General features: G+C 38.4%; 3 protein-coding genes across 12 annotated transcripts; 2 read left to right on the top strand and 1 right to left on the bottom strand.

Annotated features, from left to right (window-relative positions):
• The first annotated feature begins 60942 nt into the window (after nt 1–60942).
• Nucleotides 60943–114955, top strand: LOC117565367 (uncharacterized). Of its 2 annotated transcripts, none has more exons than XM_052002054.1 (4): nt 60943–61604; nt 79868–79943; nt 112134–112199; nt 114207–114955. In XM_052002054.1, exons 1-4 carry the CDS (start codon nt 61600–61602, stop codon nt 114279–114281), a joined length of 222 nt encoding a protein of 73 aa, XP_051858014.1. In that variant the 5' UTR covers nt 60943–61599; the 3' UTR covers nt 114282–114955. The 2 variants fall into 2 exon arrangements, with proteins under 2 accessions (XP_051858014.1, XP_051858013.1); XM_052002053.1 differs by lacking the exons at nt 60943–61604; nt 112134–112199; nt 114207–114955 and adding exons at nt 76613–76797; nt 76850–76990; nt 80623–80757.
• Nucleotides 114956–127577: 12622 nt separating this feature from the next.
• On the bottom strand, nt 127578–133355 carry LOC117563847 (protein no-on-transient A-like). 7 transcript variants are annotated; one of them, XM_052002411.1, is made up of 6 exons: nt 133262–133355; nt 133042–133198; nt 132035–132986; nt 131752–131976; nt 131648–131679; nt 127578–127740 (listed from the first exon to the last, which is right to left on the bottom strand). In XM_052002411.1, exons 2-6 carry the CDS (start codon nt 133159–133161, stop codon nt 127633–127635), a joined length of 1437 nt encoding a protein of 478 aa, XP_051858371.1. In that variant the 5' UTR covers nt 133162–133198; nt 133262–133355; the 3' UTR covers nt 127578–127632. The 7 variants fall into 7 exon arrangements, with proteins under 7 accessions (XP_051858371.1, XP_051858373.1, XP_051858375.1 ...); XM_052002413.1 differs by lacking the exons at nt 131648–131679; nt 131752–131976; nt 132035–132986; nt 133042–133198 and adding exons at nt 127798–127829; nt 127902–128120; nt 128179–129130; nt 129186–129342 and having other exon boundaries at nt 127579–127740; nt 133262–133352; XM_052002415.1 differs by lacking the exons at nt 131648–131679; nt 131752–131976; nt 132035–132986; nt 133042–133198 and adding exons at nt 127798–127829; nt 127902–128120; nt 128179–129130; nt 129186–129326 and having other exon boundaries at nt 127579–127740; nt 133262–133283.
• LOC117564161 (S-phase kinase-associated protein 1-like) lies at nt 129725–135204 on the top strand. Of its 3 annotated transcripts, none has more exons than XM_034242828.2 (2): nt 129725–130161; nt 130216–130707. In XM_034242828.2, the coding sequence occupies exons 1-2, from the start codon at nt 130078–130080 to the stop codon at nt 130582–130584; spliced, it is 453 nt and encodes a 150-aa protein (XP_034098719.1). In that variant the 5' UTR covers nt 129725–130077; the 3' UTR covers nt 130585–130707. The 3 variants fall into 3 exon arrangements, with proteins under 3 accessions (XP_034098719.1, XP_051858376.1, XP_034098721.1); XM_052002416.1 differs by lacking the exon at nt 130216–130707 and adding an exon at nt 134691–135204 and having other exon boundaries at nt 129933–130161; XM_034242830.2 differs by lacking the exons at nt 129725–130161; nt 130216–130707 and adding exons at nt 134454–134631; nt 134691–135204.
• Nucleotides 135205–144179: the final 8975 nt, after the last annotated feature.

Below are 144179 nucleotides of genomic sequence, written 5' to 3'. Positions count from 1 at the left end.
TCAAAAATTTTTGTTTCACACTTGAACGAAATACAGGGTATCTCTTAGTCATGCCAACGAGCTATGTATTTTGCTAGTTTGCTTTTTAGGTTTTTCGCTTGTCATCGTTTTGTGTGGCCGTTAACGATGCGGCCTAATTGACAAATCTGCGCGTAACAAGCGAACCCAGACCAAGCAAAATGCAACAGCACTCAGTTGCAACATCAACAGAGTTAGAAACAGAAAGGGAGAGATGGATAGAGAGTGAAAGAGAGCGAGAGACTGCGCCAGACTGTGTGCCATCTAAATTAACACAAGTATTTTACCTATGCCGCACTCACACACACACACACGAAAACGCACACACAACCATCCGAAGCACCTTTGCAAAATGCATGCTAACAACCACTTAACGCACACACACACACACACACATACACACACATGCCACACACACTCTGTCAGACGAATGTTGCCACACACATGCCGCCGCAGCTGGGGCTGCTGCTCTTGATGATGATGAACAACTATTAAAGAAATTACGAGCTGCTGTGTGTCCCAAAAAACGCGGGCCAAATTTTATTTGCAACAATTTGAGGCAAGCTGCAATGTATGCGGGTATGCGCGCCGCACACCAAAGTTGTTGTTGCCCCAAAAATTTCGATTCCCCGACACAAACTTTATCCAACTGGCAACAGCCTGTGTAAATAGTTGAACACCCCAAAGAGCAAAGCTTGAGTCTGAGCTGAGCTCAGTTTTGAGTTGAGTTCAGTTGAAGGTGAATATCGTACGGCAAATAATATGCACCCTCAGGTTGCCAATCAAAGTTTCCTTATAATGATAGTAGACTCCATTCCCCTCTTTATCGTTCTCTGAAGTCTAAAGTATGTTGCTACCTTTTTTCGCAAGTCGTGCAAAAACTCCAAGCACCAAGTCAAAGTCGCAGACTCCATCTCGAAGTCGAACGAAAAGTCTTAACCAGCACTTTTAATTCTCGCGCTCATCTTGAATGAAATTTTAAACAAATAAAGTGGCAAATGTGGCAGGCAACCAAGGGGCGTTGGAGGAAAGGTCGAGCTATCAGTCGGCTGCTTCAACTTAATGATGTGGTCTATTCATGTGCACTCACCTCACCTGGGAGTTGGCCAAATAAAGCGTCTGCCAAAAGCAATAATTAACATTTAAAAACACAACTCGCAAGCTTAATACTCTATTTTGATTGTGGTTTCTTTAAGTCAGTGCAAAAATGAAAATTGCGGCATGAGAAAAGTCTAAATTATTATTAGGCTAAATACACATAAATAGACACATTGTTTTGACTATTCAAACAGCGAAGAAATGGTTTCTTAAATATATTAAGAAAAGATAAACTGAGAAATTAATTATCTTGGAATTTGAAAGTCAAATTTATGTACCTTTTACGTAAAGTTATCTATGAATTGAGTTTGAACTGCCTGTGAGTTACGATGTCTATTAAAAAGGCATATTGAATTAATCGTCAAAGTATTACAAGTGACATTAACACAAATTATTTTTATTGAATTAATTTATTGTCAACAATTTTTACATTCACTTGCGATGTATTTATAACTTCTAAAATTGTGAATTAGAAAACTCATATAAATATAATGATTTGAAGATATATTTAAGATAGTCAGCACCAACAACAAAATTATTGCATATTTTACTTTATTTTCATTTTCTTAGAAATGATTAATTTTATTTAATTAAGAAATACTCTTGTATGTCAATAAACGTCAACTGGAGAAGTCTTAGCTACTTTGGCTAACAATCTGCTATATTTTAAAAGACGAAAATAGCCTTCGGCATATTTTATAGTTTTTTTGCGGTACATTTATTTGGTATACCTCAAGAATAATACTGCAGTGTTTTGCTTTTATTCAAAATGGATAGTAGGTATCTTGCAATTGATCACACTCGACTGTAGTTTTCATACCATATTCATATTTATCACGTCTAATTTCAAAGTGATGCTCACTTTATATACAACTTACAAAGACTATTAATTTAGTATTCGTTTCATTTCCATAAAGATTAAATAGTAATATGTGCTTATTGTTAATAATGATAGTATTGGTACTATTTAAATTTTAAAATAAAATATATACTTGTTTAATATAATAAATAAATAAATACTGTTGATAGTACGGAATGAATAATTAGAGAAATTTTCATAAACACGCCTAGTCCCGTCTGTAAATTCCATATCACTCTTAAAGTTAGGGTATCAGAAGTTGGAGCACAACAACTGAACTGAGTCAGCATTAATGAATGCAGCACCACGAGGTGAGAGGTTCAACTAGCTCTTGGATTGGCTGACTGACTGACTGACTAGCTGGCTGGCTGGCTGGATGGCTGGCTGGATGGCTGGCTGGTTGCAACTTAAATTGCTGCCGCTTCCGGCGGCTTTAAATACCATTTTGTCACGCACACACAATGTTGCCACACACACACACACACATACACAGAGAGGAGCACAGCTATTTTTGCTTTTGGATGGTGTCCTTTAAGAGGGTCGCCTTGCCGGCAAACATTGTCTTAGTAGCATGCCAATTGGATGGAGGGAGGGAGCTAAACTCAATATGTCTGACCAACTGAGTCAGCACTTTGATTGCCTATTGCGTTAAAGCGAGACAGCGAGACAGCGAGAAGTGGAAGCAACTATTCTTCCATTTTTTTTCCCCTTTACCGTTTGCTGTTTGCTTCCGTTTCGCAGTCGCAGTCGCAGGAAGAGTCGAGGGAAAACTTCAACTTTGGCTTAATTTCGCGCACGAAGTGCTGCCAAAAAGCGGGTGGGGAGCTCATCCTTAGCACATTCCAATGACTGAAAACTACACATAATAAAACACTTGCGCGCTAAGGTTAAATTCCTGTCAGGGTGTGGCACACACCCCCTCTTCCCCTCTAACCACCTCTCTCACTAGAAATTAAAACTAAAACGTTGCAACATTTTTCGCGCCATGTTTTCACTTTGTAGCACAGTCTCCACAGGGAAGGCAACGAGACGAAGCAGGCTTGTCAATTATTGAAGAACCAGCTGGCGAACCAACTCCCCTCCCCTCCCCTCCTCTTCCCATCCTTCCCCTCTCCACTCCACGCTTCTTAGCCACAGTTACCGTGTCGTGCCGTCATCGTCGTGGCTGCAAAAAGGTGTGCTTTTAATTGTAGTCCTCGCTCCTCGTCATCATCATCGTCGTCGTCGTCCTCTTTGGCCCTGGCATCGTCTCGATATTTAGCACAAAACGCCTCAGATCCTGTGAGGCGAGGCACAAATAGTTGTTGCCTTGTTGTTCTTGTTGTTGTTGTTATTGCTTCAGCTTGTTTGACTGCTTGTTTTGCAATAATTTAGAAACTTTCGCTGAATGTGTGCTTTTGCTTTTGTGGCGTGCTCAAACTCGAACTCGTCGTGGCCCACGGGGTCAAGGGGGCAACAGCAACAGCAACAGCAGCTGGCAAAAGGATTGCTGCATATCGCGTGTGCAGCCTACAGTTGGCGGCAAAAGTTTATGCTCCACAACATAATAGCCACAATAGCACGGCCGTGCTGCTTCGCTGTTCCAAGTTGCCAAGTTTATGAACTGAATACGCTGCGTATACTTGATTACAATTTGCAGGTTTCTGACTCAGGTATAAATAACACAAAGTGCTACGCTATCTTTGCGTTATTAACTTGAATTTTCACGCACATTTTGGTAACAAATAGTCTTTTGGATACTTAGTTGAGTTTATTATAGAAAACCTTAGTAAACTTGCATGCCCAGATGATAATTATTGCTTTTAAAGCTTTAAACTAAATTTTGCTTACATTAATTGACAAAATGTGTTAGATATTTTGAATTGATCCCTCGAATATATATCTATTCATTTAAATATCTAAAGAAATCTAATTATCTACAGGACTACCTTAAGATGTGCATTACAAAATTCTAGGTAGAACTATATTAATTAATGTATACAAATGTTTTTCAGGATTTCAAAAATTTCTGCATCACTTTTTCTATGAATGTTTTCACTAATGTCTCTTAAAATAGAATGCATATTCTTAAGCAATTATTACTTAATTAATTTTCAAGAATCAGCTTTAACTCGCAATTAAAGTTTCGTTGAATCAAAGCTATCTAAACATAACAAAAATAACCGAAAATATTGCATTAATAAATTCTGAGCAAAAGTAATTATCTAACATATTCTACTCTATTATGTTTCTTTTCTACAAATATTTCAATAAATTATTGCTGTTCACAAGAACCTTTTAAATCATTATATTCAGAAAATTTCCATTATGCATATTTTAAATCAATTAATACCTAATCTTATTTTGAGGAATTATTTCTTACTCAAAATATCAATTTCGTTTACTGAAATTTTTCAATTATTAAAATGATTTTTTACAATCAAGCAACTCATTACATAAATCAATTTGAAGTAAATGCATGTTAGTTATTTCCTAAGAAATTGAGTTCGCCTAAATAAAAAATACATTTTTTTATCAATTTCTATTTGTTATGTGCACTTTTTAAAGAATATTCACATTGCTTTATCACTTATTACATCATTTTAATTTTAAATTCTCAATTATGATTTTCTTGAATTCAACCTTTTCCTCCTTTTTTGAACGTAGTCTGCATATGTTTATTTAAAGCAGCCACTGTGCCTAGCAAATTCCTGCCACTTTCTCATGTCTCCCAACCGTATTTCGTCTAGTATGCTGTGTCTCCCCCCTCACCGTGCAAAACGCCGCCATCAGACTGGTGAGTCCTTTGCCTTTGAGATTTGCGTGTTTCGCTTAATGAAGAAGACAAATAATCGCGCAATTAAAGCCTTTTAGCTTTAAGCGCGAGTAAATAATTGCTGTGAGTGCAAAATGAAACACGCACACCCAGCAAAAGAGAGTGAGTGAGAGAGAGAGAGAGAGAGAGAGGGAGACAGGCGCACACTTCTATAGACACATTCACATTCACTCAACGCGGGCTGCACTAACAAATGGTAAATGTATTCAAACAACAAATCTTAATGGCACGCTAGAATGAATAGTAAACGAGCCCAAGGAGCGTGGCAAGGGGGCAGGATAAGGCGCTAGAAGGGTAAATGCTTGAGGGGTGGCAAAGGGTGGTGGCAGGTGGCCAGGTAGATAGCAAAGCAACGTTGACTGCTGTTATTGTTGCTGTTGTTGTTCTTGGCTGGCTGCCCGCCTAGAAGCGCACTAGTTAAATAGAGGTGTGGGTATCTCCCTCTCATTCTCTCTCTGTCGCTCTCTCTCCAGTTTGCTGTCTCTGTCTGTTGACTTGACTTGGCTTCCGTGCAAAATTCTTAATTGCACCTGTGTACGGCTTTTTCCGCTGACGCTGCCTGGGCTGGAATATCTGGATAGCGAGACTCGGCGCCTCCGCTTGATGGCTTAGATTAACTGCCTGACAAGTAAACCCATCCTCTACACAGACAGAGACACACGCACACACACAGAGGCACACACACTCGTACACTTTGTTGCTGCTTCCGGGCGACTGTCAGTTGAACGTAGCAATCCGCAATCCACAACGTGCAACGTGGTGCGAGAGCAGGCGCAACTTGCCTCGACTTGTAATTTTTTCACGGCTTATCCTCACCTCTCTCAGCCCTCTCCACAACCCTCAATACACCTCTTCTTCTTCTTCTTCTTCCGCCCTCGTCAAGTGCTCTTGACTCACGTGCTCAGCACTCGTAATTATTTTTCTTATTGTTCGAATTAAATGCTCAAGGATTTATGTGATTTTCCTTTGGCGCTGTGCGGCATCGCTAGTTAAGATTTGTGCCAAAAGATTTACTATATACGTATGTATGTATGTGGCCGGAAAACCTTAAGAAAAACTTATTAATTGACGCTATATTCCAAAAAGCTCGCAAGTGCTGCAAAAATAGAAAGAAAAGTGTAAGAAATCCAGCTGCTTCAATTTTAGTTTTGTTGCGGTTTTATTTTCATTCTGCATTCTTTTCCCTCTTGTTGCATGTTGACACTTGGCATAATTATTGCATTCGGAAATTGAATTGCTTAACGGAAATTGATTTTATAACCAAACCAAAGACGAAGCTGTGCTCACAAATCTCGTTCGTTCAACTTATCAACACTTCGAGTGCTTGAAAACGATTTCAACACTATTTCGCCTAAAAGTGTATTGCATAAAATCATCTGGATGATTGGCATAAATAAATAAATCTCAGGAATGGTTTGCATACATACATTTTGATTTCCAATTAAAAAGCTTTGATCAAGTGGAAGAAAACATTTTTCAAACATGCACGAAATTTACGAGTGCGACACTTCCTTAAGCCGTATTTAATAGCCATGATATAGATTTATAGCCTGTGGCACGTTGACATGACTTTTTAAAGCTCTCTATTTACCTAGCGAAATTTAAAACTACTCTGCATGAAGTGCACATAATTCTCTCCCCCCGACTGTCTCTCCCTCCCCATGCTTGGCTCTCTGTGTAAAGTTCGTTGATGGCCTTTTGTGTGCTCCCGTGTTAAATTCAAATTTATTTGTTGCTACTGAAATTGATAACATAACTTTCTTCAGGTTTCCGCATCGTTAGCTCGTTATGCAGCGGAAAGTTTTATATTTCAACGCAAAATTTTACAATTTCTACCCACTTTTCTCCCACCCAGCCGTTGTTCTATGCGAATCGCGGCGAAAATTGTGCCGAAAATTGTCATCTGTAAAGGAGGCTTTCGCCTGGCCACTGAGACTGGAGACTGGAGTCTGCTCGCAGTGCCAAGCCATAAATTACAAAGCGAGTCATTGGAAAAGCAGCCGCCGACGCAGCCACCTTCCCATCTTCCCTTCTCTCCCTCTACATCTTCGAAGTTTTCTAGCTACTTTCGGGCTACTGAAAATTGTTAAATTTATGCATTCATTATTTGATTTGTTAGTTGCTGCAGATGTAATTTATTTGCTTAAGACACGGAACACAATAAAGCTGCGCGTCGATGCGCCTTTAAGTGTTCGCTTCCCTGCTGCTGAAATTGTGTCGAGCACTTTGGCCAAAAAGTCATATAAATGTTTATTAGACTAAACAAATGTGTGTTGTCCCCCAACTGAACAACACACTCACACACTCCATAGTAAGTGTCAGACAGCCACTTGTACAGACAATTTGAAAATATGACAATGTTGTCTCTTTAGATATTCAATGCTTTTAGCTCCCCCAACTGCAAGTCGCCAGCACAAAGGAAATGAATTTAGTTTTGCACAGCTGTTCCACCCACTCCCAATCCCTTCTTCTCCCTTTTCCGCACTCTGAAGGTCCAAAAGGTACAACGCCAGCACTTTTTCTTATCAAGTGGCTGGGGCTTTAGTTACATATATGAATATTTGTATGTGCTGCAAGCGTATAGAACTATCATCCATAACCAAAGGGACAGACGAATGAGGTATGAGTGTGAGTACGGTTATAACATATCCTTGAGGGCAAAAGTCGCTTTCGAGTGCGATACACACAATAAAAATTGCTCATAAGTAGATAAGCAAGCTGTGTTCACTAAGACGACTGATTAGTTACCCTGTAATGAGTGGGAAGTAATTAACTTGAGTTGAACTACACAAATTTTTAAAATAACATGCATTTAATTATAGTTTTAAAATGTGAATTTTCGCAATATTATTACTGTCAATAAATAAAATACTTCTATAGCTATAGCTTTGCAAATCAATTTGTACTTTATTTTAATCTTTAAAATTAGCAAGCTACAGAGAATATTTAATTAAGTATTTAATTATTCATCTTTCTTTATTAATTTATTAAGCAATCTTTAATATTATCCAGCTAATGAGAGCACTTTCGAAAGGATTTCAAATAAAGTGTTTTCTAACTATTTAGTTTATAATTAAACTTTGTAAACGTCTAAAAATCTTACAACTATTCTTGCAAATATTCATGAAAGGAATGAGTAAATACTATTTATAGCCTTAAGTAAGAGTTAATTTTAATTATACCTAACCTTTTTTAAATAAATTTAAGCTACAATCACGAAGTTGAAATATTAGAATACAAATTGATTCTGATAGAATAGAATTACAAATATTCAAAAATAATAATTCAGAAAAGCACTCACAATTCAATATATATGAAAACTAGTGTACTAATTACATGTATTTTCTGTGATACTTGGACAATCTATTTTACAAACTACCCTTTGTCAGAGAACTCTTTACAGGGTATATGATACGCTGCGTTGGCGCTCGCGGTTGTCATCTTGGCTGGTGCTGCCAGCATATGATTCGTATCAACACACACGCACTGAGACTCTTTGCCCTTCCCCCTTCTCGAAATCCCTTTCACACACGCTTTTCTTCTGGGTTTCCCTTACTTGAATTAGCTCATACCTCGTGCTTTCGCTGCTCTTCTGCTAGTTTGACTGCCACAGTAAAATTTCAATTGAACTGAAAAAGGAAAAATGCCAAACAGCAAACGCCAAATGCCAAATGCCGTAGCATTCGCATTCGCATTCGAATTCGCTTTCATTTCATTTCGCTGCCACAACTAATTCGCACACCATAACAACACACAAATGTGGCAGTGTGTGTGTGTGTGTGATGTTTGTTCATAAACATGAAGTAAACAGGATAATAGCAATAAAATATAAGCGCCAGTCGCGCAGGATTCAAAACGAAATGGTTTCAGGGTCGTATTGGGGGTGAGAGAGAGAGAGAGAGAGTTGGGGTTATGCTCAATTGGAAGTGGGCTACGATATTTCAAGGGTTCAAGGGTTCGAGAGAGGGAGAAGGGGTGGTGAAGGGGACGGTGGAGACGTAGCTTTGACTTGCTGCTTGTCACAACATAAGTTTGACTGTTTTGGCCTCGCATTTTTATGGCTCGTTCGCGCGTTTCTGCACAACAATAGCTGTAATATCAGATACAACAACAATCATAACAACAACAACAACTAGAACGAGAAGAACAACAGCTCGCATAACAACAACATTTACTATTACAATCGTTTGCATGCTTTCGAATTGTTGTTGTTGTTGATTTTTGTTTATTTCGTCTGTTTTTTTTTTTTGCTGTTTTGTCGGTTATGTATTTTGCGGGGCTTGTGGTGTTTGTCCTTTGCTATTGCCCCTCTCCCTCTTCCCGTCTCTCTTTCCCATAACTCTTCAACTGTGACGAGGAAAATTGTGGTGAAGTGGGAGGGGAATGGGGGAGGGCTTTTCCGACAGCAACTGTGACGTAATATGCCCAATAAGTATGCTTGACAATTGGTTTGCTTTTCTAGCTCCCTCTTTTTCTTTTTTTGTGGATTTGGGTTATGAAAATTTATTAAAAATCTATGTTTGCCGAAAGTTTTTTCATTGCAGCCTTTTATTTCCTTTTTTTTTGCTGGCTCTTTTATATTTTTTTGTGTGTGTGTGTGGAGATTGATTATGCACAAAACAAATGGACAAAACAAACGAAACTAAAAGTCGTATGAAAAGCGAAAAATCAAATGATGTTGCAGTGAATTGATATAAAATCAATTAAAACTTTAAACTTAATCACAAAACTCTATTGAAACTGAATTATTGTTAATCAAGTGCAGTTTTCGGATGCATTAAACGTATACAGCAATTTTTTTGCCCATTACCCAGATAGAAATTGTTGAAGTTATTTAAAACGAATATTTTTTCGGACTTCGCAGCTTTGTCTGAAAATCAAGTGTGTTTTATACTCTATGGTATAATTTTAATAAAGTAGTAAAATAATAAACCACGCTTTCGGAATATTTTAGTATTTTAGCGCTATATTAATTTGGAATATTTTAGAATATAGTTTTATTGAAAATGGCTAGCGGTTATCTCACAGTCTAGCAAGCTTTTTATATTACTTGTTTAATTAGACACACCATCTTAAATGTTCAACTAAAAAATATTTAAAGGTCATTAAAAACAATTTAAGAAAAATATCAATGAATAACCACTGAATTATTAAATTCGACATCAACTTTAAAAGATTATGGAAATAGGTTTTTAATACAAATTTCAGAAATAATAATCAATTTCTAAATCTCTCGATGACAAATTTGTATTGTCATAACCCAAAATAGAATAAAATCCTACCACAATAATGACAAAAGTTAATAAAACACTTGCGAAAATAAATTTCTATATTTAAGCCTATTATTACAGATTTCCAAGGCCAGCATTAAACTGGTTATGAACTCAAACCAAAAAACACTGACCGTCATGCGGTGGAATAACAACAAAACCGTAACAAATCAGACAATTTAAGCAAACTATTATTAATGGGCAATTAATTTAAGAACCGCCTATTGTTGGTTTTTATTGCCATTTAAGTACAATTATTAATTATGGGCAACCGTTTAATTCGCTCGCCTATAAATAATTAATGCCATTTGAAATAGCACAACCAGCAAAACAAATAGTGACTTTTAAATATTAAAATGTATAATTAATACGAAATATTGAATTTGATTTATATGTAAGTTTTTTGTCAACAAATGTAAATGGAAATTGTGCTGCGATGACTCAATAAGAAATTCACTTTAATCAATTTATGCAGAATGCGATGGAGGCCACAAATGGAACATTGCAACAAAAGCATATGAATTATGCGCCGCAGTCGAAACCATAAAATAATAAAAAACTGAAGAGAAAAAAGAAAGAAAAAAAACGAAACGAGTAATGGAAAAGAGAGTGGAGATCTGTCCATACTTCAGTCTGGCATATATAAAGCGCCAATATTTACTTTGGCTACATTTGCAAATGGAGCATTACGAAAATAAACAAATTTTCATAAATGACAAGTACAAAGGGTGCAGAGCAAAAAGGAGTCACAGATGGAGCAGCAGCAGCAGCAGCCTCCGCACAAAAGGCTGCCCCGTATGTGTGTGTATGTGTGTCATTGTATATGTGTTTGTCTACGAAAAATTTTCAATTTGAACGACGTTTCAGGCAATGGACGAGGCGGGGCTGCAATTGGGGCATGTAAATTGTCGCAGCAGTGGCAGCAGCAGCCAGGATGAGGCAACGAACGACACTGGGAAATCCTTGATAGTCGATATTATTTTTCTTACGGCGCTCCATTTGTTCCTTGGCTGCAATTTGTCAACTTTGCTCGCCGTTTGCCGTTTACCATTGCCTCTCTTTCCTTCTCGCAGTCGAATCGATTTCCATTTTATTGCCAAATAATGCTTTTCTTTTTTTCTTCTTTATTTTACCCATAGATTGCGTCATGTTATTTATAGAGCCAGAGCGCGAAGTGAACCCAAAAGGGGTGTGTGCTTCTACTGTTTTGTCGCATAAGGTATGAATTGCATGTCAAAATGTTTTATTGGCTAACCATTTTTTATGCAATTTGATAATCAGATGCACAATAAATCGACGCCCCAAAGCAAAATGTCTACCTGGCCGTCTTGCCAACTTATCGCCAGTTTCTCCCAAGACTTTGACTAATAGCATCACTGCGAGAAATGCCTTATACGAAGGCGAAAGCGACCCGCAGCCGTTGTGTATGTGTTTGTGTGTTGTGCGCGGCTGAAATCAGCCACCTGGTCAAACTAATTAAGGCCCAAACAATGGGCCTCGAACACATAAATCAATCAAGCACAAAACAACTTGACGAGTTTCATGTCGCAAAGCTTTCTCCTTTCCTCCTCATTGAAGCCCTTTAGGGGGCAACAACAAAGCACCCAACAATGATTAATAGCATTGCACGAATTGCAAATGCGCCTGAATACCCTTTCTATGAGTAATAGCAGCCAACTTGTTTGAAAGGTCAACGATGGAGCAGCTTCAAACATATTCATCAATTGTTTACATTTAATCCCTGGCTTAAAGAGCTTTAAAGCATAACACAATTTAAGATAAATAAATTTATGATTTTCATATATTCGTACAACATATACATTATTACCTTTCCTATACAAGTTTTGAACACACCGATACTGCATTTAATGAAGTAGAAACACAATTCTCTGTCTTGTTTAGTAACCTTTTTCAGTTACTTATGCAAATCTGGAAGATTAATCCACTAATGGATAGCTAAGTCTACAGTTTAACTCCAAGTGGTTTCTCTATAAATAATTCACGCTATAAATATTCGAATCTATACCGCGTTGTATCGTTGTTAGCCCTAATTGGATCTGCAAGGGTAAATAAGCTGCGACGACCCCGTTAACGCTTTTGCTATTCGCATTTCAAATGGCATTTTCTATTTTTCCTATTGGTAGGGCAAAGCAAGAGGTGGCATTGAGGGGCGGGGGCCGCCATTCACGCTAATTAGCCCAGACCCAGATCCAGATCCAAATCCAGATTCAGATTCTGACACAGACGACCGGACGCCGCCGTCACAAGTCTGCTCCGCCTTCAGTCTAGCAGAAGCAGCGCTTTTTAAAAAATAAATTCACGAATTGTAAATAGCTTTTGGTGCGCATTATTTTGTGGATTATGCGCACGCCCTCTCCTCCCTACGTCCGTTACGCCCATCGCTTGTTTACTCTTTGCCATAACAAATGCCACGACATAAATCTCAGACGACGAACCGCAATCCGCTCCTCCTCAATCCGCTGTTGAGTCTCTTTCCTGCTGGTCAGCGAGGCACCAACTCTCGACTCGACTCGACTTGGCTGGCTGGCAAAAGTTAATCAACATTTCATTAATTAATTTCTTTAAAAATGTCCTTCGCTTCGCGCATTGGCAACGCTGGCTAAAGAAAAATGACTCGAGACAGACGACTTGGAGAACGCGACTTTTGGACTACGGATTCAACTCGACGCGACTCGACTGCGATGCGATGCGATGAGTCGACGACTTGGACAACTCGACTCTTTAGCAAATTATGTAAATTGGTTAAAAGCTTTTCCGGTTTTGAATTAGCAGCTTCATCAGCAGCCATTGCAAGATATTATTCTTCTTAACTTGGCAGAAAGTTTTGCTGCTTATTAATAGCTTTTGTGCAGCACCAGGGTTGTAAAGTGCCTCACGTAATGATCACTGTTCGATTAATATTTATTATTGCAGCTAGAAATGTTAGCTAAATTATATGACAAATATTTTGGCAAGTAAAATTTATTATATTTATCTGATTGAATTCAGTTTATATTCTTTTAAATATAACTTTACGAATTACATTTTCTATATTAACTAAAATCTAATTAAATGAATTTATGCACAACTGTGGTTAGCCCTGATGGTTGAGTAGCCCTGGTCCAGGAGATTGTGCGAAATGCAAATGCAAATCGATAAAATCTGAATTTGAGCTGTGTTTTGTGCCAATTAGGAATGCAGCGTGAAAATGCAGTAAAATTTGATTAATGTCGCTCGACAATGAAATTAATTAGAGAAAGAGAATTGTAGAAAGAGAGAAAGAGAGATGGAGATAATGAAAGAGGAAGCAATATAGTGAGGGTCACAAGACAAAGGCCTAGAGGCGATGGCTGTTACTGGACAATGACGCAGCAACTCGACGACACTCAAAGTGCATTTAATTAGGCACATTGTGTGTGAGAGAGAGAGAGAGAGAGAGGGAGTGAGAGAATGATGGCTGCGGGGATGGATGATGGGAGCCAACAAGAAATGAATCAAAACAATTGTAAATACTGAAACACAAAAGCAATTAGTGACACACAAAGCGGAAGTGCAAAAAGTGAAGCTGTTGAAAATAACTCGACAAAACAACAAAAACAAAAACAAAAAAGGAGAAAAAGAAGTGACAATCACTGCAGCACGAAGAGAAGGTGAGGGGAGAGAGGGAGAAGAGCGACTGTTGTTGTTGTTGGCTACGTGCAACAACGGCCATCGTCACATTTGGGGGCAAAGAGTGCACAAGGCGCCAAAATAAACAAAGCGCAGTGTTTGTTAGGCTCTAGACTGATGAGCGACGAGGAGACGGGGAACAGAGAGAGTGTGAAAGGATCAGAGAAGGGGAGGCGAGTTAACGAAGGGCGGCGCTGCTGCTGTGGCATCCGCAACTGAAAAGTGGCCAATGTAAATCTAATTAAAAGCAAAACAAAAGCGACTCTCAACATGCCACTCAAATTATAATGCATATAGAGAATAAAATGAGCAAACGAGGGAGACAAGAGATAAAGGAGAAAAGAGAGAGCAACATGGTGCAGAGAAGGGTATGAGAGCATGGGCTACGCTTCGCAGCTTACAGTGGAAGAACACTTAGTATTTACATTATTCTTCAATATTTAATTCACTATCGTTTCAGCCATGTTCAAAGCTTTTTTTATAAGTTATAATAAAATAATTTATAATTTAACAATCCGCAATTAATGTTAAATAACAGAATTTTTGTAAAAGAAAATTTTAGAAAAAATTGACAACTTATCTGAAAGATTAGATTTTTAAAACTGCATTTGAAACTCTGGAAATGTTTTTAATTTTTTTGTATTACTTTCCTAGAATTAATTAATTAATAATTCAACTTTTTTCAATAATTCAATATTCAAAATCTTATAAAAATATAGGCACACAATTTCTATTTAATACGAAATCATGAACACCTTTTATATTCTACTCTTAATACTTTAGAAATATTTAACTGAAAGTTTTGTCATAATTTTAGTAAATATAAAAATCATTTCTCTTCGTGTCGATTAGTATCTAAATAGATTAAAATTGTATCAAATTTTTTAATAATAATATATGTAAAGAATTGTGGTGTTAGTATTCTTGTTTCGAAATTATATTTTTGTAAAGTTTATGGAAATTTAATAATAATTATTATATATTAAATTCTTTTTATAAATATTACTAACTATATAAATTTGTGAATAGTTTTTGTGTTAATTGAAAAAGTTTCGTTTAGTGAATTGGTTTTTTGCTTCTTTTTAATATTAATTTGAACTTATTTAATATTCCTGACTATAACTATTTTTATATTCAGAACAGAGCCCACTGTGCATTAGTTTCTGCAACCCGTCCTGCAGCTCACAATGAAGCAGCGACAAATGCCAACACGGAAATGCATAGAATTTCATGGAGCGAGCCTAGAGAGATTTTCCATGTCCTCCTTATTCCCAGCCACATCCCACTGCCCACATCCCATTGCCCGCTTCCCATATCCTGCATCCCAGCTTCCCACATCGCATTCGCATTCGCATTTCGTGTGTTCAACTTGAACGACGCGTCGTTGTCCTGTCGCTGTTGCTGTCGCTGTCCTGTCGCTGCTTTAGTCCTTTGTGCTCTGTGCTGCAACTTGGCTGGGCATATTCTTGGAAAAGCGGCGGGGATTTGGGGCGACTTTGGCACGTGAATCGACCGTTGTCGCATCGTTGCCAAAATCCGCATTAAATTTATGCAGTTTTGTTGTACGACAAGACCGTAGCTAAAATGTCACTACGGATACGCTTTTCTTAGCCATTTGCCGATGCCATTGCCAAGCAGTCACTGATGATAGCCTAGCTGTAGAACCTTTCTTTTTTCTTTTCTTTTTATTTTTTTGTCGTATTTTCATTTTTGGCCATTGCCAGTGCTATTGGTGGTTCATCCGACTCAGGTTTCGGGCGCGTTTGCTTGCTTGCCACTTGGCAAATCGCCCCAAATGCCCGGCTCAAGCCAAGAAAAAATCAGGCAGCCAAAGGAAAAACAAACATGCACTCAAACTCGCAACTCGAACTCAAATAAAACGTTTTGCCCATTTTTGGCTGTGATTTTGCAATTAAATAGATTTCACAAACAACACAAAACAAAAAAAAAAAACAATTCGGTTGCATCGTCCCGCCCCCTTTCTCATTGGGTAAGCAGATGAAAGAAAATACGAGACTGGGAAATGAGACAGAGACTGAGATTCGACTGAGTTGAAGCAAAGTTATCGTCTTGGTCTTTTGCGAGGAGAGTTCAATGACAAATTCGTGCAACATCTGCAATGGAAAGGCTGAAGGTTGGCGCATAAGTATATTTTATCGACTATATTTATATGTCGCCTTCAGCATTATTTGCAGTTTATTTTGTCGTTTTTGATTTAAATATTTTTTCTTTTATGTACGTCTAAATTGTTGAGTGCACAATATATTCCTTGATGTTGCAGTAATTTTTTTCTTTTCTAGCCATAATCGCTTGTCCACTTTACATACGAGTAAACACGAAAGCTGTTACTCTCTTAAATATATTGACCATATACAGCTAAATATGGCCAATAAGTCTTGTTCGTTTTGTACTTTATTGTCATTTACGATTCGACTGCGCCTAATGGACTTTGTAATGTTCTTACGACTAGCCATTTCTTATTGATTGCTAATTTCGGGTAATTTATTTAACTATTTATAGCTTAATTGATTTCTTTTCAATTGTAATGGAAATGTTAAATATCAATGTGTAAAAGATTATATTAATTGTGAAGATGTAAATTTATTTATTTGCAATAAAAAGCGAATATCTATTAGTCCTTGAATTTTTCTTTATTTTAATAGAAAAGCTAGAAAATGTTTATACTTTGTTCCTCCATCAATTTTATATTTAAAGATCCCTTTCAGCTTAGGTATATTTGAGTAATATTCGAGCATATTTTAATAATAATGCCGATCTCTTTTTAATAATAATGGGTACGAGGTATCTCACGAATTTGTTTTAAATTTTCCGAATTTAACTTAAAAACTTTTAGATTTTTATAGACAATAAAACTGACAGAATAACAAATTAAATTTTGTTGCTTCATTTCTCATATGCTGAACTTTAAATTATTCTCCAAAGAATAATTGTTTGACAATTTGTTTTATTTAAGTTTTGCTGTGTCTTCTCTCAATCTTTACCACTTCTCATGCATGTAGTTTTCTTTTACTCTTCCACACTTTTCAATTTTTTAATTAACAGTGACTAACTTGGGGCAATACCTGAAATACCTGAGCAATAATGGAAACATTTCATATATATTTTACAAAATGAATTCTATCTTTCCGTTTCCCCTCTGTATTCCCTCTGCAATTAGCCAACAGCAGTGCAACTGTTGCTCTAGAAAGCTGCTTTCAGCGTTAACTTCATTTGGGAGAGCAGAGGCAGAAGCATCAATGCTTATATTATATAATAAACTTTGAATCGAATATGTTGTTGGCAATTCAAGACTCGTATCCTGCAGCGACAGGGATTTCAGCTGACAATCGAGTGCTGCCCGCAGGGCTGAGAAGAGCGGGCAGGTAAGAGGGGGAGGTATTCGCATTTTATTATGCCAGAGGGCAGAGACAGACAGACGAGCACATTGAAACATTTGAGTGAATTTATTAACGCGACACATATATGACATTTGACACATTGTGCAAGTTCCGCTGCGTGCTTAACTGCCTGTGAGTGGGAGTGAATGTGTGTGCGTCAGTGTGTGTGTATGTGTTGGTGTGTGCGTAGGTGTTTGCCAGTCGCATTAGGCGATGCACAGCACGTGTTACGCTCGCTGCTTCGCTTCGCTGTCCCCTTTTCACTTCCCCTCTCTCTCTGCGCTGCCAGCATTTGGCTCATAAATCGCAAATTATACACGCTGCCACGCCTATGCAGCTCGCCTACGCCCACATATGTGCGTTTGCCGAGGCTTGGCTTTTGCCACTGTCTATGTCTATGTATCTGTGTATCTGTGTGTTGAGTCTGTTTGTATTTGTGTGCGGGAGCTTTCTTTGTTCGCCCCAGCAGCAAACGGCGACTCCTCTGTCCCGCCTCTCCCTTCGGCTGCTGCTCTCCCGCTGTTGTTGTGCATCAATGCGCTGCGGAAAATGGAAAATGCACTTGGAAATTCGAACGCTCAACTTCACACATTGTCTGCGTTTTATTGCATTAGTCACTTGCATATGAGTGCGAATGTGTGTGTGTGTGAGAGCTATTGTTGTTGCTGCTATTATTGTTTAGCTTTTGATATGACACTGTGCTGTGCGCTCTGGTCGCGTTTCAACATGTTCGAGTTCAAAACAAACAACAACAAAATTTGCCTGCGACAAACTCAATACAAAAATGTTCCGGAAATTTTTGCCCAAAATTTGTCTGTCATCCGCAGGCGACAACTCATCGCAATTTATTGCACATTAAAGGCAAACATATATAAAATAAAATATACACTAAACAGATTCAGCAAACGGCCTATTAAAATTGTTAGAAAATATATTTCAATTAAAGTGGCAGCAAATTTTTGAATAGACAAATTTATTAAAGCTTTGCTATCAAAACGAAAATTTATTTCCAAATATTAAATAAATACATTCGAATTTGACTTAGTGAAAATTAGAAAACTGTTTTAAACTGTAAAAACCATTTATCTTACTACAAAATAAAAATGTTTTCATTTTATTACGGACTTTAAAGAATTAACATATTAGCAAATAATAATTGTTCATAAAACTAAATGATTATAAAGAAAATAATTAAGTTAAACTGAAGAATGTTTATAAAAATCGTTGATGATTAAATGTTTTGATTACTTTTGCATATATTTGGAGATAAGCTTGGGTAGTTTTAAGTCGGGTATTATTGCAAATTTAGTTCAGTCTTTGAGAATCGAAAGCAATTTAATATTCTTTCTCTCTGAGTATTTTCCTCGACATTTGCCTACCCAATAATGCGCTGCGTTTCCTTTTGTGAAATGTCGCCAGAACTCGCATTTATTTTTTATTTATTTAGTTTTGTTTTGTTTTTTATTTATTAGAAATATGCTCAAACAATGTTGTCGAACGCATAAAGCATGCCATGACAAGCAGCGAGCAGAAAACAACGCGCAATGTGGGATTGGCTTTATTGAAAATCGCATGAAAATCAATTTGCCAAAGCGACAGGACTTTGCAGAGCGTCATAAAAGTCATAGCATCGCTTCCCTCTTTCTTTCCCCCCATTTTGACAACTCTTTGCGCCCCTCTTGACGATGCGTGGCGTTGCGTGCTTGAAACTGAGCGGAGCTTGCATCGACATCAGCATCAGCAGCGATTTGCTATCAATTTTAATATCACATAAAACTAAAGGCAGAGGCAAAGCAGAGCAGAGCAAACGGGCGCGAAAAACAACAGATCCTGAACCTCATAAAAAGAGAGAGTGGGATGAAGCAAAAGGGGTACATATAAAGAGAGATAGAGAGGGTGAAAGAGGAATGAGTTGTAGAGCGCGCAAGCAAAGTGACGGGTTCAACTATTGAAATTTTATCAAGTGCACATAAAACTCAAAAAGCCATGATGATGGTGGGGGCATCAAAAGAGGAGAGAGGGGAGGAAGGAGGAGTGGTATATGGGAGCCTGCAACTATTGTAAAACATTGACAATTTCCGTCACATCTCTGGGGCTAGTGCAAAATGGCAAATCAATAAAAACAAATTGAACTCGAATTCAATAATAAAAAAGAACTACTGTAATGTATAGAAGCAAAGAAGGAGGGTGCAGGGGGCAAGGGGTTGGGGAATTGGGATCAGCAGCAGCAGCAGCACAACTAAAGCAAAAACTTTAACAATGTTTTTAAAAAGATATACTCGCTGCGAATGCTGTACGTGATCCCACGCCGACTTTGCAATGGATTAGGGCAATTGAAGCTGAAGAGGGGGCAAGTCTGGAGCGAAGGGAAGCGGCGGAGGAGGAGGAGGAGGAAGAGTTTGCAACAACGATGAAGTCAAGTCAAGTGCGACTTGCCAACTTCTGTGCTGCGGCTGCTCAAGCTAATAAAAGCCAAAATCAATGCCAATGAGCGACTGTGAGCTAGTGTATCGAAGTTTGTGTGTGTGATTGTGGGTGTGTGTGTGTGTGTGTGTCAAATGCGATAAAATTTGGTCAACATAAGGTTCAAATACTTTTATAAGGTGCTGTTGAAATGTATTTGTTGATTGCTTGGGTTTGGTTTTTATTTGCAGCTCGTTCTCTCTGTGCTTTCTATTTGCTTTTTCCTTTTGGCTTCCTTAGCTGTTGTTTATGTTGTTATTGTTGTTGCTGTTGTTGCTGCTGCCGCTGCTGTTGCCTTTTTTGTGGTCAACTCGTTCGTAGCCAGGAAATTGGCAAACACATGCACGAAACAAGGCAAAAATTGAGCCAACAACAGGGGCAAAAAAAGGTCAAGCTAAGCGAAAGAAATGCGATTCTATACATGCTTTATGCTCCCATACGTTTTATATGGGTTAGTTCTTTTTCCCTCTGTGAGTGTATGTGTGTGAGTGTGTGGTAACAGCTTGGCTCAAACTAAACCGCTACGCACATAAAAACCAACAGAAAAAAGAAAAACATACAAATAACAAATATAAACAACCACATCAATAAAGCAAAAATTTTAATATAAATAACTAAAGTTTAATATTGCGCCCATATAACACACACACAGCGAGTTTTCCATATGAGCATGTTTGCGTGTGTGTCTTTGTGTGTGTGTAAGTGATTGAGTGTGCGTGTGTGCGATGGCATGTCATTGTGCTTTATGCATTTTGTGTGAATTACAGCTAAGCATAATATTTGCATAATTATTTCATTGATTTGTTGCTTGCGAGCTGAAAATCAAAATCCGAAATTTCTGTTGCATACTTCAGGGCTGAAAATCCCAAATTCTGGCCAGAAAGTAACTGAAAGACAAGCAAATTAAACGAATGAATAAATTCCCTAAACCTAAAATTTAAAAGAGAATTAATTAGTTAATTGTTAAAGCACATTGAAAATAATTAAAGATGAGCATTGGGCATTACATTTATTAATCAACTTCAGCTTGACAATTTTACATTTACAGGGTATTATGATGTCAATGCAACTGTAGTTTGTTACAGCATTTAGCATTGAGCAGCAGCTGGCTGTACATTTATGCACAGGATATGCTGGCAATCAGCTCGTTTGGCAACAAGACTTCAATTGCAACTTGTCTGTCACCGACACAAAAACTCTCTTTCGCTTTCACCTACAACTTTCTTCTTCCTCGGCGATAGCCCAAATTCAGCAATGAAATGAAATGAATGGATGCTGCTGCTGCTGTCTTTCAAGTTGCAACTACATACAACAACTTTAGCTTTCTAGATGTTTTTTTCCTTGTGCTTTTCATTTGGTTGCTTTTCAGACACATAAATAAACTTGTCACACGCAGCAGCGGCAGCGACAGATAAAAAGCCAAAAAAAAAAAAGTTGCTTAGCTTAGGAAAGAGATATAGGATATAGTAGTGGCAGCAGCAGCATAACTGTGTCTGCAGTGCGCAGCTTTCCCCGCCTCGAGTCGTGCTCATTAAGTGCAGAAAAACGCCTTTTCACTGTCATTGATGTCATTCACGTGCTGGCAAAAAGCGCCCAGTTGGCTCAGACATGTGCTGCATGTGCAAAAAAGAGACAGTGAGCGGAAGATAGCGAAAGCATGACAGAGAGAGAGATAGAGAGAGTGAAAAAAGTCGAAATGGGGGAGGAGGACAAAATTGTGGTGGAAGTCGCGACAGACATTCGAGTTTCTCGCTCATTAACCGCGCGCGTTGCTGACACGCTTGAGTTATTTTCAATTAAATGTCGATGAAAAACCCAACGCGACTCACACACACACACACCCGCAGATATACACACATATACACTCACACCAACAATCACTCGCATTCGACTTGGCTGTGAGTGTGTGAATGAGCATAAATTAAAACTCGAACATCGTTGTGCCATGGCCTCGATGACGGTACTCATAACACTCACACACACACACACACACACGCTTAAACACTCACACATTCAACCATATTAAGAGCAATTGTCTTGCGGCTGAATTATGAAATGGAACAAATGGAATCTACAATGGCAGCAAACAGCTTTAGCTTCAGCTTCAATATGAGCTTAATCCCGACACAAATAATTCTATGTATAGAACGATAATATCTGTATATCAATCTGACATTAAAAGTACACGCAATTGCAAAACAGATAGAGAGCTCTTTCTCTCCCCATGGCGCCATTAACTTGGCTAATATCCTGCGATTTGATTGATGATTCAAGCGATATTGTTACGCTAAGCTTATCAGCCGCGTTTAATATAATGATTTGCTTAAGTGGAGCATTCGCTAAAAGCGCCCATTAGCTCAGTTTATTATCTCTTAAATGACTGAGTATGCTGCTGGGCATATTTTGTAGCGGAAATTAAAGCTGCATTTGAAAACAGGAAGAGAGTAAGAGTGAGGAAGGTATATATAGAGAGATAAAGAGAGAGAGAGAGAGAGAGAGAAAGAGGCTGAAATATTATGGAGATTTTTTTAGCTAAATTTTCATCTTAATGAAATTATGCTATTATGCTTTCATTATATACAAATTATTTATAAAAAGAAAGACACGTCCAAGAAAAACTTTGGTATATATTGAAATAATTAAAAAACAACATGAGTTGACTTTCATTTGAATGAGGAGATGTATTAATATTAGACAACTAATTAAATAATAATAAATTAAAGTGACTTTAAGCAAAGCAATTCTATTTTATGCACTCGTATCAATTAATCATTTCTATTATAAATCAATATACTACGAGTATTTAATTTTGCATTTTAATTACATTTCCAGCACAAATCAGGTGTCAATTTCTTCTTGCTAATTGCACTTTAAGCTTAAACTTAAAAAATATTTTAATTGGATATTGAGCTCATTTCAAATTGCAATTTGTGATTTAAACATTTAATACGTTTTATTATAGACAAAATTTTACCCCAATGTCGTATGAGTTATATATACAATTATTAAATAATATGGAATTAAATGATGCTCATTCTATTTGAAGCACTCCTGTCAGTCAATTATTTTAATTAAAACTCAGCATATTACATACTTCTGCATTTTAAATATTTCTTTCACACGAATCAGGTGTCAAATTCTTCACACTAATTGCAGTTTTTGAACTCACACTTTAAATACATTTGAATTACAAGCAAGCTTAAATTTAAGGCGCACTATCGATTACTAATTCTGTGTAAAATACGCTTTAAATAACGCAAGTTCCACCTCTACTGAGTGCACTTGTCGTATGCGTAATATTTACAATTGTGTAACCTCTAACTCGACTACAAATTGCTTAGCATACTTTCAGGCGATTTCATTTTTTCCTAAACAGAAAGCAATTACAAAAAAATTAAGTCGTTGCATGTAGTTACAGTGGAAACGCCTTTTGCATGCGCGTAATTTATTTGTAAATTTCATGTAATTTATGCAATGCACACACACACACATACACAAACAGGCACACATAGATATAGATACAGAGCAATGCATAGCCCTAGAGACTGCTGTATGTGAGTGTGTATGAGTGCAAACCAATTAAATGGACGACAACGACGTGTTTTTGTTGTTTGCTTTACAATTTTGTATTTTACTGTTGTTGGTGCGCTGATTTTGTTTGCCACATGCCACATGCCGCATGCCCCTCGACTGTTGGCGATTGCCAGCTTTTGCGCTGTTAAAAGTTCATTTTGTTTGGCATTTTACGTGCGCAAAGTCTTAGATAATTTGTCCAACACACGCACACACAAACACACATACACTAACGCATGCCAATTTAACGCTTGAGTTCGGTTGAAGCGTAGAGAGAAAAAGAAATTTGTTTGTTACGTTGATTTATGCAAAGCTGAGCATAGATAACGCGTTGCGGCTCGCCGCCCAAAAAACCGAAAAGAAAAAGAATGTATATAGCTGTACATATATATAGTAAAATTCTATAGCCTCCACCTGCTGCTGCTCCACCCCTCTCCCTTTCAACTGCCTCATCTCTTTGCTGACCAGGCTCTGATGTGATGTTGCTGTGCTCTCCAGTTTTGTTGGCCGCTTTTGTTTCGCTTTGATTGTTATCACGATGTGTTAACGAGAACTGCGGTTGCTAGTTTCGCGTTTTGTTTGTTTGTCGTCCGTGTATGTGTCTGTGTGTGTATGTGTGAAGTGTGTGCATGCTACTTGTGATGGCCTGTGTTGTTGGCAAACAGCACCCTCATCATCATAATCATTATCATCAACATTGCATTCAGCATGTTGCCACACAGACTTTTGTTTAACATTGCCCAACCGTTAAGTGATCTTTGTCACACACACAAACAATGCGCGCACACACACAAAGAGAGAGAACATACATACACACACACTTGGAACAAGCTGCTTAGCTTTAGAGTGTGTGTATATAGAGTGTGCTTGTGCCTACTCCAAAAGAGAGACGCTGCCAGTTGCAGATAATGCCTCGCGAGATTAAAGATTCCCTGCAATTGCCTCGAAAGCAATTCAAAAAGTTTGCAAGGAATAGCAAAAGTCGCGCATGCTTCACGTGCAGATGTGCTTTGACAGGCTTTGAGATACCCTGTTATAAGATTAAAATATTTTTTTAAAAAAGCAAAAAATGTGACTCGTATTCTGTATGAACTTCCATGATTTCATCGTATTAAATATTTTTGTTGAAAATTTGTTTTGGATTAAAACCTGAAATTTGTCACAATTTAGACAAGAAAATAATACCTTTAGTTGTATTCTATTATTATGAGAGTTAAGAGTTTCATATGACAATAAGCTTTATTTCCTTTCTAATTAATTTTGGTACAATGCAAAAGTCTTCAAGTGTAATAAAATATAATGACTAATTTTCTAAATTCAACAAGCAGCGATTATTTAATATTATACAAAAAAAAGAAAAAAATGTAAATGTAGCTAATCTCACATACTTTAAATATAATATTTCAACATAAATGTAAATTGACTTATTATTCGACTTTGGTATAAACTTTAATGATTTTTCTTATGTTTGTGTTAAATTTTTAAACAAAACGAAAATGTTGTACACTTTTAATATGAGAGTTAGAAGTTTCATATGACAATTAGTTTTATTGTTTTTTAACCAATTAAATATCAAATTTATTTTGTTGCATTTTAAAATTGTTCGAGTGATTTGATATATGAATAATAGCCAGATTAAAAAAACATTTTTTAAAGATGATTAACTATCATTATTTATATTTAGATTCTACATAACTATTCATTTAATAATTATTCAAACCATTTCATTTTATAATTAATTTGCAAAGGAAATGCATGCAAATGGCGTCAATTGTAATGCGTATTTTAATTAGTTGCTTATGAATTTCTAATTAAATTTTGCCAATTATCTATGCAATCAATTTACCCCTTTTTTCTGCCTCAAAGTAAATGAAAATACACCTAATGAAGTGCAATTCCCATCAATCATTGCACTTTAAAGCAGAATCTTTTTATTAAAAGAGCCGTTTTCTTCGTTAAATTAAATAAAAAATGTGTACAAGCTTTTATGTGCCGGGACAAGTAGAAAGTGCGCAGCAAATTGTGGCATGAAGTGCCGTCTGTGGCAAACTGTGAAAAGTGCATTCAAGTGTCATTAAAACCAAAAAGAGGAAAAACTCTGAAAAGCGAAACAATTTATGGATATTAAATCGATGGCGTTGCGTTAATTACGCAATGAATGCAATTAATCAAGCAAAAGTCGCGGCGCATTAAATTATCTCGTCTGTCTGGCTTTAAAGGCCACGCCCACCTAATTAGACAGTGGAAAGGGAGGGCGTAAAGAAATGTGAGTAATATAAAAAGAAAATGCTGAAAAACGAGCTGGCAAATTTTTGAGCAGCCACATTTGGTGCCCAAGCATAAACACACGCATCTAGGCACTAATAGCTACTCACACTCACAAACGCACACACACACATATGCATGGAGCACACACACACACACACACATGGAAAACAGACAATAGACAGCTGAGCAAAGTAGTAAAGGAAGCGCTGCTGGCGCTCGTACACATTCTGTGTAAGTAATTTGCATACCGGATCAATCTTGAAAAATTAATGGCTTCCCAGACAGATAATGGTAGACCACACACACACTCCCACACACACACATACACGCACCGTGCTCTATGCTCTATGCCGAAGGAAGCCGGGGCAACAACGTCGACGATGCCACCAGCAGAGTTTACACAACAGGGAAGGGATGCGGAGGGCGAGAGAGGAGTGTGGTCCGCATCAGCGAAGCGTGTTGCGTTGTTGCCTTGCTTGCAAAATGCTGAAATATTACGTATACGCAGCGTTGCTACGTCTCTCTGCGGTTTTCAGCAATATTACGCAGAGACCACAATGCGTCGCCAGCAACGTCGTCGTCGTCATCGTCGTCGTCATCGTAGTCGTTGGCGTCTGCGACGTTGATGTCGCTATGACAATGTCGAGAGTGCCATGGCAACGTGTGACTTGCACTTGGCTTGCGGTTCCTCATTTTGTGGGCGTCAACGTGTGGCCATGGGAATGGGCCTCAGATTGTCGGAAATGAAGCGCCCATGTGTCAGAGGCGCGCTCAATTCTGTTTCGTACCATGCCGTTCCGTTCCGTTCCATGCTGTTCCCCACACTTCCTTCCTGTCGTAAATCCAAAATTCTCCGCTTAATCTTAAGCCTTTACGCTCGATAATACGCAACCAACTAATATTCAGATTTCAACAGCTTAGCAAATAAGGCTGAAGTTGCATGCTATTAAAACTGTGCAAATGCAATAACATTTTGCAGCTTCTTCAATTGCTGCATTTATAATTTATTTATTAATAAATCGCTGTATTATATAAGTGTGGTATAGTGATGGGAGAATGTAATTTGATCTTAGTTTACTTGACACTTCTGTGTTGAAGTGATGTATAATGTGTTCAATAAAAGAAGTTATCAGCAACAGATTCGATCTTTAAATTAATTATAATATGACTTTTTTGTCATATGTATGACTACCGTAAAACCACTCAAAGTTATTATAGCAATAACCTTTATTGAGTGTGCTTAGATCCAAGTATTAATTTCTACTACTTCTAAAAGCTAAGCCTACGCTTGGACTTGACTTGGACTTGGACATATGTATATCTATAAGCAGCTAAGTGAAGATATATTTACCCATATATGACTATATTTGATCCATATATAATTTAATAAATATTCTCATTTGACTTTATTATGTGTTTATTTGTGTTTATTTGCATTCACTAAATTAAACAGCATTTATTATCTGTTTATTTCTGACCAAAGCAGCTACACCGAAACACTCTTGGTTTCTCTATTATTTTCAACTGCGTATTTGAATTCACATCCATTTGCATCGAAATCCATTTCTAAATTCATCATTTTACATCCTTCTGCATCCGAATTGGCATCCAATTTTCATTTTATAAAACACGAAACTTACTGCTAGATGCTACAATTTACCAATTATCAATCAGCACTTAGAAATTATTTTCTCTTAAAGTACAAAGTTTGATTTAAATGTAATTTAAAAAGTATTCGCAACATCTCAATCTAATTTGAATATATTCATAATTTCGCAATTAGTAACGTGTAACGAAGCTTGTTCGTTTTAGAAGCTGGTGTACTTGTAACGATACGAAAGGTGTACGCGATCGCTACGGCTGTTGTCTGGTCGGCTGGGAGTGGGCTAAAGAGAAAAAATCCTTTCCGCTACGTGCTTCCGTAGATTAATTATACTATTAGAAAATTCGCGTACTTAAGGAAGGGGGAAAATGGGGAAGAGACATACAAGGACAGTAAACAAAAGAGTTGAAAGTAAACTAGAAGAAAGACAAGTTAGGGATCTACCTTCGACTTGGAACACTTCTCCTTTACGGTGCACTCATTGGTGCAGACGCCCACCCTACCATGATCCTGCAAAGCCAATGGAAAAATCAATTTAAATGACAGGATCCCTTAGAGAAGCTCCTCGTTACTCAACCCTCCCCATACAAATGCTGCATGGTTCCAAATTTGCAAACTTACTCGCACATACTAAACATTATAACAAATTTATTTAAATTAAGAAACATAAAGAAAAGGCAAATAAACAAAAGATAACATGGACGGAATATGAAATAAAGACGTTGAAATATTAAAGCTAATTTAAATCTATTTCATAAATACTTAAAAACTAAATAAATAGATAAATAGAAATAAATATGATTAATAGAAATGATTAGCCAATATTTCGTATTGCAATTTTTATATGGATCGCTAATAATAGATAGTTTTTATGCACTATAAAAACTATTTAATTAGTAATCCATATCATTATATGGCAATGGACCATCGGCAAAAGCCCAGCCCTAAGAAACTTAAGGTTTCTCAGGCGCAGCGAAACGAAGCTGCCAGCAAAACAAATGAAAATAAACTTCGTTTGGGCTATAAACTTTGCATTCAACAGATTCAATGCAAAAAGCTCTAATGCGTATATTATTTAAATAAAAAGTTATGCATAAGAAAAGCTCACCTACATCATTCTCCAGCGACGAAAGATCTTTCACAGCCGGTGATATGTGTGTGTGCGTTGTTATTGTTGTTGTTGTTTCAGCTGTGGAGCAAAAGTTTAAAGCCCTGACAAAAGCTTTACGCTAGCATGGTAATCTGAGCTTTTATGCCAGATGTTCCATTGTTTTGGTAAACAAATATGACTTAATTTTTAAAATTGCAAATCTTGACAGAAAACATAAATATTGACGGACAAGTTATATGTAGGACAACTTATTGTAACTCATGAAGTTTATTTAACTTTGATACATAGTATGTTATACCACGTAATCATAAGTAAATTTACAACACAGTTTGTTATTCAACATATATACATGTACGCAACCAATACATTAAATGAACAAAATATAATACAAAAACGCACTAATTAAATGGCAGAAGGCCCAAAAGATATAACGTCGATATACATTAACTAACAAAGCAAAACATCTATAGGCGCGGACATCAGCTGCGCCAACTCTCTCTGGGTTGTGCTACGACACTTTCGCAGGTGGTCGCACGGTCACTAGCACCAATCCAACATCCGTGGTGATGCTGGCGTCCTCCTTGCTAGTCCTCTCAGGGACAAATCTCAACGGAATTTCAGGTGGCGGCTGCGCAGTATCGCTGCAAAACGCTCCTCCTAATTCCTGCCAGACGCAGAGCTTGCCTTTCGCTGGTAGCTATCAGCTGATCCGCTGTAGCTTTCGAAGCGATCGTGCGAAAGCTTTCAAAGCTTTCGCGCAAACTTTTGGCTGCCGGGTGACGATGTGGCGTGGATGTAAATTGTTTGGGTGGCTTAAATTAACGCCTACACCAACAACATCCAAAAGAAAATTTTTACACTGCGTGCCGTCTGATTTTAAGAGAAAAATCAGAGCGTTAATATGATATTTGTAAATGTTACATTTGCCGTCAGTAATATTTACCCTGCCTTATTGGACGGCACCATATAAAACTCCAAAAATTCTATCCGCCTGTCGCCTGTTGGCTGCTGGCCGAAATGGGGGGGGTGATTTCACTCAAATATGTATATATTATGTTTTTTTTGTTTTTTCCTTTTTCCCGCACTGTTCACTATTTATTTATGTATGTCACTTTTGTCTTATTTTTTTGGCGATATATGTATATAATATATTTGTTCTCTAGTTTCTGAGAACTGCCATAAAAAAAATAAACAGGTGACTTGCGAGAGAATGACTAGCACGAATGAATCATCTAAGCCTTGTCAAACGGACATTAAACTTTGATGCATTCTTATGCCATTCGCTGCCTTAAGATGCATCTATCGCGAAAATCTTTTTGCCATGTTGCTAAGCCCCACACACAGAGGGCGCTAATTAATATTTCCTAACAAAATACATATATCCTACAAGTTTATACTAACACTAAACAATTATTATACATCTAACATTTAACTAACAAAAATTGGATTATTAACATATATAAACATAACTTTAATAAATATATTACATTAACTACTATTTTCTACAACTAGTGCCGTGGCGCTGGCATGTTTTTTTCTACTTGGCAAAAAAAAACCTTTGCCTACTTTTAGGCCCAACCAATAAATGTTGGCGGTCCAAGCGACCACTACAATCCCCCCTGCCAAAATCACACTTTGGGGTCATCCCTCCAAAGAGTGATACTCGCTTGGACGAATTTCCTGGCTACCCGATTTATTGTTTTATATCTTTAGCATGATATTTTCCAATGAATCGCCCTTGGGTATCTTCTAACTCGTAATAACTATTGCCAAGCTTACGCTTAATACGAGATTTTACAAAAGTTGGGGCCAGTTTTGCATTAAAGCCTTTTGCAAAATTACTTTGCTGAAAATTACGCCTATAAACTTCTTGCCCAACTCTAAAATCTACTTCGCGACTTCTAAGATTGTACTGCTTTTCGTTTTGTTCGTGCTGCCGTTGTATACTCTGTTGTGCAGTTTTCCTTATTATATCAAAGGAATCTTCTCGATCAAAACTAACTGTACGGTCTTCTAGAAGTTCTAAATTTCGTAGAAGAGGATAGGTATTACCATTAACTATCATGTGTTGTCCAAAAGCAACACGATAGGGACTGTCATTGATTGCTGAATGTCTGCTGGACCGTAATGCGCAACTGATATGGCTAAGTTGCTCATCCCAATTTGTTTGATCGGGTCTAACGTAAGCCTTGATTGCAGCAATTACTGATCGATTTACGCGCTCTGACGCATTAGCTTGCGGAGCGTGTACAGCCGTATAAAAATGTTGCACATTGTATTTGGTGAGCAAAGCCTTGAACTTATGTGACTTAAATTGGACACCGTTATCTGATACAATGGTTTCAGGTACACCAAAACAATGAAATAAATCCTCTTCCATGAAGCGAATAATAGCATCAGTGGTGAATTTTTTTACAGGTTTTAAAAATGGGTATTTGGACAAATGATCTAACACTACGAATATACCAACATTTCCGGACTTACTTCGAGGATAGGGTCCCAAGAAATCAATAAAAATCTTTTGAAATATTCGCTGCGTTTCTTTTACTGGAGCTAATGGTGGGCGTAACGAACGATTGGGATGTTTGGTACATTTGCACACCACACAACCGTTTACAAATGACTTAACATCACACACTAAATTTGGCCAATAATAATATCGCCGAATTTTTTCCAACATTTTATTGATTCCACAATGAGACGCTAAAGGAGGCTCATGACTTTGTTTTAATACCTCTATCACAAGATCTTTTGGAACCCACAACTTCCAGTGCAAATCATCAGCGACTTGATCGCCGGACGCGTGCTCTGCACGACGATAAATATATTTATCGATGACTTTAACGTCAGGTAGCTGAGACGGGTTTGATTTTATTTTGTCCTTAAGCTCTTGGTACTCTTTTGACTCGAACTGCTCAGACTGTAAATCTATCAAGGTATCCACACCTAAGGATGACAAATCTTCAGTGTGCACACGTGATAAGGCGTCGGGAACAATGTTCTGGCTGCCTTTGCGATGAACGATCTTAAAAGCAAAACCTTGCAGCTTGAGTGCCCAGCGAGCCAATCTGGAGCTTAAGTCTGTTTGAGACATGAGCCACTTCAATGAAGCATGATCGGTATGAATGGCAAATTCATGCCCTTCAACATATGCTCGAAATTTTTTTACGCACATGATCGCTGCCAAACACTCCTTCTCAGTGACTGAATAATTTCTCTGACATCGATTCAATTTACGAGACATAAATGCGATTGGAACGTCATTACCATCCTTATCTTTCTGCATCAATACTCCACCAACACCTGAGTGACTGGCATCACAATGTATCTCAAATGGTGTAGCAAAATCAGGACTATGGAGTACAGGGGCCATACAAAGTTGCTCTTTCAAATTCTCAAAAGCCTTTTGCGCTTCGTCGGACCAAGTAAATGATTTTCGCTGCTTAAGGGTATCTGAAATTGGAGCAGCAATTTCTGCATAATTTTTTATGAACTTGTGGTACCACCCAGTGGTTCCTAAAAACCTTCGCACCTGCTTGCACGATCGCGGAACAGGAAACTCACGAATGGCTGCCACTTTATCGGGATCCGTTTGGATTGTACCATGACCAATAACATGTCCTAAATATTTAACCTCTTTCAGACAGAATTTGCTTTTCTCCACATTTATGGTGAGTCCGGCTTGAGTTAACCTATCGGCTAAAGCTCTCAACACTGAGACGTGTTTGTCAAATGACTCCGAAATTACCAGCAAATCGTCTAGATAAATGAATATTTCATTTCTCAGATCTGGTGGAATAACTTTGTCCATCAATTTCGACATCGTCTGTGGAGCATTGGATAGCCCAAACGGCATAACCGTAAAATGATACAGTGGTCTTCCCGGCACTGTAAATGCGGTTTTCTCGCGCGCTCTTGGAGTTAGCGGAATCTGCCAATACGCATCCTTCAAGTCGATACTTGAGATAAATTTCGCCTTTGGCAACCTACTCAAGATGCCGTCAATGAGAGGCATGGGATACGCATTTTTGACTGTTATGTCATTCACCTTGCGACTATCTAAACAAAGGCGAACCTTGCCTGGCTTGCGTACAATAACAACTGGAGAGGACCAAGGACTTTCGGATTCCTCAATCACACCAAGTGCTAACATTCTGTCAAGCTCATCATACATTAGTTTTTCGATGGCCGGTGACACTGCATAATGGCGTTGTTTAATTGGTTTCGACTCGGTCACCTCTATGTCGTGCATAAGCCAGTTCGTCTTGCCTAAACCTTTTTCAGCAAATGACGGAAATACCTTAATAGTGGATACTAATTCCTTTTGCTGCAAATCAGTCAAAGGTATTTGTAATGGGTCATCGAAATTTAACGCTGCTAACCTGTGTGCACTTGCTTTATTCATTAAAAACAATGGCAAGAGATTAAAACTTCGCCAAAAATCGATGCCTAAATATAACTCTTGAGTTAATGACGGTACGATATACACCCATATTCTCTTGGATTCACCACGAAAACAGATAGACGTGTTAATTCGACCTACTATATTTTGGCTTTGGCCATCTGCAGTTCGTACAGCTGCACGTATCGGTTTAAAACCAATGTGCGTTTCTGCCAATTCTTGCGCAAATCTGCCACCAATGCAGCTTATGGAGGCACCAGTGTCCATCAAACCACTCATGGTTCTGTCAAATATGATGACATCAGCATATGGCCGCAAATCCTTACAACTATTTACCACAGATGCCAATAGTGCTCTGCGAGTATCTTTATTTAACTTAATGAAGGTCTTTTTACGTTTTTGGTCGCGTGGCCGTGCTTTTACATGTTCGTGAACTTTCGACAAAGTCTGCTGCTCACGTTTGTGTAAGGGAATCGCTGGGATGTGGAGAAAGTCCGGGATATTTTCAGGAGTCGTTACACGATCAACTACTCCGTATTGGTCGCTTTCGATATTAGTTTGCGTGCACCTGTCAATGGTGCACGAGACCACCCGTTTTTTGACGCAGAACTTATACATTTTCTGCAAGATGGCCTGTACGTATCAGCATCACCACACCCATAGCAAAACACAGTGCGCTCGGCTTTGCAGTCTTGGTAGTGGTGACCTGGCTTTCGACAATTCCAGCAGGATATAATCACCGCCTCAACAGCAAATGATTCATCCTCTTCCCTGTCAGAGCCAGTAGCCAATTCCGCTTGCACTGAGACTTCATTAATCTGCGGGCGTGGACCAAAACGTCGTGTAGCTGGTATTGATCTAGTCGTACTTAGCAAAAATCTCTCTCGCTTCCGTACGAATTGCCGCAATTGCACTACATTATTGATTGGGACATACAATAACTCGTGCTGGACTTCGATTAAAAGATTGGCTCGCAGCACCTCTAACAATGACTGTTCAGACATGGGCTGTTCGAGCCTATCAGCCAGATTAACAATCGCCTCATAAAAATTGTCAAATGTTTCATTCGGCTTTTGTTTGCGATGTGAGATAGCAGTTCTAATTTCCAGGTCCGTTCGTCCGTCTGAAAACTGCGTTCTGAGCGCTATACTCAAATCAATCCACCGCACACGCGTTACACTACGGTGATACCTCCAAAACCACTCGCTTGCACTACCTTCAAAAAGATTGCTTGCATACCGAGCTAGCATTTCAAAATCACCACCTAGTGTCTGATTTGTTAGCGCTTCGACGCGATAAAGAAAATCCTCTACAGTCATGGACGAATGACCAGAAAAGCGTACCTTCCAGTTATAAATGGTCTGACTAATTCTATCAGGCCGTAAGTTGTGCATCTCTCGAAACTCTGCCTGCGGCGCCACCATCTCGGGCACTGGATTTCGTCTATCCACCCCATCTCTGTTAGAGATTCCAAACAGCTGCTCAAATGATTGATGCTGCTGTTGCCTGGCTGGAGACGATTGCCTAGGAGCAGAGTGAACTTGATCATTTCCACCTTGAGCCACTGAATTAAATGACATCCTGTGGAAGCCATCTTCGATCGCTTTCGACAACACATGCGTCTGCTGCGTCAGAGCGGCTGCCACCGCCTCAGCAATACTTTGCTGCAAGCTAAACATTGGTTGCACAACTGGTGCTGGCCCGGCAACCAATGCTGGATTATCATTACAACTCTGCTGTACTGGTTCTGGTATACCTGTCTGTATACTATTGCTAGAACCTGCGACTAACAGATCTTGCGCTACTGTCCTGCTCTTGGACTTTGATCGTGTTTGTATGCCTGAACTCTGAGCTGCACTTAGTTCTTCTGCCAGACTCAAAGTTGATTTGCTTAAAGCAGTCTTACAAATTGGACACACTTTACTATTTCCAGTCGCAGTACTGAAGCACACATGATGGAAATAGTGATTACATCCGGTTGCTAGCAGTTGAGCTGGATACTCTACTTCTTTTGAGCATACACAACAAAAAGTTTCTCCCGCCATTCTTTGATATAGCGGGTTAGACTTTTCACTAACGGGTCTGGCCATCTTGAATATTTATAAATTGCTTACAAAAAAAATAACTTATGAAACACAAAACAATATTAAATAAATAAACAGTACTTGAATTCAAACTCGAACAAAAAATATACCAATATAACATGAATAAATTTGGAACCATGCAACACTTATCGAAGGAAGAGTTGCTAACTAATAGTCGAAAGTAGATACTGAAAACAAAGAAAATAGGGAATCTGAAAAATTGCTCCAGATATAGCGGCAAGTTAAATAGTTCGAAACCACTTACTTGTTCCAAGCGAATATCTAGGAACAATATCCAAATACAGAAAGATTATGTGTTGTGATCAACACAAAATCGAAAAGCGGAAGAACTCCATTGTTTACTTTGCATTGATTGCTATGTTTCTGTCTAGCGGCAAGTTGCAGTTTTATCCGCAAGAAGACTTGGCTCCAGCTAAGACTCCACATAAGCACCAATACACTTTGGTTCGCTGACAATGTTTTCTCTCTTGTTTTCGCCATACAGCTCGTTTGAAGCTAGTATTTCTCTCGAAAGACAAGTTACACTGCAGCTTTCGTCATGAACATTCTGCACACTTTGCCTAATTTGATTGCAACCATCAGGCATTCAAGCTCAAGATATTCACAACAAGGAAAAGGAATAGGAATGAGTGAAAAAGGATAGATGGGAGGGTATTTCAAATATTACTTTTTTTTCGAAGACAGGCTAGCTAACATACAACAGTACAATAAAACAATTACGCTAACCTGGCCTCACGTTTGGGCGCCAAATAATATAATTAAACTGTAACGTGTAACGAAGCTTGTTCGTTTTAGAAGCTGGTGTACTTGTAACGATACGAAAGGTGTACGCGATCGCTACGGCTGTTGTCTGGTCGGATGGGAGTGGGCTAAAGAGAAAAAATCCTTTCCGCTACGTGCTTCCGTAGATTAATTATACTATTAGAAAATTCGCGTACTTAAGGAAGGGGGAAAATGGGGAAGAGACATACAAGGACAGTAAACAAAAGAGTTGAAAGTAAACTAGAAGAAAGACAAGTTAGGGATCTACCTTCGACTTGGAACACTTCTCCTTTGCGGTGCACTCATTGGTGCAGACGCCCACCCTACCATGATCCTGCAAAGCCAATGTAAAAATCAATTTAAATGACAGGATCCCTTGGAGAAGCTCCTCGTTACTCAACCCTCCCCATACAAACGCTGCATGGTTCCAAATTTGCAAACTTACTCGCACATACTAAACATTATAACAAATTTATTTAAATTAAGAAACATAAAGAAAAGGCAAATAAACAAAAGATAACATGGACGGAATATGAAATAAAGACGTTGAAATATTAAAGCTAATTTAAATCTATTTCATAAATACTTAAAAACTAAATAAATACATAAATAGAAATAAATATGATTAATAGAAATGATTAGCCAATATTTCGTATTGCAATTTTTTTATATGGATCGCTAATAATAGATAGTTTTTATGCACTATAAAAACTATTTAATTAGTAATCCATATCATTATATGGCAATGGACCATCGGCAAAAGCCCAGCCCTAAGAAACTTAAGGTTTCTCAGGCGCAGCGAAACGAAGCTGCCAGCAAAACAAAAAAAAATAAACTTCGTTTGGGCTATAAATTCTGCATTCAACAGATGCAATACAAAAAGCTCTAATGCGTACAATATTTCAATAAAAAGTTATGCATAAGAAAAAGCTCACTTACATCATTCTCCAGCGACGAAAGATCTTTCACAGCCGGTGATATGTGTGTGTGTGTTGTTATTGTTGTTGTTGTTTCAGCTGTGGAGCAAAAGTTTAAAGCCCTAACAAAAGCTTTATGCTAGCATGGTGATCTGAGCTTTTATGCCAGATGTTCCATTGTTTTGATAAACAAATATGACTTAATTTTTAAAAATTGCAAATCTTGACAGAGAACATAAATATTGACGGCCAAGATATATGTAGGACAACTTATTGTAACTCATGAAGTTTATTTACCTCTGATACATAGTATGTTATACCACGTAATCATAAGTAAATTTACAACACAGTTTGTTATTCAACATATATACATGTACGCAACCAATACATTAAATGAACAAAATATAATACAAAAAAAAACGCACTAATTAAATGGCAGAAGGCCCAAAAGATATAACGTAGATATATATTAACTAACAAAGCAAAACATCTATAGGCGCGGACATCAGCTGCGCCAACTCTCTCTGGGTTGTGCTACGACACTTTCGCAGGTGGTCGCACGGTCACTAGCACCAATCCAGCATCTGTGGTGATGCTGGCGTCCTCCTTGCTAGTCCTCTCAGGGACAAATCTCAACGGAATTTCAGGTGGCGGCTGCGCAGTATCGCTGCAAAACGCTCCTCCTAATTCCTGCCAGACGCAGAGCTTGCCTTTCGCTGGTAGCTATCAGCTGATCCGCTGTAGCTTTCGAAGCGATCGTGCGAAAGCTTTCAAAGCTTTCGCCCAAACTTTTGGCTGCCGGGTGACGATGTGGCGTGGATGTAAATTGTTTGGGTGGCTTAAATTAACGCCTACACCAACAACATCCAAAAGAAAATTTTTACACTGCGTGCCGTCTGATTTTAAGAGAAAAATCAGAGCGTTAATATGATATTTGTAAATGTTACATTTGCCGTCAGTAATATTTACCCTGCCTTATTGGACGGCACCATATAAAACTCCAAAAATTCTATCCGCCTGTCGCCGGTTGGCTGCTGGCCGAAATGGGGGGGTGATTTCACAAATATGTATATATTATGTTTTTTTTTTTTTACTTTTTCCCGCACTGTTCACTATTTATTTATGTATGTCACTTTTGTCTTATTTTTGGCGATATATGTGTATAATATATTTTTTCTCTAGTTTCTGAGAACTGCCATAAAACAAATAAACAGGTGACTTGCGAGAGAATGACTAGCACGAATGAATCATCTAAGCCTTGTCAAACGGACATTAAACTTTGATGCATTCTTATCTCCCCGTTCTTTGCCATTCGCTGCCTTAAGATGCATCTATCGCGAAAATCTTTCAGCAATGTTGCTAAGCCCCACACACAGAGGGCGCTATTTAATATTTCCTAACAAAATACATATATCCTACAAGTTTATACTAACACTAAACAATTATTATACATCTAACATTTAACTAACAAAAATTGGATTATTAACATATATAAACATAACTTTAATAAATATATTACATTAACTACTATTTTCTACAACTAGTGCCGTGGCGCTGGCATGTTTTTTTTCTACTTGGCAAAAAAAACCTTTGCCTACTTTTAGGCCCAACCAATAAATGTTGGCGGTCCAAGCGACCACTACAATGCTTTGTCATATCTTTGCCTACTAAATTAGAAAGCAAATGAAATTGTGCATCTGCATTGTGTGTGAGTTGTTCTAGAATCGTGGCACTCAATTGCGAGCTCGTATTTCAAATTCAACATAACTCTCTCGCTCTCTATCTCTTTTGCAAATTGTTGAACAAAACAAAAAAAAAAACAGAGAGAAAAACAGAGAAACTTTGATACGTCGTAGTCCAACTTTGGTTTAGTTGCTACTCCGCCTAGCGCTCAATTAACATTTCAGCCATAAATTCAACAATTCCGCCTACCTCTCGAAAAACAAACATGAAGCAGGAGCAGCAGCAGCAGCAGCAGAGATATCTCTGACCCCCGCACCGCTGCTGCATTTGCGCAGATAACTCATCAGACTAAGCCAAACAGATTCATCTAAACTCCGCTAGCCACTTTCATTTCGTGCAACTGGAGCACTGGAAGTTGGATCTGCCGCACACACAAAACTTTCCACATAAATTCTGCGCAATTTATTCATGAAAATAAAAAGAGAGAGCAGAAAGAGAGCGAGAGAAAAGCGTAGCAAAAGGTGCGTCGCTTGGTGACTTGGACTTGCAAACAGTTTCATCCTTCCCCCTCTCCATTCTGCATACAACAACAACAACAACACACACACACAAAACTTTTTCCTCGAGTCGAAACTGACGCTGAAGCTCTGACATTGACAACGACTGCGTTGGGGGAAAGCAACGACAAAAAGGACATCAAGTTGTAGCAAGATTGATATAAGACTTTTATATTCAGGCATTTGGTGAGCTTTATACCTGCAGATAAACAACTATACAGCGCAGCGCATCAAAGTTAAATATGCTAATGTGTCTCGAGCTGAGCGACCCGAGATAAGGCACTGAAAACACTCCAAGCACTGGACACTGGATACTCTTAGGCTCTAAACACTCTCGAGGTGGCAAAACAAACATTGCGCTAGCCTTGGCAATTAGCTGCGAGGCAAAGTCGTAAATTCAACCGAAAGTTTTCAATTTGCCACTGGCTGCAAAAAAAAAAAGGAAAAGATGTGGAGACTTTACCTACTTCACGCTTGTTGGATTTCATTTTATTGTGACATAACATTGCGAGTTAAGCTCTCAACTGTTGCTTCTCAGCGCAGCTCAACTCGTCGTCTGTTGCTGCAGTAAAACTTCTTTTATGGCGCGCTTATCATTAATTTTATGTGAACGCGGCAACTGTGCAACATTAGCGGTAATTGGTAACAGCGTTACGGGACACACAGCCAGACACAAACAGAAAAGCAGACAAACAAAAACGACAGACAAAAGTCAATTTGTCACTTTTGCTGATTGCGCATTTGACACGTTGACTTGAAGCTTACTTCTTTTTGATATTCGTTGCAGCGTGTGGCAACACTTTAATCGAACTGCACACAAATTGGCCATGCAAATTGCAATTGCAACATCGCAGCTGCCTCGAGGCGGAAATTGCATTGCACTTGACACGGCTGCTGCTGCTGCTGTTGCTGTTGCTGCTGCTGTGACTCGCTGCTCGCTGCTCATTAAGGAATTTCAATAATCGAGGAACGTTGGCATAGATCAAACGTCCCTCGACTGTTGCACGGTTGCAGCGTTGACAATGATTGGCGTGTGTGCGTGACGCACGTTGTGGTTTCTGCTGCCGCTGACTTCCATTTCCATTTTGCTGCCTCTCCTCTTCACCATGCCACGTCACACACATTTTTGGGGGACAGCACTTTGTTGTTGTTATTGTTGTTGGTAGCTGCTGCTGCTTTATGACAAATGCGTTTTGTCTGCCGCTGCTAATGACATCACGTGCTGCCAAGTGACGCCGTGACCTCTCCCACTGCCCATGCTCCATGCTTCGCGATAGATTTCGACTGTCATCAATGTGCGCAGCATGGCCCATAAACAAAATACATCAAGCATTCGTCTGTCCATTGTCCCGCTGTGTGCCATGTCCTGCGGCTTGTGTTTTGTGTCCTCCTTGCCACTTCTCATCCGTGTGTCTGTCTGTCTGGCATGTTGTTGACAGCGCTGCTCAAATGTTTGTGTAGACCTCATCACAAAACCAGCGCCCACCAATCGAAGGCATCCCTCGGGATTTTTCATTAGTTCCTGGTCACTTTTCCACCTCCTCTCTCGCTCTCTCTCTCTCTCCCACTCTATGTGGCTCTTTAGCTGTAACAACCTGCAAGTCTTTTGTGGGTGGGGCGTTTGTGCCAATATAAACAACGCTGTTGTCAGCGAACATGTTCATAAACCAAGCAAAACTGCTTTCTTGACATTGACGAGAGCTCTTCGCTTGCCGATTTGTATCTCTCTCTGTCTCTGTTTCCCTCTCTCTCTCTCTTTCTCTGTCTCTCTTTTTTCCAATGTATGCTTAACTCACTTCCCTTCGTCTCTGTTTGTGTTTGCGTTCTGTGTTTGCTCTCCAGCTTGTCAACATATTTTTTTCTCCTCCTCGCGTCTCTTTTTTTAATGTTTAACTAAAAAGTTACACTCAATCGAAGTGCGTGTCCTACAATGAAATATGTTGTCATTTATTATAAATTGTTCGATGCTTTAAACTAAAAGCAGTTGCAAGAAATTTTTGAAGTCTTTTAAAATTAATTTCGTACCCCAAAAGAAACAACAAATTCATAAAATTATTTGAAAGAATGGCTGCGGTTTAATGCTACATAATTAAAAAATGGATTTAAATAGTAGTGTTTTTAATAAGTCTTTTTATTAAAACAGATAGTTATAATAAATTTAAGTTTCAAGATAATTAAATAATTTAACACGTTTGCTTATAATAATTAGCACATTTAGTTTTATACATTTTTGTACTTAATGTATACTGATATTTCCTATATGTTTCCTTTGCTCTTAGCAACAGCTGTAACACATAATTCTATTTAATATTTGTGCTTTCCATTGCGTAATTTTGTGCCTTGCAATTTATGGTATGAATCTATCTATCTATATCTTATAGAAAGAAATATACTACTATTATTTTCACCTACCTCAATAACTAAACAATTAATAGCTTTTATATATAGTCGTCATATTTCAAATACAGTTTAAATTGCCATAATTGTAAATAACGAATTTCACTATGAAAATGTATAAACATAAATTGTTAATATAACCATCTATTACTTTAATGCTTAACAAACTGCTGCATCTGTTCTTAATGCGTTTTTATTATTTCTTTAATAGTTAGGTAACACATAAACCATCTGTCAAAGTTGGCAATCCATTCTTTATACAAATAAAAATCAAATTTATGATAAGCTTAAAAAGTTGAATGGCAACTTGGCTTTAGAGTTCAAGTGCTTCTTTTTACTGCATTTCATTTCTTAACAGCTTTAATCCTTCATCGTCTTTCTAGGGTAAAAAAAACATCCATAATCCGCAGACTAAAATCACGGACAGAAGCGACAACCTTTTGCAATCTATCAACGCTCAATAACTCAATTTTCTATTAAAAGCCAGGCACAAATCTCGAGTATTCAGCATTTTTGGACACTTGAGTTGTCGATGCTGTTGAAAGGCAGAAATCAATTTCTTTATCGGCCTTTACTAATATGTCAAATGTATAATTCGTGTTGGGTTGGGGCTTTGGTGTTCAGAAGGGCGAGGCCGAGGGGGAGGCGGGAGGGTTTTGCGGCTCTTGAAAATGTCCTTCGCACAAAGGGAAAAGGCAAACAAACAAACAAACAAACAGATGAACGGCAGCAGACTGCCGATGACTCTTTGGTCACTGGACAAAGTGAGGCAGAAATTGGGCAACTGATTGATTGCAAAGGATCCAACACACACACATATACGCACACGCTTATAGAGGCAGACGCAAACAAACACGCATTCACACACACACATACTAAGGCAAACACCCATACATTGAATAGAGCTGAAATTTCTTTATTCATTAGCTGCGCTTTGGCACAAATTCATTTTTAATGACTGCCTACCGATGCTGCCCGCCCCCCTTGGGGCCAGTGCGAAGGGCGTGGCAGTGGATGGGAGCAAGGCGTTCCGCCACATTTTTCGTTTCACTTTAATCTATTTTTCATGAGTTTGTAAAGTGAAAAACTTTGCTATGCGTGCAAATAACTCATATTCATTGATATTCCTTTTGCCGCCTTGGCCAATTCCTCCTCTGGTTACGTCTCTCTGCTTTTTTTGCTTCGTCTCTCACTCTGCTTTTTGTATAATTCATAAATTCCTTGGCCAGTCAATGACTTTGGCAATATGTATTATCGTTTCTTTTTTGTGCTTTTGGGCTCGCGTAATTGCCACGTCTGCACTAAATTCCTGTCTTGTCCCTAAAAATTGGCCGCCAGCAACGGTCGCGTGCACAACTCATAAATATTTATAGGCTTTGCCAATAAAAAGCTGCTGAAAATCTTGCACTTCAAAAAGCGCGACCATCAGATATCCTTTAGTTAAAACTAGAACTTCATAGATCTAAAAAAAATAATGATTCCATACTCTTATAATAAAAGCTTTTATTCCTTATCACTAACTAAATATATTACAAAATTATTCAAAATTCATAAATTTGTAGTAATCTTTCATTTCCACTGGGTCAAAAAGAATGTCAATTGAAAAAATTAACATATTTATAATGAATATGTTAATTCTTCCATTGCAATTATTATTATGTATAATTTTCAAGCAAGAATTGACATTCTTATTTTAAATTGTTATTGAATTGAATTATTTATTTATTTTATATATTTAACGTTCTTAGTTTCTTAGATAGATTACTTAACAATAAATTGTTTCATTACATACCCGCTCTTTTTGGTAATCTACAGCGAATGCAACAAAATTTCTTTCATATTTATACAACGCTTCTACTCTGCAAAGAAAAACCGCCTTTATAAGAGGCGTTGCTCAGTTTGTGCACATTCACCGCTCGGAGTTGAGTTATTTATGTCTGCCTCACTTACTGGAATCAAGGCCTCAACCTCTGCTCATTTTGGCAGCCTCGCACACTGTAACGTGCAACGAGAAGAAGCACAAGGCGACAGGGCTATCGGTATCTGCGGGGCACGCTTTAGAGTCCGGCTCTACAATTTCTTATTTAATTTCAACTATTTCATTTATATTTGTACATTTGTTTTGTTTAATTCTTGTAGCGCTTCAACTTTTTTTTTAATTTGTTGTTTTACAATATTTTAGCGCTTTTATTTTTAATTGAATGTGGCACAATACATGTTCTAATTTTTAACTTTTTATTTTTATTTTTTTTATCAACAAAACAGCTGCGCTAATTCCTTTTGATTTTAAATCATTTTATCTTTTAACTTTTGAACTTAACTTTTAACTTTTATTTTCTTTTTTGTGCAATTTTTAAATTCTGCAATTGCAGTAGCGCTTTTAAAATTAATGTGAATTTTAACTATTTTGTGAACAAATGAACTTTCAATTTTTTTAATAATTTTTCAGCTTTTAACTTTTTAGCGTATTCATTTCTTTAAACAATTTTAACTAAATTAAATTAAATTTAATTATTTTAATTTTTTAATATTTCTGTGCATTTTTTTTTTTTTTTTCGATTTGGCAATATTAAATTTCTTAACTTGTTTTATTTTAGCTCGTACTGAGCGGCGCTACACTGTTGAGCTTTTAATCTATCGTATTGTTTCACTATTTTTTTGTTTTATACAATGTAGCGCTTCATTTTAAACTTTTCAGATTTGGTTTTAAATTCTCATAAATTCACTTTAACACACACACTCTATATTTGTACAAGCGATCTGGTCGCTGATAATCAGGAGTAACGATGAGATGAGATGATAAAGATGAGATGAGATGATAAAAGATGAGATGAGATGATGAAAAAGATGCTGGTGATGATTAAAGTTGAGGTCGACGACGCAGATGCTGGCCAAGAAGTCGCAGGGGTGCTGCGCTGGCGGCTCGAGCAGAGATGCGCTCGCTGGTGCTTTGCTGGCCGCTAGTGCGGCAGCCAAGATGGCGCTCAGTGGCGCTCCGCTGGCCGCTGACGCGGTAGCCAAGAAGACGCGCACTGGCGCTCCGCTGGCCGCTATGCGGCGGCAAAGGTGGCGCTAAGGGCGCTCCGCTGGCCGCTATGCACGCAACGGCGGCGCTAAGGGTGCTCCGCTGGCCACTATGCGCGCAAAGGTGGCGCTAAGGACGCTTAGCTAGCTGCTATGTGCCGCAATGAGAGCACTTTGGCGCGCTTTACTGGCCGCTAGGGCGGCGACAAAGATGGCGCTTAGTAGCGCTCCGCCGGCCGCTAGCTTAGGCACTGTCACGCTCAAAAAGAGCCAAACCAAAAGCAGAAAATTTCGAAAACGACCTGTGTAAACGACAACAATAAGTAAAGAACACCTACCAGAATCTATTACTATTTATTCTTACCAAGTATCAAATGCACTAAGAGAATTCTAACCTCTAGTGTGTTGTGGTATAAATTTTTACACCAACCAATATGCGTCTATGCACGCTGCCGGTCACCAGAAAAGTGCTTTGACCGGAACCAGCCTAGCTTAAGCTAGCTGCGCATGCGCGTGGTGACACAAACGCCAAAGCTGAGCTTTCCAGTGCAACTCGCTAAACGTCAAATGAGCTTTTCAGCGCAGCTGATGCACTACTTAAAGCTCGGCTTTACAGCGCTGCTGATGCACTTAAAGCTGCGCCCTTGGTTGAAATTTTAACTTGCATACTTTTAGGAGCTACTTGCAGCAACATCAACCTTGACTTAAACTTAGTAAACTTTTAGGCCGAATTCAATACACGTTGCTGTAGGCGCCGTTACAAAACCCCCCGCTACAATCAGACTAGGGTATTTCCTTTCAATAGATACCCTAGACTGATACCGCCGGAAGCAACATCATTGTCGAATGTCCTTGACATGATAATTGCCTAGCAAATGGCCTTGTAAATCTTCGAGCTCATAATTCGAATTGCCGAGTTTTCTACGAACTCGCGCCTTTAGAAATGCGGGACCAAACTTTGCATTATAACCAGTCTGGAAGCAACTTTGCTTGAAATTTCGACGGAACACTTCTTGTCCTGGCGCGAAAGTTATTATTCTTGACCGCAAATTGTAACGTTTCTCGTTCACATCATGCTTAAGTTGCATCAGCTTACATGCATTCTTACGGATCAAATCAAAAGAGTCCTGTCGATTAAATACTAATGATCGATCATCCAGCATGTTTAGCTTTCTAAGCAATGCATATGTTGACCCCGACGTAATCATGTGCTGGCCGAAAGCCATGTAATATGGAGAAGTACCGATGCTCGAATGCACGGACGATCTCAAAGCACAGCATATTTTGCTTAAGCTTTCGTCCCAATCCTTCTGATCTGGACGCAAGTAAGCTCTTATTCCCGAAATTACCGAGCGATTAACTCGTTCGGATGCATTCGCTTGAGGGGAATGAACAGCGGTGAACATTTGTTTTACTCCATACTGTTTCAAGAGCTTTTCAAACGCCTCAGAGCGAAACTGCGATCCATTGTCAGAGACAATAGTTTCTGGAACGCCGAAAGTCATGAATAGTTCTCCTTCCAGATATTTAATTACGAGAGCCGCGTTTATTTTTTTTACTGGCTTGAGGAAAACATATTTTGAGAAATGGTCGAGTACTATAAATATTCCAATATTTCCACTCCTTGATCGGGGATACGGTCCAAGAAAGTCAATGAAAAGGCGTTGGAAAAACCGCTGACTTTCAGGAGCTTTACCCAAAGGAGGTCTCAGAGCATGATTTGGTGCTTTCGTAGTTTTACAAACTTCACAAGCGTTGATGTAAGCTTTAACGTCAGAAACGAGACCAGGCCAGAAATAATATCTCCTCACTCTTTCGATGGTTTTTGTGGATACCACCATGTGAGCACAAAGGACTGTCATGCGACTGGAAAAGAATTTCAGGGACCAATTCTTTTGGTATCCAGAGTTTCCAGGCATACTCGTCGTGTATCTGCTCTCCTGTCAAATGCTCAGCCTTACGATACACGTAGCCACTATCAACTTTTAAATCCGGAAAATTTGTACTATTAGCTTTTACGCTATCGAGCAACTCCAAGTACTCTTGAGACTTGAAATGTGGCGAGTCTAAATCCACAATTAAACCCTGTCGTAAGTCTATGGCAGCCACGCCATCTTCATTCACTCTCGACAGAGAATCTGGTACCACATTCATCGAGCCTTTCCGATGTTCTATTTTAAAACGATACCTTTGTAACGATAATGCCCAACGAGCTAGACGTGAATTTAAATCATGGTTGGACATCAGCCATTTTAATGAAGCATGATCAGTCACAATGGTGAACTCGTGTCCTTCCACGTAAGCACGAAAATTCTTCAGTGCTACAATCGCTGCTAAACACTCTTGCTCGGTGACAGTGTAATTGCGTTGAGCTTTGTTGAGTTTTTCCGAAATGAAAGCCACTGGACGTTCATCTCCGTTCTCATTCAATTGAACTAACACTGCCCCAACGCCAGATTTACTAGCATCGCAATGTATTGCGAATGGCTTAGTAAAATCAGGGCTGCATAACACGGGAGCTTCACTAAGGCGTGATTTCAGCACGTCGGATGCTGTGCATGCTTCCGGTGTCATACTAAATCTTCGTTTAGTGGTCATTAAATCAGTTAAAGGTGAAGCTAACGAGGCAAAATTCGGAACGAACTTGCGATACCAACCGCACAAACCCATGAAACTTCGCAAACCTCGCAATGTTTTCGGAAGTGGAAAATCTTTTATCGCTCTGACTTTCTCTGGGTCAGTCTTAATTCCACCGTCTCCGATTATGTGGCCCAAATAGCGCACACGGCGCATGCAGAAATGACTTTTGCCAATGTTGATTGTCAGACCTGCACGCTCAATGTGGAGAGCTATCTCTCTCAACACCTCTAAATGGCCATTGAAGCTAGATGAGACTATAAGCAAATCGTCTAAATATACAAATACTTCATTTCTAAGATGGGCCGGTACTACCTTGTCCATCAATCGCGACATAGTGCTAGTCGCGTTACACAATCCAAAAGGCATAACCTTAAATTGATATAACGGCCTACCAGGGACAGTGAAAGCCGTTTTATCTCGGGCTTGAACCTCGAGAGGCACTTGCCAATACGCATCCTTTAAATCTAAGCTGGTGATGAACTCAGCTTTAGGTAGTCTACTCAAAATGCCGTTAATTTGAGGAAGTGGATACGCATCTTTCTCCGTGAAGCTGTTTACTTTACGGCAGTCTAAACAGATTCGCACTTTGCCTGGTTTTGTTACCATAACGATTGGGGAAGACCAGGCGCTTTCTGACTCTTCTATCACTCCCAGTTCCAGCATCCTGTCTATTTCAGCATACATCGCCTTTTCTACAGCAGGCGAGACTGGGAAATGTCGCTGCTTAATAGGCTTAGCGCCGCCCACATCTATAGAATGCGAAATTAAATTCGTCTTCCCTAATCCCTTTCGAGCAAATGAAGGAAAAAACTCTATCACAAGAGCTAGCTTGGCCCTGTCACTGCTCGATAATTCATGTTGGTCCTCATCTTCAACTTTGGTGTTAAAATCTTCGACACTGGCTACTTCTAGATTTTTCGGAAGAAGATCGTAAAGCTTCCAGAAATCAATACCCAAATACAGGTCTTGTTTCAGGGATGGAACAATATAAACTTCTAAGAGTTTTTCAAGATTAGCGTACTCTACCTTAACTTTCATCCGCCCTACAACTTGCTGAAGTCTTCCATCGGCAGTGGTTGCGCTTTTCTTAATTTCTTTAAATGCGATTTTATTCTCAATAATTTCTTTTGCTAGCGCTCCTCCGCAACAACTTATTGAAGCCCCTGAATCCAGCAGACCGTACACAGTGCGATTGAGAATTCGAACGGACAAAAATGGTCGAGGATCACTAGATCCAGGTGAGAGTGTGCCTATGTGTTCTAACCCTAGCACACACTTTTTGACCTGCTGCCAAAACGATTTAATGCGCTTTGTGCTTCGAGTTTTGGATTTCGTAAAATCTGGTGAAAAATCATTTGTAAGAACGGTTTTCTCTTTCAATATTGGTATTTTTTGATGTAGCAATAAGCTGCCATCGCTTTGTAAGTCCGGTAAAATTTTCACATTTGGTAAAGTATATGGTGGAAGTTGTGAGACTTCCGTCACTCGTCTGTCATTGTCGCTTGGCTTCTTGAGGCACTCGAAGTCTTCGGTTTGTACGCTGACTTCGATGTGCCGGGCTTGGAGTTTTTTGAGCACTTGCCACAACTCGGCTTGTACGTGTTAGCTGCTCCACAGCCATAACAAAAGACTCTTCGGTCTGATACGCAATCCTGGTATCGGTGTCCTTCCTTACGGCAATTCCAACATACCAAGGATAGAGCTTCTATGGCTAACTCGCTTTCGCATTCTGACTCAATACTCTGAGTTTGACAATCTACAACCTCTGCGACTTCACGTCTAAATGGTGTACTTTTTACGTAGCCGTGAGACTTTTGGACATCGTCCAAAAAGGTTTCGCGTCGACGGCATATCTCCCTCAAATCTGACACAGTTTTTACGTCTACATTTAACAGCTCATGCCGTATTTCAGGCCTTAAATTGTTTTTAAGGACGCGAACGACCTTCAGAGTAGACCACGGCACTTCTAACTGATCTATTAACACAGATAAGCCTTCGTAAAAACTGTCAAACGACTCATTCGGTTTCTGTTTTCTGTTCCTAATAAGCTCCTCTATGTCACAATCGTCTCGTGCGATTTTGAACTGTGATCGCAAGGCTGCGCACAATTCTTCCCATTTCACATCATAGACGCTTTTGTGGTAACGCCAATAGAATTCGAGGGCCTTGCCTTCGAAAAGTACGCTAGCATGCTTACATAGAACAACAAAATTCCCGCCTAAGGTCTGATGTGTGAGTGCCTCTGCTCTATATATAAAATTGTCAACGGATACTCCTGTTCCAGAGAATTTCATTTTCCAACCATTTAATACTTGCACTACCTTGTCTGGCCTATTTAATAGGTCGGATACATGCGACATTGGAGTGCCAGAATTGATCCTTGCAGAGTCAGCATTGAAGTTTTGCTCTCTGACATACTCAGGCCTACTTTCCATTCTCTGCCCTGTTGGAGGTGTGCTGGTTCTAGCATCGCTATTTGCTGGAGTCGCGATCAACCTTTGCACACTATCTACGACCGAACTCTGAATTAGTTCGGCCATCCTCTCGGAGAGAGTAGTGAGCAATCTTCTCTCCATAGCGAGCAAGGAAAGAGCATTCACGGATTCAGGATCCTCTGAATCACTTACGCGTATGTTCGATCTCATTTGCGATGTGCTAGCAACGTCATCCGTCACTGAATCGCTATTCCGCTCTTCTGCCTGACGGCTTTTAGACTGTGAGCGAGTTTGCAACCCTTGAGTATTCGATGGCTCAACTGGCCTGGATTGCACTTGACAAACTGGGCATTTGTCCTTCGTTTTAAAATGCAATTCTATGCACTTTTTGTGAAACTCGTGGTTGCATGCGGTTCTATACGCCTCTGCAACGGACTTAATTTCCTTTTTGCATAAAGGACATGAAGCGATAGGCAAGCCCATTGCTCCCTTGTTCGGCGATCGAGCAACACTCATTTTTCAAAGGGAACGAAACAAACTATAGAGCTAATAAATGTTTCCAGAGTCGATCTTAATCGAAAATTATCAACAGAAGAAAAAACCAAAAATTTACTAACCAACGAACAATGTATATAAACAAAAAAAAAAAAATAAATAAATAAATAATAAAAATTAAAAAAAAAATACAAAAATGGTACTATTCAAAGGAACCAAAAATAACGTAGAGATATAAAGAAATAATTCATAAATATTTTTAGCCGATAACAAAGCCTGACAACCACATATCGTAGGGTAATTTCATTCACTACCAAAATTCCCAAAAAAAAAGAAAGAAATAGAAATAGTGAAAAAAATGAATTTTCCATCAAAATTAGGCCTGATTTACGGACAACAAAGCAGTTTACAATACTTTTGTTGTATTCCAGCAAATCAGAGGAGCCTAATTCCTAAGAAGAAGAATTTCAAATTTAGGTATTCCTCAGTCATTCGTGGTTGTAGCATTTTCCAATTAAAATGTCTACATATTCCAAGCCGTCTGACATAAAGAACATCAAAATTTGAACCGTTTCACCAATAATGAGGAATAAATTAAACGGGCCAAATAACCAACCGTAGTTGAATTTATTTGTATTTCCTCATACAAATAAATTCCGCATTATTGGCAAATTCAATAATTAGAAACGAAAATTCGAAAGAAGAAGAATTCAATTTTGGATATTCTTCAGTCATTCGAGGTTGCAAAATTTTCTAAACAAAATATTTACACATTCCATTCGACTGACATGAAGAACATCAAAATTTGTGCTGTTTCACCAATACTGAAAATTAATTTAAATGGGCCAAAATAATCTACCGTAGTTGAATTATTTTGTATTTCCTCATAAAAATAAATACTCCATTATTGGCAAGTACAAGAATTACAAGGGAAAATTCCTACACAACTTTTCCTTTTCGGCCTGCTTCACCAATGATGAAAACCAATTTAAATGGGCCAAATAACCAACCGTGGTTGAATTTATTTGTATTCCTCATAAAAATATATACTTCATCATTGGCAAATACAAAAAATTGAAAGGGGAAAATTCCAATCCAACTTTTTCTTTTTGGCCAAAAAGGAACTGATTGTGTATTCCTTCTTGTAATCCATAACAAATTTGAGATAAAGTCGAATTTTTGAAAAGAAATGAATGAAAAAGAAAATGAATGAAAAGAAGATAAAAAGATTTTAGAGTACGATATTTGAATTTAACCGAGAGTCTTAATGAGTATTTACTGTACTCACTAAGGCCCTACACGTTGGGCGCCACTTTTCTTAATTAATAATAATTAATTATAACTGTAACGTGCAACGAGAAGAAGCACAAGGCGACAGGGCTATCGGTATCTGCGGGGCACGCTTTAGAGTCCGGCTCTACAATTTCTTATTTAATTTCAACTATTTCATTTATATTTGTACATTTGTTTTGTTTAATTCTTGTAGCGCTTCAACTTTTTTTTTAATTTGTTGTTTTACAATATTTTAGCGCTTTTATTTTTAATTGAATGTGGCACAATACATGTTCTAATTTTTAACTTTTTATTTTTATTTTTTTTATCAACAAAACAGCTGCGCTAATTCCTTTTGATTTTAAATCATTTTATCTTTTAACTTTTGAACTTAACTTTTAACTTTTATTTTCTTTTTTGTGCAATTTTTAAATTCTGCAATTGCAGTAGCGCTTTTAAAATTAATGTGAATTTTAACTATTTTGTGAACAAATGAACTTTCAATTTTTTTAATAATTTTCAGCTTTTAACTTTTTAGCGTATTCATTTCTTTAAACAATTTTAACTAAATTAAATTAAATTTAATTATTTTAATTTTTTAATATTTCTGTGCATTTTTTTTTTTTTTTCGATTTGGCAATATTAAATTTCTTAACTTGTTTTATTTTAGCTCGTACTGAGCGGCGCTACACTGTTGAGCTTTTAATCTATCGTATTGTTTCACTATTTTTTTGTTTTATACAATGTAGCGCTTCATTTTAAACTTTTCAGATTTGGTTTTAAATTCTCATAAATTCACTTTAACACACACACTCTATATTTGTACAAGCGATCTGGTCGCTGATAATCAGGAGTAACGATGAGATGAGATGATAAAGATGAGATGAGATGATAAAAGATGAGATGAGATGATGAAAAAGATGCTGGTGATGATTAAAGTTGAGGTCGACGACGCAGATGCTGGCCAAGAAGTCGCAGGGGTGCTGCGCTGGCGGCTCGAGCAGAGATGCGCTCGCTGGTGCTTTGCTGGCCGCTAGTGCGGCAGCCAAGATGGCGCTCAGTGGCGCTCCGCTGGCCGCTGACGCGGTAGCCAAGAAGACGCGCACTGGCGCTCCGCTGGCCGCTATGCGGCGGCAAAGGTGGCGCTAAGGGCGCTCCGCTGGCCGCTATGCACGCAACGGCGGCGCTAAGGGTGCTCCGCTGGCCACTATGCGCGCAAAGGTGGCGCTAAGGACGCTTAGCTAGCTGCTATGTGCCGCAATGAGAGCACTTTGGCGCGCTTTACTGGCCGCTAGGGCGGCGACAAAGATGGCGCTTAGTAGCGCTCCGCCGGCCGCTAGCTTAGGCACTGTCACGCTCAAAAAGAGCCAAACCAAAAGCAGAAAATTTCGAAAACGACCTGTGTAAACGACAACAATAAGTAAAGAACACCTACCAGAATCTATTACTATTTATTCTTACCAAGTATCAAATGCACTAAGAGAATTCTAACCTCTAGTGTGTTGTGGTATAAATTTTTACACCAACCAATATGCGTCTATGCACGCTGCCGGTCACCAGAAAAGTGCTTTGACCGGAACCAGCCTAGCTTAAGCTAGCTGCGCATGCGCGTGGTGACACAAACGCCAAAGCTGAGCTTTCCAGTGCAACTCGCTAAACGTCAAATGAGCTTTTCAGCGCAGCTGATGCACTACTTAAAGCTCGGCTTTACAGCGCTGCTGATGCACTTAAAGCTGCGCCCTTGGTTGAAATTTTAACTTGCATACTTTTAGGAGCTACTTGCAGCAACATCAACCTTGACTTAAACTTAGTAAACTTTTAGGCCGAATTCAATACACGTTGCTGTAGGCGCCGTTACAACACACATTTTTGCACATTGAGTACGCCCGAATTGGCGACAATGATCGTTAATCATAATCGACGCATAATATTTTGCAGCATTCGACGGCATTCGGAACTAATTTATGTGGAAATGAGTTAATTTCCTTGAATTGTGATTTTCTGCTGATTTCATGGAGCGGAGTTCCAAAAACTAATTACAACTCACTTCAATCGTTACAGAGATTAGGCTGTTGCTGTTGTGCACTTTTCAAGCTTAATTAATTATGGTTCTTGTGTGCAGCTAAGTAATTGCCCAATGGGGAGGCTCTGTTGTCAAGGTTCAACAAAGATTACAATAAGTGTACGTGAAATTGAGAAGTCATTCAGCTCTCACGGGAATATGAACAGACGGTGAAAATCTCATGGTCAACATAAACGTGAAACTTACATGGAAATCAATATTTCATTCCCAATTGAGTCATTTTCCGAAAAGGTAAAACCCATGAGATTGATTTAAAATTTTTTAAAATTTAAAATTTAAAAAAGATAGTAAACTTTTACAGACATATTATAAAAAAGTAATTTAGTGACATAATTATTACTTAAATACACCCCAAGTTGTGGTATTATTTGCAGCGAAAATAAATACCCTGCAGTTCTGAGCGCTAGTTCGTTGCTGGTGAAATAAGCGCTTACCAGGAGCCAGTCACTACTTACAAAGTGGCGTCTAGCCATGCATTTCTTAATTTCCGTTTTTGTATGAAATGTCCGCAAATAGGGTCAATCGCCACCGCCTCGATTACCACGAACTAGTGAAATAGTGCAACATATTAGGGTCAGTAAAATAAGTGCTTACATTAGACCCCATGGAACGGCCGGTAAAATAAGTGCTTACATGGGACCCCATTGAAGGGTCAGTAAAATAAGTGCTTACATCGGACCCCATAGAGGGGTCGGCCATTATAAATTAAAAAAAAAATTTACAATTACAATTACAGTTTTTGTTTAATTTTATTTTTTCTTTATTTTAATAATAATACTTTTATTACGTTTTAAAATATCGTTTTTTTTTTTTTGAGCTGCAAGGCCTTTCTCAACTGGTCCTCAGTTATTGAATCTGGAAATAAAAAGGATTCAAAAAGTTTTAATAGATTGAAGTGGATAATTATCTTTTAAAATACTCACCGATCATAACACCAAAGAAATTGTCTTCTTTTTTTGGGCCGCATTCCCCTGTCATTATTTCCATAACGTAGATTTTCTGTCATAATTTCCACTTCCTCTTCTTTAGGCACATTGTCGCTTTCCACTGTAGAACTAGGCATTATACTAACTGCTTGCTATTCTTTTATTATCTGTTTATTTAATATTTTACACATTAAACATATAATGCATACATAAATTATTTTTTAAGTAACTCACCTAATAATTGATCGCGGATCCGCTTTGCACTTCTCAACTCAAATGCTTGCAATAATTTCATCATCTAGGAAACTCAGCTGCGTTTGAGTAAAAGAGCAGCACAAAATAAAACAAAGACGCGTAAACAAACAGCGATGTGAAGCGTAATCGAAGTTTTGTCTTCATTCTTTCCACAAAATAACAAAAACAAAAGCGATGCTTGCCGTTATTTTGTACTTATTCTTTAATGCCCATATATTTATTAACTACGTGGTTCGACGTTCGATTACTATAGGGATAATCTAGTAAGTACCCATGTAGTGATCGACGAGGTAAGCACTTATCCAGGGCCAATCGCAAACTCGAGTCGACTCGGTGGTTCGACGTTCGATTACTATAGGGTCACTTTAGTAAGTACCCATGTAATGATCGGCGAGGTAAGCACTTACCCAGGGCAATCGACACCTCCAGTTCTGCAGGGTATAATTATAAATATTTACTGAACTACTTTGGTAATTATTGAAAAAAACATATACAAGAGAAATTTTTATAAATCAATTAATGTCAATATTCTCTTCACAAGAAAGTTTCCTTTAATAGAATAACTCACATTCCTATTTATATTCCCAAAAGAGACAACCTCATTAAGTATATTTTTAGCATGTGTTAAAACATTTACCAAAAAATAAATCAAAATCAGGCTTTAACAAAACATTAAATGTGCTAAAAATATCTCTTTCTTGAGCGTATTATAATCCAAGTTGTCAGTTTTATTTTTAGCTGCTGTCAACGGTCAGTAAGCAAATAAACAGCGCAACAAATAAAAAAGTTATAACAAAAATGTAATCATAATTTTTTTTTAAAGCGCATTAAAGGGAATTAAGTGAAAGTTCTTCATTGTTGTTGTTGTTATTGTTGGCCAGACAGAGGCCTCAAAGCAGTGGCACTTGTTGGTGCTCGTGTCAGGCATAAGGTGTCCGAGACCAAAAGCTGTCAAAATAAAGTTTCACAAGTTTCATGCGCTTGAACGCGGCTTTCCTCATCCTCATTCTCCTCCTTCTCCTGTCTCTTCACTCTATGACCTTAAATAAAAGAAAACGTTTGGCTAATTTGCGCTGTTTGCTTGACATTTTACGTAGAATGACAGCAACAACAACGACGGCGACAGCGACATGGCCGCAACATGAGATTGTTCCCTTCCCCGTTCTCTGTCATCCCCTCTTCATGGTGTCGCGTCTCGTCTCGTCTCGTCTCGTTGCCGCCCTTTGATTGGCACAACATTCGTCAGAGTCTTGTTCTGGTCAGCAGCTGTCAGTCAGTCACGCGCCCCGAAAGGTAGGCAACATATTTTTTCACATTATTTTATTTCACAGCCAAGGCAAAAGGAAACAATATAAAAAATAAATTTATAAAAATGATGAAACATGAAATATGCATTTCGTGTGGAGCATCATACAAATAAAATATAGGGCGTGACAGCCACATCATCTAATGGCAATGTAATTGCCAATTGTGAATGGAACAAAGCAAAACAACGCAGGGAATGGAAAGTTGCTGAATGTTGCTAATAAAATACCCTATGATAGAACGTTTTGTTCAGAACAAAGTACTTCTACTACAAATAAAAATGTAGATACAAATATTATTTTAAACCTCTAATACCCAAGAGTATTCTAGATATAAATCTTAATCTATCTTAAAATTGATTGGCTTTTAGGCCATTTGAATTATAGTTGTGAGTTGGTAATAATCAAATATTAAATATCATATGCCTATTGCCATCTGACAAAAATAATCCAATTGGCTTATAAGTCTCTCGTTTTTTACCTAATACAAATTATAAAAGGACCAAAGGACTACCAAAATGAAAAATAAAAATAAATACTCAACAAAATTGATTATTATTACTATTATCTAATTGACTCAAAGATAAGCAGCTAACAAATAAACATTTAATTAAAAATAAACATTTAATCAAATAATACAAATTTTATAATAAGATGGTCCAACATTTTTATAAATAAAACACTTTCAATAAATAATTGTCTTAATTCTATATTTTACGATATTTTTAGATGTCATAAAAGAGCAACGAGAAGATATCCAAAAATATGTGCTTCTCTTTAAGATTGTATTTTTCTAACAGCTTTGCACGCCCTTCTCAACTGCTTTGCGAGGGTATTTAAAACGAGAAAACTTCATTTTGTGGGCATTACTTTGTCGGAGCTTACGATTGACATTTGCTGCATTGGCGTTATTTCGCTGTGAATTGTAATAAAAAAGAAAGTTTTGTTTTCCCCCCGCTCTGCACACCGATTTTCGAGGCACAAAACACCTGAGAGAGTTTTGGCCAATTTTCAATTGATTTTCGTCTAGCAGCTGCGTCCTTCAATTTTGGGTAGCTGTAGCTGTAGCTGTGTGAATGCCACTTGGTAAGCAACATTTTGCTGACAGATTGTATGCCATTTTTTACGAAATACTTGCAACAATATCGGAAAACTTTGAAATGCGAACCGAAAAGCAGCTGAAACAAGCAGCTGAAAAGCTGAGAGAAAATAACAAAAATAAACAACAACAAAAAAAAAAATCAACGCACACAAAAAAAAAGGAGAAACAAGAAGTAAACTCAAAAACTTTGCACAACTTGCTAAACTTTTGCTGCCGTGTGACATTATAGCAGGGGCCCAGAGTTAATGCCCACAAAAGTCCTGGGGACAGTCGCAGTTGGAGCCGCACTTCAAAGCAGCTGAATCCTTTTTCAGTATTTTGTTTTTGGCCTTTAACGTGCATATATATAAATCACAACGCGGAATGCCAAAAGTAATCATAAAACGCTGCTTTCCACATAAATTACAATAAATGTTCGCACAACAAATTGATGCGGGACAGATTCTTGTTATGGTTTTTTCTCTCAGTTTGGTTTTGGTTTTTGGTTTTCTGTCTTTTTTTTTCGGTTTCGGTTTTGTTTTTGTTTTTGCTTTTGTGACTAATGCGCCTCAAAATAATGATGCCTGCAGGGACTGCGGCTGGACGATCTCTTTCCTCTCTCATTGTGTCGCCATGGGGCGCAGTGCCACATTCAGCATTCTGCCCCCTGCGTGTCCTGTGTGTCCTGCGGCGCGATTTGTCCTGCATATTAAGTTCACTGCGGGAAAGGACAGGGGACATGGAACAGCGACAGGCGACAGCAGTCGGACTGTCCTTATGTGGTTTTTGTCATTTAAATGACCACGAAACACACACACGAGGTCTGGTAAGCTGACTTTAATGGATTACCTCAAGTAACTGGAATCATAAACAAAACTTGTCATTGCCAAAACGATGCCAGACTGAATGTCAAGCAGAAAAAAATATATTGGAGAAACAGACGATGGGAGAGCGCGTGTCTCTGTGGGAAATGTAAAAGCATAAAAATAAGACCATCATAAAATCGAAATATAAAAATAATATAGTTGCTAAAATAGACATAAATGTAAATAATAATAACATTTTAGAAATTCAAGAAATGCAATGCTTAATTCTTAACTCTTCAAATGTAATCGCAGTTATTAGAAACTTATTGTGATGTAAAATGGAAACTGAGTGCGCAAGCTCAAAAATTAGTAAATAATGCAAGCAAAATACATGTCAAATATAGTTGTTTGAAAACTTAAAGCCTATTGTGAATATTATTCTATCAATTTGTACAATATTGTAAAAATAATACTAGACTGAATAAAGAAAAACAAGACAGAAAGCTACAATCGAGTGTGCGGTATTATTCTTAAAATATTCCAAATTAATATGCCGAAAAAATACTAAAATATAGTATGGTGTTATATATAAATATATTATTACATTTCAAATATACCATAGGAATATACTACTACATTCAAAATATACAATAGAACACTAAATATACCAGATTGTCAGCCAAAGCAACTAAGACCGACGATATTTAATTATTTTATTTTTTCAAACGCTATCGAAAAATTATAGCTCTATATCGCATAGTCTCTGTGACTAGGCAAAAAAAATAATAATGTAAAAGCACTTAAGGCAGTACAAAATGAAAGTAAATTACAAATACATCTTAATTTCCAATGGATTTTCTGGTATGGCAGTAAGTTACATTTTTAAATAAAATCCAACAATTTAATAATAGTAGTTACAGACAGTTACAGGCTGTCAAAAACTGTAAATTTATTAACCAATACATGATCTTTAAACCGATATATATATTTTACCTATAATTGAAACATTCCAAACTTTACACTTGAATGTAATTGGCTTTGCCAATTGTCTGGCATTTACTTAGGGAAATTTAAAGAAAACACGAAACTAAGACTATGCGAAACACTTATTTGATTTTACATAAACTGCAAAGCTGCCCGCCCTTATAATTTAGTTGCCCCCAGGGCGTGGCTTACCGCCGTTTCTCTGCTTCCCCAACTCTCTCCCCACTGGTAAGTGCCACTTTGCTTTGTAATTTATGCAGTTGAATGAAAAGCGTTTCTAACAACATTTAATTAAGTTGAGAGGCGGAGAGAAGGAGGCACATTGGAGGCGTCACAGACAAAATTCAAAGTTAAACTTACGAATTAAAAAAGGAAAAAGCAAAAAAAAAAATCGTTGGAGCCCAAGAGGTATTTTTTGGCTCTTCATTTAAATGGCCAAGTCATTTAAAGGCGTTGCTTGCTCCACCAAAGTGGAGGCACCTCAGTGTAAGCACTTCAAATACCTGACCTCCCACTGCCTTCCTTGGTGGAAGGAGGAGGGAGAAAAGTGCGTGAGCCAGCAGCAGGCATACAACAAAAAATTGGGTCGTCTTCTCTCGTTTGCTTTTAATGTGCTTTGCCTGCCATTTTTTTTTGTTGGTTTTGTTGTTGTTGCCTGTTATCAGTAGCCAGAATTTCGAAATCTGCACGACGGCCAAAAAGTTCCACTGATAACACAGCGCAGCAAGCAAAAAAAAAAGAAGAAAAAGCCTAGCCAAGAGGCAGCGACGTCAACGGCGGCAGCGGCAGCGGCAGCGCAGCAACTAATGGCAAACGCATTGGCTCAGCCTCTCTGTAATCTCTGTCAGCAGTTTGTAAGTATGAGTGCGTCTCTGTGTGAGTGTGCGAGTACGTGTGTATGTTTGTGTGTGTGGGAGTATGTCGCTGTGTAAGTAGGGCTAGAATATGTGGAGCAAGTTGCGCTTTGTGTCCATTCGGAAATTCTCTGCGGCTGTCGCTGCTGCTGCTGCTGTTGCTGCCGATGCCGATGCCGACGTCGGCAGCAACAACGACGACCATGACGACGACGTCGCTGTGACGATGACTGTGTCGGAATTTGGCGTCCTCTGTTTCAGTTCGTTTCGTAGTTGTTGTTGCTAAAACGCATGCGCTTAGCTGGTCAGAGAGAATGTACCCTTTCAGCTAATGTTGAGAGTAATGTTATTTCAATTCCATAATATTCCCTTTAGACATGTTATGTTAAGACACTGTTAAGTCTGCAGCTTGCAATCGGAATTAAAAAATAAAACATTATTTACTACGAAGAACTTAAAAAAATATTTTCGATTATGGTAACAGTCTTTGCTATACTTATTGAATATTTTACAAATTTTCTACAAAACTAAAAATGTTAATTTCAAAAGAAATTATTGACAGCAACCTAACACATTAGTAGAAAAAATTAAAAGATAAATGAAATATTGACGTATTTATTTAATTATAATGCGACTAAATAAGAAAGCGACTTTATACAAAAAAGGATTTATATTTATTACTTTTTGAAATTATTTATATCAAATAAAAATAAGCTTAAAATCAAAAATTTATAAATTGAATACAAAATAAATTAATTAAAAAAACAACTATTTTTATTTCATGCTTACGTATTGAGCTGCTGAATGTTCTATTCATATTTAAATAAAATAATAGTAAGGTTTAAAATATGAAAACGAAATAAATAAAATAAAAATATTCAAAATCTAATATACCAAATAAAATTATATTCTTATTTTAAAACCGTTGGTTTCATTAAGAAAATTAAGAAAGCCTAACAATCTTTAAACTACATTTAATTATACTTATCATGTCTTAAAAAATTAAATATTTGTTTTAAAATACATTAATACCAAATGAAATCAATATACTTATTAAATTTTTCTAACTTATATGTATTATAGATTGTTATGTCATTCACTATCGATATTCAAAATGTATCTAAATATTATTAATATCAGAAAGACACAAAAAGATCCCACACTCCTGAAAAGATTTTGAATTATAAATGAATTTCCCTTCAGATATTAACCCACATATTGGCGAGCGAACCACATTCCAATACAGTTCGCAAAAGAATAGAGCGCCAAGACAAGTGTTCCAATTCCACACGTTGCACGCAATTACCTCGGAGATGTATCGGGCATGGGTTGATTTTCCTTCAGCTTCAGGTTCAGCTTCAACTGCTGCTGCTTCAACTGCTGCTATTGCTCTGCATTGAGGCAACAATTTTACACCCATGCAACACGACAACAACAAACAGAACTTCGGCAGGAAAATGCCGATGCGCTACGCAAATTGCAAGCTTCACCAAAAATAGTTCGTGGCCCGATTGCCACACCACCGCACATCGTACATCGCACATCAGCGTCAGAGTCAGAGACAGTCAGTTAGGCTTGCCTCCATCGTCCTTTTGTCCTTCGGCTCTCACCCACTTGCCGCTCTCGTTGCCGAGATTTTACTCATCGTGTCGCCAATTTGGCTCGTATTTTTTGCTGCTGCCGCTTTTGCTGTCGCTGCTGCTGCTGCTGCGACGACAGCGTCGACTGCGACTCGTGTCGACTTAGTGCCTGGTGCCTGATGTTTTTGGTCCTTTCGCAATAGCTCGTTCAGTCGTCGTTGCGTGTTGTAGGTGGTCTGATCTACTCTGCGCTCTGCTTGCTCAGTTTTTTTCTGCTGCTGCTGCTGTTGTGATGCCACCGTTTGTTTGCTGTTGTTGCTATTGCTGTTGCTGCTGCTTCCACATCTGACGACGACGACGACGACGACTCCCCCAAACTTCAGTTTCAATTGCCGTACGCGACGCGACGCATTCAGTCTTCGTTTTAGTGCGTTACGTAGTGCAACAAAGTGACGCGTCCAATTTACACAATTCTCAGACTTAAAGCTAAAGTTTTGTTGACTTGAAGATGCAGCTCAAGATGAAGAAGAAGCTGAGGCTTGGAGAGGACAAAACTGTGGCAAATTGGCCTCGTTAAGCAAAGACTTGTCTAGTTGCTGTCGTGGCTGCTGCTGCTCATCAACATAGTCATCGTAATCATCAACAACATCAACTGCCGTCAGGTGTCAAGTGCTGAGCATGTGTGTCAATTAAAATGTCTCAGCTCAGTGAGTTGCGTGCGTGACTGTGTTTAATTTTCACACACAGACAACATGGCGTATGTGCAACGTGCTCAACAACACAGACAAAAACCAAAAACCAAAAACAAAAAAATCCAAAAATAGAAAACGAAAACGTTAAAAAAGCAAACAACTTAAATCAACAACAAAATGCACACAATGAAAACCAAATAATGCGGTAAGTTCCGGCAAATTTCACAAATAGTATTGAAATGTTGCTTATTAGCTGACAGCACGACACACAAATTTTGAACATCTGCGGTTTTGCCCCATCCTCATCGTCATTGACAAATCCTATTCTAAACCAAAAATGCAAATTGCATTTTAATTAATTACGTTTGCACTTTGGCTTCACACATTTTCATTTTCACATTTTCGCGATTTTCATCCGATTATTGAATTTATTTTGCAGGTTTTTTTTACTTTCGTGGTTGTTTTTCTTTATGACAGAGTATTGTTTAATGATTTGCAAATTTGATTGCGTTATTATTTGGGGTAAACCCTCAAATATCTGCTGCGTGTTTTTGCAGTTGAGTGTGTTGATAATAATTATACATGGATTAGGCTCTTGGCTTTGCAGCACTAATCGAATAATTGCTGAGTTAATTGAATTTAATCTAGTGTTGATTTTGGGCATTTATTAAACCTGACAGTTGGCGATATTATATTAACACAATTGTATTGACGCTCAGCATTATAACAAATAAATAAATAATGTGACTTAAGACTAATTTTATAAATATAAATATAAATTACAAATTCTTAAAGTGTAGATGTTATTTATTTGAAATTGTTGTACTAGTTCCCTAATAAATCTATTTTATAAAAGTAGAGATTTCTTGTCAATCTTAATTAAATTAAAGGTACTTTTTATAAATTTATTTATACCAAACTTTAAAATCACTTTGAAAGATATGTGAACAACCATATTTATACAATTTTTTAGTTCTTTTGAGTTGAATTTAACTTTAATATTCACAACTGTATAAAATTATTTAATGCTTTCTCTGGATACTTTCAACTTAAATATTTCTAATAAATATTTATCATTTTCCTACTCTACTGTACATATTCCATATTTACTCTTTTGAAAAAAGAAGATATAATATTAACAATTCTTAATTTTGTAGAAATCTTTTATATATTCCCATAAAATTCTTTTCTAAGAAACCTATTTCATAAGTCTTATCTTCTTCTTAAACGTTTATTATTTTTTGTATGTACATATATATAAGAGTTTCATAGCCAACATTTGCCGTAATTTTAATTTTCCTTTTATATCCACAACGTTTTACTCAAATCATATAACTTATTGCTATTATCTGTAGAGGCCAAATAATTGCCTGCAAGTCTCTCAGATTATTTGCTTTTGAGTATTAGCTACTTTTGATAAAAGTCTCGCATAATTCCCGTCGATAAAAATGCTCTCAAAGCACTCGAAGTTTGATGGAAAAGAGGGATGCGAGGAGTGTTCTTAGGACAAGACTCAGGCAATCAATTTGGAATGCATTTGAATTGAGTTGGAGGTTTTTTTTGGCAGCAGGCAGGCAGCAGCTTTTCGCTTGGCTGCACACAAAACAAATTTCATTAGGCTGCAAATAAATCAGCTTTAGAGGTAGGTAATAAAAATGAGCACACACTCACACACACAGAGAGTGAGCCATGTGTATGTGTAGAACAATACATTAAGTATACGCCAGGTGTGACAAATGTGCAAAAGTGCTGAAAGCACAGGAATATGTGAATGTGTATGGAAGAGCGTTGTTTATGCATATAAATTGTCTAGTCTCATGTTCACTTTGCTATTTTACTTTCTACTCTTCTTCCATTTAATTCCATTCCTTTTGCTCTTTCGTTTTGAATGTGGAGCAGCAGCAGCTGCTGCTGACTTCGCTTCTGCTTCAATTTAATTATAAAAATCAACGCCATTAAATATTAGCGCAAAGTAGCAGCAGCGGCAGCGGCTGCAGCAGTTGTGAATGCGAGTGTAACACATTCCTTTAGCTGCTTCTTACCTCCATCCCTTGCCTCAGTGTCTGTCTCTGTGATTGTCAGTCTTGTTGTCATTACATAGAAAATTAGATGGCAGTGAGGCTTGGCAAGAGCGTGTGTTGAAATGTAAATAAAACAAAAGCCGAGATACGTTTGAAAAAGCGAAAGCAGGCACACAAGCACAGAGACAGAGCTCCCACACACTCAGAGTGACAGAGAGAAAGAGAGAGAGTGAGAGACAGAGAGCGACATAAGCATGTATGTAAAATAATAAAAAGCGACATTTACGACATAACATAGCAGCATATTACAGTCGTCAGCAAGACTCGTCCTCGACAGACGAGCTAAAGTTGAGCTGCCTCAAATGCGAAAGCGAATGTGGCACACGCTGCGTATACGCATTACAATGTTTTTCACTGATTCCTGTCGCTGTCGCTGTGTATCTGTGTATTGTGTGTTGCCATGCAAATGTACACAAAGTAATTATATGCACATGTGTATGTGTGTATGTGCGAGTATCTGTGTCTGCCTTTTGTTGTACTACAACTCAAATAATTGCCAGGCAACTCCCAACTCTCCCAGCTCTGACTTTTTTGTATTTTTAAAACAAACAACAACAACAACATTGTATCTTATTAACAAAACAACTTTGTATGTTACTCACACACATTGTTACGCTGGAATTTCTGTGCCGAGATATTTTGCAGCAGACAACAACAAGGAGCACAGACATTAAATGGCCGAAAAAGTTTCCTCTTCTTTTTTTTACGTTACTTTTTTGGGGTATACGCAATGAATTTTCATTTAATTAGCCAGCGCCTCATCAGCTGCACCCTTAACTTCCGTCCTGCCTTTCTTACAACCGCACAAAACCAACTCTCATCCCTTTGATGGTTACGCAAAATTTCTGAAACGTCTCGCAACAAAACTGAGGAATAAAATTATCAACACACAGAACGCTACAAAAAAATAACAGAATGAAGAGTAAAACGTACCAAAAAAAAAAAGGAAACCATTTTGCTTTATTGTTTGCTCTGTGATGATGCGTCCTTTATAGCCAAAAGCAGGAGTTGGGGGAGTTTGGGAGGGGAGGCAAACACTTTCAAATGATTTCATTTTGCGTGAAAAACCGCACACAGGATATGCAGACGAAGAAGAAGTTGGCCGAGCTAGCCAAAAGCTGACCAATTTGTAGCCCCTTTTGCTCCTTCTAAGCAGCAGCCACAGCAGCAGTTGAAAAACAGACCGAGATCCTGCACATCCTGCCCGACTTGGACATGGAAACCAATTAATTTTAAATTGTCTGAGAGTTGAGCAAACCCAAAAAACCAAGAAAACAACAAAAAAAAGTCTTTGTTGCAATGGCTTCCTCGTCCTGCGTTCTTCATTTCTCTTGTTGCCTTTTTCCTTTTCAAATAAGTATATTTAGCCAGGCTCTGTTTGTTAGCCCCGTTTCATGGCCCAAGCAAGTCCAATTTGCTTAGAGTATGCCGTAGACAAGGTGTTGATAACGAAAGGGTTTTTTGCCATCTATTTTCGGGCCTAATTGAAGCAAGTTGCCACCACCATCATCACCACAATTCTCCCTTTGCCACCCTTGAGGGCAAAAACCACACACACACACACACTCACATAAAAGGTCACCAAAAGTCCAAAAATGCTGAAGAAATTGCCATTGAGAGTGAGGTATTGAGAGAGACCAGAGTCCACCTTCTTTGATAGCAAATTTTCACACATGATTTTTTTATAGGCCAATTTGCACACATTATAAGTTTTCGACCAGTTTTTGTTGTTATTGTTTGAAAAGTGGCCTGCCCCAAAGGTAAACTGTGGCCAAAGTTAGCTTGCCTCAATTTTCCTCTTTGTTTAGAGCCAACTTTTCTTTCGAATTACTTTTCAACACTGCAAGAAAAAAAACGAAATGAAAAGCAAAGAAAAGAAAATATATTCTTAATGTGTGTCGTCTCTTGTCTGCTAAACAAGCTTTTTATAATGATGCCTAATTATAAGCACAGCTTATGCTCGTTTCAATTAGTTTTAAAAGTTTTTAAATTCATTTTCTTCTTGAGCTAATTTTAGCTGGTTGTTTTTATAGAATGTTCTTGAATAATGAGAAGTGAAAGCACTTGATGAAATTTAATGCGAGTTAAAAACGTTGCGAACGTGTTTTGATAAACAATTTCATCATGGAAATTTTTGGCAATTGCACTTCAGAAAGGACAGAAAGAAAAGTTTACTAAAAGCTTTATACAACAATTTAAAATTATAAATAGACATGATTTGCGAAATTTCACATAATATTAGAAACTTGATTAAGAATAAAGCAAAAAATTAATTTTAAAGAGAAGGTAGGAAAAAATACTGCTAAAATACCAAATTAAATTAAGTAAGCTGAACAATTAATTTGATTTCATAAAATATATAGATTAAAATTTATATTCATTTAAAATTGTACTAGTTAGAGACGGAACTAATACTGAAAATATACCAAATTTAAATAAATAAGTTAACATGAATGATCTCTCTACTTTATTGCAATTCTCAGAGCTGTGTAATTAAGATAAAAGTAAATTAAGAAGATTTTATAGGCAGTTCTATACAACACAAGTATTTCGTAGATGTGCCTACTAATTTTCTCTGTTTGAAATACATTTTCTATTATGCCCACAAAAAACAATTTAGAAAAACAATCTCTTTAGTGAGCGAGTGTGTGCTGAAGTGAAGTGCTTAGCAAAAAAGCCGCCCATCAACTAACATATCCAACTAACTGGTTACGAGAGTAAAGTGTGTGGATGGATGGTGAGAAGGGAGAGGGAAGTTAAGCAGGAAATAGCAACTGAAACAGTGGTCGTAAATGACGCCTTATGTGTTTGTGCTTTGGCTGGAAATCCTTTTATGTTATCAACGCTTACGTAGCCCGTAATTATTTGCTACTTTTGGTTGCCTTTTGCTTGCGTAAATTAAAGCTGGCTAAAGTCTAGAGCGGGAGCAGAGCACAGCATGGGATCAGAGAAAAACACAGACAGACAAACCACCCGCTCAACCCAACCACCCCCTCAGTTGCAGCTCGTAACGTATGTTAATACAAACGTTTTGCGTATTCCCACGTTCCCAGTGTGCGAGAGTATGTGTGTGTGAGCGTTCTGGGAGCTGCCAAAGCTGGCCAAAAGCATCCACTTCCTGTTTGTCTAATGTCTTTATATGTGGCTGCCATATATTTCCAGAGTGTATGTGTGTGTGTGTGTGTGTGCGGCAGCCAAAGCCAAAAAGGACTCGTGTCGTGTTCCTTCGCTCGCTCCCCTCATTCACTTTGCTCCGCTTAACCGCAAGACCATAAAATTAAACTAGTGCATAATTAAACACTCGCAATTAGGCGTAATTTACTTTGTCTCAGTGTGCGTTCCCTCCCCTCCCCTCCCCTATCCAACCAACCCTCCACTCTCTTCACGCCTTGATGCCTTGTCTCATATTTTCGCAACATTAGTTTTTAATTAAAAATTTTCATCACATGCACAAGTCAGTCAGTAAGCTGCCTGCCACTTGCCACTTGCTAGTTGCCACACAAACACACACACACACACACACACATACACAGCTGCAAGTCTTTTAATTGTTTTTTGTGTGCGTTCAATTTGGTTGCCAATGAGGCAGCTTCTCGTTGTGGCTCGATTGCAATCTTGAGCAAGAAACTTGAGAAAACTTGCCGGCAAGACAATAGAGAGAAAGAAGCTTAGAAAAACTCTGACTGCGGCAAGTTAAGTTACTTAAGCCTGGCCAAGAAAATAAGCTCTGAAAATTCATTGTAAACATTGCCAAGTTGTAATAATTAATCCGTTAGATTTACAAACACACAACTTCCGCATAAATTTGAAGCAGCCAGCAACGATGCTGGTTTCATTACTCAAAACAAGATAAATGGGGATAGAGATAGAGAGAGGGAGATAGAGGAAGCGCAGTCGAAGTTTGCTTTGGCTACCCCAAAAAAGCTGCATTGTTGTTACAGGCTTTCGCTTGGTAATTTTTTATGCAGCTGCCAAGTTGCATGCCACAAGAGCAAACAACACAGACAGACAGAAAGACTGAAAGACAGACAGACAGCGCGATAAGACGATGGCAACAACAGCATCCTGCTTGCAACATCTAATTGTACTTAGCATGCGGCAAGCAGAGAAAAGCAAGGAAGCAAAACCAACTGACTGACTGACTGACTGACTGACTGACTGACTGACTGACACTCATTCCATTAACATTTTGCAGTGACTGCAAATTGAAAGAGTTTCGCTTCCTGCTTCCTCTCACTGTCTTCTTGTCGTTGTTGTTCAGCATTCAGTCAAGTCAAATATTTATGTGGCTAGTCAGGATTGCGGATTGTTGGCTACGCTTGAGGATTCGCCATCTCAGCAGCAATTGCAAGTAAATTAATTAATGAAAATAGTTGGCATAAAAGTAAATCCCTGCAGGGAAGCAGACAGCAATAACGAAACATCTTCAGGTGGGCTAAGACGTATTTAAGCCGCTTTTACTGAGGATTTCACAGCTGCCAAATTGAAACTATGCAAATGCTGTGCTGACTGCTGTCATAATACATAACAAATTGTGCGACTATTTGTTCAAATTTAATTCCTAATTGAGAGCTGACAAGTTGATTATGCGCCTAATTGCCAAGAGGTGGCTAATTGAAATTAATGAGTCAACTATTTCACTTTTCATTGCCTCCCCCCAATTAAAGTGTGTGGCAGATGATTTAAGCTGCGGCTCATATCAAATCAAATTTAATAAAAAATCAATATTTCAAGCAACGAAACCTCATCAATATAATAGACTTGAAGCAGGCTGTTCTCAAGGGTTTGCTGTGCTATTTTTGTCTATACACTTTTCTTTACACACGCACGCACACAATTTTCAATTAAAATGGCAACACAACTACAACAATAAATTCACTATGTGGGTGTGAGTGTGTATGGGTATGTGTGTTTGGAGTAGCCATTACTTGTAGCACCATCGATCAAAGAGTGCTGGCGCTTATCAGGATTGCCACGCCCCACACTCGACTGCCGCAATTTCACATATATTTTCGTGTTAAAATCAAATGTGTGTATATACCTACTACAATATACAATATACAATATACAGATATTTTTGTGGCTCGCAGCCAAACCTAAGCAATGTAAATATTGGCATAAACATTTAAAAGGCAACCAGACTCAGGCTAGCCAGACACGAACAGGATTTGTTGGCTGCCCGTGTCGAGCATATTGAACACACCCCAAACACAAAAAAAAGAAAAAGAACGAGAAAATAATATAAAACTGAGCAGAGAGCAAAACAAAACTGAAACGAATTTATAAGCATCAGCGAGTCCGTCGCTAATAATCAAGGCAGTCCAGTCCAGTTGAGTTCTGGCCAGGTCGGGGGCTCTGTTGACCTGGCCCAGAATCAGGAATCAACGAGCAACGAGCGGAAGCGAAGGGGCAGGAGTGGAAAGAGGAGAAGAGGAAGGCAACCTAATTTTTCTTATTTTCGCTTTACTTTGTTTTGATTTTAACCTTTGGAAAATGTCGTTCAGGCTGTCGCTCTAGGCCAACAACTCGTAACGGGACAAGCTTAGGGGTCACTTGGGGTTGGCCACCTGGCCAGCCCCTGAAGAGGGGGAAGTTGGGGGAAGTGCCAGCATTTTCCCCATAATAAATCACATAAATATGCAACGCGAGCGCTGTAGGTAAAATGGAAAAATATTTGGCTAAGCAGCGAGTGACGTGGATTTGTGCCATGGATTTCACGTTGATGCCACAGGCGGTGGCACAACCCCAACCTGAACCCCAACCCCAATCCCTATCGCAATCCCAACACCAGTCGCAACCTAAATTCAACTCCAACCCAAATCGCCTGGAATGAAACGTGTTCAGCTGCCGGCTGCTGGCTCAAAACGGGATTAGCTTTTAATGCTTTTCGGTTATGTTATTTACAAATGGCTTTTCAAATGATTGCCATATCTCTCGCTCTCCATCTCTGACGTTGTTTTTCTCGGCCAGGTAGCAACAATTTAATCTTTTTGTAAAATAGTTGCCATTAATCAAATCTTGTTTAGTTAGTTTGTCAGTTTGTTTGCACTTGCGTTTCATTTGATTTCTTAATTTGCGCAAATATTTTATTCGTAAAATCATTTTTAGATCTCATCAGGTTTGAGTTGGGTTTGACAGTTATGTTTATATTTGGCACGTAATCTAAACAGCTTTACGCTCTTAATTCGCTAAGTTTACCGAGCCAATTAGGCAGGCACTTTCTTGACAGTTTGCTATAGTTGGGATTATAAATAAGTTGATCTATTGACAAACGAATTTGTCTTCTTATCTGTCGAATTATAATTATTCAACTGACATTTCATTCAGCTCTTTTGTACTATTTTTAACAAAAATTTGCTTAATGTATTTAACAAGGTACGAACATATATGTGATATGCATCAATTATTTCCAAAAATATCTTCTGGTGTTAATATTATTAATTTAATTTGCGTCTCTTTTGTTAGTTAAATTATACAAATACTTTTTTTAACCTTTGCTTCATTTGCTTTTTCCTTACGGACTTAAAATTATAAATATTGAAAAATCTTTAATTTATATTTATATTTATTAACAAGCCATTTGATTCTTCCCCATCTTCTATTATTTTATTTCATTTGTGTTCTCCATTTTTCTGACTATATTATAACAAAGTTTCCTTTAATTTTCTCTCCATTTATTTTTTTCTATGTAAAATTTTAAATTCTTTACCTAAAATTCTTCTTAACTTTTTCTAGTTCTCTATAGTTGTTGCCTGAATCTTTAGCGTATAATTGCGCCGCAATTGCTCGTTGCATTGTCTATATATACTCGTAACTATGACGAGCTGAGATATTTGAAACGTGCTTGCAACACGTTCTGCTGACATTTTTCCACTCTCTTTCTCCTCTTCTCCTTCCCACTCTCTTACATACAGAGAATTGCAATGATATTTATGTAAAATGCCAACGGGCTGTGCACTGTTGCTCTGTTGGCATTGCCATTCCGTTGATGTCTTCATTTCTGACTGAGTGACTGACTGACGGACTGTCTTTCTGTATGTCCGTCCGTTGGTCTGGCCTGTACCTCGCTCTGGCAACGCTTCAGCTGTCAGTCAAGCGCTGAACGCGACACAGCGCAAGATTCATAATTGTCGCACACAAAAATGCATTGCAGTTTGCTTTCACTTCACTTCAGTTGCTGTTGCTGTTGTTGTTTGCATACACATTTGCTTTGCTTTCCATGCCATTCCATTTCATTTCCATTCCCTGGTGTGGGTGTTTGTGTGTGTGCAAAAGCCATTCGCCATAACTTTAATACATTGTAATTATGTCAACTCGTCGTCGACGACGTCGTCAACGTGCCTGGTTTTATGTGAACTGATGTGTTTACCGTTGCTGTTGCCATTTCTGTGTTTGCTTCATCAGCAGCTTGCAACGTTACGTATACGCAATTTATACATTGCACAATCTGTGCTTCAGCAGTACACTGCAGTGGAGCAGCATCGCCTCACTTAACGGCTTAATATATTGTTACGGCAGCTGACATTGCATAATACGTACCACACTCGTTCCCTCCAGATTAAAACACACATATAGAGAAATGACAACAAAGCCAAAGACAAAAGCAGCAATTTAATGCTGCATACTTTCCAGCGCTTGCATACATGGCCCTATTAAAGTTATCAGTCGCCACAGTTAGAGAAGCCTGTAATTTAATTATAAACTTTACACCATTAATTTTAAAACTTTAGCCAAACTGTGCACAGCTGCCACAAGGCTCGAGGCCACTTTCGGGCTCCACATTTCAGCCAGACTCTTTGGGTTTTAGGTAGCGACGACAACGACCACAAAACGGGCCCAAACTGTCAGTTGCGAGTGCACAAAAGTGATAGAGGCGTGGCCACTTCCCCCTTTTTTTGTGTGTGCTGTCTAGTTTATGCAACATGCGTGCAACATATTGAAAAAGGCAACGCGTCGAGTTTTTAGCCATTTATCAAGCAGCTGCAACCAACTGCAGTTGCAACTTTTGTAATTAGATGAAGTGGACACAAGTTACGAGCGTGCTTGTGTGTGTGTGTGAGTGAGACAGCTGTGGCATGTTATTTTGCACGCTTCAAAAGGCTAGCTAATAAATCGCTGTGCAAATAATTAAAAATGTATATCAAGTTGGCCAACACTTTGCATAATGAATGTGTCAGTTATGTATGTGGAGTGTGCTTTAGTTTTATATTTGCATAATGAGAGCAAAAATGTAGTTTTACTTAAACTGAATTTTAGTGAATTACAGAAAAGTTTCTACTAACATCATTTCTTGTTTAAAATTGTTATATTTTATGAAGAATTTTTTACATAATTTGATTTCTGAAATGTAAATAAATCAAATTAAAGTAAACAATTACTATTTACAATTTTTCGTAAATGCAAATCATGAATCATTTGATTTTATTAACGCTGCTCTTGTCAAGATATTTAAGTGTTATTTGATTTAAATATATACTATACACCATATAAATACATTTAATGGTCTTAACTATTTGATAGTCATGCATAAGAAATTCAAAAATATGGGTTTGAGCAAGATCATAGAATTTCAGCTGAGACTGTCTGACAATTTTTCATGAGGCAGCAACAGCAGAAGCAGCGGCAACATTTAGGAACATTTTTCATAATTCATGACAACCCAAAACGAATGTCAGCTTAACAAAAATAGAAAAGCCAACGAAATGCTGTAAAATATGCAATGTCAACAGGCAACAAGAACAACAACATCAACAACTAAAACTAGATGAATACGAGTTGGGGGAAATGTGTAAGAAAAAGCAAAAGACAGCTCAAGCCAAATGACAAGCAGCCACTGGGAGTGCATTTTCTTCTTATCAAGCGAGGCAAAGTGCAACACCAGCACCAGCAGCAGCTGCAGGTAGATGTGGCAAGAGCATCCATCAGGAGGCAAGCATAGTTGCAACAGCATCAGCATTTCACCTGAGCGCACAATATTAATGGAGTCACTCGACTCAGTCCATTCCATTTTCTCAACTATAATCCATTTTTTCTCCTTTCTGCTGCTAACATTTTCCATTTTTTTCATATTTCTTCTGCGTTTTTTTTTGTTTGCTTGGAATATGTAAATGTGCAAAAATATATTAAAGCTTGAGTCGAGTGTCTTTCGGACAAAATTTCATTAGAAGTTTTCAGTCAAGCCACTCAGCTTGATGAAGTTGGCAGTGAACTCTCTGAGATCTCATCGTCTATCGTCTTCTGCTACCATAATTCCTGCCAATTGCATTTGGCTTGGCGGAGAGCTTATCCGCTTTCCTTCTTGCCGCCGCCGCCGCCGCCGTCGAAACTCATCGCTTTTTGCTTATCAACGGCATCGACATCGCCGACATCCACATCCACATCGACATCGACATTGGGCGTTTGTAATAAATCAGCTCGTCGCTTCATTCGCTTCCTGTCGTTTCAGTTCACTTTATTTTCATTTTTTGCTACTCTTTCTGCTGTCTGTTGCAAGTTAACCTTTCACACACACATACAGTTTCATATCGCAAGGGCATCATCTTGTCAATGCCTCAGTCTGGGCTGTGGGCTTAGTCTCCTGTGCTACATTTTCGACACATCATTTTCTATGTTAAGGTGACGAGGGGAAGACGACAACAAGAATTTCCATTATTTTTCCACCATCATTGATAGAGAGCGAGAGCTGCTCCTTTCCAGCCAGCCTCTTCTCTCATTTGACGTGTAAAATATATCATCAAGTTAAGTAGATAGCATAGTGTATATAAGGAGGCTGAGTCAAGAGTTAGCCCGAAACGTTTTGATAATGTGTCAAGTTTGCTTGTAGACTGAGAGTCGACTCTTGACTCAGGCTTTGACAACTTGAACAACTGATTAGCCTTGCAAAACTTTGCTTGTTGCCAGGCATCAACTTGCAACAGACAATTATAAAGGAAACTCCGCCTGCCTGCCTAGAGAGACAGAGAGATAAAGTTAACTTTAGCTTTGAGTTATAGTTCAAGCAGACGCTTAATAGTTAAGCCATAGTTTTTACATCCTGTGCTAAGAGTTTTAATACCTCCAACTCTTATAAAAAGTTTGGTATCTATTGAAGTATTAATAATGATATATACATAAAGATCTTGATAATGTAAATAGTTATGGATTTTTCGACATTTAATATTAATTTGGCATTTACCTTAACTTGTATATTTTACTTTAATAACTATTATTCTTAAACTTTGCAAATAAGAATATACGACTTTCCTTAAGCTTAAGCATTAAGTACATTTCGCATACGACGCGTATGCCTAACTTTTACTGCAATAATTTTTAATTGACAATATTGTAAAATTAGAATTACTTAGAAAATATCAATTTATTTAAAGCTTCAGCTTTAATTTTTAGTAGAGTGGAAGCTTTAAATACATTGCGCATTCGACGCATTGGCTTTGCACTTTGGTTTCGATAGAGTTTAAACTGCACTTGATACATCTCCTAATGGACACATTTTGTTGGATTTTGCCTAGAGGCGATGGTATCAAGAGAGTGATTTGCACAAAGCTCAGAAGCACACAAATAGCTGCATACATAACGTATACTGCATATATGTATATTTTGTCAGATGAAACTAAAGTAGATTTGGTTTGGCCAAAAGCGCTTAAACATAACATTTTCGATATCTGAAGCTGAAGCTGGTGACACTCGAGTGTGTTTATGTGTGGGGCATTGATTACACTTGCTGTCGAGTGGCAGTTCAGAGTTCAGAGAGTTTACTTAGCAACCAACCTCAGGCACACAAATAGACGATAGAGAGAGAGAGGGACTCTTTTGAAGCAGTGGGTAGAAAATGTAGCTGTAAGTTGAAACGATTGAAACTCATCGTTGCCAAATCTCTGTGTGCATTGGCAATCAGTGTTAAATAAACGGCTAGACACAGACACAGACTCAGAGACCAAGTCACCAAGTCTAGTAGTCGCATGAAGAGTAAAAAAGCTGACAGGCATGCAAAATGCAACATGAGTTTGAGCCATTCCGATCAGCATTTATAAAACTTGCAACAGTTTTTCGGAGCACACTCAAAGAGAGCACTGCTTGATTGATTTTCAAGTGGAAATCGAAAACCCAGCAAACAAAATCCGACTGCCAGTCACATAGAGTATGTCTGTGTGTGTTTTTGGCCTGCGGCCAAATTTGGCCACAGCTTTTCGGCCAGATTTGTGCCAAACTTATTATGAGCCGAGGAGATTACCTATTGTCTCTGGCCAGGCAGGCAAGAAGACACTTTAATTAGATTTTGCTGCTGTTCTTAATTAGTTTGCATTCAGTCTGAGAGATAAAACGCACACCCACATGACCGGATTTTAATAAACAGTGCATTTCCATTAATTCCATTAATTGATTTGCATTCTGATATTGCAGATTTCAGCAGCATAATTGAGCTGAGAGCGTTTCATTACTTCTGATGTTGTCTCATGCATTATGCGATTATGTTAATTCACAAATACAAACGCACGCACATATGTACATGAATATACTCTTAGTTTGCCTGCAAGCATTTGTGTTTATCTAAAATTAAATTTATGTACTAGCCACAAAATTAAATTGCTTCAATGAGCCACAACTCCTGCACATAAATCTCAGTCTCAATGTTGTTGTTAACTGCTGTTATGGCTCTTGTTATTGTTATTACAACCGGGCAGATTTAATATGCATTATGCAAATTGTTAATGCCAACTGAGCACCATAAATACTCGTTTTACAGATTTAAAATATGAACAACTGATTGAAAAATTTACATAAAATTCTTAAATTCAATATGTAATTATTAAGAAAGCTAGAGAAAAAGTATACCGTAGAGTTCAAAATATACCAGATTGACAGACAAAGCAGCTAAGACTCAATTGCAGTATGCATTTTTTGGCATACAAAATTATTTCTTAAATACCTTTTATCAAACTTTCAGGAATCGTAAATACTGTAGTTAATTTTGTATGTTTCAAAAATCGTTCTGCTGTTCCTGTTACACAAAGTTATAATACCCAAGTCCATATATTCTATCCAAAGTTTTGCGGTCTAAGATAAATAAATTTCGAATATTTTGATAGATAATCTATTGGCTAAATATTTTATTGTGTTTAATCTAGAGCATTGCGCAATTTAAAAGATACAACATTTATTGAATTGATTTTAAATTAACGCAATATAAACAATGTCGCCACGCAAATACCAATTAAAATGATTAACAATAATAATGCAGACATAAAAACACGCCACCAATGGAATGCAACATTTTTTGGCAAATTAATTACGGTAATTTATTGCCCAGGTGGAAGTAATTGCAAAGTATTCGAGAGAGCGAACAGAAAAAATGTGTGTGGAAAATAAATATAAACATGTTTAAATGCTTATAAAGAGTTATAAATTACAGCTGATTTCATTTGCCATTAGGCAGCGTGTTTGACGGTGGAGGGTATGAGGGGAAAATGGGCAATAATGCCAGTGTAGAATGCAGTAAAGTGTGCTATAATTTATGGCGTTCAACCGACAATTTCCTGTTGTCAACACACACATGGGAAAGAGGCATGGAGAACTGCACGGGAAAAGAAGATTGAGAGGTGTGGCCAATAACTTGGCCATAAGAGTAACATAAAAGATATTCCAGGTATAGACCTATCAAGGATTGTGATAATCAATAATATAAGGAAAAGTACTAAAAATAAATTGAAATAATAAATATTATAAATAAATATTATACCACTAATATACCAAAGACTATTTTTGGTTTATCAACTAAATTCAAAATATACTTGATTATTGATAAATAAGCATTTGTTGTAATATTCTTTAATTTTTAATTATTTTTGCATTTAAAATTGAAATATATATTTATTAAAAATTAAATTTGAGAGTTTTGACATTTTCTATATTTTACTTTTTCATTTCACATTTCGCGACATTTTCTTTTATATTTTTAATTTTAAAAATTTGATACAACTGAAAACTCATTTACAAGGAAAAATATTGTCAAGATGTCCTCTATAAATCATTGAAAGCTGATTTAGCTCAAAAAAAACTTCGCGACAAATGCCTTTAAAAAGGTATAGAAATACTTTTGGCAACTCGAGAGAGACAGAGAGAGAGTTGTGAACTCAGCTGCTGGCTGTTGACGGTGCTTGTTATTAAATTGAAACCCTTGATAAAATGCAAAAGGCAACGGGCGAAAGGTAAAAAGTAACTTTTCGATCAAGTTGAGCAGGGTTCTCTCTTGGTCTCTGGCAGCTGTGTGCCAAGGATTCAAATTGCAGGCGGAGGGACAGACAGGGATAAGAGGGATTCTGGGTAAATACATCATTTTGCCAAAGAGTGCCAATTTAATTCTTTCACTTATAAGGGTTGCTCTACACGTGAAGGGTCTGGCAAAAGGGTGAAGGAGAATGAAGAAAGTAACGGGTTGTTATGTCAATAGCGTTAATTTCAAGCTTCAGCGAATTTGTCGTCTTGTAATCAACACAATATTATTAATAACCAGAAGGTATGCTGGATGGAAAATCTTAAACTGTAAAAAGTGCTGAAACAGCAGAGCAATGCAAGAGTTCTCAGCTCTGAGCACTTCACACAAGAGTGGGGAATCATCATCGGATGAGATGCCTCTTATGATGATGCTCCATTTCCATCAATAGCAAATTGTTTGCCCTTTTTGCTCTTTCGCCACAAGCACCACAAACCTACATTTTTCCCCCGCTGCAACCACATTCATTTTTCATTCCCTTTTTGCTCTGACTCTTGGAGTGCAGCTCACATTCGTGAGGCCAATTATTATGCAAATGGCAAATGGCAACGACTTAGACTTCGACTCTTCATGCTTCTAGTTCAATCCTAAAATGCAGACATAGAAGCAAAACTTAAAATAGAAAAACAACTGCAAACGAGAGTCCTGCCACATCCTGCAGTAATCACACCCCTTTGGGCAACTACGTAGCATAAAGCAGGTAAAGCTCATGGCAATGTGCTTCTTAGTCTGTGGCAGAAAAACCGCACTAAATCAATATATGTATGTATGTATACTAGAGAGTCCGGCTGCTGCGCGCTGCAGCTGGCCACAAATCAACATTTGACTTTTGCATAAATTGCAAAGCAGCAACAAAATTGCAGAAAACTCATTTTCTCGCTTTCCCAGCTTTGCAGGTGCAACACGGGTGTGCCACGCCCACTGTTGATGCGTCTGCGTTCCCTTTGCTGATTGTTGTTGTTCTTGTTGTTATTGCTCTTCCCTCATTTGCTTGACAAGACTCGGGACTCTCATTCCCCATTGGCATTGAGAATTCTTCATTACGTTGCGAATTGCATTTGCCAGCTTCGATTTGCATTTCATTTGCCGAGTTGTCAATAACACAAAAATAAAAAGAGCAAAAGAAAAACTACAAGTGGGAAACACTTTTTACATCAGGTGATCCTTAAAGATGCCAGCTTTGAGATTCACAGCGCCAGATTGGCCTAAGCCGCTTGTTGGGCAAGCAATTTTTTTCTCCCACAGTTTGTTGTTGTTGGTTGCTGGTCGGAAACACCTGAAACCAGTTGGCAATCTGTGGCACAAAAAGCCGTTGCAAATCGAGCTCAATCGAATGGTGCAACAAACAAAAACAAGGAAATGGACGTTGTGTGCTCAACTTTGTTTCCGCTGCGACTGAAACTCGACTCGACTCGACTCGATGCGTTTGCCTCCGCCTCTGTATTTTGCCTCTTTACCTTATCTGCCTCGTTTTTTTGCCTGCAACAATGTGCATGCAAGTGTGTGTGCGAGTGTGTTGCAAATGCAAATTTGTTCAAAGTTTATTGAGTGCACGTGACGGCAAACAAAAGTGCAAAGTTCCCTTTGTCCTTGGGGACAAAGATTTTCTTGTTTTTCACTTTTATTTCTTCCCCTTCCTTTTTTTATACTATTTTTTCCTGCTGCCAGCCCATAATTCTCATTGCCGCGTTGGCTCTTTTTATACCCGCTACCCATAGGGTAGAAGGGTATTATAACTTTGTGCCGGCAGGAAATGTATGTAACAGGTAGAAGGAGGCATCTCCGACCCTATAAAGTATATATATTCTTGATCAGCGTCAACAGCCGAGACGATCTAGCCATGTCCGTCTGTCTGTCTGTCCGTCTGTGTGTCTGTCCGACCGTCCGTATGAACACCTAGATCTCAGAGACTATAAGAGATAGAGTTGCAAATTTTGGTATATACAATAATTATTATAGAATTTATGATTCCTGAAAATTTGGTTGCGATCAGATAAAAATTGTCGAAGTTATTAAAGAAATACTTTTGTATGGGCAAAAACGCCTACTTACTAGGGGTCTTATTTGCCTTGGCTGACAATCTGGTATATTGTGCCGTCTATTGTATATTTTGAATGCGGTACTATATCGATATACCAAACATATCATTTGGTATATTTTTAGTATTTTTTTCAGTATATTCAGTATATTTTGAGAAAAATATATTTCTTTTATTCAAAATGGGTAGCGGGTATCTCACAATCGAGTATACTCGACTGTAGATTTCTTACTTGTTTATGCCACCTTTTTGTTTACTTTAAAGCACCATTTTTGACTTGCAAATTTTTTGCCATTTGCATGCTCACAATACTTTAAATAAAACTAAACAACAAGAGTTCAAGTGCCACTTGCACATGAAAAGAGCAAGAAGCTATGAAACAAAAAACAACACAAGCAAAACCCTTTTGAAATATTTATGATATGCATTAATTGCTGAGTGGCTAGTGTTGTAACGTTGAATGGCTCTAATATATTATATATAGAACTTATTTAAACCTGTAAAAAATAGTTTTGAAAGCAATAAAAGGTTAAACTAATAGGCGGAAATGTAATTTTTAAGTGAAATATATGAAAGAGCTATTAAAGAAGTTGAATTTATATATTGAATGCAATATATAGATTATAACTTTGTGACTGCAGGAAAAGTATGTAGCAGACCCAATATATTTTTGATCAGCCTTTTTCATCTTTCCGTCTGTCTGTCCGTCCGTCAGTATGAAGTTATGAAATTGTAAATTTATTGCGAAAAACGCCTATTGCATTATAGTCTTAGTTACTTTGGATGGCATATTTTACACTCTATGGTATATTAAATTTAGAAAGTATACTAAAAATACTCATCGGCCTTTTTTTGGTATACGAATTTAGTATATTTTAAGAATAATACCCTCGAGCATACTCGGCTTAATCATTAATTATTAATTTATTATTCCCACTTAGCAAATTATGTGTTCAATAAATGTTATGCTTAAGCTGTCAAGTTTAGTGAACTTTGCATTTTGTATATTCTTATCCGCTACATTAATGCAGCATTGTCGAAACAGAAAAATAATGTAATTTTATATTTTCGCCTCATTGCAGATATCGCAAAAGCAGCAACCAAACTGACCAAGCAAAAATGTCCAAATCGAAACGAATGTTCAAAATCAATAAAATGGTAAGTACTTGCCAGCAAATTTTTGTACAGTATATCTCGCTTGTCTGTTTTTTCTTTTTCCTCCGCACATAACTTTTCCCCGTCGATTTTTCTCTCTCTCTCGCTATCGTTCCTGACCAACTCTTATCTTTTTTGTTCGTTTTTTCGCAAACATTTTAAGTGCAGAGTTGTGGATACTTTTGGCAATGCTTATTGCAAATGCTTTTATAAATTTTATGACTCAATAGCTTCCATTGTCGTTTGGCAAGCAGGGAGAACAAGGACGACATTTAACCCAACTGACTTTTTTACGAGCAGTCAACAGAAATCTGCAACTACGAATGCAACTGAAACTGCAACACAAATTGCCATATTATTCAGCCACATCCTTTCGAATCTAAACCGACAATAATTTTTAAAGCCACAAAATCCACTTGAGTGCTTCAATGGGGGCGTGTGCTTTTGGGTGTGGCTCCTTCACAACCAAATTGCGCACAACTTGAGCTTGAATTTTCAATTGAAAAGGCATGTAAACAGCTAAAAAGAACCGACACACAAAAATGCTAAAATGCAAAGGCAAAGAAAACAGCAAAAGAAAATCGAGCGGGCAAGTGGAAAATCGAAAAGCGAACATCGCTGACAGGTTTCGTTTAAGGCAATGCAATAAACGACTATTTAATACCCTTTTATTTATTTTCAGAACTCAAATAACGAAGTTATTTCATTGTTTGTGTCTGATCCTTTGCAATTTAATTAGACACATTAACTGTCAAAGTTAAGCGGCAAAAGTTTTCTATGTCTTTTATGTACCTTTCACTTCTTCATTATAATTGAATTGCAGGCTGCCGGCGGATGTTGAAATTTCAATCAGCTAAGACTCTGATAGGGGCCACCGCCGCCGCAGCCGCATCACGAAAATAAAATGAAAATAATCTGCAATAAAAATGTTTTCCTTTAATAAAAATTCAATTTCCTTGAAGCGACACATGTTACAGACTCTCAGCCAGCGCAACAGTCCACAACGACGACAGCAGCATCAGCTGCCAGCTCTAGACTTCCTTTACTTCTCTTACCTCTGTCTCTCTCTCTCTTTCCATCTCTGTTGCCGGATGCAGTTAGGAGAAGCAGCAGCAGCAGTGTTAGCTGAGAACTTCACGCTGTATATCCTTTTTGGCTGCAGGCGCTGCTGGCCGCTGCTGTTGCTGTTGCTGGAAATGTCTTTCAATTTATAATGACGACTCTTGCCGATTGGCGAGCTGGCATTAGTGTTGTCGCTGTGTGTGTGTGTGTGTGTAATGCTGTCTGTCTGTCTGTTGCATTCGCAATGCTGCATTAGAAACGACGACGAGGACGTTGTTGACTATGCCTCGACTGCTGCTGCTGCTATCATCTATCTTTACCTTTATGCAACTGCCACCGCGCTCTCGTTTCTGGTGTCTGTGGCAGCAACGTTGCAAAAGAGTCAGAAACCAACTAACGGATATGCGTTGCGCGTGGCAGACAACGTCAGACCAGAGAGATCGAGATGCACATCGATGATTGCACAGCTTCAAGGCAGCCGGAATCCTAACCCACAACCTGCTGTGTGTGTGGCAACATTAAACAGCAGTTGCAGCAATTGAAAATGTTGCCTTGCTGCTGCGATGTTATCGAAACGGATTCGTCTGTATTTCCGTTGCCGTTTCGTAACTCGAATTGCCTATTGTTGCTTTCAATTTGCCAGATTGTTTTCAACTGCAAAAGTTTTAAGCCCAATTCCATAATTAACTGCAGACAATTGCAATTTGTTTGGGATTATGACCACAGAAAACATTCGCTCGTCAATCTTAAGCGAGCTTACTTTAATTATACAACATTAACTGGCACTCGAGGACAGCAAATCTTCCTCAACAATAGCTATACTTTATCTTTCTCGTTGTCTTATCTGTGGAATTTTGCCGCTTATCGTTTGGAGCAGAGATTAAACCAACACTGTGTGGACAACAGCTGCTATGACTTAAGCTTAAGCTTATCCCTCATGTCTGTTCAATATATCACGCAGTCGATTCTTCTCTCTCCCCCACCACCCTCCAAAAGCAAACAAATGGCGCAATTTTTAGTGCTCTATCGGCAAGAACCAATCAACTTGGCCTTAATACGTTTAGGCTGCTCATAATCACGCTCCGGCAAGCGAGACATCAATATGAGCAGAGATATTGAACTGAACAGACACACTCACAAAACTGGACACTGGACAAAGTGTCGATTGTTAGATTGAGATAAAAGCAGCGCTGGCTGCAGCTGTTCTTCAGCACAATCTGCAGCTCATCGTCATCAACTTCATCATCGCTCTTCAGTTTTATCGCATGGCAAGCAGACATGACGCTTATTGTTCTTATCTCATTATTACAATTTCTATTTACTTTATAAAGCCGCAGGAGCTTTCTCGACCATGACTCAATCTGCTCGCAAAAGAGAAGGATGCTGCTCTTCCTGCTGCTGCCGTTGCCTTGTCAGCGAGTGGCTTATTTATATGCGCTATTTGTCTTACTATCCGACAACTAATAATCTCCCATTCTCTGCTTCTCGTTCGTATCTTTTGGGTCTGTTACAGCGTTTATGCTTTCGCTTGCACTTAACTCGATTCATTGTCTATTGGCTTAGCGGTCTGCCAACCTCCCCCAACTTGCCACCAAATGAAATGTTACTTATTAGTTGTGCACATCTTGTGCTCCCACTCTCTCTCTCTCTCCTCTCTACTCTTTGTGGTCTCTTTGCAGCAGACACTTCCGTGCCTTATCAAATGCAGCATCCGACACTCACACACACACACACCCTGACCACACGCACACGCATGTCTTGCCTTAGATTACAGTTTAAGCTTGAGCAGCTGCCCGTGGACTTCCGGCTATTTAGATTGCCATCCTGCTGCAGGTGATTGCCCACCATTCACTTCCTGTTCCTTCTACAAGCGCAGCTCAAAAGGATTCCCATTCTTCTCTCTCCAACATGGTGCGAATTCAATTTGCAAAATCATTAACACATTTTGTCAATAAGCTGTTGTCAATACCCCAGGAGACAACATCGCCGTGGCGCAGCATCATTAAAGATTATTATTCATTTTTATGTAATTATCTGCTTACCCAAGTGCCCAACCAAGGACCATAAAATATATACTCATACTCTTTTTTGTCTCGTTGCCGAAGTGTGCAAAGTGGAAATGGAAGGGTGGCAAAGAAAAACCCTCTTTCACTCAGTGTGCCGATAACCTGCTTTGGGCCCAAAAACTGCCATGAAATTGATGGCTTTAATGTGTGTTCGCAGCAACAGCATGTAGAGCATAAACAGCGCCCACCATTAAATTACACTGGGCAGCAAGAGTTTGTGCTCGAAATGGCAGACAATGAAAATGTTCAAGTAAAATGCAATAGAATTCATTTAAAGATAAGCATTCTGAGTCCTGATTTCATATTCATAGTTTTTATAGCACTTAGCTGAATTATTAATAAGAATTATAGTATTGACTATATTTATTTTATTAAAAAAGTTTACTATTGTCAATATGACAAATGTGTTAAGTCTTGGACAAAAACAATATAGTTTCAATTAAAAAAGGAAATCTATTTTGATTTTTTAATGCTTTTTTGTTACATTTTAAAGATATTTCTTATATCACTTATGACTCTAGTAAAGCTTTATTATTTTACTTAATGCTACATTTTTAACCTGTTTTTCAAAATCAACTCCCTATCGTTCATACAACTATTACAGAAAACTTTCAGGCTTACTCCAATAAACAAATTCCTTCGAACGCTACTCAAAAAAGTATGCTATGTATTTTACATTTGGTTCTATTCCACTAAAAGTGGTGTGTAGCGCAGTGTTTCGCTGTAACTAGCCTGGTAAAAGCATCCTGATGCCCATATATACTAACGGTTCATGAGTTATGGCCGCAACGTGTGGCCCTGCCTGTAGTTACACTTAAGAACAGTGCCCAGAATATGAGGCTGCTAGGCTAGAACGAGCGAGCAAAACGAGTATATTTAATGCAGAGCACACAACGCCAGGCAACGCCAGCTGGAATTGGAGTCTAGGCAACAAAAAAGAAGGAAAAAAATGGAAAAAAAGAAGGACGCACCATTTAAGTTTACTGCATAACAGGCTCAGTGTGTGTGTGTGTGCGAGAATGTGTGTGTGTAAGTGTGTGTGTTAGTTTCATAATGTAACCGGATGTGCCAACACAATGCTCGCACATCCGCTTGCCAGACAACAGAACAACAGCTGTCACATACACACATATAGCCAGAACAACGGAGTGAAAGAGACAGAGAGGAGAGAGAGAGACAGAGCTAGAGCATGTGTGCTGCTGCTGCGCTTTTGTTTACGAATCTTTGGCAGCATTTGGGTTGAGGCTTTTGTCTATGGCTCAGTGCTGCGAGAGATGACAGCCAACGGGCGCATTATTAGAAGTAGCAGAGCATATAATAGGGGTATTCCCATAACAAGAGGCGTGAGACAAGCACACACACACACACGCACACACACGCATGATGAGGGAGTGACATAATTATTAACTGCATATAAGTAAATATAAAGGCGACCAAATGGCCACAGATAACGATGGTCCATTGTGAGAACGAGCTCTATACAGAAGAAGTGTGTTTGTCTGCGTGCGTGTGTGTAGGAGAGCTACGTGTCCTGCAGGATGTTGGCAGACATGTCACGTGTGAGGCGCATCATTTAAGTTTCTGTTTGCCGCCTTTTGACAGCTCTTAATTGATTAAAAATAATATGAACAGTCAGCGCCAAGCATTTTGATTAGCCCTGACCTGCTCTTTCTCTCTCTCTCTTTTTATCTTTCTCTCTACGTCTATTTCTCTTTCTCTTTTCAACTCGCCTCTTATCTTCCACTCTGATTTCTAATGCATGCCAGCTAATGAAGTTGCCGCTTAACTCGGCTTTTAACTCCAAAGCCAAGAAAAACTTGCAACTGGCACAACGAGCAAAACATTTTTAATTTACTGCAAAATTTTATTATTTTATTTTCAGTTATTTTTTGTTGTTGTCGTTGTTGTTGCGTTGCTTCTTTTCTTGTTTTCAGTTTGCGGCTGCTGCTGTTAATTATAAACTTTTTAAGTGGCTTATTGGGACTTGCGGTTGTATAACCACCATCGCTCCCTCTCTCTCCGCCTTATTGCCACGCCCACAGCGCCCTGCGGCAAGTCATCAAGTGCTGCTCAAGTTTCAAGCTGTTGCCATTTTTTTTTATGTTGGCTTTTGCCCTTGCGTCGTCGTCTTTGCCGCCTGCGGCCTGCATTTGGAAACTCCCTCTCAAAACAACAACAGCAATTTCTCCCACAATTCTCAAGAGTATTTATTATTTAAAGCCAATGTTGTTGCTGTGGCTGTTGTTGTTGTGGCCGAAGTAGTTTTTGCCTTGACCATGCAAGTAATGGCTTGGCGCATCGCTTCTTACGTGCATTGATAATGAAGTGCGCTGCAAAGTAGGCAACAGTTTTTTTCCGTAACCCTTTTTATGCTCTTTAGGCAGACATTAAACTTTGATTAATGTTTAGTCAGTAAAAATTTCACTCGCCTGCTTTTTGCCTTTCTCTCTCATACACACACACATGCGGAAAGTTAACGCTTTTTCGCCTTGACGCCACAAATCAGCATTAAAGGCATAAACACATCTCGGAGCTGCTTCGTCGACTTTTGGCCATTTTTAACAGCCATGCTCATAAATATAAAATTATACATAAATGCGCTACAAAAATCACGTCAGACAAGCGACAGGAACTTTCACCCCTCCCCCCGCTTGCTCGTTGCTCCCTCGCAATTCACTTCTTTCCGCCACTTTTCTTCATTTTTCCTCTGCAAACGGAACAACTTCGACCTGCTGCCATATACAGCATAGTTGATGGATCACAATTCGATTTTTAGTAGACATTAAGCTGTGTGCAATCTGTTTAACGCCCCTCGCGTCGCCCTCTCTCTCTCTTCGCTTTACAAGCTACTTTTACGGTAAAACAAATATGCGCATAAAACTTGATGACGACGCAGCAGCAGCAACAGCAACAACGACGCCAACAGCAGCAGCTACATTTGCACCTACAGCAGGCACATGTGGGTGGCGCCTGTTGATGGCACACGTTCATAAATTTATGATAACATATGATACCAGAAAGTAAACAAGTAAGAAAGCTAAAGAGAGGGGGAGAAGGGTGTGAGGAAGGGGAGTGTGGCAGCTGCTGTGTCATGTGGGTGGCGCCTGTTGATGGCACACGTTCATAAATTTATGATAACATATGATACCAGAAAGTAAAAAAAAAACACAGCAATTGGGGAGAAAGAGATGTAAAAGTGAGTGTGTGTTGCATGCAACAAGCAGCTGCTGTGCAACAAAATTGAAGTCACTTTTAATACCCTGCAGCTGAGTGCAAAATGTATGTACAAACGATGGTCCAAAGCTTTTGATCCTGCACAGAATTGCTGATTGTTGGCCATAAAACTCTTGATGGAAAAACGTGCTAATTAAAGTTGGTCATTTCAGTTGATGAGCGTAAATCGGATCTGTTAAGTTTCACAATAAAATGTGAATGTGTGGAAGAGAAGAAACAATGTGGCAACAAACTGCAGTTAATATCTGGGTAAAAACTGTATGAGAATATACAGAGAAGAAAGAATTGTCGTAAAGTAGTTATTAGAGCACTTTTTAGGAGATCAATAAAAAGATATCTTCAGATTTCTAAATGGAAATCCAAATAAAGAAATTTTCTAGTTCATTTAAAATTTTAGTAATACAATAAACATTAAATATAAAATTTATTCAATTTTAAATGGGAAACAAAATAGAGAAATATTTTGATTGAAATAAATAAAAGAAGCAAAGATACAAAAAAAATTAAATAATTTTATACTCTTTAGAAATCAGTTTTCAATTCTTTGGCTATTTTTGAAAAACATTCCTTCTTCTTTTCTAACTTATCATATTTAGGTACTTGAATGATTACTTGTTCTTATTATTCTAAATATAATAGATTAGTTTTTCTCATTGAATAGTGTTTGTAAGTCGAGCAGCTGTCTTGAAAAACAGAGGAATATAGTATTTCTCTATTTACCACATTTTTGTAGAAAAAAAGCGAAAATTGGCAAGCACGCTTTGATGTCAGCTGAATGAATTGCTGTTAAATTTGAGCTGTTTCCCTGCTTTTGTTGCTGCTGCCGCTGTTGTTGTTATTGGCCATCAATATTTACTTAAAAAATTGCGTCACAAATGTGTTGCCAAACAGCAAGCGGACACAAGTGTGCCCGTGTGTATGTGTGTGTGAGTGTTGCGCAGCTGGCAAGGCATAAATATTTAATATACTTTGCATCGAGAGAGTCGCGCGCTCGTTGTGCGTTGTGCATGATGATAAAGTGCGTTGCGAGCATTGTCTTCATGTGGCAGATTAATCATACGGCAACTTGCTGGCAGAGGCAGCAGCTGCCAGAGGTGAACGTGGGGGGTGGGGTGTGGCAAGCACCTTGCTGATGTTGCCATTGCAGCTGCTATCATTTGACATTGTCTGCGCCAGCTAGGTTTAGTTTGCTGTCTCCCTCACTACTTCTCTCTCCCTCTGCTGCTCAAATTATCAGCATAAATTCAAATAAAAAGAAAAAAAAAAAATGTAGCCCGCAGTGCTAAATAAATGATGTTATAACAGACAGACAAAAGGCAATGAGGATGGGAGAGGTGATGCAAAAAAAAGCTGACAGGATACAGGATATGCAGACAGCGGGACAGTAAAGCGCAGGACACTGGGGCCAATCATACATATACATATATATGTACATATATATGTACATACAATGCGTAGTAAACACCACAAATACACATACACAATGTTTTTGGCAATTTTTCTTGGCAAGTTGACTAAGCCAGGACACGTTTTCGTCTTCGTCGTTGTTGGGCGGCAGCAGCTGTCAGCCAGGACGTTTCATGATGAAGCTCATCATGGAGAAGCAGTAGGAGGAGGAGGAGAAGGCGAGAAAGCAACGGCAGGAAGAACAATGATGAGATAAAAGCAAATCCAGCAGCGCCAGCGGCAAATTTCAACAGACTTAGGCAAATGGAGCAACAAAATGCCTAACGGGAACGAGAACTGTCTTCCTGTGTGTGTCTTCGCATGCCTGGCCAAAAATCCTAAGGCGTGATTGATTAATATTATTCTCGGCTAATCTAACTTAAATGGGCCGCAGGCAACGAGTCGCACACATACACACACACACACACACACACAAACAGCAGGCAGCCAAATATAACTTATTCAGCAACTTTGACAGCCTCCAGTATGTGTGTGTGTTTCTGCTGTGTGTGTGTGTGAGTGTGCGTGAGTGCGACTCGTTGACTACGCTTCATACATAATAAACACGATGGCGGCGTGTTAAGTGCACAACACAACACAACACAAGGAGACAAAAGTTGATCAGTTGCAAAGTTCTTTCTTTTTTTTTTTTTTGCTGGCTGGCTGGCCACGAATTTCTCTTCACTGTGTTAACCTTATTTTTGGCTACCTCGTAAAGCTGATGAAATGCCAGCACGCATCTGAGTGAAGCACACGTATTTGTTATGCATACAGAGCAGCCAGAAAAATACTATATATGTACATTTATATATATGAGTACAAGCACATAAAGCTAAATTCTTCATTCAAACTTATTGCGGCCCTTCACCTTTTCTTTTATTTTTTCGCTTTCACTTTTGTTTCGCTGCTTGTCAAGTTGTCAGCGTGAATTTGGCATATAAAAAGTTTTGCAAACGTAAAGAGATGGTGATGTGAGGCCATTAATGCCATCAGCAAGCATTTGATCAGACGACAGACGTAGGCAAACATGTGACAAAAATATGAACAACTTATTGTGGAAGACTTTTAAGAAAAAGCTTTCAGCGCTAAGATATTTCCTTTAAATATTACACACTTTAAATCAATCAATCATTGCATTGCAAATTCACAATTAATTAGCAATCAATTGCATACATAATAATTGTATTATAATTATAGCAAATCAAAAGGCTTCATTTATTATGACGGCCTCTTCAAACATGCATAAAATATTAATTAATAAAATTATGCGCACAAATTGCTGACTGAAAGCATTTTGTCTTTAGCCCCAAGGGTTTTGCAGCAGCAGTAAAAACAGCAACATCAGAGGAAAGCAATGGCAGTATCAACATCAGCGACAGCAACAGCAACAACAAGTACAAAGTAAAACTGATTGCTCACTTTGTGAAGTCATCAATAAATGAAATTCATTAATAATTAACATGAAAATGACGGCTGCAAAAAGAGCAACATTATCAGCAACAGCAGCAACTGCCGACATAAGGCGCACAACTTTTTGACGTAAATTGAACAACTGTCAGCAACACGTTGCTGCTCTGTGCTGCCCTCTGACCTCTGCCCTTTGCTACAGGCAATTGACAGTTGCCTCATTTGATGCGGTCACAATTTTTCACCTGACCAGCAACAACAGCAACAGCCACATTTTCACCAGCTTAATTAAAATAATAAATGATTTTTCGTTAAGTTTCTCCACACTCTTCACTCACACACACATTGTTGACAATAATTAATGGAGTCGCCCGCAGGTGGCCCGAAAGGCAGCAAAAGCTGCTGTCTCCAGGTCAATGCCAAGCCCGAATTTTAATTAATTATATTGGCAGCAATCGCTGAGGCCTACAGCTTGTGGAAGAGTGCCTTAAATTGTCACGAACGGAAAATAAATATTCCTTAAAAGCAAAAAGAGTTGACGAAATAAAAGTAAAGAATACATTTTTATGAGGCAATGCTATAAATATTTAAATTGGGCCTCGGGCAATTAAATATTTACGTTTGAAAAGTTTTTTATAACAATTATTAATTGCTGGCTTTTAACACAATTCAATCCTAGTTTTCCTATTAATTTGTACTTAATATTAACTATGCAAATCTCATCGATCTAGCCTCCTTGGTCAGCTTAAAGTTGTCCAAGTGAATAGCTTTTGCGTTTCATAGAAATGGTTACGTTTTTATAAAATATTCAGCTCGCAACATCTTTCTCAATTTGGGCGAAATTTACTTTGTAAATTTACTTTAGGCGTCTTGCCGACGCTCAAAGGAATTTTAATTAATTTTCACCCACGCAGCAGCTGAAGATGAAGATGAAACTGTAGACGCTTCATCAGTAGCTGTATCTGTGTCTGTAACTGTATCTATATCTGTAACTGTTCTCATAACTTGAACTGTGGCAAGTTATGAGATGCCTCCGCAATATATAATTGTTGTTTGTATTACAGCTGCTGCTTCGGCTGCCTGGGTTTTCATTAGCGCACACACAAAGTTGGAAAATCGTTGCACAAATATCAGTGGCATGGTGTGGCAACGTCGGATGCATGCTTCATTGGCTTGTGCATTATTTGAGCAACCAGGTTGCAACATAAAAAATGCACGAACAACCAACGGCATCCTTGGCAAAGGGCAACGTCAACGGCACAGAAGCAATCGGTGGCAGTGAGTCAAGAAACTTCTTTTTGCTACGTGGCGTTGTTAAGGGGCGCGCCGCCAACACACACACACACATCACATATACAGAGGCGAACTACATGCGAGAAACAAGCCACAGTATTTATGACGCTGCGGCTGGCAACGAGTTTTCCCTGCTCTCCCTTTGAACACGGGCTGACATCGAGGTGCCACGTCCACCCATAAAACACAATCAAGCATAAAAATGCAGGGCGGGCACTTAACCCAACGACGACGACGACAACGACACGTCAACTTCTTGTTGTTGTTATTGTTGCTCGTCGCGTTGTTTAAATATTTTAAAATGTTTGCTTAGCCGTGGGCACTGGTTGAACTTGTTGTTGGAGTTGTTGGAGTTGTTGTCGTTTATTTGCTTATGTAAGTGTTGACGCTGCGTATTAAAAATGCATGATTTTAATTGCAGTTTGCACAACGCGTCGTATGCGCAACATCATTTGCAGCGACTGCATTTAATGTTGCGCATACGCAACGTGCTCCAATTTATGAAGTCTTTCTTCTCTCTCTTTCTCTCTCTCTCTCTCGCTATTTTTCCTTATCCCTGCCTTTTCAGGCTGTTTAAATAATATTTTCTCTCTTTTATTTTGCCATTAGCCACGCGTTGGCCTCATTCGAATTTCCTTCCTTCCTCTTGCCCTCTTCACATGTTCATTGTCTGTCGTTTTGTTTATTTATTTCTTTATTTGTTCCGGCTTGCATGCAACACATACCGTTTGTGTTGTTGTAGCTAAAACTTCTATTTTCCTTGCCACCGCAAATTTTCATTATGTTTTTGGCTTTTACCTTTTCTATTTTGTTCTTTTTTGAAGCAATCAAAAAGCTGAGCTGCTACTCACGAGCTTTGATTATGTGGCCAAAGCGAATGCAAAGCTGACAGCTGCAACAACAACGTTACATAAGCTACTTAAAAACTAGCGTTTGTTATGGAAAATAACAGCAAATTAAACGTGGTTTACTATATAGTATATACAAAAGCAAGCACACACAGCAGTTGAATAAGCTCGCTTTTAATACTCTTGAATTTCGATATTTATTTAAAGTGGCATTTTGATGTAGGGTAATATGTAACACCTTTTTATTGTCTATCCTTCATTTCAATATTTACTTTGCTATTTCAGTTAATCTTCAAAAATCCTATAAGTTTCTTTCAAAATAAATCTATATTTTTGATGGTATTTTGCTATCAATATATAAACAATATTTTATGCCTTTTTCTTCTTATTTATCGCTGTTTCTTTTATTTCACATTTCACTTTTTCACTTCATATTTATCAATTTCCACAAAATCCTCATTATTTACTTTTTTCTTCAAGTTTTACCTTTATTCACTTTCTTGTTTTTAATCTGTATTTCTTTGATTTCACATTGGACTTATTCACCCGCTTTTTTTATATCTTCAAAATTTGTTTTCATTGCAACTTTTTCCTCATTCTTTATTTTTCACTTTTACCCGTCTGTTAATAATTATATTCTATTCTTTGAATTTCCCACACACTCTTCCTTTCCCTACTTATCTCTCATCTTCTAGCCTTTATCTTTCCCTGTGCGCAATTAGTTTGGTTGTCATTGCCCTGGGACATTAACTTTGACTTTGACTCGATACAAATTGGTTTCCAAAGCCATTTTTCCTCTTCAAATTTACTACTTTCGCGTTGTTTTACTTTCTTTCTTTCTATCCCTGTCTCTTTTTCTCTACCTATCTATCTCTATTTCTGTCTCTATCTGCTTAAAACTCGCTGCCAATGCTTTTTAGCTGATGTTGTTTTTGCTACATTAGCGACACAAATGCGCTGTGTGTGTATTTTGAAAGCAATTAAATGATATTTATTTTATTTGTGACGTGCACGCGCTTAACTACACACACACTCGCGCAGACACACACACACGCTCACGTACACGTTCAAATCCCAGAACATTTAATTTAATGAAATAACAAACAAGTTCAGAAAACAATGTCAAAACAGCAAAAAGCAAGCGAAAGAGCTAAAGAGAGAAAGAGCGTAAAAGGGAGGCGAGCAACAACAACAACAACCAGAACAACACTAATGGCAACTTTAATGTTTTAAGGCAACTACACATATATACGTATGTATATGTGTGTGTGTAATGCTCGGAGCCAGGCATAAGGATGCGCATAATGTGCAAAGTTTGCGACGCAAACTAATTTCAAAGTAATTACGTAGCACAAAAGTGTTGATATTAGACTGCAGAGAATAAGCAGCAGCCCAGCCCCAGTTAGAGGGGAAGGCCAAACCAGCGGCGAAGAGGAGAAAATGAAAACAGCAAACGTTTCAAAAAAACAAACACGATAAAACGTCATCAGCAGGAGCAATGAAAAAAAAAAAACCAAAGGGAAAGCGCCGAAAAAACGTGCAACACAAATGCAATGTCCAAGTTTCTGTTGCTGCCTACCTCAAGCTCTCTCTTTCTGCCTCTGCCACATCATCAGCTAAAAACAACAGCAAAAGGCAATATAAAAAATATTCTAAAATGTTGCTGTCACAGCTTTTGACTTTAATGTGAGTTGTGGCTGCACAGGGAGTTAAACCTAGCAGAAGAGACCGAGAGAGAGAGGTCGAGTAGATGCGGTGGTGTGGCAGAAATTAAAGACGCTCAAAACTTTTGTAGCTCCCCAGGGTGTTGTCTAAGTAGCCGCTTCTTCCTCTCTCTCTCTCACACACACACTCTCTCTATCTTCCTCGCACACAATTTCTATTTATTTGCGTAATATTTTACAATTTTATGAAGTAAACGAAAGGCAGGCGAAATATGAAGCCAGCTAGAAGCGTCTGCAAGGAGTTCAAAGACTTCTTCAGGCGCAAACAGGAAGGCAAGGCACAGACAAACACAAACACACGCACACACACAGTAAGCAAAGTCAGCGGAAACGGAAGCTGCCACAACAACAGAGCACAGAGTGGAGCAAAAACAAAAGCAGCTAAACAGCTGCAGCTACAACGAACAACAAACAACCAACAACGAACAACGAACGCACTGAGCGCGCCAAATAACAAAACAACTAAATACAACAAAAGCAAAAGTTTTTGCAACAACTACACAAACAATTGCCACGCACACACTCACATTAACACTCACACACTCCCATAACAATAACAATAACAAGCACAACAAAAATACGCACACTTCTCCGGCTGAGTACACATGTCTGCGCTAATGCAATGTTTTTGGCTTTAGCTCTTGGCTTTGGCTTTGGCTTTAAAGCACCAACCTCTCAGGCCACTTAGTAAAATTTAATGACAAGTAAACTTCGCTCTCTAATCAACGACAGCAATCACTTACACTTTGTTCATTGAAAAGAAATAAAGACGAAAAAGGGAATAAAATAGAGTTAAATGTTGTCTATATAATTTTCTATTTTCTATTTCGTAAGCATCTAAATCTAAAATTTGAAAAACCAATTCCAAGTCTAGATATTGAAATAACATCACTGTTTAAAAATAATGTTCGATCTAAAATTGCGCTTTTTTTGACTACATTTTCTGCTGTAAATAGAAAGGACAACAAACTAAATAAATTCACAAATAACATTGTTTTCGTAACACGAAAAGTAACAAGGCATACTTTGTGTTAGAAAAATTTGAATTAATGATTTATATATATTTGTATTGAGCCTCAGTCAAATTAAATGACAAATTAACGCATACTCACGATTCAGAGAGGCATTACTTACAAATGCGACAAAATATAGTGAATATGTATGTATATTTATTTAAACTCAACTTCCTCGAAATCAGATTCACTCTCTTAAAAGCTCATTCTTAGTCTTGAAAAAAAGAAATCTACAATGAGCATTGCAGGAAAATTAACAAGGAATCTATTTCCCTTGGCATAACCTCAGCTATCTTATTAACATATTTAAACCTAACAACTAAAAAAATGTATACCCAATTCAATTACTTGACCCATTTACTTGATAGGAATATGTAAAGTTATTTTTACATTTTTTTTCTCTAAAGAAGTATTTGACTCTAAGACACTAAAATTAAATAGATAAATTCACACTTAACACTAACTTAATAATGGTTGATAAATGATTTCGACCCACTCGTTTATTTTAACCTAAACTATAACAAAATTCGTGCTCCAGTCAATTGATCCACACTCTTTTCGCAGCCACATTCATTCTCCACCTTTTAGAGAACATGCCCAATACATTTTCACAAGCAATTAAAAAAATGCATTCGCGTATATTTTACAAATTTCATTAAGTGCATCACTTGGTTTGGAAAAAGGCCGGACGCCAATAAATTGCAAGCTTATGCGAGGGTAATAACAATTTTCGTAGCACACATTTCTTCTTTTTTTTTTTGTTTTGGGTTGCGAGTAGGGGCGCAAAAAATTTGCAATTAAACAAATAAATTTTCCACCATAAACCTATTTGGGCAGTGGGGCGTGGCGCAGTACCGCAAAGGAGGCGTCGCAAATAAAAAAGAGAGAAAAAATGACGTAATTTACCTCAATTAACGCGCCAGTTGCGTCGATGCAGAGGCTGGGAAAGTGAGGCAGATACAGCCCTGGGGTGTTTGTTCACATCTCAATGTAGCCCTGGGAGGAGTATCCGCCTGTCTGACTCTGTGTGTGAGAGTTTAATTGCAGCCAATGGTCAGCAACGCCATTTGGCAGCAGACAAACCCGTAAACGTGAACGTAACCGTAACCGTAACCGTAACCAATAGCGCAGATCGTTGTGTAACGTGCAACGAGAAGAAGCACAAGGCGACAGGGCTATCGGCATTTGCGGGGCACGCTTTAGAGTCCGGCTCTAGCTCGTCGGCTTTGGGGGTGGTGGTCTTGCTTATGCCAATAACCCTTCTTTCGCTGCTCATTATTATTAATATAAGATCCGAAATTGAGCGTGCTGCGACGAAAAAGGGATTGCTAGAAAACTAGCCGGAAAGAGAAGAAAGATCCAAAAATGTCTCAAAAAATAGAAAAAAAAACAAAGAGAGAATAAGAGAGAGAGAGAGAGAGAGAGAGAGAGAGAGAGAGAGCGAGAATTGAGGCAGGCCATCACAGCTGTTAAGTGATGAAGTCCCCTCCCAACCTATGATCACAGCATCAGAGCATGGCTCTGGTGATCCCTTTTAACCCTACGACAGTGGTGTCGCTGGCTTGTTTCGGCTAAATAAAAAGTAAATTATTTCATGGTATACAATATTTAATTAGTGATAGATATTAAACAATATGGCATTATAAATAAAAATAGTACAAAATGATCAATAATTCTACAAGAGGATAGTTGCAATATTTCTTTTAAAGTTTCTTTTAAATATATAATGTATTTTAATTTCAATGCTTTGTATTATTTCATGTATCAAATTTTAAACTTCGCTTTAATTTTGTAATTTATCTTCAAACCTTTTTTTTATAATATTTAATAGTTTGAATTTTTTCGTATGCTTTTCTATAAATTTATAATTTCGTGTTTGTACATTGTAAATCGAGGTGAAAGTATAAAGTGTGCGTTTCGCAATAAAAAACTCACCAACAGAACTCCTGCGGCGGCGATCGATCTCCGACGAAGGTGTGCTGGAACAGTGCTAAATTAAAATAAAAAATACAACTTTCACCGAAACACTTCATATTGTACCTACGCGAAACTGGTACTAGTTATTCAATATAATTTGCATACGTTTTAATTTTTGTTTTAATTTTGATATTTCATAACTTGGCACTGATTTTCATAACTTATTTGTTTAATTTAATTTAATATAATAATTTTCGTTTAGGCATTTTGCCTTCTAAGCTTTTAGCTGTTTTGTTTTATATTTTAAATTTTTTGTAACTTGTGCACTTCACATTCAACAATTGTTTTAAATTCTAAATTCTCATGGCTCTACAATTTCTTATTTAATTTCAACTATTTCATTTATATTTGTACATTTGTTTTGTTTAATTCTTGTAGCGCTTCAACTTTTTTAATTTGTTGTTTTACAATATTTTAGCGCTTTTATTTTTAATTGAATGTGGCACAATACATGTTCTAATTTTAACTTTTTATTTTTATTTTTTTTATCAACAAAACAGCTGCGCTAATTCCTTTTGATTTTAAATCATTTTATCTTTTAACTTTTGAACTTAACTTTTAACTTTTATTTTCTTTTTTTTTTGTGCAATTTTGAAATTCTGCAATTGCAGTAGCGCTTTTAAAATTACTGTGAATTTTAACTATTTTTTTGTGAACAAATGAACTTTCAATTTTTTTTTATAATTGTTCAACTTTTAACTTTTTAGCGTATTCATTTTTTTAAACAATTTTAACTAAATTAAATTAAATTTAATTATTTTAACTTTTAATATTTCTGTGCAATTTTTGCGATTTTTGCTATACTGAATTTTTCTCAACATGTTTCATTTTAACTAGTGCTGAGCGGCGCTACACTGTTGAGCTTTTACTCTATCATATTGATTCACTATTTTTTTGTTTTATACAATGTAGCGCATCATTTTAAACTTTTCAGATTTGGTTTTAAATTCTCATAAATTCACTTTAACACTCACACACTTTTTGTAAGCGATCTGGTCGCTGATGATCAGGAGTAAAGATGAGATGAGATGATAAAGATGAGATGAGATGATAAAGATGAGATGAGATGATGAAAAAGATACTGGTGATGATTAAAGTTGAGGTTGACGACGCAGATGCAGGCCAAGAAGTCGCAGGGGTGCTGCGCTGGCGGCTCGAGCAGAGATGCGCTCGCTGGTGCTTTGCTGGCCGCTACTGCGGCAGCCAAGATGGCGCTCAGTGGCGCTCCGCTGGCCGCTGACGCGGTAGCCAAGAAGACGCGCACTGGGGCTCCGCTGGCCGCTATGCGGCGGCAAAGGTTGCGCAACGGGCGCTCCGCTGGCCGCTATGCACGCAACGGCGGCGCTAAGGGTGCTCCGCTGGCCACTATGCGCGCAAAGGTGGCGCCAAGGACGCTTAGCTAGCTGCTATGTGCCGCAATGAGAGCACTTTGGCGCGCTTTACTGGCCGCTAGGGCGGCGACAAAGATGGCGCTTAGTAGCGCTCCGCCGGCCGCTAGCTTAGGCACTGTCACGCTCAAAAAGAGCCAAACCAAAAGCAGAAAATTTCGAAAACGACCTGTGTAAACGACAACAATAAGTAAAGAACACCTACCAGAATCTATTACTATTTATTCTTACCAAGTATCAAATGCACTAAGAGAATTCTAACCTCTAGTGTCTTGTGGTATAAATTTTTACACCAACCAATATGCGTCTATGCACGCTGCCGGTCACCAGAAAAGTGCTTTGACCGGAACCAGCCTAGCTTAAGCTAGCTGCGCATGCGCGTGGTGACACAAACGTCAAAGCTGAGCTTTCCAGTGCAACTCGCTAAACGTCAAATGAGCTTTTCAGCGCAGCTGATGCACTACTAAAAGCTCGGCTTTACAGCGCAGCTGATGCACTTAAAGCTGCGCCCTTGGTTGAAATTTAACTTGCATACTTTTAGGAGCTACTTGCAACAACATGAACCTTGGCTTAAACTCAGCAGACTTTTAGGCCGAATTCAATACATGTTGCTGTAGGCGCCGTTACAAAACCCCCCCGCTACAATCAGACTAGGGTATTCCTTTTCAATAGATACCCTAGACTGATACCGCCGGAAGCAACATCATTGTCGAATGTCCTTGACATGATAATTGCCTAGCAAACGGCCTTGCAAATCCTCGAGCTCGTAATTCGAGTTGCCGAGTTTTCTACGAACTCGCGACTTTACAAATGCAGGACCAAACTTTGCATTATAGCCAGTCTGGAAGCAACTTTGCTTGAAATTTCGACGGAACACTTCTTGTCCAGGCGCGAAAGTTATTATTCTTGACCGCAAATTGTAACGCTTCTCGTTCACATCATGCTTCAGTTGCATCAGCTTACATGCATTCTTACGGATCAAATCAAAAGAGTCCTGTCGATTAAATACTAATGATCGATCATCCAACATGTTTAGCTTACTAAGTAATGCATATGTCGACCCAGATGTAATCATGTGCTGACCGAAAGCCATGTAATATGGAGAAGTACCGATGCTCGAATGCACGGACGATCTCAAAGCACAGCATATTTTGCTTAAGCTTTCGTCCCAATCCTTTTGATCTGGACGCAAGTAAGCTCTTATTCCCGAAATTACCGAGCGATTAACTCGTTCGGATGCATTCGCTTGAGGGGAATGAACAGCGGTGAACATTTGTTTTACTCCATACTGTTTCAAGAGCTTTTCAAACGCCTCAGAGCGAAACTGCGATCCATTGTCAGAGACAATAGTTTCTGGAACGCCGAAAGTCATGAATAGTTCTCCTTCCAGATATTTAATTACGAGAGCCGCGTTTATTTTTTTTACTGGCTTAAGGAAAACATATTTTGAGAAATGATCTAGTACTATAAATATTCCAATATTTCCACTCCTTGATCGGGGATACGGTCCAAGAAAGTCAATAAAAAGGCGTTGGAAAAACCGCTGACTTTCAGGAGCTTTACCCAAAGGAGGTCTCAGAGCATGATTTGGTGCTTTCGTAGTTTTACAAACTTCACAAGCGTTGATGTAAGCTTTAACATCAGAAACGAGACCAGGCCAGAAATAATATCTCCTCACTCTTTCGATGGTTTTGTGGATACCACCATGTGAGCACAAAGGACTGTCATGCGACTGGAAAAGAATTTCAGGGACCAATTCTTTTGGTATCCAGAGTTTCCAGGCATACTCATCGTGAATCTGCTCTCCTGTCAAATGCTCGGCCTTACGATACACGTAGCCACTATCAACTTTTAAATCCGGAAAATTTGTACTATTAGCTTTTACGCTATCGAGCAACTCCAAGTACTCTTGAGACTTGAAATGTGGCGAGTCTAAATCCACAATTAAACCCTGTCGTAAGTCTATGGCAGCCACGCCATCTTCATTCACTCTCGACAGAGAATCTGGTACCACATTCATTGTGCCTTTCCGATGTTCTATCTTAAAACGATACCTTTGTAACGATAATGCCCAACGAGCTAGACGTGAATTTAAATCATGGTTGGACATCAGCCATTTTAACGAAGCATGATCAGTCACAATGGTGAACTCGTGACCTTCCACGTAAGCACGAAAATTCTTCAGTGCTACAATCGCTGCTAAACACTCTTGCTCGGTGACAGTGTAATTGCGTTGAGCTTTGTTGAGTTTTTTCGAAATGAAAGCCACTGGACGTTCATCTCCGTTCTCACTCAATTGAACTAATACTGCCCCAACGCCAGATTTACTTGCGTCGCAGTGTATTGCGAATGGCTTAGTAAAATCAGGGCTGCATAGCACGGGAGCTTCACTAAGGCGTGATTTCAACACGTCGAATGCTGTACATGCTTCCGGTGTCATACTAAATCTTCGTTTAGTGGTCATTAAATCAGTTAAAGGTGAAGCTAACGAGGCAAAATTCGGAACGAACTTGCGATACCAACCGCACAAACCCATGAAGCTTCGCAAACCTCGTAATGTTTTCGGAAGTGGAAAATCTTTTATCGCTCTGACTTTCTCTGGGTCAGTCTTAATTCCACCGTCTCCGATTATGTGGCCCAAATAGCGCACACGGCGCATGCAGAAATGACTTTTGCCAATGTTGATTGTCAGACCTGCACGCTCAATGTGGAGAGCTATCTCTCTCAACACCTCCAAATGGCCATTGAAGCTAGATGAGACTATAAGCAAATCGTCTAAATATACAAATACTTCATTTCTAAGATGGGCCGGTACTACCTTGTCCATCAATCGCGACATAGTGCTAGTCGCGTTACACAATCCAAAAGGCATAACCTTAAATTGATATAACGGCCTACCAGGGACAGTGAAAGCCGTTTTATCTCGGGCTTGAACCTCGAGAGGCACTTGCCAATACGCATCCTTTAAATCTAAGCTGGTGATGAACTCAGCTTTAGGTAGTCTACTCAAAATGCCGTTAATTTGAGGAAGTGGATACGCATCTTTCTCCGTGAAGCTGTTTACTTTACGGCAGTCTAAACAGATTCGCACTTTGCCTGGTTTTGTTACCATAACGATTGGAGAAGACCAGGCGCTTTCTGACTCTTCTATCACTCCCAGATCCAGCATCCTGTCTATTTCAGCATACATCGCCTTTTCTACAGCAGGCGAGACTGGGAAATGTCGCTGCTTAATAGGCTTAGCGCCGCCCACATCTATAGAATGCGAAATTAAATTCGTCTTCCCTAATCCCTTTCGAGCAAATGAAGGAAAACACTCTATCACAAGAGCTAGCTTGGCCCTGTCACTGCTCGATAATTCATGTTGGTCCTCATCTTCAACTTTGGTGTTAAAATCTTCGACACTGGCTACTTCTAGATTTTTCGGAAGAAGATCGTAAAGCTTCCAGAAATCAATACCCAAATACAGGTCTTGTTTCAGGGATGGAACAATATAAACTTCTAAGAGTTTTTCAAGATTAGCGTACTCTACCTTAACTTTCATCCGCCCTACAACTTGCTGAAGTCTTCCATCGGCAGTGGTTGCGCTTTTCTTAATTTCTTTAAATGCGATTTTATTCTCAATAATTTCTTTGGCTAGCGCTCCTCCGCAACAACTTATTGAAGCCCCTGAATCCAGCAGACCGTACACAGTGCGATTGAGAATTCGAACGGACAAAAATGGTCGAGGATCGCTAGATCCAGGTGAGAGTGTGCCTATGTGTTCTAACCCTAGCACACACTTTTTGACCTGCTGCCAAAACGATTTAATGCGCTTTGTGCTTCGAGTTTTGGATTTCGTAAAATCTGGTGAAAAATCATTTGTAAGAACGGTTTTCTCTTTCAATATTGGTATTTTTTGATGTAGTAATAAACTGACATCGTTCTGTAAGTCCGGTAAAATTTTCACATTTGGTAATGTGTATGGTGGAAGTTGTGAGACTTCCGTCACTCGTCTGTCATTGTCGCTTGGCTTCTTGAGGCACTCGAAGTCTTCGGTTTGTACGCTGACTTCGATGTGCCGGGCTTGGAGTTTTTTGAGCACTTGCCACAACTCGGCTTGTACGTGTTAGCTGCTCCACAGCCATAACAAAAGACTCTTCGGTCTGATACGCAATCCTGGTATCGGTGTCCTTCCTTACGGCAATTCCAACATACCAAGGATAGAGCTTCTATGTCTAACTCGCTTTCGCATTCTGACTCAATACTCTGAGTTTGACAATCTACAACCTCTGCGACTTCACGTCTAAATGGTGTCCTTTTTACGTAGCCGTGAGACTTTTGGACATCGTCCAAAAAGGTTTCGCGTCGACGGCATATCTCCCTCAAATCTGACACAGTTTTTACGTCTACATTTAACAGCTCATGCCGTATTTCAGGCCTTAAATTGTTTTTAAGGACGCGAACGACCTTCAGAGTAGACCACGGCACTTCTAACTGATCTATTAACACAGATAAGCCTTCGTAAAAACTGTCAAACGATTCATTCGGTTTCTGCTTTCTGTTCCTAATAAGCTCCTCTATGTCACAATCGTCTCGTGCGATTTTGAACTGTGATCGCAAGGCTGCGCACAATTCTTCCCATTTCACATCATAGACGCTTTTGTGGTAACGCCAATAGAATTCGAGGGCCTTGCCTTCGAATAGTACGCTAGCATGCTTACATAGAACAACAAAATTCCCGCCTAAGGTCTGATGTGTGAGTGCCTCTGCTCTATATATAAAATTGTCAACGGATACTCCTGTTCCAGAGAATTTCATTTTCCAACCATTTAATACTTGCACTACCTTGTCTGGCCTATTTAATAGGTCGGATACATGCGACATTGGAGTGCCAGAATTGATCCTTGCAGAGTCAGCATTGAAGTTTTGCTCTCTGACATACTCAGGCCTACTTTCCATTCTCTGCCCTGTTGGAGGTGTGCTGGTTCTAGCATCGCTATTTGCTGGAGTCGCGATCAACCTTTGCACACTATCTACGACCGAACTCTGAATTAGTTCGGCCATCCTCTCGGAGAGAGTAGTGAGCAATCTTCTCTCCATAGCGAGCAAGGAAAGAGCATTCACGGATTCAGGATTCTCTGAATCACTTACGCGTATGTTCGATCTCATTTGCGATGTGCTAGCAACGTCATCCGTCACTGAATCGCTACTCCGCTCTTCTGCCTGACGGCTTTTAGACTGTGAGCGAGTTTGCAACCCTTGAGTATTCGATGGCTCAACTGGCCTGGATTGCACTTGACAAACTGGGCATTTGTCCTTCGTTTTAAAATGCAATTCTATGCACTTTTTGTGAAACTCGTGGTTACATGCGGTTCTATACGCCTCTGCAACGGACTTAATTTCCTTTTTGCATAAAGGACATGAAGCGATAGGCAAGCCCATTGCTCCCTTGTTCGGCGATCGAGCAACACTCATTTTTCAAAGGGAACGAAACAAACTATAGAGCTAATAAATGTTTCCAGAGTCGATCTTAATCGAAAATTATCCACAGAAGAAAAAACTAAAAATTTACTAACCAACGAACAATGTATATAAACAAAAAAAATAATAAATAAATAAATAATAAAAATTAAAAAAAATACAAAAATGGTACTATTCAAAGGAACCAAAAATAACGTAGAGATATAAAGAAATAATTCATAAATATTTTTAGCCGATAACAACGCCTGACAACCACATATCGTAGAGTAATTTCATTCACTACCAAAATTCTCAAAAAAAAAAAGAAAGAAATAGAAATAGTGTATTAAATGTATTTTCCATCAAAATTAGACCTGATTTACGGACAACAAAGCAGTTTACAATACTTTTGTTGTATTCCAGCAAATCAGAGAAGCCTAATTCCTAAGAAGAAGAATTTCAAATTTAGGTATTCCTCAGTCATTCGTGGTTGTAGCATTTTCCAATTAAAATGTCTACATATTCCAAGCCGTCTGACATAAAGAACATTAAAATTTGAACTGTTTCACCAATAATGAGGAATAAATTAAACGGGCCAAATAACCAACCGTAGTTGAATTCATTTGTATTTCCTCATACAAATAAATTCCGCATTATTGGCAAATTCAATAATTAGAAACGAAAATTCGAAAGAAGAAGAATTCAATTTTGGATATTCTTCAGTCATTCGAGGTTGCAAAATTTTCTAAACAAAATATTTACACATTCCATTCGACTGACATGAAGAACATCAAAATTTGTGCTGTTTCACCAATACTGAAAATTAATTTAAATGGGCCAAAATAATCTACCGTAGTTGAATTATTTTGTATTTCCTCATAAAAATAAATACTCCATTATTGGCAAGTACAAGAATTACAAGGGAAAATTCCTACACAACTTTTCCTTTTCGGCCTGCTTCACCAATGATGAAAAACAATTTAAATGGGCCAAATAACCAACCGTGGTTGAATTTATTTGTATTCCTCATAAAAATATATACTTCATCATTGGCAAATACAAAAAAATTAAAAGGGGAAAATTCCAATCCAACTTTTTCTTTTTGGCCAAAAAGGAACTGATTGTGTATTCCTTCTTGTAATCCATAACAAATTTGAGATAAAGTCGAATTTTTGAAAAGAAATGAATGAAAAAGAAAATGAATGAAAAGAAGATAAAAAGATTTTAGAGTACGATATTTGAATTTAACCGAGAGTCTTAATGAGTATTTACTGTACTCACTAAGGCCCCACGTTGGGCGCCACTTTTCTTAATTAATAATAATTAATTATAACTGTAACGTGCAACGAGAAGAAGCACAAGGCGACAGGGCTATCGGCATTTGCGGGGCACGCTTTAGAGTCCGGCTCTAGCTCGTCGGCTTTGGGGGTGGTGGTCTTGCTTATGCCAATAACCCTTCTTTCGCTGCTCATTATTATTAATATAAGATCCGAAATTGAGCGTGCTGCGACGAAAAAGGGATTGCTAGAAAACTAGCCGGAAAGAGAAGAAAGATCCAAAAATGTCTCAAAAAATAGAAAAAAAAACAAAGAGAGAATAAGAGAGAGAGAGAGAGAGAGAGAGAGAGAGAGAGAGCGAGAATTGAGGCAGGCCATCACAGCTGTTAAGTGATGAAGTCCCTCCCAACCTATGATCACAGCATCAGAGCATGGCTCTGGTGATCCCTTTTAACCCTACGACAGTGGTGTCGCTGGCTTGTTTCGGCTAAATAAAAAGTAAATTATTTCATGGTATACAATATTTAATTAGTGATAGATATTAAACAATATGGCATTATAAATAAAAATAGTACAAAATGATCAATAATTCTACAAGAGGATAGTTGCAATATTTCTTTTAAAGTTTCTTTTAAATATATAATGTATTTTAATTTCAATGCTTTGTATTATTTCATGTATCAAATTTTAAACTTCGCTTTAATTTTGTAATTTATCTTCAAACCTTTTTTTTATAATATTTAATAGTTTGAATTTTTTCGTATGCTTTTCTATAAATTTATAATTTCGTGTTTGTACATTGTAAATCGAGGTGAAAGTATAAAGTGTGCGTTTCGCAATAAAAAACTCACCAACAGAACTCCTGCGGCGGCGATCGATCTCCGACGAAGGTGTGCTGGAACAGTGCTAAATTAAAATAAAAAATACAACTTTCACCGAAACACTTCATATTGTACCTACGCGAAACTGGTACTAGTTATTCAATATAATTTGCATACGTTTTAATTTTTGTTTTAATTTTGATATTTCATAACTTGGCACTGATTTTCATAACTTATTTGTTTAATTTAATTTAATATAATAATTTTCGTTTAGGCATTTTGCCTTCTAAGCTTTTAGCTGTTTTGTTTTATATTTTAAATTTTTTTGTAACTTGTGCACTTCACATTCAACAATTGTTTTAAATTCTAAATTCTCATGGCTCTACAATTTCTTATTTAATTTCAACTATTTCATTTATATTTGTACATTTGTTTTGTTTAATTCTTGTAGCGCTTCAACTTTTTTAATTTGTTGTTTTACAATATTTTAGCGCTTTTATTTTTAATTGAATGTGGCACAATACATGTTCTAATTTTAACTTTTTATTTTTATTTTTTTTATCAACAAAACAGCTGCGCTAATTCCTTTTGATTTTAAATCATTTTATCTTTTAACTTTTGAACTTAACTTTTAACTTTTATTTTCTTTTTTTTTGTGCAATTTTGAAATTCTGCAATTGCAGTAGCGCTTTTAAAATTACTGTGAATTTTAACTATTTTTTTGTGAACAAATGAACTTTCAATTTTTTTTTATAATTGTTCAACTTTTAACTTTTTAGCGTATTCATTTTTTTAAACAATTTTAACTGAATTAAATTAAATTTAATTATTTTAACTTTTAATATTTCTGTGCAATTTTTGCGATTTTTGCTATACTGAATTTTTCTCAACATGTTTCATTTTAACTAGTGCTGAGCGGCGCTACACTGTTGAGCTTTTACTCTATCATATTGATTCACTATTTTTTTGTTTTATACAATGTAGCGCATCATTTTAAACTTTTCAGATTTGGTTTTAAATTCTCATAAATTCACTTTAACACTCACACACTTTTTGTAAGCGATCTGGTCGCTGATGATCAGGAGTAAAGATGAGATGAGATGATAAAGATGAGATGAGATGATAAAGATGAGATGAGATGATGAAAAAGATACTGGTGATGATTAAAGTTGAGGTTGACGACGCAGATGCAGGCCAAGAAGTCGCAGGGGTGCTGCGCTGGCGGCTCGAGCAGAGATGCGCTCGCTGGTGCTTTGCTGGCCGCTACTGCGGCAGCCAAGATGGCGCTCAGTGGCGCTCCGCTGGCCGCTGACGCGGTAGCCAAGAAGACGCGCACTGGGGCTCCGCTGGCCGCTATGCGGCGGCAAAGGTTGCGCAACGGGCGCTCCGCTGGCCGCTATGCACGCAACGGCGGCGCTAAGGGTGCTCCGCTGGCCACTATGCGCGCAAAGGTGGCGCCAAGGACGCTTAGCTAGCTGCTATGTGCCGCAATGAGAGCACTTTGGCGCGCTTTACTGGCCGCTAGGGCGGCGACAAAGATGGCGCTTAGTAGCGCTCCGCCGGCCGCTAGCTTAGGCACTGTCACGCTCAAAAAGAGCCAAACCAAAAGCAGAAAATTTCGAAAACGACCTGTGTAAACGACAACAATAAGTAAAGAACACCTACCAGAATCTATTACTATTTATTCTTACCAAGTATCAAATGCACTAAGAGAATTCTAACCTCTAGTGTCTTGTGGTATAAATTTTTACACCAACCAATATGCGTCTATGCACGCTGCCGGTCACCAGAAAAGTGCTTTGACCGGAACCAGCCTAGCTTAAGCTAGCTGCGCATGCGCGTGGTGACACAAACGTCAAAGCTGAGCTTTCCAGTGCAACTCGCTAAACGTCAAATGAGCTTTTCAGCGCAGCTGATGCACTACTAAAAGCTCGGCTTTACAGCGCAGCTGATGCACTTAAAGCTGCGCCCTTGGTTGAAATTTAACTTGCATACTTTTAGGAGCTACTTGCAACAACATGAACCTTGGCTTAAACTCAGCAGACTTTTAGGCCGAATTCAATACATGTTGCTGTAGGCGCCGTTACAGTTGCCCAGCTTCCGTCTGGCTGGGGCGGGGGGAGAGAGAGAGGGAGAAGGAGAAGGAGACTGTACATTTCGTTCAGCTGAATTTTATCGCCGCTCTTAATGACACTCCAAGTGTTTGAGTCTGTTCCTCAGCAACTTAAACGCTTTGCCAAGTAATGACCATTGGCAGCCAAAACATATCGACCCAGGGGCGTTTGTACCTCCCCTCCCCTCGTTCTCTCACTCTCTCTCTCTCTCTCTCTTTTTGCCTTGCCTGTTCCAAGCAGAGAACACGACTATCTGTCTGGTCATTTAATGTGCATGTAAATGCGAGACAACCTCTATCCGCATCCACCTGTCGTCTACCGAGCCATTAAAGTTCACTTTATGTGCGCCATTTTACAGCAGACAAACTTCTCAGTCGATCCCTCGAACCTCCTCCATCTCCTCCTTAGTAAATAAACAAAAATGGATGAGCACTTGGTCAGTCGACCTGTGTCTCACACTGCTCCTAATTGTCTAGCTGATGCGCCAGGGAATGGGAATGGCACTGGACAAACGAGACAGCTGCATAAAAATGCTAATTTTATGTTCAAGCATGAACAACAGATGCTTCTAAAATCGAACGTAACAAGACTAACAGATACCTCGCAACAGACATTGTTTTACTTTTGTTCAAATTCAAATTTGAATTGAATTTACTTGAATTACATTTGAATATAAATGTATTTTATTGATTGGATTTTAAATTTAGCAACAATAAATGCAGGATTTAAAGACAATTAAAATTTTTTAATTTCATTATTTTAAACAGAGTTTGTTTTACTCCAAAAAAAATCGTATTTTAATTTCCTAAAAAAGATTTAAATTTAGCAAGTCTTGTTGCAAGATTTTAAGTTCGAAGTAACATATTTCTCCATACAGTTTCAGTCGTTTATATCCCACTTTTTAAAGATTACACAGTACAGCCCATCATTAGCACTAACAAGTTTTGACCTGTAAATATTAAGATGATGTCCACAACGACGACAGCAGCAGCAGATAAAATGGCAACAGCTGCCGTCTATAGGCCATAAAAGAACTGTTTATGAGCGTGCTCCGAATTGCCAAAAATGTTCGTGCCGATGGCCTCGAAAGCAAAAGCAAAGTTAAAACAAACAGCAAAAACTTTTCAGCTTTCTACTTTGACTTAAACACGATCAAGTCAAAGCTGCCTAAGCTGCAGCACTTTTCCAACAGCTTAACTGCAGCAAAATCACATAAAACTAGGGGCTAAAAACTTGAAAAGCTCTTCAAGTTGAAGTGCCAGACGGGTATTTGATTAATTTGCAGTCTCAGCTGATTATCTTCTTGTCTAGTTGCCAATCGGGTTGTAAATTCAGCCTGCTTATTTGTAAAACAATGGAGAGAGAGAGAGAAAGAGAGAGAGAGAGAAGGGAAAAGTGGCATAGAAAAGCTGTGTCATCTCAGACGTTTAAGCCTAATTTGTGCGGCGAGCTAAAGCTGAAACTGAAACTGAAGCTGGAGCTGATGCTGTGGCAATTACAGTTAAAGGCAATTTTACCTTTTTGTCTCTCTATTTTCTCCCTGCACCCTGATTCTCTAGCTGGCCATTTAGCTCTCTATCTCTAATCACATGGCAGGCTGCAATCGGCTTTTGTGCTGGTGCCGCATCCTGTTGATGGCCTCGTTAGTTGAGACTTAGCGTCCGCCGCACAGCCAAAGCACAATACAATCAACGCTACACACACACACACACACACACACACACACGTATACAAAATACAGACTCACACACGTGTTGGCACGGTTGGCAATAAAAATGAATGTCCTGACGTGCTGAGGGAATGAAAAATAAAAAGAGAAGCGCACAAAAAAGAAAACGGAGGCCATCAACCGAAGGCTTTCAAATTTTAGCTGCCATTTTGCATTTAATGCCTCGCCCAGCAGTAACAAACAGCAGCTTCTCCAAGGATAAGCAGCTTTTATTTACGGCCAACGGAAATAAAATAAATAAATATAAATTTGAGTGAAATAAACGCTTGTGGGCTGTTTGTCCCTAACTACAATAAAAGGGCCTTAAATTTAATTAGAATCCAGGCAAAAGTGCGAGAGAAGTAAGCGCCACAAAATTTATTTTTTAACAATTTTAATGGCTTGCTTCATTGGTGCATGCAACTAGTTGCACAGCTTGCACTTTAATAGCGCGACTGCAGCCGGGTTACGGCAGTTTAATGGCCATTTTGAAGGCATAAATCACAGAAAGAGGGATGCCATGATATACGAGCCAATGCCAGGCAATTTTACTTGATTATACAACAGCAAAATGCACAAATAGCACATTCGATTACTCATCCACATGAAAATTGCAAACTGCATTACAAGATGAAGCCTTATGACAGAATAACAGATATTCTAGAGCTTGATGATGAAAAGATTAGTAGTCAATGCTTGCGTGATTTTTATTTGAAGACAGCAATTTAAGTAGCTTATATGTTTAAAGTATTCATAAAGATATTCACTCGTTTATAATACATCATTTATAAAGAAAAATAATAATCATAAATATCATATATAATAATATTTGAATAGTATTTATTAAAACAAAAAAAAAGTACAGTCGCGTTAGATACCTACTACCCAATTTCAATAAAAGCAAAACCCTCCAGTACTATTTTGAAAATGAAATGCAAAGTTTTAATACCCTTCTACCCTATGGGAAGAGATATATAGAAAATAAAACATATAACAATAATAATATAGTCAAAGAAAGTTAGAAAGAAAATTAAGTGAGGAGATAGATAATACACTTAACTTCAAGAGAAATCTTGAAATTCTTGGATGAATAAATTTAAATGAAAAGATAACTTGTAGGGAAAAACTTTGTACATTAATATTTAAGCTGCAACTACTCTTAAGCAATCTAATGCGCATACAGAGTATATAAAAAGGAAATGCACACGCAAAAGATTTAAAGGCTTAACTCTCATTAGAGAGCATAGAACAGCAATAGATATGGAGATACAGAAGTGCAAAAAAATAAAGTGAAAGGAGGAAGCAGAGCTCAAGTCAAATCGTATCGCAAGTGCAACAGCAACAGCAACGACGAGTATTGCAATCCTGGGAAGCACTCGGAAACGTTTAAGTGCACTTGAGTGGATTTTAATGGACTTGCAGGATTCGAGTGTGTCTTGTCGCTCTAATCAAGGCTTTTGTCAGCAGCTCTCGCTCTCTCTCTCTCTCTCTGTCTCCCTCTCTGTCTCTTTAGGTGTGCGTGTGTGCTATAAGTTTTGTGCGTAAGAATGTTGCAAATGTGTCTCCCACAAATGCGAAGCACTCTTTGGAAATAGACATTTTGTATTGTCGTTATCTGGCATTGAGTTCTAGGCGTCTTAATGAGCTTTGAGTGTGCAATCAACGTGCTGCAGCAAAATCAGCAGAGGGAGCAAATGTCATTTACAATTAGAAATAGTGCTGCTACAAAATGCCTTAATCGGCAGGTTGCTCTGCTGTGAATTTCCACCTCAATTGAGGCAATTATTGTAATTCATTTCGTATCATAATTGCAGCAGTAAGCTAAACTAAGTAAAGATACATTATAGTTACCTGTAGACACATTAAACAAATGAAATATTCCCAGTTACGGCATAGTCTTGTCTTCAATCCAGTTACTTTAAGAAATTTGAATAGTCAGATACTCGTTGCTCTACTCAAGCAGAAATTCACAATGTCGAGCAACTTAATTCTGATATTTATACGTAAATGCTCGAATTTGTAGTTGTTGCTGGCAAACCGCACGATGGGCAGCATTATCGTTTCAAGCGCCATTTGCTGGACCAAAAACATGGACTTATCTTTTGGGGAACTGTGTCTGGTTTTTGAAACTCCTTCTCCATCCACCAGCCTAAAGGCTAGCTAATGTGGTTCTGGTCTGGCCTGGTTTGGTAATTACGCACTAAATACACACGCCATTTGCTGCGTCATGTTTGAAGCGCTGATGCGTGGCAAGGGAGAAGAGAGAGGAGAGTGAAGAAGGGGCTTTGCCGCAAGGCAACAATAACGAACGAAGCAAAAAGCTAGGAAGTGGAAATTGAAGAGCTTGTTTCGCTCAGCTTCTATTATGCTCGGTGCTTATTGACTTCTTATGCAAATAAACAACAACATGAATATACGAGTACACACACACACACACATACACACGCGTAGGCAAAACAACAGAAGGAGGCTGTTGAGTTCGAATAACAGCAAAACGCACAAGTTAAACTACAAGCAGAAAGGGAGCGAGTGTGGGGGAAAGTATGAGTATAACTTGTAAATAGGCCAGGATTTCTTGTTACAAATGCGCCATTCAATAGCAACGTGAACGACCCACTCAATGGTTCGCCTCGCACTTCTATGGCCTACTTCATTAATATTTATACAAAGCCAGCGAGTTGTGCTCCTCTCTCTCTCTCCCTCTCTCTCTCTTTCACTTTGAATTTCTAATACATAACAGAACACAAAAAAAAAGAGAAAATGATTTTGGTTTTACAGCAGCAATGTCTGCTGTCGACACAACACTAGTGTGGGTTGCATGCCGCCAGTCAAGAGCCAAGCCTGATGCCACATGCCACAGTTCCTTGCCTTGCTTCGTCCGTCTCTAAATGAACTATAAATAGGCAAAAACAGTGGCGTCTGTTTTGTTTGCTTTGTTTACGCATTGCTGATTTTGCATTTTCCAAATGAGAATAATAACAAAGCCCACTAAATGCTATGCTAAATTATACCCTGCATTATTAATTTGTAATACAAACTAGAATAAATTCAATGAATTTACTTTTTCATAGCTTTCAATGAAATGACTTTAGAAATTCTCTTGAAATTTGTCAAACGCAAACTCCACTCGACTTTGTCATATTTTCTTTTCTCATTTTGTATCTGCAGGGCATTTGCTCTAAATATGAAAAGATAAATATACATGTTTGTATTTTAAATGCTTATTGTGATTTCTGTGAAATATTTGCACAAATTGCTAAAATGCTTATCAGCTCAAGCATTTCATTGGATTCTCCATGAAATGAAAGCTTAGCATTTGACAGTTTCAATGATAAATATTTTAATTATTGTTTGCATTTGTTTTCTTTTGCAGATTAACACAAGTGTAAAATGCCAAAAACTGTCGAGAACTGAAATTGCAATGCTTTTTTTTTTTGAGGTAAGTCGATAAAAAGAAAATTCATTTTATAAAGCACTGTAAAATCCATAAATCTAGCATAACAAACATTTCAACTTGGCTGAGTTTTTTGTTTTGGTCCGAAGCGTAAATTCGAATGAAATTTTGCCATTGACATTGGCCATTCGCATTCGCATTCGTATTTGCCATTGCCATTGGCACACGATACTTCGAAATGTAATTAAAATGACATCAAAGTAAGTCGAGAATTTATAGATATATCGACTGCTCTCTCTCTCTCTCTCTCCTTTGTTTCTCATTCCATTCCTTCAACTCTGGTTGATTTTACGGCCATGTTTGTCTGTACAAAATGTCACACAAATCAACAAACTGGCAGCCGTCGAAGCAGAAAATTAATTGCCAACATTTCAAAAGTGCCAAACGCTTTTCAATGTAACACACAAATTCTATTGAAACTCATATGAGTTGCATAGCAAAGTCGCATCGCAAATTTCTAATTTGCTTGATTGAATTGACAGTTTTTGCTTCTTTGCATAAGTACAAGAATTTCGGCAATTATTTCCTTTGAATTTGACCCAAGCTTTTGACGGAATTACGCACAAAAAGGTATAAATATATACTTAATTGAAGTTTAATATTTGCTATCGATTTGAGAATTTAATTTGTATATTTTTTAACCGACATCAATGTGCATTGAAGATTTCCTTTCTGATAATTTTATTTGTGGAATGGAATTTGTGTATTTATTGATATTTTATTATTCATTAGCAGTTCTTTGATGAGTTTTCTTTCAAATAGCTTCTAAATTGACTTTAATTAAAATTCAAATTAATTTTTTTCAAAGATAGTAACCTTTAATTAGGTTTATTTATTGCAGCAAATAAGCAGCTAATTTCTAAAATAAATTACAGAATGGGAAAAGTTTTCAGTAGTTTAAACTCTAAAAGCAATGCAAACTAATTGCCAACTCTGTCTCTGAAGTCTGAATGCGACTGATGAACTAACTCAACCCTTGTTCACTATCGAGGTTAACTCGGTGTTTGCTGTGTTCGCTGTGTCTATCAATCGGTAACTCGCTGCAATTGATGCTAACTTGGCCAAAATGAAGTTAAAGCTGCTTTTATGAGTTCAACGTGCCATGTAACTGGCGCTTCAATGTTGTCGCTTGCTTTCTTGCTTCCTTCCTGCAACTGCTCCACTAACTTGGCCAACAACCAAGCACGTTTTGTAGTTGTTGCATTTGTCGTACATCTTTGTTTACTTTGTGCTCATGTAACTAACGTTAACGTTGGCCCGCTCGCTTCTCCCCACTCAGCGCTTTCCCACCAACTCGCTCGCTATTTTCGCTCGCCCGGAAGAACGTTGTCCAGAGTAAGGAATTTAATTTACCAGCAGCAACATAAAAAAGGGCTGAGTGCAGAGTATCCGCAGCAGTCCAAGGATCAAGATACACTATGGAACACGCTCGCATTTTTGTTTGCTGCAAAATTTGTTTGCACATTTGCTTTAAAAGCAAAGCAAACGCCACATTTTCGCAATTAATTTGTCATTTCGTCGTGCAAATATTTCTCCAAACTCTGCGACAAACTTGGTTTTGTTGCCCGGAACCGAAGCCGGATTTCATTGTTTCCCCCAACACAGCAAATTCACTTGCGCTGGCGCTGGCGACGTTCCATTCTGGCCACAACAGCTTAACGAATTTACTTTTACTAACTTTTGTGAGATATTGCATTTATTCTCAGACGGAAAGCAATGTAAAATATTAACAAAAGCTGAAAGCTTGCATATGCTGCAGCTCTTTGCTGCTGCTGCACTCTAATCCATGACTTTTATCATATTTACAAAAGGATTTTGTGCATACGCATACACAAAGCTTCCCTTAAGCCCAAGTCTATGTATGTGTGTGTGTGTGGGTGGGTGGGTGAGTTGACCATAAAAAGACACAACGTAAATGCATTTATTCATGAGAAATTTCTTCACTCCACCTTTTTCTTTTTATTTTGTACATACTATTTGCTTAAATTGCAGCTGAGCAGAATGAAAAGCGTCACTGGCAAAAGATCAAGCCAAGGCAATCCAGTTGCCAGGAAGGACCGCAACTAAATCCAAATGTAACTCGTCCTAATTGCATTACAAGCCAAGCAAGCAGAAAGACAAGCAAAATCCAGATAAAATGCATACAACAAGCTAAATACTAAAATTCCAGCATAGCACTTCTCTGTAAATTTGTTGTTAAAATAAAATATGTTACGATAAAATAATTGAATCACTCAGTTAAATAGTCAACTTTCGTTTTGTATTTCTATTTATTTTTTCAATAAACAAAAATTCCCTTTACTGCGCAATTTAGAATGTGCTCGATGAAGCTCTATGAAATTCCACAGCTTTATTAATTTGCTGCACATGTTGAATTTCTTTTCAAATTTGGAATTCGTAACAAGTCTAATAATTTACATTTTGTTGCCTAAACGTTTTGCAAACACAAATGGCTTTTATACAAAAATTTAGATGGAAAAACCAAAAAAATAAATGTAAAATGTTTCAAATTTACAGCTTTTTGCAACGAGAAGCAACTCATGCATATTAGACAACAAATAAATACAGGAGGAGATGACGACAACAAAATGTAAGCGCAGACCAGGTCAAAACTTGAGGTCAGAACAGAACAAAGCCGGCTGTCAAAAGATTTCGAGAAAAACAAGACACACACACACGAACAACAAACAGGCTAATAAGCCTTGGCCAAGACAAGGGGGCAAAACGGGCTGACAACTGTCTTAGATACACCCACAAAAAGGAAAGATACAAAGATACATTCTGGCATATGTTGTCGAGTCATTGTTGTTGCTCTGCTCGTATTTGCATAGAAAGCTTTTGACTTTCGCATGAGCATAAAAAATAAATGGCAAATAAAATAAATTATATATGTATGTACATTGTAGGGAAATTTTCTTTTGGCCAGCCAGGATAAACATGAGACAAGCCTCTGGCAAACAACAGAGAGAGAGAGAGAGGCCAAGTGTGTCCTTTCCTTGGGCATTGATTGCCATGTACCAACTACAACGTATACGTAATATTTTCGGGTTTTGCAAGCCAGTTACCACACAGCTAACTTGCCCAGTTGACAGCTTCAGGCGTAGCCCAGACTCTGGACTCTGGACTCTGTCACTGGCCAGGGCTACGTGACTGTGACACGACCAATTAGTGTTGCCTGCCGAGCATCGCCTGCTGTGCTCGACACACACTCACACACTCAACTCACTCACTCCACTTGTGTCCAGGCATTCAATTTAAAGACTTAAAGCTTATGCAAATCCCATCAACTGCAGCTAACTGCAAAGTACAAACTGCAAACGGCAAACGACAAATGCCTGTAATTCAAGGCACACAAGGCGTTGAATTCAACACCTTTCTTCTCCTTCGCTTTGCATTTTTCTTTGGCACTCACATGCAGTGTCTAACGCTTGCCTGCAAATTAGAGGATGAAGTCGCCATTGTTGGGAGGCTGCTGTTTGTCATTTGATGACCACTCGAAAAACATTTTCATGACGTTCCCCATTGTTGAACTTTCTTGGAAAGGCAAAACACCATGACTAGACCAACTTTAAGAAGATACCCTAAAAAGGTAGACATATAATATCACAATAATAAAGCTCTATAATTATCGTGACAAAAGTGTTGCTCTGCTATATTTTTTTTTTTTTGGTGATTAAGAATTTTATTAAAACTTTAGTTGAAGGCCACCTTATATTCACAGATTTATCGCGTATTTAATCACTTTTTAAACTTTGCAACAAGCAATCAAGACACCCAAGTGCAGAGCATAGAAAAGACTTGACAAAAAGGAAAAGAAGTGAAAATCATTGAGTTTAGTTAGCATCAATCGAGACCAAAAGGCGATGGCAGTAAACTTCAAAGTGAATAAAGCTGCCAAAGTACAAAAAAAAGCATAAAGGAGACAACAAAAAAATGTGGCAAAAAGGAAGGCTAAAAGTAAACAACCATTATGCACTCAACATAAACGATGAAGGATGGGAGGAGAGCGTGGAGAGGCGGCTGAAGTGAGTGTTGTGGCATCGAGAGGTTTGAGTAGTTAAGGGGCAGCATGAAAACATTTTACTGCCGCACACACACACACACCACACCACACAGCACCAGAAAAATAAACAATTTCATAAGATATGCACAGCAAAAGCATCAGCAGCAGCAACAACAACACAACCAGCGCTTGAAAAATATCTGAATATATATATGTAGGTACAAGTAAAATGTGGCAAGTTTGGGCCAAGGCAACCGCAGGGCTGGGCAGGCAGCAAATAATGCAAAACAAACAGAAAACGTAGCAAAAGTATGATAGTGAGGGGTCGTATTTTTTTGTTTGTTGTTGTTGTTGTTGCCTGCTGCTGCTGCTGCTGGGGAAGTTGGAGTGAAAGTAACGCAGTGGCGACACCCGGCGACGAGACACTTTGCCGCCAACGCAAATAAACCCAAAAAAAAAAGCAGCAAGAGAAAGAAGAAAAATTGGGAGAATGGGAATGAGGATGGAAATGGGGGGAGGAACGTGTGCCGGAAACTGCCGGCGACGACGTTGGCCACTCAGCACAGCGTTTGACACTTGACGCAAGGACAACGTAAGGACAATGGCGACAACGACAACAACGAAGACGAAACCCCAGTGCGTCAGAGTGTGAGTCAACGAGAAAACACTCTCTGATGCAGGCTGTGAAAAGCGCACAACAACAACAATAACGAAAAAAATAATAATAAAAACGAAAAAGAAAAAACATAAATAAATATTTCAATTTTTGCGCAAAAATTTCATGGAGATAAAATATTGGCGGTGGCGAGAGAGAAAGGACAAGGGAGAAAATACAAAAAAAAAATTAAATCCACACGCAGAGCCAAACACACACACGCACGCACACTCACACACCCGCACAACACTCAGTTATAGGGCGTAACAAAGTGCTGATAAAGCGAGAAAATGGCACGCGAATAACAGCTGCGGGTTGAAACAGTCGTAAATAGTCTGGAAAACGTATGTGAAAAGCCCAGATCCAGCTCGAGAGAGCGAGAGAGTGAGAAAATGTCGCACATAAATTTCAGTATTTCGGTTTTGTCAATGGAAACCAGTCTGCGGTTTACTTGCCCAAATAACCCGCAACACATGAACGAGATAAATGCTGAAGAGTGTCAGAGCGGGGAAGCAGGGCAGGAGTTTGGTTTGTAGGCAGATGAAAGGGTATCCGAGTTGACAAACCAGCATACGAATACACAGTGTGTGTGTAGCAATTAGATGGCATCTAATTTCCAGCGCAAAAATAAAGAAAACATGCAACAAAATTGCTCTGTTCGGTTCACGTAATTCGAGTGCAAATTTTCATTGCATACCCAACAGGCGCAACCAACTGACAGGAAATACATTCGTGTTGTATTTTGTTTGGCATAATGAAGTGTATGTGTGTTTAAAGTACATCAGCGTTAAAGAGAGTTATTGGTATTTATAAAAACGAAATGCAGTCATTAAATTTAACAAAATTATACTCACATTATTCTTCTGCTTTTATATGACATCTGAAAGAGTAAGGGAAAAGATATTTCTATATGAATTTAAGCCTGCAGAATATGTAAAAAATGTATCAGACAAAAGGAAGGTATCTCCGACCCGACATTTTAGTATTTTAAAGTATATCTTCGGTATATTTGTAGAATATGATTTTTAAATGAAAATGAGTCAAGCACACTCGACTATAGCTTTCTTACTTGTCAATAAATATTTCAAAAAAATAAACAAGAAAATTACATCTAATTTCCATATTCAAATAGCTTTCATTATTTCACTTTCCATTTTTTTTTAAACTTTAAGAAGTTCTCACTTAATTATGTTCCTATTATGAAACTTATGAAACTTAATCGATACTATTGACTATTCTACAAATTATATGATTCTAATGCAAATTTCTTGAAATTGTATAAAATACTCAAATTTGATAGCAAGCACACAAAATTTGCATCTCGAACTACTGAAATTATTGAAATGATTGCTGTAGCACTGCATGTATCAAATGTTAAATGCGGCAGCATACAGATATTCTTAAATGGAAAACAAGTCAAATTCTTACTTTAACTAACTGACTCCGCCCAAGGACTTTTGCCATTTTTATATACACATACAAAATTGTGGTAAGAGCCAGTCCCAGGAGAGATGGATCTGTGCATTAATTGAAGTGCAAACAATGTATGCATAGAAAAATAACATGGCTTATAACAGATTCTACAGTTCCCAGCGCTCAATATGCTAATTTAGCCAGCCAATATGGTGAAGACAAACGAATTCTGATGCCGTTTTCGGCATGCAAATTAAACGAGTAAACGAGAGTAGAGAGATTTGCAAATGAAAGATGCCAGAGGGCAAAACAATGCGAGCCACTGGCAACCAGATAGATATATAGAAAAAAAACCTAAAACTTGTTTCACTCGAAGTTGTCCTTAAGCAAATGTGGCCAAATTCATTCATGGCAAGTATTGAAATGCAGCTGAGAAATGAAGAGATGATATCGGTTATTGGTTATCAAGTATCTGCATTTATGATTAAGCAACAACAACAACAAAACCAATAGCAGCAGCAGCAGTGCAAATGCGGCATGTGGCAGGCAAACTATCAAAATGCATGCCACGAGGCAAAAATGCGGCAACAGCAACAAAAGAGGGGGCCACAACCGCAACATGGTAAACATGAAACCGAAACTGTAACTAAAACTGCGAGACAGCTTCGCATACATAACTCAGTCTATGCATGTTTCCAATGTACAAGTGTATGTGTGTGAGTGTGTGTGGGTGTGTAAACACAGTGAGGCAACAAAATTGAAAGCATTGCGAGAGTGCAGCAAAACACGAGAGTTGGGAGCACTGCGAAAAATTTGCATGCATATTTACAAACTTTGGGGCAAAGTCAGCAAGCAAGCGGGTCGAGACACAACTCACTAAACTAATGCATGCAATGCAGATCCCCCCACCCTTCTTCCCCTGTTCCCCTCTTCACCACCCTCTGCTGCACCATTGCCACTCCACAGTCGTGTCACATTTGCCACATTTGATGTTCGTTTTTGCAACTATTTGCAAATGCAAATTGCAAACATGCAACAGGGACATGTTGCGTAAATGTCAATGCTACAAAAACACTTCTCCACTGTCTCCCCTTCTCTCTCCCTCTATCTCTCTCTCTCTCTCCCACTCGTTTTGTGGCCACTCAAAGCGCGTTTTGCTGTCTGCTGTTTTCGCTGCAGCATTAAGCAGCCTGCCTGCGGCAACAGCAATTGCAAAACTGTAGAATATCAAATACAAAACGAGTACGAAACGTTCGCCCAGCTGATTGACGTGGGAGTCTTTCCAACAGCAACAGACTCGCTTGTCTTGCCAAAATGTGGGCGTGGTAGCTACTTGTCAATGCATGAAAGACGTTGCTAAAGATTGTCAGTGGAATAGAGAGGCTGACTGGCAGCAAACTCAAGCTTGTAGACAGAGCATAACAAGGCAAAAATGCTGATGACAGTCTGCCCGAAGGCTACGCGGAAATGGCGTTGCTTTAACAACGTCTTCGCATCTGCGTCATTCCATTTCTATATGTATATTGATCAGGGCTAAAGCTTGACTTGTTTTAGCTCAGAATACAAATATTAAATTCTTATACAATTTTGAAAAATCATTCATTTTTAAGTATATAACATTATTTTACAATACTACTGATATCATTTTAAAAATAATTCTACATCAATTTGCCCTCTGTAAACAATGCAGTTTCATAAAAATAGCAGGAAAAAATTTTTAAAATTTTTGTTTTGCTTTCATGTGTGAAATGCAAATAAAATAAAATAAAATTCAAATTGATAAATACACACTAAGAAACAAACATACATTGTATGTAAATGTAAAAGAATATAGAAATAGATACATTTTCGACATGAAGTTTTCATCTGGATAAATTTGTAAACCAAATATGCTTTTCACAAAAATCAAAGCACTTTCATGTGTGAAATTTGAACAAAATATTAAATAATAATATTGAAAAAACTACACACACAAAACAAACTTGCATTTATTGAAATGAATACATTTTTCGCATCAATAGAAAATTTATATTCTATTGGATTTTACAAATATCAAAGCATAGATTTTTTAACAATGCGAAGCGAGAGCAAAAAGCATCAAAGATAGGAACAGAACTAATTAGAAAACTTTTAAAGTAGTTTTAAAATGCATTGACATGCTATTTTTGGGTTCAGCAAACTTGTCTAGAGCTGGTCTCAGATACACAATTAGCGCAAATATCGCACAAAAGTTGCTGCAGGAAAACACATTTAGCAATTATAAACTGTTGGTTAAACGTTTTGCCAAATCACTAGAAAATATTAAGAGACTTTGGTACTCAATATACGAAAATTACTCGACAAGTTTCGTTCCTTTGGAAATCTTTCCAAATGAAAACATAAAAGAATCGGATACGAAAGCAATGTTTGGAGGAATGACGGCGTACTCTTAAAGTGAAAGAGAGATAAGGTGCAGAAAATCACAACCCAATTTGGTAAATATCAGAGAAAAAAAAAGAAACACACACAAGACACGAGGGTGAGAGGATGAGTAAGTGCAAATCTGAGAAGTGGAGTACGTTAAATTTTGCTGACTTAACAACATCGAAATGATGAAAATGAATGAGTGCATAAGTGAATGAATGAGCATACACATACACACACACAGACACACTGTGGCACACACATGAATAAATGTATGAGGCCCACAAAAAAAAAAAAAAAAGAAGGAAAGCGAGATGAAGCTGATGTTTGCATGTAGAACGCGATGCTGAAAGCAGCCAACTCACGTTTGTGTAATCAGTGTGAAACCCAGCGTAAGCAAAGCCAAATCCAAAAGAAGACCTCATCCAAACCCCTCAACGCCCGCTCAGTTCCAATATACATAATGACATGAAGCACTCGAACACGACAGCAAACGAGAACTGAAAAGCTAAAGCTAAAGTTGAAGACTGAGGCGGAGGCTGTGACTGAGTCTTGTGGCTGTATTCTGTTCTTCCTTTGCTTCTTTTCCGTTGCCTCTGATGAAAATGCCATGTGACAACGTTGCAAGCAATACTCGCGTGTGTGTGTGTGGAGGTGTGTGTGCCACGCCCTCACGCAAATACCTTTATCGTATGTCAACGTGTCAAAGCCAGAGTCAATTTGACTTGCGGTTGTCGTTGACATTTTTCATGCTTTCTACAAAAGTCTCGCAACTCCTCCTCCAATATTTCACACATTCACGTGACTTCTTTGAGGGCAACTTTAAGCACTAAACCAACTACTACTGTTACTTCAATCTGCACACCCAACTATATATTGACTTTGATTTATGACTCAACCACACAGAGCACAGTCAACGAATCGAATGATCCACTGCTAGCGGCATTAAAACTACTTAACGACCAATTAAATCCAATCCATTTGCAAAACAAAAGCAAATGACCCAAGCCAAATGCCAGAATACCAACAATTGCATTTATCAAATGCTGTCAATTAGTGCAAAAGAGAGAGGAGAGAGAGCGAATCAATTGCATTACGAGCTGTGTGTGCTGCCCTTTTGCCTTAACAAAAGGGCAAAGTCAGTAAAGTCACTAAAAATTTATGACAGCAACTAACCTCAAAATGCAAACCATTTCATTTACGACAATGCGCGCTCCAAAAGTTTCCCCAGATTTTTCCTTCCCCTCCCTGCGTTCCTTTTGTGTTTTTAGAGTGGAGTCTATGCCGTATACCCTAAAAGAGCCTAACAAGCTGAAACCTCAATCGGCAATTGACTGTGGCAATTTGACAGTTGGTTGGTAGAAAAAAAAAAGAAGAAAAGTTCATGAGGTTTACGCTAACTGCAAATGAAGCTGAAGTAAAAAGTTCAACAATGAATATTAGGCTTGGTATTCTATAGATTTCAAAAAATATATTTCTTAATGGGATTAAATTAATCTCCTAACTAACATTTTGTTTGAAAATCTTTTCTTTGATTATATAAAATCTTTGATTAATAAATATTTCTTTACTAAGCCAAAGCAAGTGAATATCGCAAAATAAAATTCCAACTTAAAAATAAAATATAGATACAATGAGCTGTCTCTCTGTATTCTCTATGATTATAATGCTACCATAATATTCGCTTAATAAATTTTTGCTTATAATATTTGCAATAATATTTATCTCAATTTAGATACACAATTTACAAAAAAAACTTACAAAATTATGAAAAATAAAGGACTTTATTTTTGATAAAAACAAAGAATATTATAGTTTCAAGCTTGTAAAGAACTTGCAGTAAAATTGTCAGCCTGATATGACCACAAGAAATCAATTTATGGCTGCTCTATGAGGCAATCATTCTTATGGAAGCTATAAGACATCAGTCCAATTTTTGTATTATATATTTTAAATATTCTGCTAGATTTTTGGTTTTTTAAGTTTTACGATATCCAATCCAATCTATGGCTGCAGCTCTATAGAAACCCATTCACCATGCATTTAGAATTTAACATTAAACATTAATGCTTATATATTGTAAATAATATAATATAATAAATATAAAAGAAAAGCAAGAAAACTATTCTTTTTAGACACCCTTACATTTTGCAGGGTATTTGACCATTTATTCTTTCGCTTTCTATAAGTTTTTAATGTTTCTGCATGTTGCCAGGTTGGCGCCAATGATGTTGAGAGTTGATTACACTTTAATGGCCAAGGCGTTGCACAAAGTTTCTTCCTGTGCGCACACATACATACATACAAAGAAAGCTTACAACTCACACACATGCACAGAGACATTTCTAATTATTTAATGGCCGCAGCGCATGCAGTTTTGTTATGTAAATGTGGCGCAGAGTCGCATTCGCGTTGCTGGCTTCTGCCGAAATATTTACGGCTTTTGTGGCAGCTGCATGCACTAAATTCTTCTTTTTTTCGGAACGCAACTGCAAAGCGAAACTTTCCAATCATTATTGCACACACACACACACACAGAGAAAGAGAAAGAGTGTGGCACACTTGGCTAGGCACGTAATGGCCGCTGCGTCCTTTGTGCACTGATACGTGCGAGAAGCAAGGCAAACAAAAGGCGCAGCAGAGGCGAAACAAAAGGCGTTAAAAATGCAAAACAAAAAACAAAAAACAGAATTGCAAGGAAAATAAAATAAACCTGTAAAGTACTTAAAGTGCATTTAAAAAACCAAACCAAAAAAAAAACCAGTTGTAGGCGTTGGCCATTAAATTACAAGCCAAGTCAAGAGAACGAGAGTGCAGCGTTTGCATTTTATTGTTTTTATGCGGTTGCAAATGAGGCGCGTGGGCGTGGTCCGAACTTTATCAGATTGCGCATAAAACACTTGAAAGGAATTTCTCCGATAAAAAATGGGAAAACAAAAAACGCTCAGTTCATTGATTTTTCAAGCAATTAAAGTGACCGGGCGCATGTCGAAAAGTCGTGGCGAACGAACGCTAATTGAAATTCCAGATTAACCGAAAAACCAGCTGAGGCAAAAATTCAATTCCATTGAGTAAAAGAAAAGAGCAGAGCGTCATATGTGTGCGTGTATGTGTGGGTGTCTAGGAAATGGTTATCGATGCATCCGGCAGCTGTAGCCGCTTCCGCTTGACTGCTGCTGCTGCTTCTACACATTTCCAAATAAGCGAGGGAATCGACCGACTCGTTGGTCATTCAATGAACGGACAGATTAGCAGCTCTCCCAGCCGCATAACGAGAGCAGCAGCAAAGAAGATGAAAAAAAAACGAAATGCGAAGGAAGACAGCTAGAAAAACCAGGCAACAAAATGGCCAAGAGCAAAGTCTGTAATGATGCGGAAGCTAACAAAAGGCCGTTGCGCTACAAAAGACCAGACTCTGGCGACAGTAGCCAGGGCTAAGAGCAAACTCAGACCTAGAGAAGGGAAGGGTGTGCGGGTGGCAAAGGCAAAGGGAATGGCAATAGCAAAAGCATTCTAAAATTGCGGTCAATTGAAATGGCAATCAAGTTAGTGGCACGTTCTCGTCATGGCCAATATGAGCACAATAAAAGCCCTCTTCACACACAGTGTGAAGCGGTCAATGGGGCAACAATAACAAGAAGAACAACAACAATTTGCTGACATTCATACCAAATCCTCCGATCCGCAACCAAAGCCCAAGCCAAAGCCATAGTCATAGCCACAGCACGCAGCTCTACACCGCATAGAAGACATCGCCACAAAGCGCAATGAACCACAATAATTACAATGGTCAAAGAAGCATTCGCTTTTTGCCAAGGACTCAACTCAACTCAAGTCAACTTAACGAAATGAAACAGAACCAAATCACGCAGAGCGTCACCATAAAATGTGATAATAAAAGAACAATATCTGAGAATTGATTTCTCGAAATAAAAACAGCTCCAGCTGTTTGATTGGCAAACAAAGCACAGGCGATTTTACTTTTTAAAATATTACTTGAAATAATAAGCAACAAATATATATGAAATATTTTTTCTGAAAATACTTGAATCAATATTTTTTATTAATAATTTTCACCAATAAACAAAAATCATAATTAATTCTATTGAATAAAACTATATTAGTATTTCAATTTTTAAATTAAAATATGAAGAATTATAAAAATAATTTAGGGAATTGCTGGTTGTTTTTGGCAATTTAAATTATTTACAAATAAATATCGTTCCATTACAATAAACTGCATAAAAATATTCAAAAATATGTATGAAAGCTACAGTCGAGTGGGCTGATATAAATTAATAGATTAGACCGAAGATTGTATTTGGAATATAGATATGGCACTACACCCTACAATCTAAAGAAAAAAATTTACCCGATGGGACGACATAAAATTTTGCATGGAAATAACATATAATTCTAAGCCAACTTCTTGGCAACTAATTAGATCCTGGCCGTATGAAAAATATCTTAGAACCTTGGCAGACATTCAAGTTTTAAAAAATATGTATACATCTAAAGCAAATTAAATAAAATGCCCAGCAGAGCATTAAGAGTATTATAAATGAATAACCTCGAGCAAGCGATGTGTGGCGATGTGGGTGAGCGGGGAGCGGGAGGGGGATGAGGTCGACCACATTCGACCTGAATTTGGCCAGACATCCTGGCGTGCCGGAAATGTGCCGGGCAAGGCAGGCAGGCAGGAGGCAGGCAAAAATAACTGAAGGACGAAGAGCGAAACGAAATGGAACTAAAGTCATTTGGACGAAAACGTAACGAGAATTCAGCACAGACTTGCAGCCGCAGACGGAGACGGAGCTGGAGCTGAAGACGAGTCTGGCGTGGCAAGTGTGGCAATGTGGAAAGTGGCAAATCCAAGGAAAAGCACTTTTCAATTTAGTTGCTATCGCCGGGCTCTTATCGCTCCGCAGAGTGACTGGCAATTTGCGTCGACAAACTGCGGCAGCTGGCTGGCAGCAAACTTACTGCAAACTTGCTGCAAATCAACAACAACAGCAACAACAAAAGCAAAAGCAACTACAACTTCAACTACAACCACAGGCCTAGACACAGTTCAAAGCTTAAAAGCAGCAATCGTGTGGTTGTTGCTGTTGCACTTGCTGATTTGTCTAGTTGTTGCATGCAATTGCGAGCAGATTTTACGTTTAGCTTTCATTTGATGGCCTTTTAAAGCCATTTTAGCACGCGCTTCGCCAATTCCAGGCCAAAAAATCCCCTAGAACCGTTGCGCCGGAAGTTTAGCGAGAGCCGAAAAGCACAGAAACAAAACCGAAAAAGAGGAAAAACTAGAGGCAAAATGCAGGAAAACTCAGACCATATAGCTTTGTTGCCCATGTCGTTGCTGCATCTTCGCCACTCCTTGCCTTTCTCTACTGCGGTGGCTGTGGCAATGGCCGCCCTGCGTTGTGGCAAACATTTCCTTCCTGTGCCAGTTCCAAAATATATCCTTTCCCCCCTCACTTTGCCCATTTGTTGGCAGCTCTAAACGTTTTTCACATATTTCGCTTGAAGTTCTTTTACTTTTTTTTTTTTTTTTTGTTTCCAGCATTTTGTCGGTGTCTGTTCATGATTTATTTTGTCTTGTTGCCTCACCCTAGGGATCCGACTTCACGTCGCCCACATCTTGTTTATGTAAAAATGCGCAGCAAATAAAAAAAGACGAAAATCGCATAAAAAATGCACTTGTCAGTCACACAGTCAGCGGTTGCACTTTGTTATGAACTGTCAACGGCTCAAACAAGTTGAACTGGGGAATTGTTTAGCGTGCTCAACTGGGAAACGCCCTGCACTGAAAGAAAACTATAGTTTACTATTTATAAGAGGGTACAATCTAAGTTTATGCCTGCAGAAAGTGTTTGTAACGGACAGAAGGAGGCATCTCCGATCATATTTAGAATATATATTCTCGATCAGCGTCAGCAGCAACCATGGCCGTCTATACGTATGAACACTTAGATTTATGAGACTAGAAAAGATGGAAATATAATTTTTTGCCACGCCCAATCGGATCTTAGCTTCTGTGGGAGACAATCTGAAATGTTTAGTACTCTATGGTATATTTTCATTGCATAGTAATATAATGTATTTGTGGCACATTAATTTAGTATATTTGAAGAGTAATACCGCCCTGTTTCCACCAATTCAAAATAGGTAGCGGGTATCTCACAGTCGAACACATTCGTCTATAGCTTTCTTATGTTTTTTTTATAAAACTAGCTGTTCCTAAAGAATATTCTTTTACTCTTACCTCTTTGCTTCATTCATATTCCTCACGTCTTTGAGTTGTCACTTTTTTATTTGCAATTTATATACCTGAGTGCAAAATGCAAAGGCAAAATCTTGCTCTTCTAACGGCTTGCTCCAACTCTCGCATCTCTGTTTTGTTTGCAAAGTGAATCTAATGGCTCTGACATTGATCCATCCGCAAGCAGCTGTGTGGAGATTATCAATGGCCACTCACTTCAATTTCAATGAGTTTATTTGTTTGTATGTTTTTCTTTATTTGGCTCTCGAATTCAGTTTTCCTTGGCTTGTCGTTTTGGTGAAATTCAGTTAGCCAAAAAATTATCGACTCTTTGTTCGAGTGTGTTATTCAAGGGGGTGAAGTACTTCATCCATATACACACACTCCCACATGTGTGTGCTCAAGTTGATAAAGATGAGTGCAAGATAAGCAAACGTTTTGTTGGGTAAACTTCTCTAGTGTTTACTGCTCTCTTGGACAACACCAACTGCAAATTTACGGGCTTTGTCTGAAGTGCTGTTCGAGTATTATTCATACTAAAGGAGAGCTTGAAAGTAGAAATGGTTAAATGAGTATGCACATACTTTTTAAAATTTTTGAGAGTAAACCAAAGTATTTTCTTTAATAAAAAAAAATTAATTTATTGCATCTGATTTTAATCACAATATTGCTTAAAGGCAGTTTAATCAAGAGAGTGGCGTATTCCCGATTGGCCTCCATTCCAGGTATCGTTCCCAGTGCTATAGTTTGAATCACTTATATTATAGGATTCTAAGAGTTCAACCTCGTCCTTATAAAAATATTCACATGATTATAGAAAACTTAGGCAATCGCAATTGATACTTACGTGTTGATTATAAGACGAGTTCTCATTTGGATCTAAAGCAATGCAAAAGAGATGCCAATTAACATGAAAATTAATTAATTAAATATATTCATTAACTAGATTACCTCCGAAAACAACAAATGGGCAACTAAATGGGTCGCGACTATTATAATCACTAAAAGCTCCAAAACCAGTTTCCCTGTCCCGACTAAAACGAGGCGCCAACAAATCTGACTGACGATGAAATGGATCAGCCTCAAGCGAAAACAACTGTTGACTTTGCTTGTGACGCATTCGCAACTCCAATTTGCGACGCTCCTCGTCAGCCTCACGACGCTTTAACTCTGGCAGTAAACAAATACAAATGTAGATCAGATAAATCGCTAACAATATGAAACAAACCTTTTCGCAACAACTCCGTTTCGCGCATAGTTCGAGCGTAGTCCAACTCGTCCTCCAATTTTTGTTCTTCGTATTTGAGTTCGCGTTGAAGAGCAGCTGCCTTCTTTTTATAACACTCTATTATACATTTATATTTAGTGGCGTATTCATGCTCAAATGAACAGAGATCAGCGAAACGTGGACCGACAGAACGTTCCTCATTAAAGGCTTGTGACTTCGCAATCATCTTCTCCGACATTCCATCGTCGTCATCATTGATCTCCAAGGGCTCGACAATGCACGGACGCAATTTGGCAGTTAGAAGAAAGCATCGCTCTTGGCAAAGGCTCAAACAGTTCATTGCCGATGATCGCATTACAAACTCCACAATGCCCTCGCCCTTATGATTGCCACGATTGTCAACCACAACAACAGCACGCTCAATTGGCCCAAAGATCTCGAAGCCCTTATGCAATAACTCGTTCGACACACAGTCCGACAAATTGGTAACACGCACCAACGGATGACTTGGGGCAAAACGAACGCGCAATGTGCGTCCATTAACAATAGAACCATCCAGGGCACGCTTGGCCTTCACTGCATTCTGATGGAACTCCATCTTGAGGAAGGCTAAGTTCTTCTGCACATTGACGAAGAGATCGTTAATCTCTCCGTATGGTTCAAACATTTCCTTAAGTTTCTCCTTTCCCATATCTTTCGGCATATTGCCAACGTAAAGACGATTGCGGTTAGAGAAGCGAAATTCTTCAATGTCCATAGAGTCCAGCTCAAGATTTGGGCCCTCAATGGCTTGCAGTTTTTTCTCTATAAAGTACAAATCCTTGTTGTTGTTGTTGTTGTTGTATCCACGATTCCTACTAACACCACCGGAGACGCGATTGCGAAAGGCTTTCAGACCTTCCAATTGAGCAACTTGATTATTTGGCTCGTGCACAACAAGCGGCCACGATTTCTAAGACAAATATGTCTATTAGTAATTAAAATAAATAAATATTCGTTTTACGTACATCTCCCTGCTCAATACGACCTTTCTTTGCGGTCTCGGATATCTCATCTTGGTCCTCCAAGCGGCGCTTACCAAGCATTTTGGGCTCCTCATTTGGCTTTGAAATATTTTCGCTGTTCATTATTGCTTATTTTTATTTAGCCTGCAATGAAAATGAACTAAACAAGTTTGATAAAAAAAAAAATAGACAATTAAATAAAAAAAGAGATTTAATAATTTACTTTCTGCTGATGCTACAACTTGAAAGTCTCAATTCAACTGAGGTCTTACTGGAGCAGTTGTTAAGCTAGAAGCTTCATTCATTACTTCCTGAAATCGATGTGTGCTGCGATTAAATACAGAATCTTCAAAATTCATGTCACGTTGGACGACTTGTGCGATACTTGCGAAATTATCGATAACGCTTCACATGCAACCCTCAGCTGTTCGAAATACGATGCTGTACGACAACGTTACCCAACACTAAGGAAACACAGCTACAAATTTAGACCTCTGATTGAACACTTCACTCAATTTGTCGTGGCGTTTATCACCTTATAAAGGCGTCGACCAGTTCTCGGTCGGGTGCTTAGGGAGCGACCAAAAATCCCTCCTGCCCATGGGTCGGGTGGGAACTTGAAAACACAAAAAAAAAGAAACAGAATCTTTAAGTCGATTAGCAATTTATTGCCAAATGAAATGAAACAGAAAATGAAGAACTCATAGAATTCGATTAAGAAACACATATCGAATTGTTTTGTGTGTCATTCTATTTTGTTTCGATTTCGATTATCGTAAAATTCATGAAGCAATCCTTGGCGACATTTGTCACACGTGTTTTACATTTCTCTAAAACGAATAATTGATTGTGTCGCAATCCAACTTGGGAATTTGTTCAACTTTATAAGATAAACATGGCTGTCATTAAGCTACTGACTTCTGATAATGTCATCATTGAGACTGAAATGGATTTAATCATGTGCTCAGGCACTATAAAGGTTAGCATTGTTTTGACTATGTACGTAATACTTAACGATTTTAATTTGTAAAAGGGTATGTTGGAGAGCTGCATCGGAGACGATGAGATTGTACCGTTGCCAAAAGTGAGATCGGCAATTTTAACAAAAATTCTTCAATGGGCCGAATTTCATCGGTACGAGTTTGCTGAGGAGGAAACTGAAAACGTTTGCGGTGTGATTTCTCCATGGGATAGCGATTTCATTAACGTTGATATGAGCACCCTTGTCGAACTGATTGAAGTTGCCAACTTTTTGAACATTCAGCGTCTTTTGCATTTGGCCTGCAAGACTGCGGCTAATATGATTGCGGGCAAGACCTCAGAGGAAATGCGCAAGATTTTGAACATCAAAAATGATTTAACCTTTTCGGAAGAAGCGGTGATGCGCAAGGAGAGCAAATGAAAATATCTTATAGTTTTTAATATGATGTTTCTTTATTAACATTTCTGAAATTAAACAGATGACACCTGAAAGGTCTCTTCATAAATAACTAAATGGATTAAATATAATAAAAAGTTCGCTAAAAGAAAACATTCGCGCTCCAAAATGGAAACGAAATACCTTTTATCTCATTATAAAAATCTAAATTTTAATATAGTTGTAAAACCTTAAAGCTATTAAGCCAATTAAGTCTGAACTAATAAAGTTTTTACATTCATATTCCTCACGTCTTTGAGTTGTCACTTTTTTATTTGCAATTTATATACCTGAGTGCAAAATGCAAAGGCAAAATCTTGCTCTTCTAACGGCTTGCTCCAACTCTCGCATCTCTGTTTTGTTTGCAAAGTGAATCTAATGGCTCTGACATTGATCCATCCGCAAGCAGCTGTGTGGAGATTATCAATGGCCACTCACTTCAATTTCAATGAGTTTATTTGTTTGTATGTTTTTCTTTATTTGGCTCTCGAATTGTTTTCTTTGGCTTGTCGTTTTGGTGAAATTCAGTTAGCCAAAAAATTATCGACTCTTTGTTCGAGTGTTTTGAGTGTGTTATTCAAGGGGTGAAGTACTTCATCCATACACATACACACACACACTCCCACATGTGTGTGCTCAAGTTGATAAAGATGAGTGCAAGATAAGCAAACGTTTTGTTGGGTAAACTTCTCTAGTGTTTACTGCTCTCTTGGACAACACCAACTGCAAATTTACGGGCTTTGTCTGAAGTGCTATTCGAGTATTATTCTTACTAGAGAGAGCTTGAAAGTAGAAATGGTTAAATGAGTATGCACATCCTTTTTTTAAATTTTGAGAGTAAACCAAAATATTTTTCTTTAATAAAAAAAATTGTAAAGGCAGTTTAATCAAGAGAGTGGCGTATTCCCGATTGGCCTCCATTCCAGGTATCGTTCCCAGTGCTATAGTTTGAATCACTTATATTATAGGATTCTACGAGTTCAACCTCGTCCTTATAAAAATATTCACATGATTATAGAAAACTTAGGCAATCGCAATTGATACTTACGTGTTGATTATAAGACGAGTTCTCATTTGGATCTAAAGCAATACAAAAGAGATGCCAATTAACATGAAAATTAATTAATTAAATATATTCATTAATTAGATTACCTCCGAAAACAACAAATGGGCTACTGTTCAAATTAGAGTCGCGACTATTATAATCACTAAAGCCTCCAAAACCAGTTTCCCTGTTCCGACTAAAACGAGGCGCCAGCAAATCTGACTGATGATGAAATGGATCAGCCTCAAGCGAAAACAACTGTTGACTTTGCTTGTGACGCATTCGCAACTCCAATTTGCGACGCTCCTCGTCAGCCTCACGACGCTTTAACTCTGGCAGTAAACAAATACAAATGTAGATCAGATAAATCGCTAACAATATGAAACAAACCTTTTCGCAACAACTCCGTTTCGCGCATAGTTCGAGCGTAGTCCAACTCGTCCTCCAATTTTTGTTCTTCGTATTTGAGTTCGCGTTGAAGAGCAGCTGCCTTCTTTTTATAATACTCTATTATACATTTATATTCAGTGGCGTATTCATGCTCAAATGAACAGAGATCAGCGAAACGTGGACCGACAGAACGTTCCTCATTAAAGGCTTGTGACTTCGCAATCATCTTCTCCGACATTCCATCGTCGTCATCATTGATCTCCAAGGGCTCGACAATGCACGGACGCAATTTGGCAGTTAGAAGAAAGCATCGCTCTTGGCAAAGGCTCAAACAGTTCATTGCCGATGATCGCATTACAAACTCCACAATGCCCTCGCCCTTATGATTGCCACGATTGTCAACCACAACAACAGCACGCTCAATTGGCCCAAAGATCTCGAAGCCCTTATGCAATAACTCGTTCGACACACAGTCCGACAAATTGGTAACACGCACCAACGGATGACTTGGGGCAAAACGAACGCGCAATGTGCGTCCATTAACAATAGAACCATCCAGGGCACGCTTGGCCTTCACTGCATTCTGATGGAACTCCATCTTGAGGAAGGCTAAGTTCTTCTGCACATTGACGAAGAGATCGTTAATCTCTCCGTATGGTTCAAACATTTCCTTAAGTTTCTCCTTTCCCATATCTTTCGGCATATTGCCAACGTAAAGACGATTGCGGTTAGAGAAGCGAAATTCTTCAATGTCCATAGACTCCAGCTCAAGATTTGGGCCCTCAATGGCTTGCAGTTTTTTCTCTATAAAGTACAAATCCTTGTTGTTGTTGTTGTTGTTGTATCCACTATTCCTACTAACACCACCGGAGACGCGATTGCGAAAGGCTTTCAGACCTTCCAATTGAGCAACTTGATTATTTGGCTCGTGCACAACAAGCGGCCACGATTTCTAAGACAAATATGTCTATTAGTAATTAAAATAAATAAATATTCGTTTTACGTACATCTCCCTGCTCAATACGACCTTTCTTTGCGGTCTCGGATATCTCATCTTGGTCCTCCAAGCGGCGCTTACCAAGCATTTTGGGCTCCTCATTTGGCTTTGAAATATTTTCGCTGTTCATTATTGCTTATTTTTATTTAGCCTGCAATGAAAATGAACTAAACAAGTTTGATAAAAAAAAAAATAGACAATTAAATAAAAAAAGAGATTTAATAATTTACTTTCTGCTGATGCTACAACTTGAAAGTCTCAATTCAACTGAGGTCTTGCTGGAGCAGTTGTTAAGCTAGAAGCTTCATTCATTACTTCCTGAAATCGATGTGTGCTGCGATTAAATACAGAATCTTCAAAATTCATGTCACGTTGGACGACTTGTGCGATACTTGCGAAATTATCGATAACGCTTCACATGCAACCCTCAGCTGTTCGAAATACGATGCTGTACGACAACGTTACCCAACACTAAGGAAACACAACTACAAATTTAGACCTCTGATTGAACACTTCACTCAATTTGTCGTGGCGTTTATCACCTTATAAAGGCGTCGACCAGTTCTCGGTCGGGTGCTTAGGGAGCGACCAAAAATCCCTCCTGCCCATGGGTCGGGTGGGAACTTGAAAACACAAAAAAAAAGAAACAGAATCTTTAAGTCGATTAGCAATTTATTGCCAAATGAAATGAAACAGAAAATGAAGAACTCATAGAATTCGATTAAGAAACACATATCGAATTGTTTTGTGTGTCATTCTATTTTGTTTCGATTTCGATTATCGTAAAATTCATGAAGCAATCCTTGGCGACATTTGTCACACGTGTTTTACATTTCTCTAAAACAAATAATTAATTGTGTCGCAATCCAACTTGGGAATTTATTCAACTTTGTTAGATAAACATGGCTGTCATTAAGCTACTGACTTCTGATAATGTCATCATTGAGACTAGAGGTGGGCGCGGGCCTGTATTTTGAGGCCCGGGCACGCACGAAAACAAACTCTTTTTTGAGAGGCCCGGCCCGGCCGAACACGAAACATTTTCATCAAGGCCCGGGCCCGGCCCGGCCCGGCACGAAACTTATTTACACATATAAGAAAACATTATTGCCATTATAATTAACGCAATCGAAAAGCTTCCACACTTCACTCCTGCCCTTTTCATTTTGTATAAATTTTACACATTCACTTTTTTTATTTACAGCGTCCTGAATTGTTTGTCGCGACATTTTTATTTTTCACAGATTTGCTAATTTCACAATAAGCCGCCAATTTTGAATTAGTGGTGTGCAAACAAATAAAATATTGTATAAGCAAATTAATAGTAGCATCGATAAGCAATTAAAATGCGACAAATGACGGTTCTAATTCGATCAAATCAAAATTTTTTTCGGGCCTATTTCGGGTTTTTACGGGCCGGGCCTTTTTGCTAAGGCCCGGGCCCGCACGAAGCCCGTACGAATCTTAATTTTAAGGCCCGGGCCCGCCCGAACCCGCTCCGGGCCTGTGTAAGCCCGCGGGCCACGAAAAAAAGCCCGGCCCGTGCCCACCTCTAATTGAGACTGAAATGGATTTAATCATGTGCTCAGGCACTATAAAGGTTAGCATTGTTTTGACTATGTTCTGTACGTAATACTCAACGATTTTTATTTGTAAAAGGGTATGTTGGAGAGCTGCAGCGGAGACGATGAGATTGTACCGCTGCCAAAAGTGAGATCGGCGATTTTAACAAAAATTCTTCAATGGGCCCAATTTCATCGGTACGAGTTTGCGGATACAACCGCTGAGGAAGAAGCTGAAAACGTTTGCGGTGTGATTTCTCCATGGGATAGCGATTTCATTAACGTTGATATGAGCACCCTTGTCGAACTGATTGAAGTTGCCAACTTTTTGAACATTCAGCGCCTTTTGCAGTTGGCCTGCAAGACTGCGGCTAATATGATTGCGGGCAAGACCTCAGAGGATATGCGCAAGATTTTGAACATCAAAAATGATTTAACCTTCTCGGAAGAAGCGGTGATGCGCAAGGAGAGCAAATGAAAATATCTTATAGTTTTTAATATGATGTTGTTTTAATTAACATTTCTGACCTGAAAGGTATCTTCATATATAACTAAATGGATTAAATATAATAAAAAGTTCGCTAAAACATTCGCGTTCCAAATGGGAAACAAAAAACCTCTTATCTAATTATAAAATCTAAATTTTAATATAGTTGTGAAACCTTAAAGCAATTAAGCCAATTAAGTCTGAACTAATAAAGTTTTACGCTTTTTTTTGTTATTTGCAGAGCGTACAACATGACGTATGTGTGATGTAAAACAAGAAACAATATTTGCCATATGAACATCGCCGCAGGTGAACTTTTGTAACGCACTTAATATGGTAAAATCTGCTCAAATTTATGAACTCTGCTAATTAGCAGCATTTACACAAGTTTCCGAAGGCGAGGAAGAGTAAACAAGCGTTCTGTTGGTCAGTTGAAAGGAAGAACCGAGGGGTGGGGAGAGCGAAAAAAAAGTTGAAACAACATTTACAACATGGAAATTTTGTTATGGGAAACTCGAACATAAACAAGCAGCAGGTGAGGAAGTAACGCGATGGGATTACACGTGGCCACATGTTAAACTTGTTAATGGCTTCATTTATGTAAGTTCATTAGTAAAGACCGAACAAGATGGTCAACTACCAAGGGAAGGGAAGGAGAAGCAGCAAATGTTGAAATGTCAATAGATTGAAGCGAATTGTTGTTGCAAGTTGGCAATGGCAGTTGCCAGTTGCCGGTTGGCAGTTGCCAGTTGGCAAGTCTCGAGGCGTTGGCCATCAATCAAATCAACAAATGGCTAACTGACTGCACAAAGTTGTCACTCGGTCGAGAAGCCAGCCACACACAGCACCACGGCCAAGGAAATGAAATGAAAATTAAAATGCACACACAAACACATAGAGGAGAGTGAAGGCAGTTGAAACAGACAGACAGGCTGAGGTACAAGTTGGCCAAGTGGAAGACCACAAGGGCGGCTGGGGAGTTGGACAATGCCCGTTGGCGCGTTGTCACGTGAGGCACAGGCGCAGGCACAACTGAGAGAACTGGGAACAGCACGAATCAGGCAACCAATCAAGCGGCGTGTGACATGCAACTGAAGCGTGCGTGCCCCAGCAAAACTCGCAACGCTCCATGCATTATAAACTCAGTGAGCAGCCGACTGGGGGCTGTCTGTCTGTCAGTACAACTTTTAGCTTAGTTTGTAGTCAACTTTGCACAGCACAGCAGAGTTGGGTTAGTTTCACTGACTGCGCCACATCTCAAAGCTGTCCACCTGTTCAACAGCTCTCTCTCTCTCTCTCCGTTTCTTCTCTGCTGGCTGGCGACACGTCAATGCTTTCATCATTTAATTAACTGTTTCGTGTAGCGTGAGCGAGAACAGTTCACACACACTCCACTCGTTGTCGCCCTGCAGTACCAAGCTGGAGGCTACGTGCCTCGTGTCGTCCGCTGTGCAAAATATGACGAAAATCACATTTCAATATGCGCAACAGCAGCCCGCAGCAGCAACAGGAGACGCGTCTAGTCCTCGGGTGTCCTCGACGTCCTCGTTGGCACAATTTGCATGCCGTTTGATTGATCGTCTCGCTTCAGTTTGTGCCACTTGCAACGGGAAATTTAACTGTCAGCCCATCAGTACAACTCATGCACTCACTCTGCCTCATAGGTAATTGGCATATTACTAGACTAATGCGTAGATTGCCGACCAGTTGAGTGTGCCTGCGTGTGTGTGTTGATATGATATGTTCAGAAATTGTATTATTATTAACTGCTTTCGAGATAGCGTTACGTTGCAAATTGATGTGCACAATTGAATGCTTCACATTTATCGGTGTCAATCATTTTAGGTAAAGTGAGAGCATGTTTTGGCAGAGCTTAATTCTACAACTAATATATTAACTCGAGCTAAAAAATGGCATAATTTGTTCGCACTTGAAATGTGAATAAACTAAACGAATTCGCAAAGCTTCATTCTAATCCCCACTGACAAATGCTTTTTTACAAATCCGCTTAATCCCGCTTAAGCTTGTTAAAGTTATGCATCTACTTTGAGTAGGTTATCGCTTAAGACAACTTCTTTGCATGGCAAATGCTTTAGAATTTATTCGCAGCCCAAAAACAACTCAACTCAAGTTTTGCCCAACTCAACAGAAACTTAAGTCATATCAGCAATAGTTTTTCTCTTCACTGTTTATGCTTTCAACTTAAGCTCTAACAAATCGCATCAAATGCCTCATGTGGCTTTGCAGCAACAACAATAATTCACAAGCTATCAAATTAATAGATAAAAACTTGTATAGTGTGAAAGAAGGGATGTGCCACATAATTTATGGCTGGAAATCAGAATGGCAAACAGAATTGTTTACGATTTGTACAAAGCGTGGGGAATGAAAGGGAGTGAAAATGTATTTGGAGCTGTGTGTAGATTGAAAAGAAATTCAACGCGATATTTGCGGTGATTTATGTATTATTTTCGACGTTATTTGAGTTTATATTTAAAACATTAGCAAAACAACAAGCAAGTGAGGAAAACACTGAGCAGCGCAGCTCCACAAAGAGATAAAAACTAAAACTGCACAAAAGAGTTAGACAGAGAAAGGAGGAGGAGAGAGCAAGTTGAATGTAGGTAACAAGCAGCCAACAAACAGGCAGCCAGACAGAAAGACAGACAGTCAGACAAACAGATAAATAGAGTAAGAGTCAGAAGGGTGGAGAGTGGAAGGGAGACAGCGGAGCAGACAGAGAGATAGCCAGGCAAAGCGGAGACAGAGACAGCCAGATAGATAAAGTGCAAAGGGCAGACAGACAAATAAAGCGGAAATGTTAACGGCAACGAATGGAGGCAATGGCGACTGCAACTGAGGGCAGCCATTTTGTACACACATACATCCACACAAAAGGCAAACTATATGTATGTGTGTTAGAGTTTAGGTAGATTTGGTGTATGTGTATTTTTGGGGTTATTTTGTACATGATTTCCGTTTAAGCACATATGTATGTGCTCTCTCATCCTCTCTATCATTCTCCCCCGTCTCTTGTACCACAGTGCGTATAATTTATGTTGCAATTTATATTTTTGGACAACAATTCGAGTCGGTTTCCAATTTAAATTGACTGCCACTCGAGCTGCCTGCAAGTCAAGTGTTTCTTTTTGTGCACTGAGTGAGATTCAGAACACGGCACACAAACATTTGTTGACATTAATGCCTTGGAGAGAGCCAGAATAATACGATGGGCACAGCAGCGCGTTGAAAAGCGCAGCAGAACAACGAGCAAACTGCTGACTTGCAACCATATACTGTTATTTTCGACACACTTACACACGCTGACGTAGGGCAAGTACTTGAATTGTCTACACAGAACAACTGCAGCAGCAAAGGCAAAGGCAAAGAAGTGTCACTCACAATGGCACTGAAGTGGAGCACTCGAGGCACACACAGAAAGTCACTGTTACTCTCTGCTTACTTATATAGAGTCCAGCACATAAGTATCAAGTGTATATATATGCCGTTGTTTGCTTAACAATTGGCAACAGGCTGCGAGACAGTTGCCTCGGGTCGAGTTGACTTTAAGTGTTTTATTAAATAATTTAAGAGATTCGAGTCTCTCCAGCCATTCTGTAGTTCGTTACAGCTAAATACATGCTTATCCATTAAGTTTTCGCCAGAACAGCAAGTCATTATCAATAGTTAACACAATTATTTATTCAACACAGTTTAACTTTAACAAAATGATACATAAAAGCGCAGCGAAACTGAACACTTGATGGCGAAAACTTTTTCTGGAAGGGTAAATGTGTATAAAATGATCTAGAAAAAAGTCTAAACTGTTATTTCAGATATCACTTTCGAAAGAATAAATTGTAAAAGTAAAATGTATGCCTCTTAAATCACAAGTCTGCTTTCGTTACTTCAACTACAATAGTTTTGCATTCAAGTCTAGCAAATTCAAGTATAAATTGCTGTCATGCCTTTCGCATTCAGCTGCTGCCTGTTGTTTATATGGAATGCTCGATCCTATATCATTCAAGTGGCAGTTTCATTTGCGAAAGCAACTCAAAAGTCAAGCTTAAAATGTGCGCAATTTGTCAGAGAAGATAGGAAGCTAATTCTTTTTTGTTTTTCGGGCGTTTTTGTATTTAGTTCTAGCTTTCCGGAGCTACTGTTTACTGCTCTGGGCACAAAAATAACAATTAATTCAGGATAAACACATTTTATAATTAAAAAATTCCTTTTGTAGCATGATGAGCTGAGCCAGCAGAAAAACAAAAGCAAGCTAAAATGAAATTAAGTGAAAACAACTAAACAAAAAAAAACGAAGCAGAGAAGCAGAGAATTCCACAACGACAAGGGAACAGCTTACAAAACTGACAGCCAAATGGAAGACGATGCAAAAAAAAGGCGGAAAAAGAGAAACCCGAAAAACACAGCGAGTGAGAATGTGAAAAAGTTTTTGGACAAGCGCTTGTGAAATACGTAATTTGGTGAAATGTTCAAAAGGTTTAGAAAGCAAGACAACGACGGACGACGCAACAAACAGCACTCGCTAGCGATGACGACGTCGCGTCGTCGACAGCTAATGCAACACATGGCGTATACGTAATGCGCTTTCAATGGCTGCTCCAGTCAGACAACGTGTCGCAGGCGCTTTCAATTTCACTCAAAGGCCAAAAAATTTAATCATCTTTCGTCCTCTAAGCTGATTAGGGTCGCATGCATGAACACAAGGAGAAAGTTACCCACTCTTATTCTCCTTCAACCGCTGTCCCCCAACTGTTTCCCTTTCCTTCCACACACCGCCAAAATTGCTCCCACTAATTTCGTCTTTTTTGTAACCGACGCGAACGCCTGTTGTTGGCATTTTCTTCCTTTTTTTCGAGTTCTCTCGTTTCTATTTTCTTGTGCATTTCCGTAAAGCGAGTAATTTATTGTATGTAGCGTAATTAACCCGCTTCATGGCCGCGTTTTTGGCTTTCACACTTGGCTGTTGCTCTGTTGCTGCCGTTGCCGCCTAATGACGTTATATACATTACATTTTGCATGCTTCGTGGTCGCCGTTTGGACCTAATTTGTATACCCTGTGGACTACAAATGAAGCTGAGAAGTCAAACGGATACAATAAACATACTATCCAGCAAACACAGATGAAAAGAAAAACACATTTTAAAAAATTAAATTGTATAACTTAAATATTAGAACTGTTCGTTAATTAATATTACAATTTTGTCAATATGTTTTATATAATATATATTATACATATTTCAGTTACAATCCTAAAAGATTTACCCTTTTTTGTACTAAGTCTTTAACAGAGTATTTTCAGTCGCTCAGCATCAGCTTAATTTTCTTATTTCGCATTTTTCTCATCTCTGCCAACCCTTTGGGTATGAAGGCAGCCAAAAAAAAATACAGAAAATTTCATTTCACTTTGGTGATTTAAGTCTTATCTGCGTGTAAAGTCGTCCTCAGTAATTAGTTTCGTTTCGGTCAAGCTGTATATCTGTAAAAACCCAAAGCCCAGAACCTCCAACCCCTTCGACTGTTGGCGACCTGTGTTAAGTTGATATATTTTTTTTTTCGCTTACATTTCACAAATTGTGCGCAGCTTGGCAAACTTGACCAAGACGCGTCCAGTAATGGGAGGCTTGGGGAGATTTGCTAACGCAGTCGTATAACTGGCAGCTGGCATTTGGTAAATGTCAGCTTAGAACTCTCTAACCCTTAGTTCGCCTGCTGCACACGTTCAAGCCAAGTGAACTGACAGGCAAATTAAACTTGAGTAAATGGCAGGCAACAGACAATTTATCAGATATACATATATGTTACCTATACATATATGTTACCTTTATAGATTTCACACGTACATGATAAAGCTATAAAATTGCACGAAATGTCGTCTTCAACGTTTTTATCTAGAATTTCAGTTTTGTCCTCAAGCATATCCAATTTAAACATTGAATTTTGCATTGGGGTTTATAACTTTTGTTTTTTAAATAATAAAACCTGTACTTTATTAAAAGTCAGTTCGATATATGTCACACATCTTTATTATATTTAACGCATCGTAGCAGCAGTATTCTTTTAAAAACTAATCCTAAACATTTGATAAAAAAAAGCAAAATCATTCGAAATCCTTCATTAAGTTTTCGTATTTTGTGTATTCTTTCGACTCGAATTTCTATAAAGACCTTTATTCACTCTTCTTACGTACAGCCACTGAAGCACTGCACATTGCAAATGGCCAGCAATTCACCCAGTCGAAAGCCGACCATGAGCCACAAATCGATAAAGCTGGAGATGCCATCTTTGGCACGATCCTATTATCATCCTCATCATCATCATCAACAGCAGCAGCAGTCAGTGGTCATAAGTGCCAGTGGTAATAAAGACGTTAGCAAGGATAAGGATAAGAAATTGAAACCAACGCTAGTGAAGCTAAATACACCAAAATCCACAAAACGTATTGACATCGCAGAACCGATGGTTTCCAATACACCGAACGTTGAGCAACGTCGTGGAATTGTTGTCAATCAACGAGGAGCTCTGGAGTCACATGCTCAAGAATCGCGGCAATCGCCAAGGAGGGCGAAATTTGATGTATTTCCCGCAAAGGATTTGCGTTCGGCTGTTGTTGAGAATATTAGCGCCAACAAGCAAGCGAAAGAGCTAAAGTCACCAGACAAACTGGAGGCAGCACAGCGATCAATACGCACTAAAAACCAAAGTCACAATACCAAAGTATTTTTCGATAAATATCTAAAGTTTGCTTACGATCTGAGCACTCCTAGTGGAGTCCGACAACTAGAGGAACATTTCTTTCCCAACGAATCTGGCAAACCCGCAATCGACTCCCCAGAGAAACAACATCGTAGCACTGAGGGGAAAGTTACTTCTACGGAACAGAAAGAGATCCAACAATAAACGCATTCCAAATTGGTTATTTAGGCAATTTTTAGTCAAAATTTTATGGTTTTTATACGATGTTCAAAATTATAATAATGCACAGAACAAGCAAAATGTGTAAATAGCTATACACATCTCTAATTATTTCTTGTATGTAGCATCGATTTTCAGATATCAATGAGTTTGGCTTGACCAAAAACCAGATTCTAATTACCAGGTTGGGAAAACTATAGTATTACAGCTTTAGAATTGTGGCCTAGGCCTAATGAGCGTTAATAACAATGCTCCTAGCAGCTGGCTAATTCGCTTCAACAAAAAGGAAAAAACAAAAAAAAAAATTACGAAAACAAAAGCTAAACTTTTTGCACACAGTTTAAATGAAATTTATTGTGTAGGATGACCACATTCCACATGCAAATGTATTATTCTGCTACACAAACACATGCACACAAATCGTACACACACACATGCAGCTAGAACACATCCACACACACAACCCGCAGAGCCGCAAGCTCATTCAGCAAAAGGCAGACAGCAGCAGACAAAAGCATCGCACTGGGCATTGTAAATCATAATCAAAACAATAGAACAAATGAAGCTAATGTGGCTCATATAAACAACAACAACGCCAGCAACAACAGCAGCTGCTGTAACAATGGAGTGTGTGTGTGTGTAATGGGAGGAAGCTTTGGGTAATGTTTTGTGTGTGTGTGAGTTGTAGTTGAAAGCGTGAGCTGTGACTGCATGTGGTCGGTGATGGCAAACTTTAAAAGCTAACTAATTAAAATCAACAAAATACTTTAATTGCAGAGCACTGAGAAAACGTTACACTATAGCAAATACTCTATATATTTCAGTAAATTGAAAGTAAGTAAAGTGTATTGAACATTCGCGATGCTTGACAATATTTATTGCATACTTTTCAGGGCAGCAAATACAAAAATTTATCGTACTTGCTTTATGGCAGCGTTATTTGCTGCTGTGTTATCTGCACATTTAATTCAATTAATACTATTTTTGTGAAGCGTTGCAACAATGAAGCATAATTAGTGTGAATTGATTTATGCAACGTTTTGCAGCAGTTGCAGATGCATCAACTGCATTAATGCAAACTGATGCAGCAGCATCAACGACGACGGCATAATAAACGTGCTTAATGAAATGCAAACAATGTGCAAATGCAATTCAATTAATATACAAACAATAACAATTTGCGCTCAGCTACTAAAACTACAAGTGATAGAGATTGGTGTAATGTTAAACGTGATGAAATGATTTACAATTGCAACGCTGTATGTAGCTGGTTGACATCGGGTCAGATCTAGTTTTGAAAGCATTTGGTCCCCTTCAACCAGCTGTATCAGTAGTTGATCCCAACAAGTGAATCAATGACTACAACACTAAAATAAAAAACAGTGAATACACAACAGAGGAGTGAATGCATTCGAATACCAGCATGCCAATTTTCAACAATAAACAAGCGAATGAAACAAATATCTGTTAAGCTCAGCTGCAATACACACAAAAAGAAAAGTGCTATTCCAGTGCTAAATTCCACTCAACAAAATGAATGACGACCGAACTCAGTTCCATAAAATAATGAAAAATAAGCTACTACAATAGAGTGGAAGTCAAACAAAGAGCTCTAAGCCATTGTAAAGTTAATAGCAAATTAGTTTAAGCAGAAGATCTTAGAGAGAAGAGACTGCAAAACACATTTGATAGCTTTAAAATATCTTTGCTTAAGTTTTAGTGCTGTTAATCAAACATTTTTTGTGAAAATATATAAATCTGTTGATAAAGTGTAAGTTTGGAGTTTAAAATAATATTTCTATGATGTTTAAGAGTTCCATAAAATAACGTAAAACAGCTTAAAACAAAGAGTTTTAAGCCATTGTTAAGTTAATAGCACATTAGTTTAAGCAAAACTACGACATTTAAGAGCTCGGCAAGAAGTGTTTGCTAAACAGATTTGACAGCTTCAAAATATCTTTGCTTAAGTTTTAGTGCTGCTAATTCTGCTTCTCTACTGACTTAATGAATCTATAAAAATCTGCTCATAGAGGGTTGATAAAATATGAGATTAAAGTTTAAATTAAGTTATTTAAGAGCTTGGTAAAGAGCTTTAAATATGTTTGTTTAAGTTTTAAAATTGTTAATGCAACTTTTCCACTGACTTAAACATAAGTAATACAAAAT

The sequence above is a fragment of the Drosophila albomicans genome, chromosome 2L (assembly GCF_009650485.2).
Source record: "Drosophila albomicans strain 15112-1751.03 chromosome 2L, ASM965048v2, whole genome shotgun sequence".
Classification (NCBI taxonomy): domain Eukaryota; kingdom Metazoa; phylum Arthropoda; class Insecta; order Diptera; family Drosophilidae; genus Drosophila; species Drosophila albomicans.
The sequence above is the reverse complement of the archived record's forward strand: the minus strand, read 5'-3'. Positions and strand labels throughout refer to the sequence as shown.

Bases quoted from the DNA above. Each gene is read 5' to 3' on its own strand.
- LOC117564161 (XM_052002416.1), top strand. From the start codon at position 130,078: ATGGCTGTCATTAAGCTACTGACTTCTGATAATGTCATCATTGAGACT. The intron at 130,162-134,690 runs GTTAGCATTGTT...TATTTGTAAAAG, and splicing joins TGTGCTCAGGCACTATAAAG to GGTATGTTGGAGAGCTGCAG.
- LOC117563847 (XM_052002411.1), bottom strand. From the start codon at position 133,161: ATGAACAGCGAAAATATTTCAAAGCCAAATGAGGAGCCCAAAATGCTT. The intron at 132,987-133,041 runs GTACGTAAAACG...TATTTGTCTTAG, and splicing joins GTCGTATTGAGCAGGGAGAT to AAATCGTGGCCGCTTGTTGT. The intron at 127,741-131,647 runs GTAAGTATCAAT...TATTTTTATAAG, and splicing joins ACTCGTCTTATAATCAACAC to GACGAGGTTGAACTCTTAGA.
- LOC117565367 (XM_052002053.1), top strand. From the start codon at position 76,893: ATGAAGAAAGTAACGGGTTGTTATGTCAATAGCGTTAATTTCAAGCTT. The intron at 76,991-79,867 runs GTATGCTGGATG...GCCTCATTGCAG, and splicing joins ATATTATTAATAACCAGAAG to ATATCGCAAAAGCAGCAACC. The intron at 79,944-80,622 runs GTAAGTACTTGC...ATTTATTTTCAG, and splicing joins TGTTCAAAATCAATAAAATG to AACTCAAATAACGAAGTTAT.